This window comes from Rhinolophus ferrumequinum, chromosome 19, assembly GCF_004115265.2.
Source record: "Rhinolophus ferrumequinum isolate MPI-CBG mRhiFer1 chromosome 19, mRhiFer1_v1.p, whole genome shotgun sequence".
NCBI lineage: Eukaryota > Metazoa > Chordata > Mammalia > Chiroptera > Rhinolophidae > Rhinolophus > Rhinolophus ferrumequinum.
The window spans coordinates 12,758,217-12,902,395 of record NC_046302.1 but is presented as its reverse complement, the minus strand read 5'-3'; the positions used below and the strand labels follow the sequence as shown (position 1 = coordinate 12,902,395).

The 144,179-nt window shown below is 36.7% G+C and overlaps 1 pseudogene; it reads right to left on the bottom strand.

Annotated features, from left to right (window-relative positions):
* Positions 1-33,987: 33,987 nt before the first annotated feature.
* On the bottom strand, positions 33,988-137,406 carry LOC117038694 (heme-binding protein 1-like; annotated as a pseudogene).
* Between the last annotated feature and the right edge of the window lie 6,773 nt (positions 137,407-144,179).

The following is a 144,179-nucleotide window of genomic DNA, read 5'->3' as shown; positions in this document are numbered from 1 at the left end:
TGCCAAGACCATTCAACAGGAAAAGAACAGTCTTTTCCATAAATGTTGCTGGGAAAACTGGATATCCATATGCAAAAGAATCCAGTTGGATTCTTACCTAACACCACATATAAAAATTAACTCGAAAGGGATCAAATACCTAAATGTAAGACTATATTTATGTAACTATAATGTAAGACCTAATTATAAAACCCTTAGAAAAAAACACAGGGCAAGAATTTCACAACATTGGATTTGGCAACAATTTCTTGTATATGACACCAAAGGTAAGGCAACAGCAGAAAAAGTAAACAAATCACATTATATGCCAATTAAAAAATTGTATGCATCAAAAGACAATATCAACAGAGTAAAATAGCAACCCAAACAATGGGAAAACAATTATTTGCAAATCATTTGTCTGATAGGGATTAATATCCAGACTATATAGAGAATTCCTGACACTCAACAATAAAAACAACTTGATTCAATAACAAAAACCTTAATATATATTTTGCCAAAGAAGATATATAAGTATTTGATAAGTACATGAAAAGTAGCAGGAAAAGATGCTAATATAATTTATAGGTCGGCCAGTAAAGGAACGTGCATGGTCAGGCAAATTAAGAAAATTTTTGTTGTAAGAGAGAAAAGTATATTGCGCTGAGCAAAAGATGGCTACAGCCTGGACTGAATCTAGAGAAGATTGTAGCCCCTGAGGGAAGGGTTTTATAGGGGCTGTGCTGACAGGGTAGCATTGTTTGAACAGAAAATGTTGACTGCCTGTAAGCCAGTAGCTGTTTTGTGGTGTTTTCTGTTATCACAAGTTTGGCTCTGTCTGCAGGTGCAGACCAACAGACATTTTGTTGTTTTCTTGCAGATATGGCTCTGTCTGTATGTCAAGTTCTTTGAGACCTAACATTCAGAGACCTAACATTAAGTCAAGGTCTCTAACATTCAGAGACCTAACAATAATCATTAGGAAAATGCAAATCAAACCTACAGTGAGATACCACCTGACACCCATTAGAATGGTTACTATGAAAAACACAAACACAAAACAAAATAAAACAAAAAAAACCACATTTGGGAAAAGATGTAGAGAAATTGGAGCACTTGTGCACTGTTTGTATGGACATAAAACGACACACCTATTGTGGAAAACAGTGTGGTGGTTCCTTAAAAAACTTTAAAAAATAATTACCATATGATTCAGCAATTCAACTCCTAGGTATATACCTGAAAGAACAGAAACCCAGGTCTTGAAAAGGTATTTGTACACCAATGTTCACTCGTAGCAGTATTCACAGTAGCTAAAATGTGGAAGCAATCCAAGTATCCATGGATAGATGAATGAGTAAGCAAAATGTGTTAGACAGAACAATTTAGCCTTAAAAAGAAAGGGAGTTCTGACACATGCTATAACATGGATGAACCTTATGGATATTATGCAAAGTGAAATAGCCAGTCACACACACACAAAAATCACTGTATGTTTCCATCTACATGAAGTACCTAGAGTAGTCAAAATCACAGAGACAGAAAGTAGAACGGTGGCTGCCAGGGGCGTAGGGGATGGGAAATAAGGAGTTATTGTTTAATGGGTATAGATATTCAGTTTTATAAATTGAAAAGAATTAGGGAGCTGGATGTTGGAGACAGTTGCAGAACATTAGGAATGTATTTAATCTCACAGAACCATATACTTAAAATGATTAAAATGGTAATTTCATGTTATGTGTATTTTACCACAAGAAACTAGAAAAAAGCAAGTTAATTATATTTGTATAAAGTATATATACATATACTTTATATAGATTATATATATGGAAAAGGCATAATATACATATGTATATATGTATATATATATATACAGAGTTATTAAAATTATTTTCTTGGAATGATGCAATTATAAAGAATTTTCATTTCCTTTCCTGATAAAATATTTTCTAATTTTATTTTGTATAGTAAGAATATTGGATGTTTTTATTGCTACATGAGATGAGGACTGAAAATGTGTACACATGCACACACATCTTTCCATAGGAGGAGGAACATTCAAAAAGAAAGCAGGAAAACTTGTCAGGCAGGCAATAAATGCATGACTCCAATTCTGTCTATCTGTGTTGATAACAAGAATCTGGACATAGAGCAGGATCTTTGAGTTTAACTATGTCTGTTGTTTGACAACTGCACTGAGCAAAGCTGCACAGCCCTTCTCTCCTAGCGCAGTCTCATTGAGTACACTTGGAGGTTTTTCCTACTGGGTCCAGCCATAGTCTTATTTTTGGTTGGATATTGCCTGATAGCAGCAGGAGGTTCAGTAACAAAATGCCAAGATGCCAGTGGCTACTGGGTCAGCAAGTTACCAGAAGATCTGAGTAATGAAAACAGCTGCCTTCCAGAGTCTCACTCAAGCAGAGGTGGTACAAAACCAGCAGCAACTCAATAAGGAGTTCCAAGCATCCCAAAGCCTCCTCGTGGTGACAGAATACTGTCCATGGGACATCAACAGCACTAGCAGGTGTTTCTTTGAAGCCAACATTGAACTAAGATATGCTTCAAGAGCATGGCACCCCTCAAAACAACAGACTGCCCATTGCATGCTCAGGACAGTGAACTATAGCATCAGGGGTTAACATTGCATCTGGCAACAGCCTGGTACTCTCAGTGGAGGAATTGGTGCAGCTGGTTACCCATATGTTAGAGGAATCTTTTAACTATAGGTTTCTGATCTTCCATTCTTTATTTTATTCTATTTTTCATTGATAAGTCAAGGTTATCACGGCTTCATATAAGCACAGTTATAGATTTAACCCTCTCCTTTGAATGTCTTTAGCTCCAGGCTCTTATTTTCATAATCTGTCAGATGCTCTCAACAATTGAAGGGCATAACTTACTATTAAAATTTCTCTTCGCCTTTCTAAATCCTAGCCTAAAACTTTGACTTTAACTAGTTTGCTTCTGAATATGTAAATATAATGAAAAAGAAAAAGAGGTTCCAGTTTTTTCTCTTTAAAAAAAAATATGAGCTGTTACATATTAATAGCTCAGAGGTTGTTTCCTTAAATGACTGTGGCGCTGAAAGTGCAAAAATCATGTTCTTCAGGCTGTTGCAGTCCTTGAACTTCTGTGACTTTCTAAAGTCATTACAAAGAGAACCAGCAAGATTGCTAATGGATTTTTATCACTTCATTGAGTAGGTATAATATTTGGTGCATGTTTAGAAATAGTTATAATATGTGTTTTCACACAAATATATTTGCATAAAATCTGTGTAAATTTTAAATGTTTTATATAGAAGAACTGTACATGATAATCTTTTAAAAACCACAGTTACATTCTCACAAGTAAAACAAAACAAAAATCCAAACCAAAACAAAACCCTCAATTTCTGTAGGGCAGCAGGAGACTAATACACCACTTTTCTTTTCCCTACAGAGTACAACCAAATTATTTTAATCAAACACCGTTGACATAATGCATCTGCTTAGGTTTTGTTTGCAAGCTACAGAAATCACTCTATTCAAATTAGCATAAAGAAATTTATTAGCATATTGGCAAAATTAGCATAAAGAAATCATTCAGCCTGGTAGAATTGGTAGAGGAATGACAGAATCCAAAGGAAACTGGAATGACTTCTGCTTCCAACCAAGATGGAGTAACAGGGACAAGATTTACCACCCCACCAGAAATTCTCACAAAATGTTAAAAATATATGAAACCATAAATTTCAAGACCTTGGACAACAGACAGTGAAGGACAGTGACTCCTGAGAGACAGGAAATAAATGACATGAATCCTGTGAGTCTCACAGTTTATATTTTGGAAAGAGCTTCCAGGCCATGATATAAGGAAGGGGAAACCCAGGTAGAATCTAGGTTGAGGAGACAGAGCACAGAGTCCAGGGGAAATAAGGCAGCAAGAATTCACAGGACAAAGAGCAGGACAAGAGAGAGCTGCCCAAGATAAACCCAGACATCTGCAGGGTCCCAAATATGCAGCTGAGTGCGGATGATGGCACGCATGTGAGGAGACTATTCAAGGCTGGAGAAAAACCAACAACAGAAAGGATAAGAGATAATAATGAATACCTAAGCCAAGAGTAGTGCCTCTTCTGACTGGAACCTTACTAGTTGAATCCATCCATGGAAGTGTTTTGCCTCAGTAGTGAAAAACAATAATAAGTCCTGGAATGAATTGTGCTTATTTTACCTAACAACTCATGAAAGTAAGACTCAAACGCAGATGTAAGAAAATTAAGGCCTATGGGCCAAATCCAGCGTGTGGCCTATTTTTCAATGTCCTGCAAGCTGAGAATTTTTGTTTACATTATTCAAGAGTTGTGTGAAAAGAAAATATAAAGAATATTCCATAGAGATCGTATATGGCCCACAATGCCTAAGATATATACTATTTGACTCTTTACAGGAGGTATTAGCTAATACCTGCTCAAAAGGATCAATCCTCCCAAGCAACTTAACTATCTCACAGAGTGAAGCTTGAGAATATTTATATGAATAACTAAGTATATAAATAAATATTCAACACTCAGCATGCTAAACTTTACAAAGTCTACCATCCAACAAAAGATGGCAAGACAGGCAAAGAAATAGGAAAATAGAACCTATAATGTGGAGAGAGAAATTAATAAAAGTTGACCTAGAACTCACATTCTCAGACAAGGACATTAAAAAGGTTAGAATTATCAGACAATCGCATTAAATGTGTCATTATACTATATTCTATATACTCAACATGGAAGGCATTTTTTTTTCACCATCATCATCATCTCTGTGAGCACTCAATAAATTGTATGGATTTGAAACTGGTATTAAAGGTTGAGAATGCATACAACATATTTCCTTTCTTTACAGGGGTGACGATGGTTAGTAAAGTTACATAGGTTTCAAGTGTATATCTCTATAATACATGATCAATATATCACATTGTGTGCTTACCACCCAGAGTCAGTCTTCCATCACCATTTACCCTCTTCTGACACCACCCCTCCATACTCAGATGTAAGATATAAAACTGAAAGCAACACAGGAATGAGACAAAGAAACAAAAAGTCATAGACACAGACAGCAGTTTAGTGGTTACCAGAGCGTAAGGAAGGCATTTTTAAAAAACCTGAATTGAACTTCTAGATAGAAAACTGCACTGAACATCTGAGATAAAACATAAAAACTAAAAAGGATTAAAGGCAAATTAGACATGACAGAAGAAAATATTAGTAAATTTGAAGCCATGGCAAGAGAAAACTTCCAAAATGAAATACGGTGAGAAATGAGGTGGGGAAGGTGGCATTACCAAGTTGTGGGACAACTTCAATGCACCTAATAACATGTCCTTGGAGTCCCCAGAGGAGATGAGAAAGAATGGGACAGAGAAAATATTTGAAGAACTAATTGGTGAAAAAAATTCAAATTTGATGAAAATAATTAAACCACAGATTCCAGAAGCTCAAAGAAACCCAATTACAAGAAACACAACAAAAACTACAGCAAGGAATATCATAATCAAAATGCTCAAAGCCAGTAATAAAGAGAACATTAAGAGCAGCCAAAGAAAAAAAAATGTTGCAAACAAATGAATATTGGTCTCATTGGCAATAAAGGAAACCTGAAGAGCAATAATTTTAAAGTGCTGAAAGGAAAAGCAGTTAACTTAGAATTCTGTATCCAATGAAATTATTTGTCAAAAATGAAGGTGAAATAAAGACTTTCACCACCAGCAGATCCACACTATAAGAAATATGAAAAGAAGTTCTTCAACCTAAAAGAAAATGAGTCCAGAATGAAATACGAACCTACATAAACAAATACAGAGTAGCTATACAGGAAAAATAGCTATACAAGCAAATATATAAGATTTCTTAAAAAAAAAAAACTCACACACACAAAAAAATTAAATGTCACTGACTATTTATACAAATATAAAAACAACATAGTGTGGGGTTATGAAACATGTGAAAGTAAAGTTCATGACAATAGGATAGCCAGGAAAGAGGAAATACAAATGTAAGTTGCTTATACATTAAATGATGCACTATCACTTTAAGGTAGACTGTGATAAAGCAAATATGTTACTATTAAGTCCTAAAATAACTACTAAATTAACAAAGAGTTATAATTAATAAGCCAATAGAGAAAGCAAAGTGGAATAAAAAAGGGAAAAGATAATAAAGAATAGATGTTATAAACAGAAAATAAATAGCTAGACGATGGTTTTAATCCCTAATTATATCAATGATTATATTAAATGTCAATGGCCTAGAAGCTGAGATTTTAAGGCTGAACAACACAGATAAGACAATTTAAATATAAAGACACATAAAAATTTAAAGTAAAAAGATGAAAAAAGATATTCCAAAAGTACTCAAAAGAAAGTTAGAGTGGCTTTATTAATATCAGACCAAGTAGATTTCAGAGCAAAAAGTATTACAAAGTGTAAAACAATCATAATGATAGAAGGTTTAATTTATCAAAATTATATAACAATCCTCAATTGTCATATACTAATAATAGTTTTAAAATACATAAAACAAAAATTGAGAAAAATATAAAGAAAATTAGATAAAAATTGACTAAAAGAAAGTCAGACCCAAATGCAAAACCTAAAACTATATACCTTACAGAAAAAATTATAGGAAAAACTTTGAGTTAGGCAAAGATTTTTAGGTATGACACCAAAAACACAAGTCATTAAAAGAATATATCCTAAACTGGATTTCATCAAAAGTAAAAAATCACTTTATAAAGAGATTCATATATCTGATTTAAAAAACAACCAACCAAACAAACAAACAAAAAACCTTATGTCCAAAATATATACAGAACTCTCAAAACTCAATAAGAAAAAAAAAAATCCAATAAATAAATGGGCAAATGATTTGAACAGATACTACACCAAGGATGATATGTGGATTGGAAATAAGCACACGAAAAATATTATTAGTCGTCATTAGGGAAATTCTAATTGAAAGCACATGAGATGGCACTACATACTTAGCACACCGGTGAAAATTAATAAGATTGACCACACCCAGTGTTGGTGAAGCTGTGGAAGAACTGGAACTCTCATAAACTTCTGGTGAGAAAATAAAGGGACACAACCATTTTAGAATTTATTTTGAAAATGTACACCTACCATATGATGTAGTCATTCCATTCATAAGCATTCACTTAAGAGAAATGAAAGTGCATGTTCATACAAAATATAGTACATGAAAGTTCATAGCAATTTCATTGCTAAAATGAAAGTTTTCACCTTAAAACTTGAAGTCATCCAAATTTCCATCAAAAGATGAATAAACTGTTGTATGTCTATACAATGGCTTACTACTGAGCAATATAAAGGAATAAATTATTGATATGTGCTACAACGGAATGAATCTCAAAATACTTCTGCTGAATGAAAGAAGACAGATAAAAACCTATTCATTTTGTGTGATGCATTGATGTGAAATTTATATAAAATTTCAGAATATGCAAAGTAATCAAAAGTGGCGGAGAGATCAGTGCTTGCCTGAGGACCAGGTGATATGGAGGAGTAGGAGGTAGGGGTGACTAGGGGCACAAGAAAACCATTGGGGGAGATCACTATTGATTGCAGTGATGGTTTCATGGGTATCTACATATGTCAAAACTTGTGAAAATTGTATATTTCAATATGAGTACTGTACTGTATATTTATCATACCTCAGTAAAGATGTTATTAAAATGAAGGAAGCTGGCAGAGATTTGTCTTGGAAATGGATAAATGAACAAGAAACAGGAAGCAGAAACGGGTATTTCAAAGCCAGCAGACAGTGCAAGCCACCATTAACACAGGTGCTGCTGCAGATCCAGCAGCTCAGGAGAGGGAATCTGATTGGCTCAGTTTATGATGCTACATGCTAACCCCATGGTGTCCTCATTTCACCATGGGGAGTGGACATCTGGAATGATCCTGCCTTCAAAACTGCACACATGTTGAGAAAGATAATGCCCCAAAAGTAAACTGGGGAGGATGTCTGGAAATGTCTAGAATGAAAGCCAAAAAAAAAAAAAAAAAAACCCAAAACAAGTCACCCTAGCTATTTATGACTTGGAGTATTTTGTTGTTGTTGTTCTGAGTGTTTATGCTTTTGTCCCTTTTGAAGTTATGAGCAATGAAAATCTATTTAATACATCTACTTCTGTTATTTTTTCAATTATTAAAAATTTCACATCTCTACTCGTTAGTAAGATTTTATTTTATATGAAAGGTCTATGATGAAACACCTCTCTCTCTCTCTCTCTCTCTCTCTGTCTCTCTATTTCTCTCTACCTCTCTCTCTATCTCTCTCTCTCTCTCTCTCTCTCTCTCTCTCTCTCTCTCTCTCTCTCTCTCTCTCCGAGTGTGTATTCACAAATATCCACCCCTAAATGAGTTAATAAATCCTAAATCCCATTGGTCTCAGTACTGGGTGCTTTGCTGTTTACTACTTCTTAAAGTAAAAATGGTTGGGTGTTTGTTCATCTTTTACACCCAGTAGTACTCCTGAATTTTATGATTCATTGGCACCCAGTGTGTACCTGGCATAACATCAGCTCCATTAACACACTACAGGTTAAAAAGCTTGAGCTCCACTTGTTCACAGCACTATATTATACTTTTTGTCTCCAAAACAAAGAGACATAATCCTCCTGTCTTAAAGATGTTCTCCCACGAGTTCCCCATGTTTTGTGGGAATAACAGAATGTAGGGCAATTGGGAAGAGGCTACACAATCAGTACACTGGAGGAGAAGCCAGTCCTCATGGGTTTCTTTCTGCTTTTCTTGGTTTGTTTCACAGAAAATTCACTTTTCTGTGTCTTAATTTCCCTAACTGCAGAGAAAGAAGAAACTATTCCTTTTGTAAACACAGGAGTACATAAAGATTCAATGGCTAAGTTTAATGGGTTCATTTAATTTCCTAACTAGCTCTATTACTAAATAAGTTGTAATTTGCACACACGTACAAATATATATATATATATATACACATATATATATATATACACACACACATACATATATATACAAATATATACATACATATATATACATATATATACATATGTGTGTGTGTGTGTGTGTGTGTGTGTGTATATATATATATATATATATATATATATATATATATATATATGTAGTTTCAAGGTTGCCAGCTATAGAAATCCATGTGTTAGAACCAACCAGTTTGTCATGGCTACAGAAATTCTTATGCCTATGATTTGAGAAACATTTCATAATGTTATGGAAAAGTGGACAAAAATGACTTTAGCCTGAATGTAACCAGTTAGGTTTAAAAACCCCTGGTAAAGCAAAGCAAAAAAAAAAGAATGCAATTTATAAAGAACCAACTCAACAATTAATTCCTGAATTCAGCTCTAAAATGTGTAAAACCAGCAAGTCAGGTGAACTGTTCTCTACTTAGTTCCTCTGGCTATTTCTGACATAGATATTTGATAAAGATTTTCTCTTCTTCATTTGAGAAACTCCTTGTATAACATGGTCTGAAAATCATTTCTTTACACATAATAAATGATTTGTAGGGCTAAAAAAATTAGCATGAGGCATAGTTATAATTTTAACTTTGTTCCTAACTATATGCCATCTTAGTTATATGTCTAATCATTTTGTGTTTCAGCTTCGTTTTTTGCCAGGTAAGGGACAATGCAGATGCCACCATTCCATTCTTACACTTATCACAGGCATTACTAATCAAGCATAAAACTCTTTCCCGTTAAATTCACATCAGACTTTATTTGACTTTATTGAATGCTTATTATGTGCCAGGCACTATTTTAAATGCTAACTTGTATTAACTAATTTAATTATGAGACAAGTATATGAGGTATACACAATTAATATCCTTATTTTACAAATGAGGAAAATGAGGCCCTAAAATACACCCATAATAAACGACAGAGTTTGAAATCGAGCTACCTGTGCTTTTCTCCACTTTGGTACTTTGCCTTTGAATTTTCTAGAGTGCATTTCAACACAAATATAATAGTTGGTACTGAAAGCCAGCCACCAACAGGTATCCATTGCTCTTTGGAATTTTTTATTTAGTTTACTCACAACTTTATCACTAACATCTAACACACTGTCTGGTATATAATGGGCACTCAGTAAATATTAATTAAATGAATAAATGCAGACCTCGCATTATCCTTATTAGTATACTCTTTAAAAAATATGCTTTAAAATTAGTTTCCTTTTATATTGCCTCAGTCTGTTACTCTGCAAAGTCTCCATTGGTCATTTTCCAAGCAGAGTCTTATTTGGTTTGCTATCCAAAGTTCTATCTTAGTTCTTCACTGGTTAATGTTTATCTGCATTTAAACAATTTATTTGGACCCCCTAAGAAAGAGTTCAACCACAGGCAATTCTTAATTGTTGAAACAGTAATGATGCTTTGCATCACCTGATTTTTTTTTCCATGCAAGAGAAGCAGCCTGAGGAGAGGGGTCATTTGCCAAATCGGGAAAAGCCTTAACTGACTGAAGAACAGATGCTCTTGAGTATAATTACTAGAGACTTGCAGTAACCTAGGTAGTTATTTAACTAAAAAAGGAAACATAAGCCAAAATTGGATTATTTTGAGGGGATTTCATGGTGAGTCACTGAACAGAAATTAGTGACACAAAAAGAACAAATCGGTAAGCCAGTGTTTATACAGTAGTAAAGTATATAGAATTAGAGTCAAGACAACTTAAAACCAATGACAATTATTTTCTTAATTCTTATGTGCTAAGAGAATAAATCTGAATTATGAGTAATAACATAAAAGCCACAAATAGCCAGAGAAGCACAGAAGTTTAGAGTATACTTTTCATTAATACTTTCTACAAATAACTACAAGTGTATCTGCGGAGTAGTTGGTCTTAAAAAGTTCCTGACACATTTGGCTGATAAACACGAATTTTGACGCAATTACGTTTCCCCTAAACACCATCTCAAATTCACGGATGAATGCTTGGGGCAGCTTCAAATAATGGAAATAAGAGCATACTGACATCTACTGCAATGTATAAGAAAAGAAATAGGGCAGAAAGGGAACAAAGATATACTCAAAAAAGCTGCTGAGAGGAACTAGAGAAGGATTAAAGGGTGGAGTGGAGCCCGAGGGGACCTCCCATCTGATGCTAATTGCACTGTAGCTGCCAGTTGCCTCACTGAGCAACTTTCCGGCTGGTACAACTCCTCCCAAAGCACAGGGTACTGGTTGCTGTCCTCCAGTGATAATTCAGCACAGCTCTGAAAAGAAAGCATTTCATATACAGAGAATACCAAAAAAATGTATACACATTTTAAGAAAGGAAAAAACTGTATTAAAATTGTAATACTCAATATGTATGGATAACAAAAAATGAATACAAGTCATGTGTATACATTTTGTTGGCACCCCCGGTATATAGTGAGTTGGAAAAACGGTGGCAAAAATAAGATGGAGATATGTTATTATAGTGAGAAGGAAGTATTATTTTTTTAATTAAATTTATTGGGGTAACATTGGTTAATAAAGTTGTATAGGTTTCAAGTGTACAATTCTATAATGCATCATCTGTATATTGTATTGTGTGTTTACCACCCAAAATCAAGTCTCCTTCCATCATCATATATTTGATAGTATTTATTTTAATTAAATGTAACCTATACTGGGAAGCATAGCAGGATGAAGGAAGAAGAGCATCGCTATTTAAATGCCACTGAAAAGTTGTGACCACAGGCAGGTACCAGCATAAACCTACATCAGCAGCGCACGTGGCATGACATTCCCTTTTAGATGGAACAGTGGTTTCTAGTAGACCCAAAGTCACAATGTGAAATTTGCTTACACATTGTCAAGCTGCCTTGGCTGCTTTCTCCCTTGTTGGCAGCCGCTGACACCACTTTGTAATATTCATAGAGCCTCATTCTGAGGTCTGTCCATTTGCAAAAGGCCCATGATCCAAAACTGTTCCTCTTCCCCTGATATGGATTGATTTATGCTTCCCTCCAAATTCATATGCTGAAGCCCTAACGCACAATGTGACAGTATTGGGAGATGGGACTTTGGAGGGTAATTAGGTTTAGATGAAGTCAAGAGGATGGAACATGATGGGATTAGTGCCCTTACAAGAAGAGACACCAAAGAGATCTCTCTGTCTCTCCCTCTTCCCTCTTCTTCTCCTTCTCCCTCTTCTCCCCCTCCCCCCTTTTTGCTCTCGCTCTCACTCTCTCTCCATTCATGCACAGGGAAAAGGCCAAATGAAGACAGAGTGAGAAGACAGCATCTGCAATCTAAGCAGAGAACCTTACCCTACTGGCATCTTTATCTTGGACTTGCATCTCCAGAACTTTGAGAAATAAATTCCTGTTTTTTAATCTACCCAGTCTATGGTACTTTGTTACAGCAGCCCAAGCTAAGAAATCCCATCTGCCCATGTCATCCAAAAGCACCTTAAAGCATAAAAAATGTGTGGTATAAAATTTTTTCACTTATGGAGTCAAATGACCCAGAGTAAGTCACGTAGATTTGGCCAAGATACTCAAATGCTGTTGATATCACCCATAACATGAGAGATTCAGCTGGATGATCGGTAAGAGTAGTTCTGATCTTTCCATCCAACAATACCAGTATCTTTTTCAAAGCTGCTTATTTGTCAAATGAATACAATTGGCATAAGGTCTGGAGGAGACATCTTAAGAAGGGGAGCTCCCCAGTGCTCATTTCAGTACTCCATGACACTTACCTCCACCATCATGATAGAAAAACAAGGGTTAGCGAATTGACCCTCTGCTTCTGCAGCTGTTAACCCCTAGAAAAGAATGTTAGAATACACATAAGTCAGCCCTGGAGATGTACACTAATGCCAACAGCAATAAATACAGCTTGTTTTGGGGCTGTCGCCCTGTCCTGAGGACTGAATGGCCAAGGAAACTGCTATTATGTTTCACATTGCTCCGCTCTGAGTCTCCTGTTCTGCTGAGCTGATGCTGGCGGTGCTTCTACATAGGAAGTCAAGCCTTCAGGATACATACACTACTACTGTCGTGTCATTGGGCACTGCACCTGGTTGTGCTTATTGTACCTCTCAGTGATTTCCTTAGGCAAAGAAATCAGTTTGCTAAGTCTGAAAGGCTTGCATCTCTATCTGGTTCCTGCCATCGCAGACCTCAAATGTATCCGTAAAGCCATGTTCTAGGGTATCTGAAAAATTATGCCAAGGCATTTCAAAAACCTGGTTTGCAAGATTCTGGGATCTCTGCACTGTTATTTTAGTCCCTGACTGAAATGTAAATGGTACATAATAGCAACATTGTACTCAGTGAAAGGAGGCTTTTCCTCAAGCAGTAGATAAAGAAAGGCTATTTAAATGACATTCCTTTTAACTTTTCCTCACCTTTGCCCATGCTACTTTGTCCTTATTCATCGAAATTGTAACAGAAAGACGCTAATATAAAAGAAACTGAAATAAATGACAAATGGGAATGACTGTGACAGATGAAGGATGCCTTTAAAAGTTATTTGGACTAAAAATAACTTCAGTTATTCTTACAGCTTTCCTAGGAAGCAATGAAAAACACCTGGGTACACTATATTCACCACAAGGTTAGGACCTTTGCTTCTGAAAAAAGACATAGTCTTAAAGTATTAGGAATTGAGAAAATGTTCAAAGTGATATCATTTAACAAAGACCAGGAGAATGTTTGTTTCTCCTGTTTCAATGTTAAATGCATAAAAATCATTGTTAAAACTGCATAGTTCATTGTGGAAAAGGATGGAAAATTCTATTCAGGACAAAAAAAGCTCCTTCAAATATTAATTTTAGAATTAGGTTCTTTATAAATCAATCTTAAATATACATATGTGGGGACAGAGCCAGGAGTGCAGTTTCCAGGCTCTCAGCCTCACATGGAAAGGTGCTGGCTCAGGTAGTAAAAGGCCATCAACTGTGATTGGATGGCCATCAGTGTGGCTAGTTGGCCGTCATCTGTAACCAGTGAGCCACTGGCCACTAATATAACTTCTGTGGCTACGCTAACAGAAAATGGGGGCTAACAAGAAGATGGTGGCTGGCAAGCGCGGACTGCAGTTACCACGGTGGAGTGCGGGTTGCACATTGCAGAGAAGAGGACACAGCAGGTTGCAGATCGTGTGGCTCCTGCTTCCTGTGTCTCCAACACAGCCACCAGCGAGAATATATTGGTATGACTCCCCCATCTATGGTTCCGTGGGTGTTCCTGTCTGGCCTCACTGTGTCCTGTGTTCTTATGTGGGGAGCGGGACCACAGACCCCACCTGACACCTGGCACAACAACTGGCGCAGCGAGCAGGGTGTGTTGTCAGCCGAAATTTTTCGGAAGGTAATGCAGCTGTTTGTGTGTAAGAACACTCAGTCTCAGGAAGACCAAGAGGAGCAGCTGCCGGAGAGCTGGACCCCTATGGATTGGTGGGAAGATTGGACGGTTCCCCAACCAGCATAGGCTGGAGAAAGCGAAGGTCATTGTGGCCCTGTGGGCTAGGAAGTGCTTGCTGAGGCAGCCCAGATGCAGGACTTGTAGTCCTAGGAGGAAACGTTTGCTGAGTCCTCCATGGGAGATGATGAGGGTGAGGTCAATGTCGTCACTCACCCCCAGGACAGCCCTGGCAAATGACTATGGACTATGGGAAATTGCCTCCTATCCCTAATTTAATGGACTGCTGGACTGTTTGCTTGGGAACATACCACCATGTAGTGGAACTGGCGGATGTTTGCTTTTGTGTCTTGACCAGCAGCCATCGAGATTATGTAAGCACCTTGACTGTGAACCGCTGTTGTTCTAGCACAGTGCCATGAGAGGCCCAGAGAGAGTGGCAGTGCCTTGTGAACCCTGGCTGTGCCTGGGGAGACTGGTGGTACCCTAAGAATCCCAGGAAGTCTGGCTGTGCCCAGAAGGACTGGTGGTGCGCTGAGAAACCCTGGCTGTGCCCACAGAGCCTGGCTGTGTCCAGGATATTGTATTCACCTCCAAGCTCCTCGCACAGGGCCCCTCACGGAAGATGCTTGTCAGGTAGATTGTGAGGCGAGACCGTGTAGGGGTGGAGTCTGGGGACAGAGCCAGGAGTGCAGTTTCCAGGCTCCCAGCTTCACGTGGAAAGGTGCTGGCCCAGGTAGTAAATGGCCATCAACTGTGATTGTCTGGCCATCAGCTGTGGCTAGTTGGCCGTCAGCTGTAACCAGTGAGCCATTGGCCACTAATATAACTGCTGTGGTTACGCTAACAGAAAATGGGGGCTAGCAAGAAGGTGGTGGCTGGCAAGCGCAGACTGCAGTTAGCACAGCGGAGTGTGGGTTGCGGATTGCAGAGAAGTGGACAGCAGGTTGCAGATAGTGTGGCTCCTGCTTCCTGTGTCTCCAACACAGCCGCCAGCAAGACTATCGTGGTATGACTCCCCCATCTATGGTTCTGTGGGTGTTCCTGTTTGGCCTCACTGTGTCCTGCATTCCTATGTGGGGAGCGGGACCAGAGACCCCGCCTGACACCCTGACTGACACATGGCGCAGTGAGCAGGGTCCCCTGCATGACAATAGAATAACCATGTATCATATGGCTTTAAAGCAGTGTTTCTCAACTGGAGGCAATTTTTCTCCCCAGAGGGACAACACTTATTTATTCACTTATTAAATGAAAGTTTATTGACTGTCTGCTAGTATGTGGCAGGCCCTGGAAGTCCACTGAGCATGTAAGGGTGAAACTCGGAGAATCAGTAACATAGGCTTCACTCGTTTGCAGCTTGGTTCACCCCGATATTTAGTTGTTTCTCCCCTCCCTAATTGACTCTGTTTTGGTCCCTTTCCTAAATCCACACATACCTCATTAATCCATTTAATCAGCAGAATCCTAAACCGGAAAGGGCAATTACTTAATCCTCAGACACTGGGACACCAGAATCCACTTTGCAACTTCCTTGCAGTTTTTTTACTGGTGATGCATAAAGCCCCAGGCCTGGGTGGCTGAGTCTGCGACTGGAGTCTAAAGATAACATCTTAAAGCAGACCAGACCCCAGAAAGTGATGTCAGTCCCAGGACCGGCCTGACCAACTACCCCTTTCCTTTGTTCTTCTTCTTGTGTACCTATAACACCTTGTGACTGATCTAGAATGAGGAGAAGGCCTTTGGACAGGAATCCGCCATCCTCCCAGAATGCTGGCATTCTGAATAAACCTGCTTTTCTTTCCACCAACCTTGTCTCTCGATTTTTAACTTTCTCAAGCGGCTGGCAGCCGGACCTCAGCGTGGTACCAAGCACACAGCGATTGCTTATCGTGTTGCAATGGAATTTACTGTTGAGATGGAAAGACGGACATTCTACAAATTTATTACAATGAAAGTTATTACTGTAAATGAGGGGACATGTGTTACAGGTCCTTAACATAATTTGGAAGTCAGAGAAGTACCCCCAAGGAGGTGATGTAAAGCATGGGGAGAATTATCCAGGTAAAGAATCAGAGCAGGGAGAAGAGACCAGAGAAGTGGTTCAAGCAAAGTATCATTAGTGCCTTACTTCCCTCAAATAGTTAACTCAGGGGAAAAAATAAGCACATATGATGAGCAGAGAAAATTTTTCTTAGTACTTCCAAATTCCCAAAGTATTGTTGTTTTAGTTCCCTGTACTTCCTGCTGTTGGATTTCTGCTTCTGGAAACCATTGCTATAGCAGTTTTTATAAGCTTCTGGATATTCACTGAATTATTATTTTACTCATTTCCCTCGACTTGCTAGGGAATCTAGAAATGATTAATAATTGAAAGAATTTATTTATTCATCTTAATAAGAATAGTTGACAGTAATGCTGTGCTAGATCAGGGAACATACTGCTGAGAACTCTGATATGCATCATTTTTGTTTCAATGGCTGGATGGAGTGAAATTCCAGAGTAGTTGATATGTGGTTAGCAACAGCATAGTATGTGGAATAGCATTGGCTCTCGTGCTGTTGGTATTTTATTAGAAGGTAAACATGAAAAAATTGCTAATTCTTAATAACTATGGTAGAAAGAAAAATTTTGATGAGGAAGGCAATAATCACAATATTTCATAATTAGGTTTTGTTTTTTAACATAACCCAGGCTGGTGCCCATAGTTGGTTTAAAGCAGGATGATTTGACTAATGCAGTTAGCATTTTATTCTTAATACTGTTAGTGCTGCGTACCTTCTCTCGAGAATGTTTCCCTAGTGATAACTTTCATTTAGCCTCCATGAAAATGTTTTTAGTGTTTTGAATAAGCTATAGAGGATTTTTGTTAGGCATACACAAACTACAAGCAGGAAAATTTCTTCTATTCACCCAGATGGCCAGCACTTAGATGTAACTGCTTAATTCAGATCCTGAAGATCCAAGTGGAACTAAATTGTACCATGCTCTAGGATGCACAGGCTCCACACTGAGGACTCTCTGAGGAGGGGTAAATCTTAGGACATCAGAAATCATTATTATGCATAAGATAGCAAAATAGAAAGGGGTGTGTTATACCCCTATTTGGTAGAAATTCCAATGCAATGGATATTAATCCTCTAGGCAGCAAACCAATGTGAAAGAAAACCAAAGAGTCCCATAACCTTTGTGTCAAAGGCAGGTTTAAAGAAGTCATATATTATTTAATTATCAGCATCTTAAAATATATGTATTATATATATAATATATTATTATAAATTTTATAATATATGTACATATGTGTGTATCTATATATTATAGTTATATATATATACACACACATATATATATATATATATATATATATATAGTTCTTTTATGAAAGACCAGGATTAATGAATTCATCTCTATTCCATTTGATAATACATTAAATGAGTACAATTATTTTCATAGTAATACATGATACAAATTCTTTAGTTAAATAAGTTTCTTACAGTTTGAATATGGGAAAAAGAAGGTATATTTCTTTCATATTCAGTAAAAAAATAAGGAATATTGAAAGGGTAAAAATGTATAGTTTTTTTTTTCAATCTTAGAAAAGCAGAACATAAATACCCAAATGTAGACTCCCTACAGAATGTGACTGTATTAAATATTTTACTGAATAACTATAAAATGACACGATAAATATTATTGTATATAAAGTCCAAAACAACCCTATGAATCAATTTATGTTTTATATAATTTTATTCTTTTAGTGGATTAGGAAGCATCAGCTCAGAGGGGTTAAAGCACTTACACAGAGCCACAAAACTAATAATTTCTCTCTCTGTGAAGGGAGGGGAGGAGCAAAAGTTCATAGGTGAGATAAGTCATAATGATGAGGAGATATTTACTCTGTAGGCCTGAGCAGAGTGGCACAGGACATAGGCAGCAGACAAGCAGAAGCACAGCAGTAAGAAACAGTCTGGCAAAATTGGAAATGCATGTCGTTCAGTATGGCTGAGTGGATTATATGGAAGGCAGAAGAGGCAGAGCTGATGATGGCATGGGGAGGTGAAAAAAGATGCAGCTAGAAAAAATGGGAAAATGTCATAACAGACTTTATAGCCTTTGCTAACAATTTTAAGTTAAAATTTTCCACCACTGAGAAACATGAAAAACATTTAAGCATATTAAACATTTCATTCTAAAAGCTCATTCTTTTTGGAAGAGATAGACTGGGTAACAAGAAGCAAAATAGGAGAAGTAAAGAATAATTGGGAGGCTATTCAATTATCCAGATTAGACATGATGAAGGTCCTGGGCAGCAGGTTGTGTTGCTTTTTCATGTTTCACACACTGTTGCACATAAATTTGTGGAGTTATTATGTAAAGTAATACAGAAATATGTAGCTAGAGTAATAAAATTATTCCTTCTGAAAACAATTTGTATTATTTAAAAAAAATAATTAGCGCATTCAATAAATCAGAACCTCTTTACATTAGTAAGAATAGAATGGGAAAAGAAAAATTCACAAAATATCTTCAAGTGACTATTAAATATACGCAAAGAAGTGTCCATAACAACTGGTGATTTAAGATATGAATTTAAAACATTAGGTTTACAATTTTAAAAACTCCATAGTTGGCAAGGCAAAATGACATCTCCAAAAGCTTTTGGTGAGTTTGTAAGTTGAACCAAATACCCTGAATATAATTTGGATAATAGCTACAAAGAAAAGTTTAAAATTTTTACATTCTTCAATAATTCAACTTCTGGAAAGTTATTTGAATAAATAGCAAGGCAGGCTAGCATCATGGTTAACATCATGATTGCTGGTATTAGATAGCTAGCATTTAAATCAAACTTCTGTATGACCTTAGGTAAGTTACTTACTATCTCTCTTCCTCAGTCTCCTCAACTGTAAAATGTGGATCTTAATAGGACCTGTCTCAAAGTTTTATGAGTCTGAAATGAGGTAAGATTGTTAAGCACTTAATACACATATATAGTATCAAATGAATGTTTATTTGTTAAATAAATGTACATGTACATAAAAATTTATGTATATGCATGTTCCTCATAGTATTATTGAAAAAAACAACATAAATAATTAATAGTAAAGAAATAAATAACTATATTATGATTGGTAATTATAATTGTAAATGAGATGAAGAAAAAATCCCAAAGTTGAAAGTACCAGAATTAGATATATAATAGACAGATGACAGGTAGGAAAGTACGTGGAAAGATGAAAAGTAGGTAGATAAATAGGAAGGAAAGATGAAAAAACCATGTTTCCCTGAAAATAAGACCTAGCTGGACAATCAGCTCTAATGCATCTTTTGGAGCAAAAATTAATGTAAGATCTGGTCTTATTTTACTATAATATAAGACTGGGGATATATAATATAATATAATATAATATAATATAATATAATATAATACTGGGTCTTATATTAATTTTTGCTCCAAAAGATGCATTAGAGCTGATTGTCTGGCTAGGTCTTATTTTCGGGGAAACACGGAAAAGGAAGGAAGGAAGGAAGGAAGGAAAGTAGGAAAAAGGAAAAAAGGAAGGGACGGAGGAGGGACTACATTAAGTACATTCACATTATTGTGCAGCTGTCATCTCTATCCATCTCCAGAACTTTGTTATCATTCTAAACTGAAACTCTGTAACCACTAAACACGAGCTCCCCATTCCCCGTACACCCAGCCCCTGACAACCACAATTCTACTTTCTGTTTCTATAAATTTGACTATTCCAGGTACCTCATGTAAGTGGAAACATACAATATTTATCCTTTTATATCTAACTTATTTCATTTTGTATAATGTCTTTAAGGTTCACACATATAGTAACATATATCAGAATTTCCTTCCTTTTTAAAGCTGAAAAATATTCTGCTGTATTTATAGAACGTATTTTGTTTATCCATTTACCCATCAATGAACATGTGTGTTGCTTCCATCTTTTGGCTATTGTGAATAATGCTCCTATGCACATAGGTGTACAAATATCTACTCAGATCTCTGCTTTCAATTCTTGGGGATATATACCCAGAAGTAGAATTGCAAGATCATATGGTAATTCTGTTTAATCTTTTGAAGAAACATTATACCTTTTCCACAGTGGTTACTCCATTTTACATTGCTACTGGTAAAACACAAGGGTTCCAATTTCTCCACATCTTTGCCAACATATGTTATTTGGGGTTATTTTTGTTTGTTTGTTTTGTTTTCAATTTATTAAATGTATTGGGGTGACATTAATAAAATTATATAGGCTTCATGTGTATAATTCTATAATATATCATCTATATATCACATTGTGTGTTTACCACTCAAAGTCAAATCCCTATCTGTCAACATATATTTGACCCCTTTGTCCTTTTCTACCTCCTCCCATCCCCCCTTCCCTCTGGTAACCACCATACTGTTGTTTGTGTCTATGAGCCCATAGGAGCCAAACCTCATCTGAGGGGTGAACCCTCACACAACAGCTCACACACTGTGAGCATAGCCAATTCTCACAGCTAGTCAGCCTGGGAGTCAATCCCACCCACTGACAAGCCAAAAGCAAGAAAAGCTCAACTTCAACAGGAGAATACACACAACACAAGGGATACCTCTGAAACACCCACAGGAGAATAAGGAGACTATGAAATTCAAATAAAAGGACATATACTACATAAGTCTACCCAACAAAGACCGAGTGACTAGGGGATTTACTTAACACATCGAAGCAAACACAGAGAGGCAGCCAAAATGAGGAAACAAAGAAACATGTCCCAAATAAAAGAACAGAAGAAACCTCCAGAACTGGAACTAAATGAAATAGAGGTAACCAACCAATCAGAGACATAGTTTAGAACACTGATAAGAATGTTGAAGGAACTTAGTGAGGACATAAAGAAGGATAGAGAAATCATTAAAAAAAAAACCAGAACTAAAAAATACAATAACTGAAATAAAAACACACTCAAAAAAATTACTAGCAGATTAGATGAAGCAGTGGATCGAATCAGCGATTTAGAAGACAAGATAACAGAGATCACCCCATCAGAACAACAAAAAGAAAAAAAGAATAAAAAACAAAGAAAATAGTTTAAGAGACCTGGGGGATAACATCAAGTGAAACAACATGTGCATCACAGGAATACCAGAAGGACAAGAGAGGGAACAAGGGATTGAGGATATATTTGAAGAAATAATGACTGAAAACTTCCCTAACCTGGTGAAGGAAATTGACATAAAAGCCCAGAAAGTGCAGAGAGTTCCAACCAAGATGAACCCAAACAGGCCCACACCAAGATACATTATAGTTAAAATGGCAAAGGTTAAAGACAAAGAGAGAATCCTAAAAGCAGCAAGAAACAGACAGTCAGTAATTTACACAGATGCTCCCATAAGACTATCATCTGACTTTTCTACAGAAATGTTGCAGGCCAGAAGGGAGTGGCAGGAGGTATTCGAAGTGATGAAAAACAAAGGCCTACAACCTAGATTGCTTTATCCAGCAAGGCTGTCATTTAAAATTGAAGGAGCTTCCCAGAAAAGAATAGCTAAAGGAATTCGTTACCACCAAGCCAGTATTGTAGAAAAAGGGCTTCTGTAAGCAGAAGAAAGATGAAAACAATCTAACTAATGAAGACCAGAAATACAAATAACAAAATGGCAATAACTATGGTTACCTATCAATAACCACTTTAAATGTAATGTAAATGGATTAAATGCTCCAATCAAAAGATAGGGTGGCTGAGTGGATGAGAAAACAAGACACTTGCATATGTTGCATACAAAAGACTCACCTCAGATCAAAAGAAACACAGAGGCTGAAAGTAAAGGGATGGAGTAAGATATTTCATGCAAATGGAAATGAGAAAGAAGCTGGAGTTGCAATACTTATATCTGACAAAATAGACTTTAAAATGAAGACCTAAATATAATACTTTAAACAATAAAATACATAGAAGAAAACATAGGTACTAAACTTATGGACCTTGGGTTGAAAGAGGATTTTATGAATTTGATGTCAAAGGCAAGGGAAGTAAAAAATAAATGAATTGGACTATATCAAACTACAAAGCTTCTGCACAGCAAAAGAAATCATCAACAACAACAAAAAAAGGAGGCAACCAACCAAATGAGAGAAGATACTTGCAAACAATGCCTCCGATAAAGGGCTAATATCAAAACTATATAAAGAGCCGTACAACTCAACAACAAAAAGACAATCCAATTGAAAAATGGCAGAGGAGCTAGATGGGCGGTGGGGGGGTGGGGGTAGGGGGGAAGGTGAGGGGATTAGAAAACAATCAGTAACCACAAGATGGCCACAGGGTTTGAAAATTAATCTGGGGAACGTAATTTAGTGGTTACCAGAGGGTAAGGGGGGTGTGGGGTGGGAGATGAGGGTAAGGGGGATCAAATATGTGGTGATGGAAAGAGAACTGACTCTGGAGGGTGAACACATAATGTAATTTATAGATGATGTGATACAGAATTGCACACCTGAAATCTATGTAATTTTACTAACAATTGTCACCCCAATAAATTTAATAAAAAAAACAAAAAACCTTTATGTCATTATACCCTCAAAAAAAAAAAAAAATGGCAGAGGACATCAACAGACACTTCTCCCAAGAAGACATACAAATGGCCATATGTCTATATGAAAAAAATGCTCAACTTCACTAGCTATTAGGGAAATGCAAATCAAAACCACAATGAGATATGTCCTTACACCTGTTAGAATGGCTATCATCAGCAACACAAGTAAAAACAAATGTTGGACAAGTTGTGAAGAAAAGGAACCCTCACACATTGCTGGTGGGAATGTAAATTGGTGCAGCTGCTATGGAAAACAGTATGGAGGTTCCTCAAAAAATTAAGAATAGAATTACCATATGGCTCAGCAGTCCCTCTTTTGGGTATCTGCCTGAAAAATTTGATAACATTCGCAAAGTATATATACCCCTATGTTCATTGCAACATTATTCATGGTGGCCAAGACATGGAAACAACAAACAAGTGTCCTTTGATAGATGATTGGATAAAGAAGATGTGGTAAATACACAGAATGGTTTGTTGTTGTTGTTGTTGTTGTTGTTGTTTTTAATAATAGCCATCCTATCCTAAAGGGTGTAAAGTGGCATCTCATTGTGGTTTTTTTTTTTTTTAATTTATTGGGGTGACAATTGTTAGTAAAATTACATAGATTTCAGGTGTGCAATTCTGTATCACATCATCCATAAATCACACTGTGTGTTCACCACCGAGAGTCAGCTCCCCTTCCATCACCATACATTTGATCCCCCTCACTCTCATCCCCCACCCCCCAACCCCCTTACCCTCTGGTAACCACCAAATTACGTTCCCCAGATTAATTTTCAAACCCTTGGCCATCCTGTGGTCACCGACTGCCCTCCAATCCCCTCACCCTCCCCCCCCACCCCCCACCCCTCCCGCCCATCTAGCAACCCTCAGTTTTTCCTCTTTGTCTCCAAAACTGTTTCTGATTAGTTCATTCACTTATTCTTTTCTTTAGAATCCGCAAATTTTGGTTTGCACTTTCCTAAAAGGGATGCTGAACATCTTTTCATGTGCTTTTTGGCTACTTGTATGTCTTTAGAGTAATGTCAACAGGCATATCTCAGAGATACTGCAGGTTCAGTTCCAGATCACCATAATAAAGCAATCTTGCTCTAAAGCGAGTTGTAATCTTTTTTGCTGGTGGAGTGTCTTGCCTTCAATTTGTAAAAAATGTAACAACTATTAAGCACAATAAAGTGAAGTACAATAAAACGAGGTATGCCTGTATTCAGATTCCTTTGCACATTTTTAATAGGGTTGTTTGTTGTTTATTGGTTTCGTTGCATTATAGTTCTCTATATATGCTGAATATTAATATCCCATTAGAGGTATGATTTGCAAATATTTTATCCTTTTTCATGGGTTTCCTCTTCACTCTGTAATGTCTTTTGATGCACAAAAGTGTTTAATTTTGATGTTTGATTTATCTATTTTTTTCTTTTATTGTCTATGCTTTTGGTGTCATATCAAAGAAATCATTGTCAAACCCAATGTCATAAAGCTTTTGCACAATGTTTTCTTCTAGAAGTTGAATTATTTTTTTAATTGGCTGGCTGTTTAGAGATACTTTCTTTAAGTTTTGATCCAAAGAATACAAAATCCTCAGGGAATTTTAATTTGCACTCTAACACTTAGTCTCAGTGATGCCAAAAAGAATATGCATTCAGCCCAATACTAATTTTAAAAATATTTGTTTGTGGGAGGGTTACATATTTTTTCTGAGCCAAAAGGCTCAGAAAAAAATAAATTGATACACTGGACTTTAGTTCATTATATTCCTCATGGATAAATCTCTTTGCAAATAGATGTGCTTTACAACAATATGTAAACAGTATCAAGTCACTGTGAATTAAGTAGCTGTGATAAATGAGTCCCATATATTAAAGCAGAATATCTGAGAAGTCATTCCTCATGTTTATTCTGTATTCAGTTAATGTGGACATAATGAAACTAAATTATGGAGATGATATTATAGACTCAAACACTTGAGTGCTTATGTTTCAGACTACTGCTAAATGAGGGGCTGCCTGAATTTTGGATTCAAGAGCAATAAAAGTGTAAAAGACCAGTAATACTTTTTGGTACTTTATAGCTTCATTCCAAAAATATTTATTAAAAAAGCAATTCACATTCTGGATTTTAATGTCCTAGTTTTATAACAGTAATAATGAAAAACAGAGAAAGGGATTAGAAGCTTGATGTCATTGCTCAGGTCAAGAATACCTTTTTACTAGTTTTAATGAATATATTCTGTCTTTATTAAAATTATATTAGTGCTAGAGTGCTGAGACAATTCAACTGGATTGCAATTCAGATCTTTTCAACAAATGATACAGAAATAAGTAGATATCCACATGTGAAACAATAAAGTCTAACTTCTACCTAACACTATAAAAAAATTAACTCCAAATGGATTGCTGTTTAGAAGAAAATCTTACTCTTAGAAGTAAATCTTTAAGACATTGAGTTGGGCAAAACCTTCTTAGAAACAACAATGACAAAACAAAACAAATAAAAAAGCTAGGTAAATTGAACTTCATCAAAATTAGAAACTTTTGTGCTTCAAAGGACACCATCAGGAAAAGTAAAAATACAAAATGAAAGAAAACATTTGCAAATCATGTATTGGATAAATGACTTGTATCCAGAACATAAAAAAACTCTTATATTCCAATAATAAAAAGGCAAAGGATCCATTTTTTTTTTTTTTTTTTAAGTAGGGCATAGCTCACAGTGGCCCCTGCGGGTATTGAACTGGCAACCTTGGTGCTACCAGTACCATGCTGTAACCAACCGAGCTAACCAGCCACCCCCAAAGGAACCAATTTAAAACTGAGCAAAGGATATAAATAGGTATTTCTCAAAAGAAAATATACAGGAGTCCAACAAAGCACATAAAAAGATATACAGCATCATTAGCTGTCAGGGAAATGCAAATTAAAACCACATTGATATTCCACTTTACACCCACTACAATGGCTTGAATAAAGAAGTCATATGTAAACAAGTATGAGCAAAGTTGTGGGGAATTTCGAATTCTCACATGTTGCTGGTGGGAATGTAAAGTGGTACAGCTGCCACAGGAAACAGTTTAGTGGTTCCTTCAGTGAGTTCAAGAGTGTTACCATATGGCTAATCAATTCCACTTGTATGTTTATACTGAGAGAAATGAAAATATATGTCCACACAAAAATGCATACATTTATGTTCATAGCAGCATTATCCATAGTAGGCAAAAAGTAGAAACAATACAAATGTCCATCAACTGGTGAAATGATAAAAAATGTGGTATACCCATGCAATGGAATATTATTCAGTCAACAAAAGGAATGAATTACTGATGCATGAAAGAACCTTGAAAACATTACACTGAGTGAAAGAAGCAAGTCATGGAAAACTGCATATTGTATGATTATATTTATATGAGATGCTCAGAACTGGCAGATCCATAGAGACAGAAGGTATATTAATGATTTTCTAGGGCTAGAGTAGAAGGGAGGTGGGATAAAGGAGAGACTTTTTTTTTAAGGTGATGAAATTGTTCCAAAATTAGATTGTGTTGATGGTTGCACAACTGTAAATATATTTAAAAACAATAAATTGTTTTTTAGAAAATGAGTTTTATGTCATCAAAATGACGGCATGAGGTAAGTCTCTGTAAATCTCCCCTGCAATTTAAAACTAATTGAACAAATATAACTCCACAAAGGACTCCCTGTTCTGCAGACAGGCAAGATGAAGAGGCCCACTACTGAATTCACCTAAAGACAGGCGAATCACGCGATTGGGGAAGAAGGGAAGGGAGAAGTGCAGAGACAGAACTGCGCTGGCGCAGGACATAGAACTAGCTCAGTGCTTTGAGCTTGCTGCAGCCCAGAACTACCGGAGCTGCGGGAGAGGGAAGAACTCGGACTGCTAGGGCTCCGTTTATGGCCCACAGAGCTGAGGGGACAGCATATAACAAGGCTGGACCCAACGCTCACAGCAGAGACCTCAGAGAAAAGACGGAGGGAAGAAGGCTGAAAACAGTGGTTTAAGCCCTCACTGCCAAGCAGAGAATGGAAGCCTTAGGCACTGAGATTAGCCGCCCCCTCCCCACCCTCCCAGAGCTCACCCAGCATCCTCCTGCCTGGTGCTAGAAGCAGAAGAGCAGCAGTGTCAGATCAAAAGAACAGAATATTTGCTGTTCTGAGAACTGTGTTCCGCAGACACAGATTTGCAGACCAACTAGTTCTGGCAAAGGGGAGGGAGATATGGAAGCAGGATCAGCTGTGTTGGTTATCACCACCATTGCTCTGGGCCACCTCTCACAACTCACCCCACCCCTGGCCCCACCTATCTGGGTGGATCCCTGCAGGAAGAAACAGAACTGCTGAAACATACAGGTCTGAACCTGGTGCAGGAAGAGCTTTGGAACTTCAAAAGCTCTCTGCATGCCCATATGGACACTGCACCCTATGACCCATGCGAACTATTAAAGGAGGAGAAGCCGTCTCCCAGGGAATCCCCCCATTGTGTGAGAAGCTGGAATAGTGCAGAGAAAACATAGCACTACCGTGTGAGAGAGAAAAAAAGGCTGCAGTTGCAGAGAAAATAAAACATTCTACTAACAAGTACTGGAAAACAAAAGAAAGACCTCTTCCTATCAACCTGTTGCAGAAGCCACTCCTATAGATGTCTAGGAGAGAAATAATGAATCATTAATTGCCATGAATAACCAAGGCAACAAGACAGCTCAGAAAGAAAGTGAAAAGCCTTCAGAAAAGGAACTTAAAGATATGGAAATATGTGACATAAGTTACAGAGAATTCAAGATTGCAGTTCTGAAAAAACTCAGCGAGATGCAAGAAAACACAGAAAGGCAGTTTAATGAACTCAGAAACACAAAGAACAACATGAGCATTTTATGAAAGAGATTGAAATTTTAAAAAGAACCAAATAGAATTTCTGGAGATTAAGAACTCAATAAAAGAAATTAAGAATGAAATAGCCAACTTAGGTAGTAGAGTTGACCAGATGGTGGAAAGATCAGTGATATCCAGGACAGAAACCTGGAAATGACACAGATGGAAGAAGAAAGAGACTTGAGACTTAAAAGAAATGAAAGAACTCTACAAGAACTTTCTGACTCCATCAGAAAGAGCAATATAAGAATAATGGGCATACCAGAAGGAGAAGAAAGAGAGAAGGGAACAGACAGCATATTCAAACAAATTGTCAATGAGAACTTCCCAAACTTGTGAAAAGAACTGGATCCTCGAATCCAAGAATCAAATAGAAGACCTAATTACCTCAATCCCAACAGGCCTTCTCCAAGGCACATTGTATTGAAGCTGTCTAAAATCAATAACAAAGAAAGAATCCTCAAGGTGGCCAGGGGAAAGAAGACGGTAACCTAGAAAGGAAAGCCCATTAGATTATCATCAGATTTTTCAGCAGAAACTCTATAAGCAAGGAGGGAGTGGAACCAAGTATTCAAACTATTGAAAGAGAGAAATTATGAGCCAAGACTAATATATCCAGCAAGGACATCCTTTAGATATGAAGGAGGGTTAAAGACCTTTCCAGACATACAGAAGCTGAGGAAATTTTCTAATATATGACCTACACTACAAGAAATACTAAAGGAGGCTATTCAACCACCATCAACAGGGACAATTTGTGGCAACCAAAACATAAAAAGGGGGACAGTAAAGGCCTGAACTGAAATATGGGAATGGAGAAAGTAAGCATGCTGAAGAAAATGTAATACTCTAAATATCAAACTTTCTTTGACATAAACTTAAGGGTAACCACTCAAAAAAAAAAAAACCAGAACTGAAATATATACTGTAATAAAAGAAGAAACAGAGGGAAACATCATAGAATACCACCACACAGATAATAATAGACAACAACAAAAAGGTAAAGAAACAATGGAGACACAGTCTTACCAGAAAACTAAAGATAGAATAACAGGAAATCCTCACATATCAATAATCACCCTAAATATAAATGGACTGAACTCACCAATAAAAAGGCACAGAGTAGCAGATTGATCAAAAAACTAAACCCAACCATACGCTGTCTCCAAGAGACACATCTCAGCTACAAGGACAAGCATAGACTCAAAGTGAAAGGGTGGAAATTGACACTCCAAGCTAATGTTATCCAGAGAAAATCAGGTGTTGTCATACTGATATCAGATAAAACAGACTTCAGGGTGAAAAAGGTAACAAGAGACAAAGATGGTCATTTCATAATGGTAAAGGAGACTACACAACAAGAAGACATAACAGTCATCAATGTTGAGGCCCCAAATCAGGGAGCACAAAGATATACCAATCAACTACTAATAGAACTAAAGGGAGAAATTGACCAAAACACAATTATACTAGGGGACCTAAATACATCATTGACAGCTGTGGATAGATCATCCAAACAGAAAATAAATAACTAATAGCAGCCCCAAATGACAGATTAGATGAAATGGTCATAATTGACATATATAGAGCACTTCATCCTAAAACATCAGACTATACATTTTTTTCTAGTGTACATGGAACATTCTCAAGGATAGACCATACATTGGGACATAAAATCAGAATCAGCATATTTAAGAAGATTGAAATCATACCAAGCATATTCTCTGATCACAAGTTGGAATTGGATATGAACTCCAAAAAGAAAGCAGGAAAAAACACAAATACATGGAGATTAAACAACATACTTTTAAAAAACAACCAGGTCAAAGAAGAAATTAGAGGAGAGATCATAAGATACATAGAAACAAATAACAATGAAAATACATCCTACCAAAATTTGTGGGATTCAGCGAAAGCAGTTTTAAGAGGGAAATTTATATCATTACAGGCCTATCTCAAGAAACAAGAAAAATCCCAAATAAATAACCTCATGTTACACCTTAAAGAACTAGAAAAAGTAGAACAAATGAAACCCAAGGTCAGCAGAAGAAAGGAAATAACAAAAATCAGAGTAGAACTAAATGAAATAGAGAACAAAAAGACAATAGAAAAAATTAATGTGACAAAGAGCTGGTTCTTTGAAAAGATTAACAAAATTGACAAACCCTTGGCTAGACTCACTAAGATAAAAAGAGAGAAGACACTAATTAACAAAATTAGAAATGAAAAAGGGGAAGTTATCATGGACACCACAAAAATACAAAGGATCATGCAAGAATACAGTGAAGGGCTATATGCCACCAAATTCAATAACCTAGAAGAAATGGACAAGTTCTTAGAAACATATACCCATCCTAGGTTGAACCATGAAGAACTGGAAAATCTAAACAGACTGATCACTGGTAAAGAAATTGAATCAGTCATCCAAAACCTTCCCAAAAGCAAAAGTCCTGGACCAGATGGCTTCACTAGTGAATTCTACCAAACCTTCAAAGAGGATCTAATACCAATCCTGCTCAAACTCTTCCAAAAAATTGAAGAAGAGACAGTACTCCCTAACTCATTTCATGAGGCCAACATTACCCTGATACCAAAACCTGGTAAGGACAACACAAAAAAGAAAACTACAGACCAATATCTCTGATGAATACAGATGCAAAAATCCTAAACAAAATTCTACAAAATCGAATTCAACAATGCATTAAAAAGATTATTCATCACGACCAAGTGGGGTTCCATCCCCGGGACACAAGGATGGTTCAACATCCGCAAATCCATCAATGTGATACATCACATAAACAAAATAAAGGACAAAAATCATATGATTTTATCAATTGATGCAGAAAAAGCATTTGACAAGATACAATATCCATTTATGATTAAAACACTTAATAAAACAGGTATACAAGGAAAATACCTTAACATAATAAAGGCCATATATGACAAACCCTCAGCTAATCTCATAATTAATGGTGAAAAACTGAAGCCCTTTGCTCTACGTTCAGGAACACGACAGAGCTGTCCCCTATCACCTCTGCATTTCAACATAGTGTTGGAAGTCCTTGCCAGAGCAATCAGGCAAGAGAAAGAAATTAAAGGAATCCAAATTGGGAATGAAGAAGTTAAATTATCACTCTCTGCAGATGACATGAGGCTATATATAGAAAACCCTAAAGACGCCACCAAAAAGCTATTAGAAATAATCAACGAATACAGTCAACTTGCTGGCTACAAAATCAATGTACATAATTCTATTGCATTCCTATATACTAACAATGAAATCTCAGAAAAAGAAATTAAAAAAAAACACTTCCTTTTGTAATTGCAGCAAAAAGAATAAAATACCTAGGAATAAACGTAATCAAGGATGTGAAAGACCCATATGCTGAAAACTATGAGACATTTTTAAAAGAAATTGAAGAAGAGTCAAAGAAATGCAAAGACGTTCCTTGCTCATGGATTGGAAGAATCAACATAGTTAAAATGGCCATAATACCCAAAGCAATTACAGATTTAATGCAATCCCATCGAAATCTCATGGCATTTTTTAAAGAAATAGATAAAAAAATCATCAGGTTTGTTTGGAACCACAAAAGACCCCGAATAGCCAAAGCAATCTTAAGAAAAAAGAACAATGCTGGAGGTATCACACTTCCTGACTTTAGCTTGTACTACAGGGCTACAATAATCAAAACAGCATGGCACTGGCAGAAAAAATAGAATTGAGAACCCAGAAATAAAACCACATAAATATGGACAGATAATTTTTGACAAAGAAGCTAAAAACATACAATGGAGAAAAGACAGCCTCTTCAACAAATGGTGCTGGGAGAATTGGATAGCCACGTGCAAAAGAATGAAACTGGACTGCTATCTGTCACCATGTACCAAAATTAATTCAAAATGGATCAAAGACTTAAGCATAAGACCTGAAACAATAAACTGCATAGAAGAAAACATAGGTACTAAACTTATGGACCTTGGGTTCAAAGAGCATTTTATGAATTTGACTCCAAAGGCAAGGGAAGTAAAAGCTAAAATAAATGAATGGGACTATATCAAACTTAAAAGCTTCTGCACAACAAAAGAAACCATCGACAAAATAAAGAGGCAACCAACTGAATGGGAGAAGATTTTTGCAAACATTGCCTCCAATAAGGGGCTAATATCCAAAATATACAAGGAATTCATGCAACTCAACAACAACAAAACAACCCAGTTGAAAAATGGGCAGACAACCTGAAGACACATTTCTCCAAAGAGGACATACAAATGGCAAATAGACATATGAAAGATGCTCAACATCACTAATCATCAGAGAAATAAAAACCACAATGAGATATCACCTCACCCCAGTTAGAATGGCTATCATCAACAAGACAAATAGTAACAAGTGTTGGAGAGGCTGTGGAGAAAAAGGAACCCTCATCCACTGTTGGTGGGAATGCAGACTGGTGCAGCCGTTATGGAAGGCAGTGTGGAGGTTTCCTCAAAAAATTACGAATAGAATTACCATATGACCCAGCAATCCCTCTCCTGGGTATCTACCCAAAAAATCTGAGAACATTTATACATAAAAACACGTGTGCTCCAATGTTCATTTCAGGTTTGTTTATGGTGGCCAAGACATGGAAACAACCAAAATTTCCTTCAATAGATGAATGGATAAAGAAGTTGTGGTATATATACACAAGGAATACTATTCGGCGGTTAGAAAAGATGAAATAGGACCATTTATGATAACATCGATGGATCTTGAGAGTATAATGCTCAGCAAAATAAGTCAGACAGAAAAAGCAGAGAACCATAAGATTTCACTGACATGTGGTATATAAACGAAAAACAACAATAGAACAAAACAAACAAATGAGAAACAAAAACTCATAGACACAGACAATAGTTTAGTGGTTACCAGAGGGTAAGGGGGTTGGGGGGTGGGAGATGAGGGTAAAGGGAATCAAATATATGGTGATGGAAGGAGAACTGACTCTGGGTGGTGAACACACAATGGGATTTATAGATGATGTAATACAGAATTACACACCTGAAATCTATGTAATTTTACTAACAATTGTCACCCAATAAATTTAAAAACATGGGTTTTTGTTCACTTTAAATGGGTGAATTATATAATATGTGGATTATATCTCAATGAAACTGTTAAAATATATCGGTGCTGTAAATTTTATTTGGGAATTCCTCTGAAATTGGCAGTAGAACAGAGGAAATTAGGTTTTGAAGTTTGCAACTTGGGGAACTCATTCCATCTGAACGGTTTCTATTACTTAATTAATTGAAGGGTGGCTTCTCTTCAAGGCTTTCAGTTATTCATGTATGCCTGGTTATTGCTATATCCTAGGCACTGGGAATACACACACGAAAAAGAAAATGCTTGCTCTCAAGCTCACCAAATAATGAGGGGGAGAGAATTACATACAATAAGTATGTAATCAATACTTATTCCATAGAAATATGGAATCAATGCAATGAGAGCACAACGTAGAAGACCTCACCATCTGTGAGTATATTTGGAGATGGGCATAAAGATGAAGGAGATCGAGGTGCTTCTTTGAAGGGTGAACTGGAGTTTATCAAGTAGTCAAGAGAAAAGAGATACAACAGAAGTAGATGGTAGAGAAGAGGGAAGAGTCAACGATGATTTTTTTGTCAAAGAACTTTATTTTTGGTTTCTTTTTAGACAAAGCTCTTAAAAGAATCAGAGATGAAAGCTCATACACAAATCACATTTTTCCCTCAAAAAAAAAATTACAGATTCAGTAATTTTAAAAAATCAGTTTTTTGAGACTGAAGAATGAGTAATGTAGCTGGAAAAATGCTGCTGGGGTTTTTCTGGTCTACGCATATCACAGAATGTCCTAAATCAATTAGAGGCATGCTGCCTATCTCAGCAGCTTTATTTCCCACCGTTAGAAAAAGATTCTTGTTTAATGGAACATGCTTATTTCAGAAAATTGGCAGTAACTAGCTTTGAAGGAAGGTTGGTTAAGCTGGAGTCATAGTTGGAAGCACGGCTCCCTCCTGCCTGCCCCAGTAACTGGACATAGAAGCACACATCCCAAAAGTGCTGGCTCAGTGACTGACTCATGTCTTCACCAGCCAGACATCATTGTGATGTCCATGGCGCTTCACCAGAGGGTCATACCCAGTGCAGAAGTAGATGTCAGTCTGGTAGATTGCTGTGCCCTCCAGGGCAGTGAGCAGCTGGGCAGTTGGAGCTATACGAGAGTATAGCAGCTTCCTTGGCATAACCCCTGAACTGCATGGAATAGATAGTGATGCTGTCCCTCTCATCCATCTTAATGCTCTCATCCCTGGGAACTGGCAGGTTGCTCTGAAACTAGTTTGGAATCTGGAACCAGCCTCTCAGTTTCCTCTTTAGAGAGCCGTCTTCACTGGGGAACACGGCAAAGAAAACAGGAACTGTCATCCAGATCCCAATTCCTTTGTCATTGGTGCCTCCCACATACTTCGAGACTTTGGGCGTCTCTTCCTATACAGTCTCATGCACAGACTTATCTGTCATTGCTACTGTGGCAAACCTCCCACCTTCACAGCCCCTTCCCTTATTGGACACTTCTTGCCTCCACTGCTCAGGACCTGCCAAGTCCATGTCTCTATGCTTCCGAACAGCGAATTCCTGATCATGCCCAACGTGATGTGGTCGCATTGCTCTAGATGTACTAGTGGACGCGGGGTGCAGGGACAGCTGGGGCAACTGGGAGTTACCGGGGTGACCGGCACTGGCAGCAAGAAAGGGGCAAAGGTAATTTTTATTCCTTAAATTCTTATGGACTTCAAGGACTGTTGATCTCAGATTGATCCGTGGGAAGGACAAAGTGGTATAGTTAACTATAAAGAGTGATTTTACTAACCATGTTCATAAAGCCCCCGTTTGGTCGTAAAATTGAAGGTTTTTTTTTTTACCTTCTACCTTATTTTACTGACAAGGTTTGTACTCTATGAAATATCATGGTAGTTGTTTTCCAGATCCATAAGTTTTATGGAGAGTACCTTTGAGACAGAAAAGAAATCTGAGTTGGAATCCCTTCCTTATTACTTGATAGCTACATGCTCTGTGTGATCCTTGGCTTTCTGTAAATTGCATGAAAACGACAATAGTAACTGATGTGGTTCTGTAAAGATGAAAGGAGATAAAGCATATAAAGTACTTCCCATATAGAACTTCAATACATGGTAGCTAGTATTGTTATATATTTGATAATTACATTTTCTTCTACTGAATGGATAAAAATGTTTTAATTTCTACAGAATATTTTAATCTCAAAGCTTTTCACCTCAGTGAGTATGACCTGGCTTGTTCAATAAATCTATTGTTTGCTGACAAATGTAATCAAGACATAAAAAGACACAAAATCAGTTCTCTGTTACAATAAAAATGCCAGACACAGGGACAAAAGGTTAAGGAAATGAAAACCTAATGGGTAAGGGAACTGAGTCATGTATGAATGAGAGGACAAGGTAAAGGCTGCTTATGAAACAGGCAGACAATCTAGTAAAGGAGGAGGGGCAGGCTGGACTCACAGGTCAAGTTCAGCAGCAGATAGAGTTGTCAGGCAACATTTAGGAGCCAGGAAGTTAGCAGAGTCTGAAACATATTAGCTGGTATTTATTTCCTAAGACTAAACAAGCACACTCTTTTGGGTCTGATCTCCAATAAAGAAGGTGTATTCTAACTTTCCATACCCTCAAAGACTGACTGTTTGATTTGCATAGTTAGAAGGATTTCCATTGTACAAATGAGATAGAATATATATATGTGTGTATCTGTGTGTACCTTCATACACACACTTGCATGCATTTACAAACATTTACACATATGTGACAATTATACATTATATGTATATTAAATGTACATCACAAATCTCTCCCAGAATTAAATAACCTAAGTAATAACTTTCCATGTGCAGCTGCTTTTACTGAGACCACTCCTACATGTGTCTCTATAGCATAAGTGGATGGAAAATGGCCAATTTCTTTCACAGTTCTTGAATGTTGGGTTTTGATGAATGCTGAAAAACACTGAACACTGAAAAGTGGAGAAAAGAAAAGCATCAGTTCCTACACTTGACTTTTCATCAAGCTTTGAATGGCTTTTCAAAAAGCTACTCCATGGAGGCAGGTAAAATACTTTTTAAAAATATCTAGATATATGGAGTGGAAAGCACCATTATTACTACTGGTACAAGTGCCTGCCTTTCCAAAGAATGGTCTTCATGTACAGATCCTCCTTTGTCCAGAAGCTTTCTTTCTAAAATAAATTAAAGGGCCATTCAATGTCTCTCTACTGAATAAAGATTATTATGTTCTCACAGTATGATTTTTCTATACCTACTTTTAAATTTGATTCTGAAAAGAAAATTCACTAATCATTTAGATGATTATTTTTGTAATTATTAAGCATTTGGCATGCCATTTCAAAAAAGAACATACTGTAAGTCCATTGGGTATGGATTCCATTAAACTTAATGCTGGGGATTATAACTCTTTTTATTATTATTATAACTTATTTATTGTTGCTGCCCAGTGAATTTAGACTAATAATTATAAGACTGTTTATGAGACATCAGGGAGAAATCTGATGTTAAAAGTAATAAAGAAGTTTTGGGTGCACTCATTTAAGTTGACTTTCTTGCACAGAATAATCTTCTGCTGTAATTCTAATTTTTTGTAACGTATTTAATAATTATTATTTTTGAAAAAAGTATTTTACATCAGTCTGTTTTGTCATAATCATATGCACTTTGTTTCACATATATCACTGACACCACATTAATGAATTGCTTTAGCCTCATTGCCAAAACAGGTCAGAGCCAGGGCAATTTTTAAAAATTAAACTAAAGCTTATATTTTCCAGGTGAGACTTGCAATGTAACTTCCAGCAATACTGGGTCTCACTTTGCTATTCCTTAGGTGCACTCTAATTTAAATTGCCATTTTCCAAAACATGTTAACTGGATTGATTTCCAACAAATATAATTACTGAGTGCTTTCTAGATAACGATACTTTGGAGAATACAGAAGAAACATCCATCTTCAAGGAGTATACAGTCCTCATGGGGAGAGGCTGTAGATTTAAACCTTTTTTCTTGACCAGTGGCCATCATTAAAAATAACTCTCTATTTGATAATAGAAAAATATCTTCAGAAAAGAATGACAGGACAAAGCCTACTTATCCTTAAACTATGTTCATTCAGTTACAATGTATTTAATTCTAATTCCTCTTTCTGTCAGCTGATATTTCTTGTTACTTTTAACCCTCTTCTGACTGCTGATATAAAAAGCTCATAAGCTACAACTGTTTATTTCTTTTAAAGCATAGAAACTTCTTTGGAGGGCAAAGCTACTATGGCACCTGTTATTCAGAATGCATGTGTGATGAATTTGCCAGGTACTTTACTACTTTATCTAATTGATTAATGATTACTCTTTGAGGTATAATTCTGTGCATTTAATAGATGAGGTAACAAGTCTTAGAGCTGCAAAGTGACATGCTTAAGACCTCATTTCCAGTTAACAACATACACAAGATCACAGGGCACAACAGCGTCAGACCCTGGCCCTGACCAACTCCATGTTCTATGGTCTTTACTAACTCATTTTACTTGTTTAAATCCTTGAAGATAATATAATATGATAAAATTAAAACTAATCAAGGGTCTCATGTATTCTGTACACTATTTACATTTTTGGCAATTTAAATGTAAAGAAATCCCTTTTCATTCAAGTGAATTGAACTGGATTTACAGAGGAAGTTTCATACAGCTGGGAGGGTTTGAAATTGAAAGAGGAAGGAGTTACACAATCTCCTACTGATATTTATGCCAAAAATTTTCTGTTGATCATCATTAATTATCAAGTTTGAATTCTTAAGTGTAAGTCTTTACAAAAGTTCTTCCACAATGAAGAAAACATGCAGGCAACTATAGACTAAGAAAGACAATTTTCTTTATTCAAATAAAAAGTGCTAAAATAATGTTTATAATTTTCTAACCAAAATATACGGCTGATTTTGCTCCCCACAGGCAAATTTGTAAACATCAATTTTGCATATAAACTGACATATAAGTTTACATATATATATGTGTGTGTATATATATATATTAATTCAAGTTTATTGGGGTGAAAATTGTTAATAAAGTTGAATAGATTTCAGGTGTACAATTCTGTATTACATCATCTATAAATCCCATTGTGTGTTCACCACCCAGAGTCAGTTCTCCTTCCTTCACCATATATTTGATCCCCCTTACCCTCATCTACCACCCCTCTCCCCACTTACCCTCTGGTAACCACTAAACTATTGTCTGTCTATGAGTTTTTGTTTCTCATTTGTTTGTCTTGTTCTTTTGTTATTTTCGGTTTACATACCACATATCAGTGAAATCATATCGTTCTCTGCTTTTTCTATCAGACTTATTGCGCTTAGCATTATACTCTCAAGATCCATCCATGTTGTCACAAATGTTCCCATATCATCTTTTCTTACGGCCGAATAGTATTCCATTGTGTATATATACCACAACTTCTTTATCCATTCATCTATCGAAGGACATTTTGGTTGTTTCCATATATTAGCCACCGTAAACAAAGCTGCAATCAACATTGGAGCACACATGTCTTTATGTATAAATGTTTTCAGATTTTTTGGGTAAATACCCAGGAGAGGGATTGCTGGGTCATATGGTAATTCTATTCGTAATTTTTTGAGGAACATCCACACTGCCTTCCATAACGGCTGCACCACTCTGCATTCCCACCAACAGTGGATGAGGGTTCCTTTTTCTCCACAGCCTCTCCAACACTTGTTACTATTTGTCTTGTTGATGATAGCCATTCTGACTGGGGTGAGGTGATATCTCATTGTGGTTTTTATTTGCATTTCTCTGATGATTAGTGATGTTGAGCATTTTTTCATATGTCTATTTGCAATTTGTATGTCCTCTTTGGAGAAATGTCTTTTCAGGTCTTCTGCCCATTTTTCAATTGGGTAGTTTGTTTTTCTGTTGTTGAGTTTCATGAGTTCCTTGTATATTTTGTCTATTAGCCCCTTATCGGAGGAACTGTTTGCAAAAATCTTCTCCCATTCAGTTGGTTTTGTCAATGGTTTCTTTTGCTGTGCAGAAGCTTTTAAGTTTGATATAGTCTCATTCATTTATTTTAGCTTTTACTTCCCTTGCCTTGGAGTCAAATTCATAAAATGCTCTTTGAACCCAAGGTCCATAAGTTTAGTACCTATGTTTTCTTCTATGCAGTTTATTGTTTCAGGTCTTATGCTTAAGTCTTTGATCCATTTTGAATTAATTTTGGTACATGGTGACAAATAGCAGTCCAGTTTCATTCTTTTGCACGTGGCTTTCCAATTCTGCCCACACCATTTGTTGAAGAGGCTGTCTTTTCTCCATTATATGTTTTTTGCTTCTTTGTCAAAAATTATCTGTCCATATTTATGTGGTTTTATTTCTGATTTCTCAGTTCTATTCCATTGGTCTACATGTCTGTTTTTCTGCCAATCCCATGCTGTTTTGATTATTGTTGCCCTGGAGTACAAGCTGAAGTCAGGAAGTGTGATACCCTGACTATTGTTGTTTTTTTCTTAAGATTGTTTTGGCTATTCAGGGTCTTTTGTGGATCCAAAGAAATCTGATGATTTTTTGTTCTATTTCTTTAAAAAATGCCATTGGGATTTTGATGGGGATTGTATTAAAAATGTATATTGCTCTCAGTAATATGGTCATTTTAACTATGTTGAATCTTCCAATCCATGAACATGGAATGTCTTTCCATTTCCTTGTGTCGTCTTCAATTTCTTTTAAAAATGTGTTGCAGTTTTCAGTATATAGGTCTTTCAACTCCTTGGTTAGATTATTCGTAGGTATTTTGTTCTTTTTGCTGCAACTGCAAAAGGATTTTTTTTTAAATTTCTTTTTCTGAGATTTCATTGTTAATATATAGGAATGCAATAGACTTTCGTACGTTGATTTTGTAGCCAGCAACTTGACTGTATTCGTTGATTATTTCTAATAGCTTTTTGGTGGAGTCTTTAGGGTTTTCTATATGTAGCCTCATGTCATCTGCAAAGAGTGACAATTTAACTTCTTCATTCCCAATTTGGATTGCTTTAATTTCTTTCTCTTGCCTGATTGCTCTGGCAAGGACTTCCAACACTATGTTGAAATGCAGAGGTGATAGGGGGACAGCCCTGTCGTGTTCCTGAACGTAGAGCAAAAGGCTTCAGTTTTTCACCATTAATTATGAGATTAGCTGAGGGCTTGTCATATATGGCCTTTATTATGTTAAGGTATTTTCCTTGTATACCTGTTTTATTAAGTGTTTTAATCATAAATGGATGTTGTATCTTGTCAGAAGCTTTTTCTGCATCAGTTGATAAAATCATATGATTTTTGTCCTTTATTTTGTTTATGTGATGTATCACATTGATGGATTTGCGAATGTCGAACCATCCTATTCCCCGGGGATGAACCCCACTTGGTCGTGATGAATAATCTTTTTAATGCATTGTTGTATTCTATTTGCTAGAATTTTGTTAAGGATTTTTAAGTCTGTATTCATGAAAGATATTGGTCTGTAGTTCTCTTTTTTTGTGTTGTCCTTACCAGGTTTTGGTATCAGGGTAACGTTGGCCTCATAAAATGAGTTAGGGAGTACTGATTCTTCTTCAATTTTTTGGAAGAGTTTGAGCAGGATTGGTGTTAGATCCTCTTTGAAGGTTTGGTAGAATTCACTAGTGAAGCCATCTGGTCCCGGACTTGTGCTTTTGGGATGGTTTTGGATGACTGATTCAATTTTGTTACTGGTGATCGGTCTGTTTAGATTTTCCAGTTCTTCATGGTTCATCCTAGGAAGGCTATATGTTTCTCAGAACTTGTCCATTTCTTCTAGGTTATTGAATTTGGTCGCATATAGTCCTTGATAGTATTCTTGGATGATCCTTTGCATTTCTGTGGCATCCGTGATAACGTCCACTTTTTCATTTCTGATTTTGTTTATTAGTGTCTTCTCTCTTTTTATTTTAGTGAGCCTAGCCAAAGGTATGTCAATTTTCTTAAACCTCTCATAGAACCAGTTCTTTGTCACATTAATTTTTTCTATTGTCTTTTTGTTTCCTATTTCATTTAGTTTTGCTCTGATTTTTATTATTTTGTTTCTTCTGCTGACCTTGGGTTTCATTTGTTCTTCTTTTTGTAGTTCTTTAAGGTGTAACGTGAAGTTATTTATTTGGAAGTTTTCTTGTTTCTTGAGATAGGCCTGTTATAATATAAATTTCCCTCTTAAAACTGCTTTCGCTGAATCCCACAAATTTTGGTAGGATGTATTTTCATTCTTATTTGTTTCTATGTATCTTTTTATCTCTCCTCTAATTTCTTCTTTGACCCAGTCATTTTTTAAAAGTATGTTGTTTAATCTCCATGTATTTGTGTTTTTTCCTGCTTTCTTTTTGCAGTTCATATCCAATTCCAAAGCCTTGTGATCAGAGAATATGCTTGGTATGATTTCAATCTTCTTAAATTTGCTGAGGTTGATTTTATGTCCCAATGTATTGTCTATCCTTGAGAATGTTCCATGTACACTAGGAAAAATTGTATAGTCTGATGTTTTAGGATGAAGTGCTCTATATATGTCAATTATGACCATTTCATCTAATCTGTCATTTGGGGCTGCTATTAGTTATTTATTTTCTGTTTGGATGATCTATCCACAGCTGTCAGTGATGTATTTAGGTCCCCTAGTATAATTGTGTTTTGGTCAATTTCTCCCTTTAGTTCTATTAGTAGTTGATTGGTATATTTTTGTGCTCCCTGATTTGGGGCCTCAACATTGATGACTGTTATGTCTTCTTGTTGTGTAGTCTCCTTTACCATTATGAAATGTCCATCTTGTCTCTTTTTACCTTTATTACCCTGAAGTCTGTTTCATCTGATATCAGTATAGCTACACCTGATTTTCTCTGGATACCATTTGCTTGGAGTGTCAATTTCCACCCTTTCACTTTGAGTCTATGCTTGTCCTTGTAGCTGAGATGTGTCTCTTGGAGACAGCATATGGTTGGGTTTAGTTTTTTGATCCAATCTGCTACTCTGTGCCTTTTTATTGGTGAGTTCAGTCTATTTACATTTAGGGTGATTATTGATATGTGAGGATTTACTATCATTCTATCTTTAGTTTTCTGGTAAGACTGTGTCTCCATTGTTTCTTTACAATGTTGTCGTCTATTATTTCTGTGTGGTGGTATTCTATGTCTCCCTCTGTTTCTTTTTTCATTACAATATATATTTCAGTTCTGGATTTTTTTTTTTTTTTTGAGTGGTTACCCTGAAATTCATGTAAAGGAAAGTTTGATATTTAGAGTATTCCATTTTCTTCAGCAGGCCTACTTTCTCCATTCCCATATTCCAGTTCATGTCTTTATTCTCCCCCTTTTTATATTTTGGTTGCCAGAAATTGTTCCTGTTGATGGTCGTCGAATAGCCTCCTTTAGTATTTCTTGTAGTGTAGGTCGTGTATTCGAAAATTCCCTCAGCTTCTGTATGTCTGGAAAGGTCTTTATTCCTCCTGCTGGGTATATTATTCTTAGCTTATAATTTCTCTCTTTCAGTTGTTTGAATATTTGGGTCCACTCCCTCCTGGCTTGTAGAGTTTCTGCTGAGAAATCTGATGATACTGTAATGGGCTTTCCTTTGTAGGTTACCATCTTCTTTTCCCTGGCTGCTTTGAGTATTCTCTCTTTGTTGTTGATTTTTGACAACTTCAATATAATGTGCTTTGGAAAAGGCATGTTGGGGTTGAGGTAATTTGGTGTTCTATTTGCTTCTTGGATTCGAGGATCCAGTTCTTTCCACAGGTTTGGGAAGTTCTCATTGACTATTTCTTTGAATATATTCTCTGTTCCCTTCTCTCTTTCTTCTCCTTCTGGTATGCCCATTATTCGTATACTGCTCTTTCTGATGGAGTCAGAAAGTTCTTGTAGAATTCTTTCATTTCTTTTAAGTCTCAAGTCTCTTTCTTCTTCCATCTGTGTCATTTCCAGGTTTCTATCTTCAATGTCACTGATTTTTCCCTCCATCTGCTCAACTCTACTACCTAAGGTGACTATTTCATCTTAATTTCTTCTATTGTGTTCTTAATCTCCAGAAATTCTTTTTGGTTCTTTTTTAAAATTTCAGTCTGTTTCGTAAAATGCTCATGTTGTTCTTTGATTGTGTTTCTGAGTTTGTTAAACTGCCTCTCTGTGTTTTCTGGCTTCTCGTTGAGTTTTTTCAGAAATGCAATCTTGAATTCTCTGTCATTTACATCACACATTTTCATATCTTTAAGTTAATTTTCTGGAGGCTTTTCACTTTCTTTCTGAGCTGTCTTGTTGCCTTGGTTCATCATGGCAATTAATGATTTATTATTTCTCTTCCTAGACATCTACAGGAGTGGGTTCTGCAACAGGTTGATAGGAAGAGGTCTTTCTTTTGTTTTCCAGTACGTGTTTGCAGAATGTTTTATTTTCTCTCTGACTGCAGCCTTTCTTTCTCTCTCACACCATAGTTTTATATTTTCTCTGCACTATTGCAGCTTCTCATATAATGGGGGGATTCCCTGGAAGGTGGGCTTCTCCTCTGTTAACAGTTCTCCTGGGTCACAGGGCACCGTGTCCCTGTGGGGATGCGGAGAGATTTTGAAGTTCCAAGGCTCTTTCTGCACCAGATTCAGAGCCCGTGTGTTTCAGCAGTTCTGTTTACTCCTGCAGGTATCCACCCAGATGGGAGGGGACATGTGCAAGTGGGTTGTGATAGTTGGCCCAGAGCAATGGTGGCAACCACCACCACAGCCGGTCCTGCTTCCCGGCTCCCTCCCCTTTGCCAGAAGTAGTTGGGCTGTGAATCTGTGTCTGTGGACCATAGTTCTCAGAACTACAAATATTCTGTTCTTTTGATCTGACACTGCTACTCTTCTGTTTCTAGCACTGGGTAGGTTGGGGCGGGCCCTACTCTGGGAGGGTTGGGAGGGGTTGGCTAGTCTCAGTGCCTAAGTCTTCCATTCTCTGTGGCAGTGAGGGTGTAAACCACTGTTTACAGCCTTCTTCCCTCAGTCTTTGCTCGGAGGTCTCTGCCGTGAGCATTGTGTTCAGCCATGTTATATGCTGTCCCCTCAGACCTGTGGGCCATAAACCGAGCCCTAGCAGTCCGACAAATATATATTAAATGTGGAATATATTTTGTTGTCATGAATACTTATATTTGTCATAACATTTCCTTGAGAAAAGTGGTAATGTAAAGTACTACCTTTTCATAATTTGAGTTAACACTCTTAAGGTTAAGTCACTTACATTTTTTCAATATAATCCCAAGCTTTTTGAAAGATTACATCCCTGCTATCAATGTAACTCTTCCAAGAGTTTTCACAAATTATCAGAGATTTAATAACAGATATTATATTTAAGATACTGAAAAGTACCACCAGATTGTGTAAAGTTATAATTTTATTTAGAAAGATGCTTTACATAGCATTTCTTGATTTTTTTTCCACATGAGTGAAGAAATGGGTCTTTTATTTAACTGTCTCCTCAAAAAAGGAACCACAAATGGTCTTTAATCCTTAATGGTAAAAAGAACCGGCAGGTTAAACTTCTGCAATGATAAAGTAAGAATCTCAGTGAATCTGTTTCCCTAACAAAATCAACAAAAATAATGGTAAATTTATCAATACCAGTAACTTTAGAACTTTATGAATAGTGAAAGGCACAGAAAAAATTGGAAAATGTTTATTCAAGAAAGACTACTGAATCTGGCAAGAACAGTCATGTCTGTGGCTACCTCAGGGTTGTGGCTGATTTTATGTCCCCTCCCTAGATCCATGGAGCAGAAGCCATGGAAAACTGACATCGTTACATCCAATAAAGGAGACTGATCTGTTTAGAATGTTGTTAAAAGTCCCATCTCCAGAGCACAGTCAATTTTTTGACCAAGCTTGCAGCCCACTAGAAAATCCCTGATCCCAGAGTATTAGTCCTTATTCAATCTGACTCAGAGCCCAGCTCTGCAGAAAAAAACCCTATCCCCAAGGCACTACGAAAAACAATAGCAACCCACTGGAATTGTTAACCTCACAGCTACATAAGTCTGATATCAGTTGGGTCAAACAAGAGACTGGCCAAAGATTTAAAATAAAAACCTAGGAACAAGTTGACCATAATTTACTTTATAAATTTCTGACATCTTCATGAATATCTAGAAGGCTATGCATATGCACAGAATTCTCGTTATGCCCAGAAAGAACTGGGAAAGAGTGGGCCTCAGTTACTCTCTTCTGGGCGATTCTGAGGCCCTACAGAAGCAGGAAATGAAAGCTAAACCTGACTTCTGAAATGCCTAAAATGTGAGGGTATATTTTCACACAGAAATCTCCTTGGCAAAACGTTGAAGACAAACTAGGTGAATATATTTAAAGAAATGTTTTCAGTGATCATCACTGGACCATTAAACAATGATGATCTCGGGAGGAACTCTTGGAATCCAGGCTTAAAAGTGAAAAAAATAAAAATGAGCAGGCAAAGAATTCAGTGGCTACACAATAAAGGACATACATTATCCAAGAGCAGCTAAACATACTGGGAGAGAGGAATTTGATTCCAAAGTTACTTCATATATTTTTAAATATTTTCATTTTCAACAAAGTTATGAGACATGCAAAAATATGGGAAAGTATGGTTAATACAAGAGGGGTAAACAGTCAATAAAAAAATGCCCCTGAGGGTGTCCAGATATTGGACTTAGTAGACTTTAAATCAGGTTTTGAAATACGTTCAAAGAACTACAAGAAACTACTGGAAAGAATAAAAGTAAACCATGGCAACTATGTCTTACCAAATAACATTAATAAAGACATAGAAATATATTTTTTAAAAATATTCAAATATAAACTTTGGAATTAAAAGTAAAATAACTAAAAGGTTCACCAGATGGACTCAGCAATAGAGTTGAGATGGTAGAAGAAAGAATCAACAAGTTTGAGGATCGGTCCATAGCCAATCTGAGGAACAAAAAGGGAAAAGAAAACAGAGCATCATCAAAGAGTTATAGGACACAAATAGGTAAACAAAAATATGCATAATGAGAGTCCCAGAAAGAGAGGGTGAGAGAAAGAGACAGAAAAAATATTTGAATAATTGGAAAATTTTTTTCAAAACTTATGAAAATCATTAATCTACACATCTAAGTGGCTGAACAAATTCCAAATAAGATAAACTAAAAAACACCTACCTAGATACATCATAATCAAATGGTTAACAGTCAAAGACAAAAAGAAAGTTTTGAAAGCACCAAGAGAAAAAGACTCATCACATACCAAAAATATGGTATTTCAGACTGATAAAAAAGGACATAGATAGTAACTCAGATCCACATAAAGAAGGAAAACACACTGGCAAAAGTATTTACATAGGTAAATATAAAAGACAGTAAACATTTTAAAATTCTTTTCTTCTTCTGATTAAATAACAATTACATAAAACAATAATTGTAAAAATGAACTGGTAGACTTATTATGTAAAAGACATCATTTTTATGACAATAGTAGCACAAAGGAAGGGGGAGAACTATGTTGGAGCAAAGCTTCTATGTACTATTGAAATTAAATTAACAGTAATCCAGAGTAGATTTCCTTAAATTAAGATACGTTTTATAATTTCCAGAGCAGCCACTAAGAAAATAACTCAAAAGTATAACAAAAAGAGAATTAAATAATTTTAAGTGGTATACTAGAAAGTATACAGAGGAACAGAGGAACAAAAGACTCAGACACAAACAAAATCACAGATGTTGTAAATCCTACCATATCAAAAATTACATTAAATGTCAAGGGGATTAAACACTCCAATTGAAAGGCAGAGGCTATTAGGCTGGATAAAAAGACAACATTTATTAGTATATGTTTTATAGTTGAAAGAGACACACTTTAGACTGTCAGACACAAAATGTTTTAAGTAAAAAGATGGAAAAAGATCATGCAAACTAACATCAAGAGGGCTGGGGAACTACACTAATATCAAACAAAATAGACATTAAGATTTAAAAATATATATATTATCAAAGACAAAAAGATAAATTTTATGACAAAAAATTCAGCAGGAAGAGATAACATATGCACCAAGTAATATAGCCTGAAAAATAAATTAAGCAAAAACTGATACAAGTGAAAGGAGAAATAGACAATCCAACAATAACAGTTGGAAACGTCTATACTCCACTCTTAATAATGGACAGACCTACTAACTAGGATATCACCAAGGATATACAAGACTTCAACAACACTATAAATCAAAATGACCTAACAGATATCTATAGACCACTGAACTTTAAAACAGCAGAATCCACATTATTTTCAAGTACACATGGAAAGTTCTCCAGGATGGAGCATATACCAGACCATAAAAAAAAATTCTGAATAAATTTTAAAAGATTAAAATCATATAAATTATGTTCTCTGGTCACAATGAAGTTTAATTAGATTTCAACAACAGAAGGAAACTTGGAAACTCCACAAATATTTGGAAATTAAACAAAAAGTTCTAAATAATCCATAGGTCAAAGACAGAACAAAACAAAAGAAAAAAAACCTCAGAAGTATTTTTAACTGCAGAAAAAAAAAATGGGTGTCAGCAGGATGGCAGAATAGGAAACCCTACCCTCCATATCCTCCCAACAACAACAACAAAAACAATAATTACAGAGTTATCCACAAATAAAAATGGCACTAGGAGAGCTCAGGAGTCCAGGTAAGAAGCTGCAGCAACACAGTGGAGCAGAATCTCAAGAATAGCTGCGCAAAAAGGGTACAAAAACAGTTTCATTTTTGCCTGCATCATCCCATCCCCTAGGCTGGCTCACTACCAAGAGGGAACTCTCCAGCATGAGAGAGAATGTTGAACAACCAAATTGCCCAAATTTTGGGGACACTTCATAAAGGACCTGCTTCAGTTTCACCCCACCCAGGTCACTGGGGAGACCAGCATTGCTGAGATATCTAGAGATGGCTAGGAACAAAGAAGGCAGGGGCTACCAATTATCAACATATGTCAGGAGCAACAGTGGTCCCAGTAGCCTGCTGTACAGAAGACTCCAGCAACTTTTGCTTCTGAGGAATGCAACAGCCCTCATGGATGCCATGAACTCCCCAAAGTTTTTACTATTGAGGACCTGCGGTGTTTGCTCTTGTGGACCCCAACATCCTGCTCCGCAGAGAACCCTAGTAAATTTCACTGCAAAGGAAACCAACAAACAGCACAGCCACTACAGACCCTCTGTAGCTTTCACTCTGGGCCCCCTCAGGTTTTTGTCTTTGCATACTTCAACTGCCTGAATCCCTCATTCCCTTCACTAGATCTGCCTGAGCCAGTTCTGGACCCAGCTTGGCCACTATGCAGCTGGCCCTGATCCCTGTCACCACATGTATACCTATGGCTGGCCCCTGCAGCCATGCACCAGCACACCATCAGCTCTGACCCCAGCAGCCACTGCTGGCCCTGGCCCTTGCCACCATACATGTGCTTGTAGCTGGCCACTAATGCCACACACACACACACCTGCAGGTGGCACCTGCCTAAGCATATGCACACCATGTATCCTGGCCACCACTGCTGCCTGCCCCAGTCCCTTGCTACTGGACCTAGAAGTCCCACTAAGGCCCAAAATATTGCTTACAACCTCCATGAATCCCTGTAGCTCTAACTGCCAAAGATCATGCATTTCTTGGTGTTGCAGGCTGCAGACGCCTGAGCCAATGAGACACTGTGCCCCCTGGACTCAGAGCTGCCCTATGTCCCCATACTTTGTTTCCTGTGCCCATAGATCCAGCACCACAATGTGATCCACCTCCCCTTGAAGGTGCAGATCTTGCCATACCACAGATAGTCCATAAAATCTGGAAGATATGACTGCTTCTTCAAATGCTCAGACATCTATACAAGGCTACAAGGATCATAAAAAATCAGGAAAACATGACACCACCAAAGGAGCACAATAAACTTCCAGTAACCAACCCCAAAGAAATGAAGATCCATGATTTGCCTTACAAAAAACTCAGAATAATTGTTCAAGAAGAGAACTATAAGAGAACAAAGGAAAGTAATTTTAAAAAATCAGAAAAACAATTTTAAAAGAACAAATTGAGAAGTTCAACCAAGAGATAAAAACAGAAAGATTCAAACAAAAATTTTCAAGCTAAATAATACAATGACTAAACTAAAAAAATGCAATAGGAAGCTTCAACAGCAGACTCAATCAAGCAGAAGAAATAATAAGCAGACTGAAAAATAAGTCCCTTGAAATTATCCAAGCAGAAGAAGGAAAAAAAGTGGAAAGGAATAAAGAAAGTCTAGGATTTATGGAATACTATCAAGAGAGAAAACATCATAATTATGTAATTCCCAGAAGGGGTATAAAACTTATCAAAAAAAATAATGGCTAAAAACTTTTCAAATCTGGAAAAGGATATGAACTCAACTATCTCCCATCAGGTTTAACACAAAGAAAACTTCAGAGAGACACTTTGTACTCAAACTATCAAAAATTAAAGACAGCGGGAGTCTTGGAAGCAGCAAGAGTAATGAGTTTTGTCATATACAAGGGAACTTCCATAGGCTATCTGTGAATTTTTCAGCAAAAACTGTGCAGTTCAGGAGAGAATGTGATGATATATTTAATGTGCTGAAATTAAAAAATAAACAAACAAACAAAAAAACACACAAAACAAACAAACTGCCAACTAAGAATACTTTACCTGGCAAAGCTATCCTTCAGAACTGAAGGAGAGATAAAGACATTTCTGGAAAAAGAAAAGCTGAAGGAGTTATTGATCCCTAGATTGTTTTAAAATAAATGTTAAAGGGTGTTTTCCAACCTGAAAGAAAAGGATGCTAACTAGTAAAATGAAAATATATTAAACTATAAAACTCACCGGTAAAGGTAAATATGTAGTTAAACTCAGAAAACTAATATTATAATGGTGGTGTATAAACAATTATAACTCTAGCATAAACTTTAAAAGACAAAGGTATTAAAAATAACTATGACTACAATAATTTGTTAATGGTTACACAATATAACAAATGTAAACTGTGACATCAAAAACATGAAATATAGGAGGGAATAAAAGTGTAGAGCTTTTGTATGTGATTGAAGTTGTTATCAGCTTAAAATAGACTGTTATAAGTATAAGAAGTTTTATGTAAGCTTCACTGTAACTACAAAGCAGGAGCCTACAGTAGATTTTTAAAAAGTAAAGAGAAAGAAATCAAGGCATATCACTATAAAAAATCATTTAATCACAAAGGAAGATATTAAGAGAGGAAGAACAGAGCAAAGCATATGCAAAATACCCAGACAACAATTAACAAAATGGTAATAGTATGGCCATTATACCTATTGATAATTACTTTAAATGTAAATGGACTAAATTCTGTAACCAAAAGACATGGAATAGCTGAATGGATTAAAAAATAAGACCCAACTATATGTTGCTTATAGATTGAAAGTGAAGGGGTGAGAAAAGATATTCTATGCAAATGGAAACCAACAGAGAGCAAGAGTAGTTATATTTATATCAGACAAAATAGAATTTAAGTCAAAAATTGTAATAAGAAACAAATAAGGTTATTGTATGTTGACAAAGGGGTCAATTCATCAAGGGAAATAACAATTACAAATATATGGACACCCAACATAGGAGCATCTAAATTTATAAAGCAAATCTTAACCGATCTGAAGTTAGATCTATAGCCCCATATTCATTGCAACATTATTCACAGTAGCCAAAATATGAAAACAACCTATGTGTTCCTCAACAAATGGATAAAGAAAATGTGGTATGTATATATATGTGTGTGTGTGTATATATATATATATATACACACACATACATACAATGGAACATTATTCAGCCTTAGAAAAGGAAATCTTAACATTTGCAACAATATAGATAAAACTGGAGGACATTATGTTAAGTGAAATAAACCAGACACAGAAAGATAAATAGCACATGATCTCACTTGTATGTGGAATCTAAAAAAATAAAAGTTGAACTCATATTAACAGAGAGTAGAGTAGAATAGTGGTTACAAGAGGCTGGGTGTAGGGGAAGAAGAGAGATTGATTAATGGGTACATACTTTTTGTTATAAGATGATAAGTTCTGGCAAGACTTAATGTATAGCACGGTGACTATAGTTTATATGTTATATACTAAAAATTTGCTGACAATGGATCACACTGCACATGTGTGCATGTGCACATGCACGGGCACACAAGTTAACTATATTAGGTAATGACTGTTTTTATTGTGGTAATCATTTCAATGTATACATATATAAAAGATCACATTGTACACCTTAAATATATAAATGTAGATAATTTTTATTTTTCAATTATATTTCAATAAAGCTGGAAAAATTAAAATATGTCAAAATTTTTAGAATGCAGTTAAAGCACTTCATATAAGAAAATATATAGCTGTTTATACTTATAGTTACAAATGAGAAATATCTCAAATCAATAATCTAAATTTTCACCTTAAGTGTTTGAAAAACAATAAATGTAAACTCAACCCAAGGCAAGGAGAAAATGATAAAGGTTAGAGCAGAAACCAATGAAATAGAAAACAAAATAACAAAAAAGAGAAAAATCAATAAAATCAAACTTAGTTCTTTGAAAATAGCAACAAAATTGGCAAACCATTAGCTAGATTAACCAAGAAGAAAAAAGAATAGACACAGATTACCAAAATTAGGAATGAAAGATGATACATCACCACTGACTCTTCAGACATTAAAATGATTATAAGGAACAACTATAATACAGTTTGATGCCCATAATTTTCTACTTATAGAAAATTGACAAATTAATAGATAATCAAAACGGACTTGGTATATAGAGCATATAAAATGTATTATATATGTTGGATTGAGGTTTGCAAAACAAGTGGTTAACTAATAGGGACAGGACTATGGCCACTTATGCTTGAGACGGATAAGAGTGAAGTAAAAAACATGTTTTTGTGTGAAACTGAGCAAAACAGATTTGACTGATAAACACCTTCACCAAGCAATTTCTGGTTATCATCTAAGAGGTACAAAAAACTCCTGGCAAACAACATCTGGTTATCATCTAAGAGGTAAAAAACTCCTGAAAAACAACTTCTGGCTATCACCTAAGAAGTAAACAAGTCCAAGGAGAAGAGGATAAAAGCAAAACTCCAGAGCAATACTGTGAGCAGTCTCACTGGGCACTCGGCTAAGACCCTCCATGAGAATCTGGGTGAGACACTATCTAGCAGAGTCATCTGCAAGGGGCAAACCAGGATACTCTGGGACTCTACAAAGTTCTTCCTTGCAAGACCAGCTTGTCTCAGACCCCTCATGGGCCCATCCAGACCAGGAACCTTCACCACCTCAATTGACTCTGGGACTTGGTTCATTATTAAATTCTATTCTATTCTGTATAATCTTACCAGAGCATTGGCCTCTGGAGGGACATTGGCTCCCAAATAAAGCTGTGTTACTCACTCTATTTGAACTGTATGCCAGGACTTTGTTCCCCACTCGCCTCATGAGTACCATGCAGGGATGTAGGGCCCTGCGGAGGGGGTAATTGTCCCCTTGACTCTCAGGAATAGACTGAAAATGTAGCGACTGTCCTTCACAGGCGCTCACGACACTTGGGAAGAAAAAAATCTTAATAGAAATAAAACATATAAAGAAATTCAATTAGGTGTTTAAAATCTTTCTATATAGAAAAGCCCTGGCCTAAATGGCGTCACAGATGAATTCCATCAAACATTTTAAAAAGAAATAATACAAATACTTCACAAACTACCCCAGAAAATAGAGGAGAAATGCACCCCAGCTCCTTCTCTGAGGTATTACTCCAATATCAAAGTCAAAGAAAGCACAAGAAAATAACATTATAGACCAATACTAGGCATGCATCTAAAAGTGCACAATAAAATGTTAGCAAACTGAATTCAATAATATAAAAACAAATTACACAAAAGTGTAATTTATTCTAGCAATGTAAAGTAGGTTCAATATTTAAAAGCAATTAATATATAATATTAGTAAAATAAAGGACAAAAAAACAATTCTATGAATAGCTGCATAAAGGCAATTGAAAAAATCTAACACCTATTCATAATAAAATCTCTCAACAAACTTTGAATTGAGGGAACCTTCATCAGTTGATAAAGGGCATTAACAAATCTTGTTATCTTCACACTTGATGGTGAAAGAATGAAGAATTTTGTTCTAAGAATGAGAGCAAAGCAAGTATGCCTACACTTGCCTTTTTTTTTTTAATATCGTATGTGAGAATTTAGTCACTGTAATCAGGCAAGAAAGAGAAATGAAAGAGATCTAGATTGGAAAGGAAGAAATAATATTGTAGTTATTCTCAGACAGTATGATCTTGTACATAGAAAATCTTAAAGAATGCACTAAATCTTAAAGAATCCACTAAAAACGACTGCAACTAATAAACAAGTTCATCATGGTTGCAGGACACAAGACCAATATTCAAAAATCAAACTTTTTTATATATTATTAATGAAAAATCTGAATAATAAGTAAAGAAAAAGATTTTATTAACAATAGCATCAAACAGAATAAAATACTTATCAACCAATTTAACAAAAAAAATACAATACTTGAACAGGAAAAAGTTCAAGATATTGATGAGAGAAATTCTGACAGATCTAAATAAATGAAGAGATAGTTCATGTTCATGGATTGGAAGACTCACAATGTTAAGATGAAAATTCTTCTCAATTTTGTGTATGGACTGAATTCAATCTAGCAGACTTTCTGTAGGAATTTACAAGAGGATTCAAAAATTTATGTGGAACTGCAAAAGACCAAGAATAATCAGAACTACTTTGAAAGACAGCAAAGTCGAAGAACTTTCACCTCCTAAATCAATATTTACTCTAAACTACAATTACTAAGTCAGCATGTTCCACTCACATTAACACAGATATATATGTTAATAGAATAAAACTGAGACTCTATAAAGAAATCCTTTTATTTACAGTCATTTGATTTTTGTCAAAGGTGCCAATTAAAATCACTTGGGAATGGATAGCCTTTTCAACAAATGGTGGTTGGACAATTGAATATCCACATGCAGGATGATGAAAGTTAGGCCACTATCTCACACAAAACACAAAAAAATTAACTCAAAATGGATTATAGATTTAAATGTAAGAAGTAAAACAGTAAGAATTATAGAAGATAACAGAGCAGAAAATTTCTGAGACTTTGGATTAGGCAAATATTTATTTTATATGACACTAAAAGCATGATCTATATGGCATAAAATTGACAAATTGGACCTCACTAAATATAAAAATTTTTGCCTTTCAAAAGTACCACTAAGAAAATGAAAAGACAAGTAAGAAATTAGGAAAAAGTGTTCATAAAACACATATCTTATACAGGACTGTGTCCAAAATATACAAAGTCCTGTATCTTAATAAGATGATAAACAACAAAAAAATTGGAAAGTATTTTAATATACATTTCACCAAAGAATATATATGAATGGCTAATAAACACATGATAGATGCTCAATATAACTTATCATTAGGGAAATAAAACTAAAACCACTAGAATGGTTATTAAAAAAAAGGTACACAACAATATAAGCTGGGGAGATATGGAGAAATAAAAATATTTGGTACAATATTGTTGGGAAAATAAAATGGTCCAGCCAATTTTGAAGTTTCTTTAAAAGTTAAACATAAATTCAACATAAGAACCAGCAATTCCATTCTTGGGTATCTACCCAAGAATAATGAAAAAACATATCCACAAAAAAACTTATATGCAAATGTTTTTATCAGCATTAATTGTAAGAGCCAAAAACAAAAAAAAAACAACAACCTAAATTCCCATCAACCGATGAATAGACAAAATGTGGTAAATTAATGTAAAGGAATACTATTCAACAACAAAAAGGAACAAACTATTCATGTGTGCTACAATATGAATGAACCTCAAAAACATATTGCTAAGTGAAAAATAAATACAGTACTCTTGAAGTGGGTGAAATATATCATATGCAAAATATACTCAATAAAGTTTTTTTAAAAATGATCCAGCAGTAAATGTGCTCTATCCTCCAAACTCCTATGAAGCTGAAAGGAAATTTGTTTTGGCTCTGAACAGAATAATGACAGAAATTTCCTTGAGAATTGTAAACTTAAGCATATATATATATATATATATATATATATATATATATAGCAAACTTATATATGCTTAAGTTTACAATATATATATGCTTAAGTTTACTATATATATATTATATATTCACTATATATATATTACTATATATATTACTATATTATATTTACTATATATAATTATTATGTATATTATATATATATTATATATATATATTCAGCCCAAATGTGCTTGCAATAAATAAACGTTAAGCAATGAGTCCATTTCAAAATTGTTCCTCAATAATACCTTCCCAGGCACCTGACAAAAACAAATATAAATGAGTTATCCTATACTCAGAGAACTCTCTAAAACACTTTTGATGGAAAATGAACATCTCACAGTAAAAAAGTCACCAAGCACACAAGGAAGCAAGTCCACGAGTGATAACCAACAGACTGAAGAAAGCAAGCTATGAAACAGATTTTGAATAATCAGACTCAGATAATAAAATTACTATGCTTATTATATGTAATAAAACAACTTAAAAACACATGCAAAGAGAAGAAATTATCTTTTTTTTGCCATTGAGTAGTATGGTTTCACTGATATGTGGTATATGAAACTGAAAACAACAAAGGAACAAGACAAACAAATAAAGAAACAAAAACTCATAGACACAGACAATAGTTTAGTGGCCACCAGAGGGTAAGGGGTAAGAGGGCTAGTAGATGAATGTAAAAGGGATCAAACACATGGTGATGGAAGGAGAACTGGCTCTGGGTGAACACAGAGTGTGATATATAGATGATGTATTACAGAATTGTACACCTGAAACCTATGTAACTTTACTAATCATTGTCACCCAATAAACTTTCATTTAAAAAGAAAAGAAATGATCAATAATCATCAAGCTTATCTAAAAAATAATACAATTTTTAGGTATTAAAATTGTAATAAAATTAAAATGTCAATGGAGAATTTGAATATCACATTAGACACAGCTGAAGATGTAAATAGTAAACTTGAAATATGCCAAAAAGAAGTTACTTAGAATGCTTTTCTCAGAGAAAAAGAGATGGAAAAATAGGAATAGTTACAGGACATGGAAATGATATTCATTAGTTTCAGAAGGAAAGGGAGAAAGAATGGGGTAGATGCAATGTTTGAAGAGATAAGGCTCTGTAGTAGATGTATTATAAAAATTGCTGCAATTTTTCACCCCTCCCTGTATGCATGCATTTTGTAATGTGGCTTTGGAGAGATTCCCATCCAGAGAAAAAATTCCTTTACCCATTCTTTAAAAATAGGATGGCCTCTTGAATTGCTTTGGCCAACAGAATGCAGTAAAATTGACTGTGTCTTTTCTGAGCCTAGGCTTCAAGAAGTCTTAGGTGATTCCACTCTTTCTTTCAAAACCTGCCACTATCACGTACCAGGGGTGCCAAAAAAAATGTATATAAGTGGACACTTTGGTCAACGTTGCTCAAGCAGTAGTTCCCCATAATCAGAAGTGTCTGGAAACTGATAGTAACCATATTGAGCACCTCTTGTAATTTCAGAAGTCAAACGTGACTTGTATTCATCTTTTGTTATAAGTATATATTGAGTATTACAATTTTAATACAATTTTTCCTTTCTTAAAATATGTATACATTTTTTTGGCACCCTCTGTATATGGAAAATTTTGCCTGCTGGCAGATGAGAGTTCATGTAGAGGAATGCTAAGTTGCCTCAGTTAAGGGCACCTTAGGCAAATCAAGAGCAGCTGACCTCCAAACATGAGACGGTCCGGTCAAGACCATCAAAGCAGATTACGTATTCTATCACTGACTAAGGATCCATAAATGAGCCCATCTAAAGTGAACTAGAAGACTTACAAGCAAATCTTTGTAGACTTCAAGGCAAGAAAGCATGCATTGTAAGCTTTTAAAATCAGCTAAAATTATATCCAGGCAGAATAACAGAAGTGTCAGCTGATTGCTCTTAGCTGGGTATGAGTATGATACAGAACTGAAAAAAAAAAGAAAAGAGATGAGCTAAAAACTCATAGACACAGACAATAGTTTAGAGTTATCAGAGGGTGGGGGCTAGAGGGTGGTAGATGAGGGTAATAGGGATCAAATATACGGTGATGGAAGGAGAACTGATTCTGGGTGTTGAACACACAATGTGATATATAGATGATGTGTTACAGAATTGTATACCTGAAACCTATGTAACTTTACTAACAATTGTCATCCCGATAAACTTTAATTTTAAAAAAAGAGCTTAGATTTTATCCTTTAAAAAGAAAATAAAAGAAAACTAGCCATTGTACAGTATAATCTAGAAGAAATTTCATTTAAAAAGGGGGTTTCTATATATTACTGGGTTGGAAAATAGATATGCTTTTCATTTCCAGTCTTCTCAGTTAGTATAATTTCTCAATGTAAAATGGGGCCTGAAGAATCTAAGATCAAATCAAGAGTGTGGCTGTAAGACCCTTTATAAAGAACTCTGAAAAAATTAAGGTTTTCCTGGTAGGTCTTTTCAGCTGGACAAAAGGTATTCTAGGAAATACCTTCCAGGCATAGTGCCATAGAAGCCTACTACCAATATAGCAGTAATTCTATCTTGAAAGAAGCATATCTCAAAAACAATTTTGGGTATGGTATTTGGAGTAGTGTATAATCAGATGTTAGGATAGCATCTTTTTACGTAAATACAGAATTTTTACGTAAATACAATTGCCAAAGATCACCAAGTCTAGATTAAAAGGGACTGAGTGTTCAAACTGTAATAAGATCTCTGGGCTCCTACCATGCTATGAACAAGAAACAGGATAAGAAAGCTACTCAATTGCCAAAATTAGTCATCCTTTAGAGATAATCAAGGTTAAGGGAAAAGCATGAATGCCTTAGAGAGAAGTTACAAGTAATCAGAAATCAGAACTTACCCCCATTAGTAGGACATAAGATTGATTTTTAAAAAGCATACTTCAATGTTGTTGATATCATCATTTATAGGATCTAACAGAGGAGATAATTTAGATAGTAACCTCATAGCATTTTTAATGGATACACCTAAACACAGTAATAAACAAGCCACGGTTTGATTCAATCATATTATCACTTATGATTAGCTAAAAAGTTCACTGTGAAAGTCTTCACTGAAAATATAAAAAAAAAAAAAAAATTATCACTCTGATAGATAAATGTTGATAGAAATAGGATAGTATCCAGCATCACTTCTCTTGATCAGGAGTTTACGTCCACTACATCACAAACAACCTCTATCACACTGCAAAGTGAATGTAAGTACAGAAAAACCCTGAATAGACATTTCTCCAAAGAGGACATACAGATGACCAATAGATGTATGAAAAGATGTTCAACATCACTAATCATCAGAGAAATGCAAATCAAAATCACCATGAGATATCACCTCACACCAGTTAGAATGGCTATCATCAAGACAAATAATAATAAGTGTTGGAGAGGCTGTGGAGAAAAAAGAACCCTTGTACACTGTTCATAGGAATGCAGCCGCTATGGAAGTCAGTGTGGAGATTCCTCGAAAAATTAAGAATAGAATTACCATATGACCCAGCAATCCCTCTCCTGGGTATAAACCCAAAAAATCTGAAAACATTTCTCTATAAAGATATATGTGCTTCAATGTTCATTGCAGCATTATTTATGGTGGCCAAGACATGGAAACAACCAAAGTGTCCTTGGATAGATGATTGGATAAAGAAGATGTAGTATATAAACACAATGGAATTCTGCTATGCCATAAGAAAAGATGAAACAGTGCAATTTGACAAAATGGGTGGATCTTGAGATTATTATGCTAAGCAAAATAAGTCAGGCAGAAAAAAGTCGAGAAGTATATGATTTCACTGATATGTGGGATATAAAACTGAAAGCAACAAAGGAACAAAACAAATAAACAAAGAAACAAAAACTCACCGGCATAGACAATAGTTTTGTGGTTTCAGAGGGTAAGGAGTGAGGGGTTGATAGAAGAGGGTAAACAGGGTCAAAAATGTGGTGAGGAAAGGAGAACTGACTCTGGGTGGTGAACACACAACATGATATATAGATGATATATTACAGAATTGTACACTTGAAATCTATATAACTTTAATAACCATTGTTACCCCAATAAACTTTAATTAAAAAGAAAAAGCTTTAATTCTCTTCATTTGAATACAAGAGGAAGAAATGCTGTCCTATGGTTTGCAATACAAGGCTTTCCTATTTCCTATTATGTATATGTACATATATATATATGTATGTGTGTGTGTGTGTGTGTGTGTGTGTGTGTGTGTGTGTGTATATATATATATATATATATATATATATATATATATATATATATTTAAACACACACACACACACACACACACATATATATATTTCTCGACCAAATGCCACCCAGGAAACAGTATTTTCCCTCTTGCTTGATACATACAATACATTACAAAACTTAAAGTTCATTCATTAACTGTAAAGGAAAAAGTAATTAATGGCATAGAATTCACTCATCTTATAATTCATTCTGGTCCATGCTCCATAACATACTCCTTGTATTAAGAATATAAATTAATGATGGCTCATCTGACGTCATCAAAATAGCGGCATGAGGGGAGCCTCTGGAAATCTCCTCTGGAACTTACAACAAATTGAAAAACTATAACTTCAAAAAGGACTCCCTGCACAGCAGACAGGCAAGACAAAGAGTCTCACTACTGAATTCACCTAAAGGTGGGCAAATTGTGCGAGCAGGGGAGGAGGGAAGGGAAACAAGCCACATGGGCGAAGGACGCAGACCTAGCTGTGCTCCGAGCTCACTGCATCCCGACACTACTGCAGCTGTGGGAGAGGAAAGAACTCGGACTGCCAGGGCTCTGCTTATGGCCCACAGAGCTGAGGGGACAGCATATAACATGGCTGAACCCAACGCTCACAGCAGAGACCTCGGAGAAAAGACTGAGAGAAGAAGGCTGAAAATGGAGGTTTAAGGCCTCACTGCCGCAGAGAACGGAAGACTTAGGCACTGAGACTAGCCACCCACTCTGTACCCTCCCAGAGCTAGCCCTGCCCCAACCTTCCCAGTGCTAGAAGTGGAACAGTAGCAGTGTCAGATCAAAAGAACAGAATGTTTACAGTTCTGAGAACTGTGGTCTGCAGACAGAGATTCACAGCCCAACTAGTTCCAGTAAAGGGGAGAAAATTGTGGAAGCAGGATAGGCTGTGGGTGGTCACCGCCATTGCTCTGGGCCAATTCTCACCACTCATCCCGCCCCTGTCCCCACCTATCGGGGCAGATCCCTGCATGAGTAAACAGAACTGCTGAAACACACGGGCTCTGAATCTGGTGCAGGAAGAGCCTTGGAACTTCAAAATCTCTCCGCATCCCCACAGGGACACGGTGCCCTATGACCTAGGAGAACTGTTAACAGAGGAGAAGCCCGCCTTCCAGAGAATCCCCTCATTGTGTCAGAAGCTGGAATAGTGCAGAGAAAACATAACACTACGGTGTGAGAGAAAAAGAAAGGCTGCAGTCAGAAAGAAAATAAAACATTAAACCAACAAGTCCTGGAAAACAAAAGAAAGACCTCTTTTTATCAACCTGTTGCAGAACCCACTCCTGTAGATGTCTAGGAAGAGAAATAATAAATCATTAATTGCCATGATGAACCAAGGCAATAAGACAGCTCAGAAAGAAAGTTAAAAGCCTTCAGAAAAGGAACTTAAAGATATGGAAATATGTGACTTAAATGACAGAGAACTTAAGATTGCAGTTCTGAAAAAACTCAATGAGATGCAAGGAAACACAGAAAGGCAGTTTAATGAACTCAGAAACACACTCAAAGAACAACATGAGCATTTTAAGAAAGAGATTGAAATTTTTTAAAAGAACCAAAAGGAATTTCTGGAGATTAAGAACTCAATAGAAGAAATGAAGAATGAAATAGCCAGCTTAGATAGTAGAGTTGACCAGATGGAGGAAAGAATCAGTGACATCGAAGATAGAAACGTGGAAATGATACAGATGGAAGAAGAAAGAGACTTGAGACTTAAAAGAAATGAAAGAACTCTACAAGAACTTTCTAACTCCATCAGAAAGAGTAATATAAGAATAATGGGCACACCAGAAGGAGAAGAAAAAGAGGAGGGAACAGAGTGTATATTCAAATAAATGGTCGGTGAGAACTTCCTAAACTTGTGAAAAGAACTGGATCCTCAAATCCAAGAAGTAAATGGAACACCTAATTACCTCAACCCCAACAGGTCTTCTCCAAGGCACATTGTATTGAAGCTGTCAAAAAACAACGACAAAGATAGAATGCTCAAGGTGGCCAAGGAAAAAAGACAGTAATCTACAAAGGAAAGCCCACTAGATTACCATCAGATTTCTCAGCAAAAACTCTACAGGCCAGGAGGGAGTGGAACCAAATATTCAAACTATTGAAAGAGAGAAATTATGAGCCAAAATAATATATCCAGCAAAGATATCATTTAGATATGAAGGAGGAATAAAGACCTTTCCAGATACACAGAAGCTGAGGGAATTTTCTTATACATGACCTGCACTATAAGAAGTACTAAAGGAGGCTATTCGACCATCATCAACAGGGACAATTTGTGGAAACCAAAACATAAAAATGGGGACAGTAAAGGCCTGAACCGGAATATGGGAATGGAGAAAGTAGGCACGCTGAAAAAAATGGAATAGTCTAAATATCAAACTTTCCTTTACATAAACTTAAGGGTAACCATTCAAAAAAAAATCCAGAACTAAAATATATACTGTAATAAAAGAAGAAACAGAGGGAGACATCATAGAATACCACCACACAGAAATAATAGACAATAACCAAAAGGTAAAGAAAAAATGGAGACATAGTCTTACCAGAAAACTAGAGATAGAATGATAGTAAATTCTCACATATCAATAATCACCCTAAATGTAAATGGACTGAACTCACCAATAAAAAGGCACAGAGTAGCAGATTGGATCAAAAAACTAAATCCAACCATATGCTGTCTCCAAGAGACGCATCTCAGCTGAAAGTCCAAGCATAGACTCAAAGTGAAAGGGTGGAAATTGACACTCCAAGCAAATGGTATCCAGAGAAAATCAGGTGTAGCTATACTGATATCAGATGAAACAGACTTCAGGGTAAAAAAGGTAGCAAGAGACAAGATGGACATTTCATAATGGTAAAGGTGACTATACAACAAGAAGACATAACAGTCCTCAATATTGATGCCCCCACTCAGGGAACACCGAAATATACCAAGCAACTACTAAGAGAGTTAAAGGGAGAAATTGACCAAAACACAATTATACTAGGGGACTTAAATACATCATAACAGCTGTGGATAGAGCATCCAAAGAGAAATTAAATAAAGAAATAACAGCCCTATATGACACATTAGATGAAATGGACATAATTGACATTTATAGAGCACTTCATCCTAAAACATCAGACTATACATTTTTTTCTAGTGTACATGGAACATTCTCGAGGATAGATCATATATTGGGACATAAAACTAACCTAAGCAAATTTAAGAAGACTGAAATCATATCAAGCATATTGTCTCATCACAAGACTTTGAAATTGGTTATCAACTGCAAAAAGAAAGCAGGAAAAAACAATTACATGGAGATTAAACAACATAATGTTAAAGAATGACTGGGTCAAAAAAGAAATTAGATGAGAGATCAAAAGATACATAGAAACAAATGAGAATGAAAATACACATTACCAAAATTTTGTGGATAGAGCGAAAGCAGTTTTAAGAGGAAAATTTATATCATTTTACAGGCCTGTCTCAAGAAACAAGAAAAATCCCAAATAAATAACCACATGTTACACCTTAAAGAACTAAAAAAAGTACAAATGAAACCCAACGTTTCTAAATGAAATAGAGAACAAAATGACAACAGAAAAAATAATAATGTGACAAAGAGCTGTTTCTTTGAAAAGATTGACAAAATTGACAAAGCCTTGGCTAGGCTCACTAAGATAAAAAGAGAGAAGACAACAATAAACAAAATCAGAAATGAAAAAGGGGACGTTATCACAGATGCCAAAGGATCAGAAACACAAAGGATCATCCAAGGATACTATGAAGGGTCCTTCATATGCCACCAAATTCAATAACCTAGAAAAAAATGGACAAGTTCTGAGAAACATATAGCCTTCCTAGGCTGAACCATGAAGAATTGAAAAGCTAAACAATCTGACCACCAGTAACAGTCATCCAAAACCTTCCCAATGCAAAAGTCTGGGATGAGACGGCTTCACTAGTGAATGCTACCAAACCTTCAAAGAGCATCTAGTACCAGTCCTGCTCAAACTCTTTCAAAAAATTGAAGAAGAGACAGTACTCCCTAACTCATTTTATGAGGCCAACATTATCCTGATACCAAAACCTGGTAAGGACAACACAAAAAAAGAGAACTACAGACCATGAATCTCTCATGAATACAGATGCAAAAATCCTAAACAAAATTCAAGCAAATCGAATGCAACAATGCATTAAAAAGATTATTCATCACGACCAAGTGGGGTTCATCCCAGGGGCAAAAGTTGTTCAACATACACAAATCCATCAATGTGATACATCACATAAACAAAATAAAGGACAAAAAACCATATGACTATATCAATTGATGCAGAAAAAGCACTTGACAAGACACAACATTCATTTATGATTAAAACACTAAATAAAATAGATATAGAAGTAAAATACCTTAACATAATAAAGGGAATATATGACAAACCCTCAGCTAATCTCATGATTAACGGTGAAAAACTAAAGCCCTTTGCTCTATGTTCAGGAACAAGACAGGGCTGTCCCCTATCACCTCTGCTTTTCAACAAAGTGTTGGAAGTCCTCGCTAGAGCAATCAGGCAAGAGAAATAAATAAAAGGCATCCAAATTGGGAATGAAGAAGTTATATTGTCACTCTTTGCAGATGACGTGATGCTATATATAGAAAACCCTAAAGACACCACCAAAAAGCTATTAGAAACAATCAACGAATACAGTAAAGTTGCTGGCTAAAAAATCAACATATGAAAGTCCATTGCATGCCTATATATTAACAATGAAATCTCAGAAAAAGAAATTAAAAAAAAAAAAACAATTCCTTTTGCAGTTGCAGCAAAAAGAATAAAATACCTAGGAATAAACTTAAGCATGGATGTGAAAGACCTGTATACTGAAAAGTGCAAGACATTTTTAAAAGAAATTGAAGAAGACAAAAAGTAATGGAAAGACATTCCATGCTCATGGATTGAAAGAATCAACATAGTTAAAATGGCCATATTACCCAAAGCAATATACATTTTTAATGCAATCCCCATCAAAATCCCAATGGCATTTTTTAAAGAAATAGAAGAAAAAATCATTAGATTTGTTTGGAACCACAAAAGACCCCGAATAGCCAATATAATCTTAAGAAAAATAGCAATGCTGGAGGTATCACACTCCCTGACTTTAGCTTGTACTACAGGGCTACAATAATCAAAACAGCATGGTATTGGCAGAAAAACAGACACGTAGACCAATGGAATAGAACTGAGAACTCAGAAATAAACCACATAAATATGGACAGATAATTTTTGACAAAGAAACAAAAAACATAAAATGGAGAAAAGACAGCCTCTTCAATAAATGGTTCTGGAAGAATTGAAAGCCACGTGCAAAAGAATGAAACTGGACTGCTTTCTGTCACCATGTACCGAAATTAATTCAAAATGCATCAAAGTTTTAAGCATAAGATCTGAAACAATAAACTGCATAGAAGAAAACATAGGTACTAAACTTATGGACCTTGGGTTCAAAGAGAGTTTTATGAATATGACTCCAAAAGCAAGGGAAGTAAAAGCTAAAATAAATGAATGGGACTATATCAAACTTAAAAGCTTCTGCACAACAAAAGAAACCATTAACAAAATAAAGAGGCAACCAACTGAATGGGAGAAGATTTTTGCAAACAGTGCCTCCGATAAGGAGCTAATATCCAAAATATACAAGGAACTCATGCAACTCAACAACAAAAAAATAAACAACCCAATTCAAAAATGGGCAGAGGACCTGAATGGACATTTCTCCAAAGAGGACATACAATGGCAAATAGACATAAGAAAAAATGCTCAACATCACTAATCATCAGAGAAATGCAAATAAAAACCACAATGAGATATCACCTCACCCCAGTTAGAATGGTTATCATAAACAAGACAAATAATAACAAATGTTGGAGAGGCTATGGAAAAAAAGGAACCCTCATACACTGTTGGTGGGAATTCAGACTGGTTCAGCCTCTATGGAAGGCAGTGGGGAGGTTCCTCAAAAAATCTGAAAACATTTAAAAATTTTTTCTACCCAAAAAATCTGAAAACATTTATACATAAAGACACGTGTGCTCCAATGTTCATTGCAGCTTTATTTACGGTGGCCAAGACATGGAAACAACCAAAATGTCCTTCAATAGATGAATGGATAAAGAAGTTGTGTTACATATACAGAATGGAATACTATTCGGCGGTAAGAAAAGATGAAATAGGACCATTTGTGATAACATGGATGGATCTTGAGATTATAATGCTAAGCGAAATAAGACAGACAGAAAAAGCAGTGATTTTGAAATCAATAATTTCACTGATATGTGGTATATAAACCAAAAACAAGAAAAGAACAAGACAAACAAATGAGAAACAAAAACTCATAGACACAGACAATAGTTTAGTGGTTACCAGAGCGTAAGGGGGGAGGAGGGTGGGAGATGAGGGTAAGGGGGATCAAATATATGGTGATGGAAGGAGAACTGACTCTGGGTGGTGAACACATAATGGAATTTATAGGTGATGTAATACAGAATTGTACATCTGAAATCTATGTAATTTTACTAACAATTGTCACCCCAATAAACTTGAATTAAAAATAAAAATAATATAAATTAAATGTTTTTGTTTTTTTTACTCCCATTGGAAACCCTTAATTGTAATGCTATTATATGAAAGCACAATCAATAGATAAAAAGTGAAGGCTATTTACAGGATTTGTTTGAAAATGAAGATTATATTATAAAATCGATAGCCTAACAACTGCCGCAGTTTATTGCACTACTACTATTGAAAGTCTACAAAATAATCATATTTATCTAAAGAGATCAAAAGTGTGATGATACCCTGAATGATTGTGACTCTGGAGACTACATATCTGTAGCTTTTGCTAAATGCCTAAATGTTTGATTCTTGGTGATAACATGTAGTGAATTGAACAAATTTGTTCCTTTTTTCCGTGTTTCCCCAAAAATAAGACCTAGAGAGACCACTTCTAATGCGTCTTTTGGAGCAAAAATTAATATAAGACCCTGTATTATTTTACTATAAGACCAAGTATAATATAATATAATACCAGGTCTTATATTAATTTTTGCACCAAAAGACGCATTAGAGCTGATGGTCTGGCTAGGTCTTATTTTCTGGGAAACACGGTTCTAGAACGCTATGACAGACAATGCTAACAAATAGGTATTCATTTCTGAATTATTTCCCAAGTTAACTTTTACAATTTGAGTCACATAACTATGATACCTTTTCATAAAAGGCAATATGGCCTAGGGGGAAGAGCCCTCAGTTGGAGGCAAAAGGATGTTTTCAGTAAGGCTCTGTTACTTACTGGCTGCTTTTCAACTCTAAAAACTGTAACTTGAGATAGGAGAATATCCTACTTGTCCAACTGAGGGTTTGCCATGATGATTAAATGGATAAGTTATGTAAAAGATAATCATTTGTAAGTTCCTACAGAGGAGTAAAATAGCAAAAATCCAAAGTAATAAGTAAATGTTTTTTTGTGGTTGAGTTGTAACAGACAATGGCTTGAAATTCTGTGGGGAGAAGAGCAGCAGGGAGGCAGGGGGAGAGTTTAGGGGGAGAATAGGGGAGAAGAAAAATAGAAGCCTAGCTCATAGAGAGCCTTTGGACATAAACTTGTAAGAAAAGGTTTTTAAATTAATTGAAACACTAACAGTAAACATCTATTAGACTGAGACTCCTTGAGCTTAGTATCTAATTATAGTTCATCTTTTTTATTTCTTACACTGCCTAGTATATAGTATTTCCCATGTTGTGGTTGTTCATTCTTAAGTTTTCTAGAAAACAGAGCTTATGTTTTATTTAGGAGGTACAACTTAAGGTTTTAGCTGTATCATAAAGTTTTATTTTATTTTTTAAAAATCTGAAGTTAAAGGAAATGGGTTTCCTATCTATATGATACTGTCCCAGTTGCTTCTCATCACTCGTGTTCTGATCTGACTTGAATTCCACCCACCCACAAGCCCAAAAAACTATAATCTCTCCCACACCATATTGAAAATAGTCTGCCATTGTGTAAATTGTCCTTATAGCTCCCTAATTTCTGTATGGTTTTTCCTCTTCTCTTGACCTATTTACTTCCTGTACAATTGACCTCAGTGCATCAATTTCTGAAAACTACACCCATTACCTAGCTCAATTCACCCAATGATTTAGTTAAAGTTTTTACAGTCTTAAAGGAGGAGTTTTGATCAGCACTGAGAAATTCATTTGCAGGAAAAAGAAGAGATAATGTTTTTTCCAATACTGTTGCTATGCAACTGTAATATGACAACTAGCACTAAAATGAAACATAATTTTATAAGTAGAGGGTAGTTTAAAAAGACTGTGTTTAGAGACTTTTAATCAAAGCCAGCACCTGCTAGAACCTTCTAAATGGAATGAACTGGAGAAGAAAGTCAAGGGCTTTATAAGAGTTTATAGATTTTTTTATTTTTAAAGGAAGTCCAAGTGCACACCCATGTTGTTCCTTAAATTCTATAATTATCTCAGGCAGTGCATCTAGAATGCACAACTAATTATGATTAAAGCAATAATGGGCCACCTACACCAGTTATGATGCAAAAGAGACACATCATCATTTAGATTTCTTAAACATTTAAAGTATAACTGAAATAAAATGCACATTTTTGGTAATGGAGGGAACATGATCACAAAGATAATATGAACTCTACAGCCACTCTATGAAACAAATATTCAAATCCAGCAATTTGAATATTTGCTGAACATTTTTTAAAAAGAATATAGTATATTAATAAATGGCTTAATTCAATCATGATGATATTGTTGTGGTCTTGACAAAATTATTTGGAGAAACAAATGTAACATATTTTTTAAAGTCTCGAACAGAATTGATATTATAGTAAGTTGTCCACAAAAAATAAAACATAAAAGTAACACAAATAAAATGGTGCGGAATTGGCATAAAACATGGCAGAAGAGCAAAACAGGGTAGATATTCTGAAACGTAGCTAACTCAGACAGTAATAGGACACAAGTTAAAAGGGACCTTCACAAAACAATGGGGCTAGATTATTCAAGAAGAGTTTTGGGGGAAATAATAATGAAATTCAAGCCTCACTTTATACTCTAACATAAAGAGTTAAATGTAAAAAAAAGAAAAAGTAAAAAAAAAAAAAGCATATATTTAACTGATTTTTGGATAGGCAAAGAGTTCCTAAGCATATGAGTAGTGAAAGAAAACACAAAGAAAAATATAGTAAATGTGTCTAGGTAAAAATTTAAATGTTTTGCTTGTCCATTAAAGGCTTTCTTCACCCACTGATGTCCAGGCTATCATGTGTCTGACATCAGAATGCCAGGCTGAGACAACTTATCTCATTTCCAGATCTTCACAGTCCTTTTGGCGTTTTGACTCTGAGCTATACGTGTCAGATTTGTTCCCTGAGCTTCAGTATGTCCCAAATTTGTGTCACTCTTCTTCACTTTTGTGGTTATCTTCACCAAAGCAAGAACTTACGTATGCCCTTGAGTTAGTGGTGGTGCCCAGGTTTGTTCAATAATGCTTGGCTATAAAATTGCTCAACACTAACTTGATTCAGGTGTAACTGATTTGACAAGCCAAACTGCATTGCATCTTGTTGGATGATGTACTACAACAGTCCTCAGGGAACCATAAGGGAACCGTTCCCCTTTTTTCTCTTGACATTTGGTTTTGAACTAGAATCATGAATTCCACAATTATAAATGTTTTATATTCCTCCCAGACACTTCCAATAGCCTATAGAGCGTTTAACTCTCAATCACCAATAGCTCTTCCTTGAAGCGGGCCATTTCTACAGCAATTTAGAGGCCTGTTCTAAGCACACTCTACATCTTTATCCCTCACTTTGAAGACAGTGCTGGCCATTCAACCTCCTCTATGTGCAAGTTTGAAAGACTTAGTAATCACCTGACCCACATTGGCAAACAAGGTTCCAGGAATTTTAGTCGCAGGTAGGGGACTATGGGAATAACTGTAAAATTAAAGCAGGTTTGCCAATTACTTGTTAATAATTTAAATTGAGGTGCAAATAAATACTGCCTCTAAGGTCTAAACATACAAATGGCAGTTCTACGAATATAAACCAAGAAATTGGCTCATGATATTTTACCCATAAGACATTTCTAAGCCAGTGGAAAGTGTGTGAGCCCCTTCCTTTCATCCACTCTCTCCTTTCCCCCACTATGTGCTTCTGCACCTATTTATACTGCAATTTATGCATGAAAGCAGAAACTGTCATATTCACTTGTGTATCTGCTGAATAGTCCCTGGCATTTAGTAGACATTCAGGAAACATTAGTTGAATGAATGAATTATATAGACTCAATTGCATAAAGCTTCTCTGCCATAAATTATAGACATCTGAACTGAAGATTCTCTAGTTAGCCTACATAACAAAGGAAGGGTTATCATTGGTTTGGGAAAGAAATGGCATTAAAAGGACAGAGAGATGACTACACAGAGAAACTATTTTGAGACAAAATTAGACTATCTCTTAGAGGAAAAATGTTGAAAGTAGGAATGGATTGGTTTGATTCAAATAATTCTCAGAATGGAGAGGTCATCTATTTTTACCTCCATTGTCCTAAGAGTAAAAACCATTTTACACCTCAGAACATGTGAGTCTTTTGGCCTCCACCAGGCTTTGCCCTGATTTGCTCTATTAATGTCTTCACATAACTTTATTCAATTCTATTAATTCACAGAGCCTTTGAATCCTAAAAGTATAGTAATTTTAAAATATGCTTTTCTTTTGCTTAAAAACATAACAGCATCCTGAACATTGTTTTTTTTTTTTTTTTTTTTTTTTTTGAGTCCTTAGGTGTTATATTTTAAATAACATTTTCATGATATATATCTCCCGTCCTTTGCCCCTTTTTTCCTGTGGGCATGCCTGTAGATTTGGACCATAATATTTTAAAATAAACACTTTCTCCTGTTATTTATTAAGCTAAAATTTTACTTAGCTCTTGGATACTTAATTTTCTTTGAAACGGATTCCTAAAATTTGAATTTTAAAAAACAATCACAATTTAAAATTATTGTTTCCTTGTTAGACAAAGAGACTGTCCAGGAAATGTTTTCTTAAAGTAATGAAAACAATATTAACTTAGGATTCACAGAATGACTTTCATGAAAATTATTCTTTGCAATAACTGTAATATTTTGGTCATATCTGCTATAATGTAATTTAACTATTTGCTATTATAAATTAATTTTGCCTAATGTCATTCCATAATTTATTTTTTGATATCTCAGTGTCCACCTACATTCATTGAAAAAAATCGCTAGAGTGAAGGAAGATAACCTAGGTCCTGTTCTCAAAGGACTTACCAATTTCTTCTCAAACTCTAAAGAAATACTTCTTCAAAAATATGTTTTCAATGTAATAAAGGAAGGTTTTTATTTTGCTTCAAGTAATATTAAAACATCAATACAAAAATGCAAAATTTGATACTGATGACTTGGGGGTTGGAGAAAGTAAGATAAGATACATACATAAATAACTACATTTCCTTTTCAATAAAATCTGGTAACTTTATATATTTTCCAATAAGACTATCTGTGTAATTTTCAAACACCATTCGTTTTTCATTATTCATTTTTCTTTCTAGAGGAAGGTGAATAGCTGATAAGAAGCTTTAAAAAATACTATATTAGTTGGTTATATTGTATACTGTGGTTAATTGTGGCAATATCCTGATGATTTTTTCCACTAAAAGAATGCATATTTTAAAATTTGAAATAACTTGCAAAATTAGTAATAGAAGATGCAAAACAGATGTTTAGGAGTTTCAAACATTCATTAGATATAGATGGCAGCTTTGAGACTGACATTCTTAATGCAAAGCTCAAATAACAAAAACATGACATATTGGCTAAGTGAAATAAGTCAAAGACAAATACCATATGATCTCACTTATATGTGGAATCTAAAGAACTGAATAAATGAGCAAAGTAAACAGAAATAGTCTCAGAGATATAGAGGAAAGACTGATGGTTGCTAGATGGGAGGGGGCTGGGGATGAGGGGGAAGGGGAGGGAATTAGAAAGCACAAATTGGTAACTACAATATTGCCATGGGGACATGAAAGACAGTTTGGGGAATATAATCAATAACGTTGTAAAGATTTGGTAGGGTGTCAGATGGGCACTTGTCTTATTAGGGAGACCACTTCATGGACGGTGTAGATGCCTGACCACTGCATTGTACACCTGAAGCTGAAGCTGAATAATATTTTATGTCAATTATAATTTTATATATATATATATATATATATATATATATATATATATATATATATATAGTCACTGTCACGGGATATGGGTAGAGCATAGGAAATAGAGTGAATGGAATTGTAATATAGAGTTATACGACATCAGAGGTGCAATAGATTGGGGGAGGGAGGTTACCACTTTGTGATGGGTGAAATGTCTATTACATTGTTTTGTACATCTGAAAATAATTTAAAAAACAAACAAACAAAAAAAAACATGGCATATTGGGAGAGATCAAAGATGGCAGAGTAGATAAATACTATGCCTGTGTACTTCCATGAACTCATTAAAATTACAACTAAATTATAGAACAATTAACCTGGAGAACCATCTGAAGTCTAGCTGAACAGAAGTCCTATGACTAAAAATATAAAGAAGCCACGTAGAAACTGGTAGGAGGGGCAGAGATGCAGAACAGTCCCCAAACTTCAGTGTGGTGGTTAAGAATCAGGAAGGATATCTTCGCCATGGAGGTGCCTCCTGGAGAAGCAAGGCTCCTCAGCCCAGAGTACAGGTGCCAGGAAGAGGAGGCTCCCCACATCTGGCTGTGAAAATCAGTGGAGAGTCCAACCATCGAGGTGGACTGGAAGGTGGGAAACCCAGACGTCCTCTTAAACGGCCTGCAAATAGACTCACCTTGGGCTCCAGCAGAGGGACAATGACTAAAGAAGTGTTGGAGACATACAGGGCACAGAATGAGGTATGTGGCTTCAAGGGAGAAGACTGGATGACCTTCGGCATTTTCCCTGTGTGAGGTCCTGCTTTCTTGCATCCAGCAGGCAAGTGTCTTTGTTCCTGTGTTGAACCTGCCCCCATCATGGCCAAATCCAAATCTGATTGGACTAGTGAGCTCCACTGCTCCACCTTGCTGTCCCACTGGGACCCCACCCTACCTAAGTCCCCTAATGCTGGAGGTACTTTCTCCTTGTGCAGCCAGCCCCACCCACATTGCTCTCTTTTTTGGAAAATTATCGGAGTCTGGTAGGCCACCAGTGGGCAGTGATAGGCCCCTGTGTGCTCTGAGACTTTTGCTGAGTAACTCCAGGCTCAGCACTGGCACCAAACCATAATTTATATTAACCTGATGACCACAACTTGTCCCACTCTAGTGACCCCCTGAAACCCTGTCTCACTCAACTTGCATGAGGCTTTATCAGCAGATGAACCTTAGGCTCCGGTAGGTAGCAGCAGGCTTCGGGGTGTACTGACTTTTTGCAGAGCTACCCCAGACCTTGGTTGGTAGCATGGCCTTTCCCATTCATCTCCAGGGTTAGCACAGGCAGTGAACAACCTGCGGGTCACTTTGTAACTCCTACCAGGTAGTCCTTGAATGGTGACAGGCAGTGGATGACCTGGGCCTGCAACAGAGCCCCTCCCAAGAGGCCCCAGAACAAACATACTTGAAGGTTGGCCTCAGACCGCAACAGAGTACCACCCAAATAACCCCACAAGCAGCATACACAAAGGGTGGTCTCAACAGTCACCAGCGTCTGCTGGGACAAATCCCACTCAGTGGGGTATGCCTCCCCCCAGAGCAGCCCATAAGCTGTCGACATAGCCAAACCCCACAACTAGTCAGCCTGAGGGTAAATCCCACCCACTGATGTGCCAAGCTCAATCAAGGCTCAGCTATAACAGGAGGGCACACACAACCCAAACAAGGGATACTTCTGGAGCACCTGGAGCAGGTGACCAGGGAGAGTAGGACACTGGGCCCCACAGGAAACCTACTACTTAAGGCCACTTGGCCAAGACTGAGAGACATAACAGATCTACCTATTACATCAGAGAGGCAGCCAAAATGAGGAAACAAAGAAATGTGTCCCAAATGAAGGAACAGGAGAAAAATCCAAAAAAAAAAAAAAGAACTAAATGAAATGGAGGTAAGCCACCTACCAGATACAGACTTCAAAACAATGGTTATAAGGATGCTCAAGGAACTTAGTTAGAACTTCAGCAAAGAAATAGCAAGCATAAAAAGGACATAGAAACCATTAAAAAAAAAAAAGTCAGAAGTGAGGAATACAGTAACTGAAATGAAGAATGCACTAGAAGGAAACACCACCAAACTAGATGAAGCAAAGTATCAAATCAATGATTTGGAAAACAAGGTAGCGGAAAACACCCAATTGGAACAGCAAAAAGAAAAAAAAAAGAATCAAAAAAAAGAGGAGAGTTTAAGAGACCTCTGGGGCAAAACTAGTGTAACAACATTTACATCATAGGGGTACCAGAAGAGGAAGAGAGAAAGCAAGAGATTGAGAACCTATTTGAAGAAATAATTACTGAAAACTTTCCTAACCTGGTGAAGGAAATAGACATACAAGCCCAGGAAGCAGAGTCCCAAAGAGGATAAACCCAAACATACCCACACCTAGACACATTATAATTAAAATGACAAAGCTTAAAGACAAAGAGAGAATCCTAATAGTAGCAAGAGAAAGGCAACTACATAGTAACTTAAAAGGGAGCTCCGTAAGACTGCCAGCTGATTTCTCAACAGAAATTTTGCAGGCCTGAAGGGATTATCATGAAATATTCAATGTGAAGAAAAACAAAGACCTACAACCAAGACTATTCTACCCAGCAAGGCTATCATTTAAAATCAAAGGACAGATAAAGGGATTCCCATACAAGAAAAAGCTAAAGAAATTTATCACCACCAAACCAGTATTGCAAGGAATCTTAGAGGGATTTCTTTAAGATGGAAAAAAAATCAAAATTATGAATGATAAAAAAGCAATAACCTCATATCTATTAACAATTTCTTTCAATGTAAATGGATTAAATGCTTCAATCAAAAGATATAGGGTGGCTGAATTGATAAGAATACAAAACCCTTACATATGCTGCCTACAAGAGACTCACTTCAGATTGAAAGACACACAGACAGAAAGTAAGAAGATGGGAAAAGATAGTTCATCAAAATGGAAAGAAAAGCAAAAAAACAAACAAAAATCTGGTGTAGCAATACTTATACCAGATAAAATAGACTTTAAAACAATGGCTATAACAAGAGACAATGAAGGACCCAGTAACCCCACTTCAGGATATTTATGTTAAAAAACCCAAAACACTACTTTGAGGGGCCATGTGCATCCATATATTCATTGTAGCATTGTTCACAATGGCCAAGAAGTGGAGGCAGCCTGGGTGTCCACCAATGGATGAATGGATAAACAAGAGGTGATACATATGTACAATGGAGTATTGCTTGACCATGGGCTCTTGGGCCATGGGAATGGGCTCTTGCCATCTGCAATAGCATGGATGAACCTAGAGGCTTCAGCATGGATGAACCTAGAGGCTTTTGTGCTGAGTGAAGTATATCAGACAGAGAAACACACATGCAATGTGATTTCACTTATATGTGGAATCTAAGAACCAAATTAACAGACAAAATAGAAACAGACTCATAGATACAGAGAACATTTTGATAGTTGGCAGATGGGAGGGGGTTTGGGGGTGTGAGTAAAAAAAGTGGAAGGGATTAAGAGGTACAAATTGATTGTTACAAAGTAGTTATGGGGATGTAGGGTATAGCATAAGGAATATTGTCAGTAATATTGTAATAGCTATATATAGTGTCAGATGCATACTAGATTTGTTGGGGTGATGGATGGGAGGGGGTGGGGGGCAGAGTGAAAAGGTGAGGAGATTAAGAAGTACAAATTGGTAGTTACAAAATAGTCATGGGATGTAAAATAAAGCATAGGGAATATAATAAGTGATGTGGTAATAACTATATGTAGTGCTAGGCGGGCAGTAGACTTAGTCGAGACACCCCTTCTTAAATTATTTAAATGTCTAACCACTATACTGTACACCTGAAATTAATATAAAACAATATTGAATGTAAACTGTAATTGAAATTTTTTAAAAGGGGAAAGTTGAAGGGGAATAAGAGGTCCAAATTTTCAGGTATAAAACAAATAAGTCATGAGGATATAATGTACAGCATATGGAATATAGCCAACAGTATTGTGATAGCATAGTATGGTGTCAGATGGTTGCTGGACTTATCATGGTGGTCATTTCTTTAGGTATATAAATGTTGAATAATTGTGGTGTACCCTTGAAACTTATATAATATTGTATGTCATCTATATTTTTAATATTTAATATATTTAATGTATTTTAATAAACGTCTTAAAATAATAAATAAACAAATAAACAAACAAATAAATATTGCTATTGACTAGGATCTTTAAAGCTGAACTATAATTGACCACTTGAAAGGTCCATTCCAGCCTGAGAATACTTATTGAACTTGTCCACTGCATGGACGTGTTGAATTCAACTTCTGCAGTTAATTTCAGGGAATTTTTGTGTGCTGTTTTGGAAAACTCTAATGTGTTTCACATTCCTGGTGCGATTTAAATAGCTTGGAAGTACGTTGAAAAGGAGACAGACGATGTAATTCAATATTATTACCCTGAGTATAGTTTCTTTTGAGAAGCCTCCATTGTATCTCTTCTGTGAAATTCTGTAATTTCTGGAAACAACATTTTAAAATATACTACCAACCAAAAATTTTGAATACTTTATAAAATTTAAATTGAGATAATAAAAACAAAAAGAGTATACTTGACAAATCTACTGATTGTTGATTTTCTAGGTGGGAAAGAGTATGTCAAACATGTACCTTCTGGTCTATTATCTTACCTATATTATTCTGTAAGAAATGACTTTATGCCTTTTAAAAGTATAAAAACTCTAATTTCAGAAGGCTGGTCTTAGATAAATGTTAATATCTCTGAACCTCAGTAATCTAATCATAAATGAGAGCATATACTATCCCTACTTTGTTTTTCAGTGTCATTAAAAAGCTAAAATGAGTTTCCATGTAAACAGTGTATATTGGGAGGATGTCAGAAATATTGGAAGTGAGGGAAGTGTGGGGAGAGAACCCAGAATATAATAGTGTTGAGTTCAAGCCTGAAAACCAAGAGAAGGTCTCTCAAATCTACAGACTTTTAGCACTAATCTTAGACTGGCCACCTGTTGGAGAGAAATACGTGTAGAATGTATGGAGACCTAGCATAGAGATCCATCTGTCCCATGTAGGTAAATGTGGACCTTAGACAATCTTCACAATGAAAATATGGATGATTTCAATTATGTGTGTTTTCATTTGTTTATTTGCTTTTTCAAAATATTTTACACTGGACAGAATTTGTTTTTACACTGAAGGGAAAAACTTACTTTATGCAAAAAATACAACAGAAGGGGTAACTCTTACAGGATTGTTACAAGAACTAAATATGCTGCTGTAATAAAGCACCATGGAAACGTGACCTTTTATTCTTTGCTAGAACGGTGAAGAAGCCTAGCAATAACGTTAGCCAGACTTTTTTATTGGAGAGGTAAGCAATCTGAGGTCTATCTAAAGGTTGAAGTTATTTAAGTAAGTGATTCTCTTCTTCATATTGCTTTCAATGTACCACATTATTAGCAATGTTGTAGACATAGAATTTGGAAAATTAGACTGAGAAAAGTAACTTTTGTGAGCAAAAAGCAAGGGAAAATATCCGGTTGACTCAAATGAGCTAAGCCTGGAGTTTGCTCCTCTTGAGTTAACTAGGTAGTGTGTACCTAGCAGCTAATGGCAATAGGGAGTCAGAAGAGAAAACAAAACAAAACAAAAAAACTGGTAATTTGGGAGAGAAGCAAGGTTGGAAGTTGAATAAGAAAATAAGAAAAAATGAACAGAAGGAAAAGGAAGTAGGAAAAGAAAAAGGAAGTGGGAAAGACAAAAATTCGGTGCCACTGGCTGGTGTGTCTATTTTGTTATCTATTACATAGATGTTTATAGAGTATCATACAGAGAAGAGAGATCTGGAAGTGGGAGCTTAATTTGAATCCTGACTCCACCCAACATGAGGTATCACTTGAGAAACTTAAACTATTGTATAACAGTGTCATTTTCTTTATTAATTATGTTTGTTTTCACCAGATATGGGTTGAATACCTATTATGTGCCAGGTATTGTACTCCTTATTTGATTTATTCCTGCATCCTCCCCCAATTCTCCAAAGCCACTCTACATAGTATCATTAATTTAGAGGAAAGGACCCTTAGGCTTAGCAAGTTTTAGAAATTTACCCAAAGTCACAAAGTCAGTAAACAGTAGAGTTGAAATTGAAATCTTGGTCAGCCATATTCCAAAGCTCATGATTTGTATCATATCATGTTGCTTGTCTTGTTTCAGAGCAACAATAACAAAAGTAATTAAGTGTTGTTCAGCTATCAGTCCGAAACATGAAAGATCAATAAAGTACTATATTTTAAGTGACTAACACTTAAATACTCAATAAATATTTATTGACTGATGGATTTTTACTGCTCCTTCCTTCCCTTTTTTCTTTTCTTTCTTTCATTCTTTCTTCTGATTTTTCTTTCTCTTTATACATTGCTTAATAATTTTCCCATGTAATATTTCTTTCTTTCTTTTACTGTATGTGTATCCTCTTAAGTGTGACATATGAATATGTTTGATATAAGTTCAATTTGACTGTATTAGGCAATTGTAATAATATAATTTGGCCTATTTCTATTTTGCCATTTTTATTTCTATTTTATGCTTATTTATAATTTTTCTTCTATAGACTTTTAATTTTAGAAATTAGAATGCAGACACTCAAGAGGTGAAATATTTTAGCTAAAGATACATAACGAAAAATGGAAGTCATGTCTACTCACCCAATCCTGTTCAAATTTCCCTTTGTTAAAAAATGATGGCTATGTTCTAGGCACTGTGTTAAGTTTCCCTGGATTGTTTTATTTATTAAAAAAAGATTTTTATTAAAACATAGCTACTATAAAATATTATATTACTTTCAGGCGTATACCATAGTTATTCAACATTTATATACCTAAAGAGGTAATCACCATGAAAAGACTAGTAACCATCTGACACTATACCATGCTATCACAATATTACTTACTATATTCCCCATGATGTACATTACATCCCCATGACTTATTTGTTTTATACCTGGAAATTTGAACCTGTTATTCCTCTTCACCTTTTATCCCCCGTTTTAAAATTTATGAATTACAGTTGATATTCAATATTATTTTATATTAATTTCAGGTGTACAGCACAGTGCTTAGACATTTATATAATTTATGAAATGATTCCCCTGACTAGTCTAGTACCCACCTAGCACTACACATAGTTATTGTCATATTATTGGCTATATTCCCTATGCTTTACTTTATTTACATCCTATGACGATTTTGTAACTACCAATTTGTACTTCTTAATCCCTTCTTTTTTTTCATCCTGCTTCCATCCCTCCTCCCATCTATCACCCTGATAAATCTAGTATCCATTCAACATCATATATAGTTGTCATAATATTATTGACTATATTCATTATGCTAGTCCCTATATCCCCATGACTTGTGTAACAACAAATTTGTATGTCTTAATCCCTTCAGTGGTTGGTCTGATGGGTGCTCCTTTATAGGTAACTAAGTGCTTTTCTCTTATTGCTTTTAAGATTCTCTCTTTGTCTTTAACCATTGGCATTTTAATTATTATGTATCTTGGTGTGGGCCTCCTTGGATTCATCTTTGTTTGAGACTCTGTGCTTCCTGGTCTTGTATATCTGTTTCCTTTGCCAGATCAGCAAAATTTTACATCATTTTTTCAAATAGGTTTTCAATTCCATGTTCTCTCTCTTCTCCTTCTTGTACCCCTATGAAGCAAATGTTGGTATGCTTAATGTTGTCCCAGAGGCACCTTAAAATATCCTCATTTTTCTTCTTTTTGCTGCTCTGATTGGGTGTTTTCTGCTACCTTATCTTCTAAGTCAGTGATTTGATCCCCTGCTTCATCTAATCTACTGTTGATTTCTTCTAATATATTCTTTATTTCAGTTATTGTATTCTCCGTTTCTGACTGGTTCTTTTTTATGTTTTTTATCTCCATCTTTATGTTTCCTATCTCTTTGTTGAACTTCTCCCTGATTTCACTGAGCAACCTTATAACCAGTGTTTTGAACTCTGCGTCTGGTAGACTGCTTGTCTCCATTTTGTTTAGTTCTTTTTCTGGAGCATTATTCTGTTCTTTTATTTGGGACATGTTTCTTTGTCTCCCCATTGTGGCTGCTTCCCTGTGTTTGTTTGTATGTATTAGGTAGAGCTGTTATGCCTCCTGATCTTAGTAGAGTGGCTGTATGTAGTAGGTGTGATGTGGGGCCCAGTGGTGCAGTCTCTCTGGTCACCACAGCCAGTGATCCAGGTGTGCCACTTGTGTGGGTTGTGTGGGCCCTTCTTTTATAGTTGAACCTTGGTTGCTGTTTGCACATCAATGGGAAGGACTGACCCACAGGTTGATTTGTTTTTAGTACTGGCCATGACTACAGTGTATGAGCTGCTATGCAGGAGTTGTCCCTATATAACAGGATTTGCTTTAGCAGGGTTCGGGTGCCTGCCCAGTCTGCCCTTTGGGTGTTTCATCCTTGAAGATGGTGGGGTGATGCTCCAGCTTGGTCCAAAGCTGGCCACTGAGGGTGCCAGCCTTAGGGCCTTCTGTGAAGGTACCCACTCCAGTCCAAGTTCAGCTGCAGCCTATGTCCTGCCTGGGATCACCTGGCATGACCCACAAAGCAATTTTCAGATGATCACCACCAACACTGGGCATGGAGGTGCCTCAAGAGGCCAAACCACAATCCGAAGCTGACTGGTGCTAGTGCTGGTCTTAAGGCTGCTCAGCCAGAGGTACAGGACATATGGAAGCCAGGTGATACTTTTTGGGTTTTTGTTAACCTTTTAGAGATTTTAGGAAAGTCTACAGCATGAGCTAACACTGGCTATTTGTATGGAAAAGCCACTGGAAGTGGTTTAGGGGTGTCTGCAAGTTAGGTGGGGAGGATGCTCAGGGAATCACTAGGCTGGGCCAAATGAATGGTATTAGCCAGGTTGATGGAGACACAAATATTGCAGCCACCTGCATCTGTATGTCGGGAGGTGGGAGGGCTCAACAAAGAAACAGTGTCTTCCACCAGCTCCTCCAGCCCGACAACTCAGTTCCTTTCTGTATGTATGTCCCTGGCACCTTTCAAGCTGCTGCCCCCACACTGGATCTCAGAGCAACTGAGACTGTCAGCAAGTCAATCCATGCTCAGACCCTTTAAGAGGAATGCCTGGGATTGTAGCCACTTTCATTTCTTGCAGCCACAATCTCCACTGTTTTTCACAGCCAGAAGTTGTGGGGACTTCTCTCCCCAGCACTGGAAACTTGGGCTGGAGAGCCTGATGTGGAGCTGGAAACCCTTCGCTCCTCTGAGGGTGGGGCAGGACCTATGCAACTGAGATATCCCTCCCAATTTTTAATGGTCACTCATGTGGGTGGCACCACTCATTCCACATCTCTGACTCTCCTTCTTGAGGTGGCTTCTTCTGTAAGTCCTTAGTTGTAGGGTTTTGGTTCAGCTAGACTTCAGTCAGCTCTCAATGATTTTTTTTTTCTGTAGTTTAATTGTAATTTTGATGTGGTCATGAGAGGACGTATGCAGAGCATTTACCTAGTCCACCATCTTGACCAGAAAATTATTTATACATTTTTTTCTATTGTTTCTTCTATATTGATTTGGCTCTTGCTATTTTCTTCTTGATTTAAAAAGAATATATCCTTTAAATATTTTTTACTGAATTGCTTTGTTTTTCCAAAACCACTTTCAGCATTATATTCTTTAATTATTAAGAACAAGAACGAGGAGAATTTTACTACCCTGTTTCCCACCACCACCTCTTAAGTCTTCTGTTTGACTTTTCAACAGGATGTAAAATAGTAGAGAAATTGATTACTAAAATTGATACAGATACAAGGATAACATTTGAGGTTTTTTTGTTTGTTTGTTTTCCTTTTTTCTTTTTTTAAAAAAGCATATATTGTGAGAAGAGTAAAATTAGATGTTCTATTCCAAATAGAGCAGCCAGTATAATATGTTCCAAGCTGTGTCAGAATATGTCATTTTTCTTCTCAGGATTAATTCACTCAGAGTAAAGCCCTAAGTCCTCTCAGGGGCCCTATACAATATGTTTCACATTACATACCTGACCTCATCTTCTATTCCATCTATTTCCTATCACTCAATCCACTCTAGCCACACGGGGCCTCCTTCGTCATCCTTCAACACACATGAGCCATGCTCTCACCTTTGGGCTTTCCCATGAGCTCTTTCCTCCATCTGAACCAGTTTTCCACCAGATATGCATATGTCTAATTTCATCACTTCCTTCAAATCTTGGTCAAATGTCATTTTATGATTATCTTATTTAAAATTCTAGGCACCAGATCCCCCAATCTCTCTTAACTTGCTCATTTTATCGATAGCAATAACATGCATATTTCTAGTATACTGTATAATTTGTCATGTTTGTTGTTTATTCTTTTCCTCCATCTCTCACTAGAATGTAAGCTCAATGAAAGCAGAGGTTTTGTTTGGTTTTCTGCTATATCCTAAGATACTCATTTACTTAATGAACTTTAGACTGCCTGACAGAAATTTTAAAAAGAACTATAAGAAGACATTAATGTTGATTTCAAGAGAATTGAAGTGGTAGCTATAGATTAATCTTCACCCTTGCATATACTCTGCCATGACAAATGATCAGTTCCAGTAAAGTTAGCACATAGGTTTGTGTTTGAACAGATTGCCATAAATTTAAAATAGAACTAGAGCCCTGGAAGTATTGTCTTTACCACATATGAAATCACCTTCAATTAGGATGGAAAAATTGAAGTTCATAAAAGAGACAAAAAACCTGCTGCAGATATGGCTCAAAAAAATCACTCCTGATTAAGATCTAGACATGAAAGTATTCTAGTGTGGAGCAAAAGAGCACTATATTGCATTAAAAAAAATGGAAGGTGTCATTTCTAAAATCACAAATATATTACAGTACTAATCACAGTGTTACTGGATACAGCAAGGACATCTTGAAAGTTCAAAATAAAAGGAAAGATGATATAGATGAAATTAAAGTATCATTAGTATGCATTTTTTAATTAAAATTTATTGGGGTGACAATAGTTAGTAAAATTACATAGGTTTTAAGTGTACAATTCTGTAATATATCATCTATATATCACATTGTGAGTTCACCACATAGAGTCAGTTCTCCTTCCATAACCATGTATTTGATCCCGTTTACCCTCATCACCACTCCCTTCCCCGCTTACCTTCCAGTAACCACTAAACTATTGTCTGTGTCTATGTGTTTTGTTGTTTTATTTGTTTTTCTTGTTCCTTTGTTGTTTTCAGCTTTATATCCCACATATCAGTGAAATTGTATGGCTCTTGACTTTTTCTGTCTGACTTAGTTTGCTTATCTAATAATCTCAAGATCCATCCATTTTGTAGCAAATGGCAATATTTCGTCTATTTTTATGGCAAAGCAGTATTCCATTGTGTACATATACCACATCTTCTTTATCCAATCATCTATTAAAAGACACTTTGGTTGTTTCTATGTCTTGGCCATGATAAATAAAGCTTCAATGAACTCGGAGCACATATATCTTTATGGATAAATGTTTTCAGATTTTGGGTGTATATACCCAGGAGAGGGATTGCTGGGTCAGATGGTAATTATATTCTTAATTTTTTTTAGGAACCTCCATACTGCCTTCCATAGCAGCTGCACCAATCTGCACTCCCACCAACAGTGTATGAGGTCTGAAATTGCTTTCACAAACTTGCCACCATATGCTTATATTGGCAGCAGTGTAGAAACAGCTTGGTAAGGTTTCATAGCCTTGGTATATCAGTGTCTCACAGTTGTGTTCTTGTCGACATGTGGCAGTGTCTTGCTGAGTGGCATTTATTATTGTTATTGTGTGTTTTTGAGGGCCGTCACGAGAATGTCTAAGCTTGAATTAGAGCAATGAACAAACATTAAATTTCTTGTTAAACCTGGCAAGTGTGGAAGTGAAATCAGGGACATCTTAGTCCAAATTTGTGGGGATAATGCCATGAATAAAACGGCAGTGTACAAATGGATTAAATGTTTTTCTGAGGCAAGAGAATGCGTCACTGATAAAGAGAGGTCAGGGTGGCCAGTAACAAGCAGAACTGACAAAAACATTGCAAAAATTCATTGAATTATGTGTCAGAATCATCAGCTGACTGTGAGAAGCATAGCAGACCAAGTAAACATCGATAGAGAAATAGAAAAATCTTAACTGAAAATCTTGGCATGAGAAAGTTATGTGCAAAAAATGACCCCAAAGGAGCTCACCAATGAACAAAAGCAAAGGAGAGTTGAAATTTTCTGAGACCTTTTGGAGAAGCAAGGCAATGTTTTGGGTCATGTTATCACTGGGGATGAAACATAGGTGTACCAATATGACCCTGAAACAAAGCGTTAAAGTGCACAATGGAAGTCAACCAATTCTCCACGACCAAAAATATCCATCAGTCCAAATCAAGAGTCAAAAAGGTGTTGCTAACCCTTTCTGATATCAGAGGGATTATTCATTATGAATTTGTACCAACTGGACAAAGAGTTAACCAAGTTTACTATTTGGAAGTGCTGAAAAAGCTGTGTGAAAAAGTTAGATTAAAACGACCTGAACTTTTCTCCAACAATTATGTTTCTTGCATTACGACAACACACTAGCTCACATGGCACTGTCTATGAGGGAGTTTTTAGCCAGGAAACAAATAACTGTATTGGAACACCCTTCCTACTCACCTGATCTGGCCCCCCAGTGACTTCTTTCTTTACCTGAAGATAAAGGAAATATTCAAAGGAAGACATTTTGATGACATTCAGGACAACAAGGGTAAGATAACGACAGCTCTGATGGCCATTCCAGAAAAAGAGTTCCAAAATTGCTTTGAAGGGTGTACTAGACACTGTCATCAGTGCATGGTTTCCAAAGTGTAGTACGTCAAAGGTTAGCATAGTGATATTCAGCAATGAGGTATGTAGCACTTTTTCTAGGATGAGTTCCCAAACTTAAGTATCAGACTTTAAAGAGTGTTCCCTTTTCTCTACAGCCTTTCCAATGCTTGTTATTATTTATCTTGTTGAATGGATCAAAGACCTAAACATAAGACCTGAAACAATAAACTGCATAGAAGAAAACATAGGTACTAGACTTATGGACCTTGGGTTTAAAGAGGATTTTATGAATTTGATCTCAAAGGCAAGGGAAATAAAAGCTAAAATAAATGAATGGGACTATATCAAACTAAAAAATTTCTGCACAGCAAAGGAAATCATCGACAAAATAAAGAGGCAACCAACAGAATGGGAGAAGATATTTGCAAACAACGCCCCCAATAAGGGACTAATATGCAAAATATGTACAGAACTCATACAACACAACAACAACAACAAAAAAAGAATCCAATTAAAAAATGGGCAGAGAACCTGAATAGACATTTCTTCAAAAATGACATACAGATGGCCAAAAGTCATGTGAAAAGATGCTCTACGTCACTAATCATCAGAGAAATGCAAATAAAAACCACAATGAGATATCACTTCACACCAGTTAGAATGGATATAATTAGTAGGTATTTAATGCTTACTGTTTGCAAAGTTATATTAAACATTTTACTTTATATCAACTCAAAAATCCTTAAAATAACCCTGTGTGGTTGGTGTGATTATAATATTATCATTATCCAGATGAGGATACTCAGACATAGAGATGTTATATAATTTTTCCAAGATTATGCAGCTACTCAGTGTATCTGTGGATAGGGTCTTAAGTTTAGTTTTTCCTCTTGCCAAACTCTAGGTTTCTACTTCTACTATGATCACATAGATGAAGGAAAGCCTACTGGAGTTCTATGAGAAAATGACAGCAGGCAAAATCTGCAGGAAAGAGAAACAAGATATTTCTTATTCAACCACTGAAGAGATGAGAGAACAGAATTAAAAATGGAGCACTTAAGACTAAATCCAAGTCAGCCAGAATTCATCAGGGAGAATATAGTTCTTACAGAAGAAAAGTGTATGAAAAAATAATTAGAAGAGTCAGTTTTACTTAAAGTTTGTAGAGGAAAATAAAAGGAAATACAATGATGAAGGAATTTAGAGAATTTATAAGAGAACAGAATCTCTAATCCCAGAGGAAGTTGTGCCCTTCTACCATAAGGACCAGAGGGAATTTGAATGAGAAAACCCATGGAAAAAACCAGCAAAGGAAGTCACAGCGTGCCATGAAAATACATCAATATGCTATGAAAGATACATAAAATAGGAATCTATTTTGTTGTAGGAATCTATATGTTGTAAACAATGTACGAATTTCTGACAATTAAGTTTGTGAACATGTTGCAATGATGTGGCTAACCTTTTTTTGATATCAGAGGGATTATTCATTATGAATTTGTACCAACTGGACAAATAGTTGATCAAATTTACTCTTTGGAAGTGCTGAAATGGCTGCATGAGAAAGTTAGACAACCTGAAATTTTTGCCAACAATTCATGGTTTTTGCATCACAACAATGTACCATCTCACACAGCACTGTCTGTGAGGGAGTTTTTAGCCAGTTGACAAATAACTGTATTAGAACACCTTCCCTATTCACCTGATCTGGCCCCCAGTGACTTCTTTCTTTACCCAAAGATAAAGGAAATATTGAAAGGAAGGCATTTAGATGTCATTCAGGACATCAAGGGTAATACAACGACAACTCTGATGGCCATTTCAGAAAAAGAGTTCCAAAATTGCTTTGAAGGGTGGACTAGGCGCTGGCATCAGTGCATAGCTTCCCAAGGGGAGTACTTCAAAGGTGACCATAGTGATATTCAACAATGAGGTAGGTAGCACTTTTTCTAGGATGAGTTTGGGAACCTAATTGTCCAAACTTGTAAGTATGCAAGCATATTTTTGAAGATAAATAATGAAGTCACTTTCAAACAATATAAAAAATATTAACAAATGAACTGATTCAAACTTTCACACAAGTCAACAGAGGAAAATTTCCCTTCATAAGTGTGTATTTTTATGCTTACCACACCAAAAATTGCGCACTTGAGGGATAAAAGTGCTCAGAATGTGTGTCAATGTGTTGTGAATTAGACTAAACATGAACAATGTTGATTTTAATAAACACTTAAATAGATGCTCCAAAATATTCTTATTTAAACTGTAGCATAAAAATCTGAAGGAAAAAAAAAGTAAAAAGAAAACAAAATTAGCCAGTAAACCAGGTAAGAAATAATGAAGCTGTGAAATGAATGAAACTGTTCAAAAGTGGAATTACTTTCTCAAAAGAATGAAAATTTGGCATCAGCATAGGAGAGGTGAGGAAATTCCTATAAGATTAAACACTACATAAGAAATAATGAAAGCTCTACTTCCTTTAAAGATGACAGAAAATGTTAAGATGATTATATAAAGGAAAAAGTAATACCAATGACGGTGAAAAAGGAAAGTATTATTTCTAGTCAGATGTTTATAAGGAAAAAAAATTATAGAAAGAAGAAAAAGATTTTCAGCTGGAGTTGGATGAAAATCAATGAGTAAGAGATTTAATTCTGACTAGATAAAGTGCAAATGATGAAAGAAAAGATAAACAAGAAGAAGGAGAGAATCATGTTTGGTGGTAGTAATAATAATGTAATAAAGAGATGGTACCAAAATAGGAAATATGTTTAATAAAAAATTTATTTATGTAACTATTTAAAAGGAAAAAAAAAGGTAAATGTCAAAGGTGAAATTCCAAAGAAAAGACCAAGAAGATGCACAACTTAACAGAAAGTGTCAATATTGAAATGTGAGCAGTGTGCTTTTTCTTAGATGTGAGGATCCATATCTGAATTTAATAATGGAATTTTAAGTAAGACAGCACAATCTTTTGGTGCTTTTTCCAATGGTGTATGTGAGAATAAGAAAATGACCAATAACATGGGAAGAGGTTTTAAATTAATACAGTTTTAAAAGAGAGGTAAAAAAGCTTATGATTGGAAGTGCCCATCTGATTTACCAGAAAAGTTGCTGAAACATCCATTATCTTCATTCATCATACCAAACTATAATTTATGTTCTTATTATATTCTTCCACATATAGACTCAAGCTCCTAGAGGCCAGGAATCATGTCTTATTCATCTTTGAATGCTGAGTGCTAGAACAGAGGAAATGTTTCATAGACGGGTGCTGAACTGAATAAGATATGTGAACATAGCATATATTGGTGCAATGACTATCCTCATGCTAGTTCATGAATGAGAAAAGAAATTTACGGTAATCTGTGGTCTGAGTTGAGGTTGCTCTTAACTGCACATATGATCAATAGAATAACTGAAAAGAAAACACATATCAAATTTAAAAGTAATAAAGAATACAGTTGAAAAGGAATTTGGTGCACAGTATTCAAAATGTATACAAATGACAACTTTTTATAGCCTTTCTTGATCCACCAAGACCATAATTTTTACATGAGTGATACTGTTAGAGATCAGATGGGAATAGAAGGTAGTGAATACTTAAAATATACAAATTGTTCCTCGTCTGTTTTGTAAGTTAGTTAGAGAACACTGTGGACACTGGTGGACTTCAGATAGGCTAGATTGCCAGTAAGGAGGTCAGTTGAAAAGCTCATGTGAGATGCTAAATAGAATGAGAATTGTGTACCCCCAAAACTCATATGTCAAAATCTTAATCCCTAGTACCTCACAATGTGACAGTAGAGATAGGTCCTTTAAAGAGGTAATTAAGTTTAAATGAGTTCACCATGAGGGCTGTAATTCAATATGGTTGGTCACCTTATAAAAAAAGGTGGTTGGTCCACAGGAGCTCATAACTTTAATTTAGGCCAGATGATAGAGAGATAGATGATGACGATGATGATGATGATGATGATGATGATGATGATAATGGAGATGATAGATCGATAGATAGATGATTGATAGATAGATAGATAGATAGATAGATAGATAGATAGATAGATAGATAGATGATAGAAATGAGAGAGACAGAGAGAGAGAAATTAAGGAAAGAAAGAAGGAAGGAAGCAAGGAAGGAAGGAAGGAAAGAAGGAAGGAAGGAAGGAAAGGATAAAGGAAGGAAGGAAAGAAAGAAGGAAAGAAGGAAGGAAAGAAGACAGAGATATATAGATAGATAAAAAGAAGCCAGGCATGAAACAATGCACAGTGTCTCATCAACCAAAGATAAAATTAATCAAATTCTGTACATCAGATTTCCAATAGAAGAACAGAGAAAATGGGAGGTGAAAAAATAACCATAGATAAAGCATTTGGCTTTAATCCTGAGGAAAGCTATTTTATTTTCTGTGACTTGACTAAAGCGGACAAGAATAGATGTAGATGTAAATACATTTTTATGTGCAAGGTGAGAGAAGAAAGGTTGAGTCATTCATAGCTGATGTTCCCAGTTTCATTGACTAAGTGGAAGTCAGATAACCTTGAAGTGAGAGGAGTGATGGTTTGTTAAAATTGATACTAAAGATTTGGAACAGTTAGTTATAGGAAAAATAAAATCAATAATATTGACATTTTTAAGTTCTTTTTCTTTGATAGCATATACAGTAATGAATTCTAAATTTTGTGAGTTTATATCAATATTAGATAAGGAGGATCTTTTTTCTTTTTTATTGCTAAATTTATTGGAGTAGCATTGTTTACATGTAGAATGCTATAATATTATATAAATTGTTTACAGTAGAATGCTAAGAGAATGGATTATTGTGGAGGAAGTGCTGGAGTAGGAAAACCATCACTTTACAGCTATCATAGTAAAGATTGGATCTGATTAGGACCTTCAATAGAAGGTAAATCTAGGGAGAACTTGTAACAGGGAGCAGGATATTTGCATGATCAAAAAGTGTCTTTTCACTAATCACTTATGAACTATAAGGGAGAAAAAAGTGTAATTATACAGTGAAGAAATCAGACCATTCTTTGACCACTTTATGGCACTATTGAGAAACAGATAAACATTGTGTACCTCTAGATGTGATATCCTGAGAAGGACACAACATTATCTATTTATTAATATGAATAGGCGGTGAATGAAACATCTAAATTAAGTTGTTCATTGTTTTTAAAAACTGGATTACATTTCAATGACTGAAAAAGAATTCTCTAACACGTTTCACATCATTTGAGATAAATTATGAGCATTAATCAGATGGGAATGTTTTCTCTTCTTGTATAAATTATAAGGTTGACTTATCTTTCATGTTTAGCAAGGCTTAACATAGCCTCTAGAGATAGAAAAGTAGAAACAACTTTATTAATTAGTTACTGGAGGTATATCCGCATATACACTTCTTACTGTCATGTTATGTCTTTCCTTAAGCTTGTTTTGCTGGCATCTTTCATCTTGTATTCTTGTAATATTAAGGACAATAAGTGAAAGGAGAGCTCAAGGCTAACAACTCACCTTAGAGAACCAATGATAATAATTTTAAAAATTAATTTCCCTCCCAAAAAAAGATGGATGAAAAAAATTGAACAATTTATGGTGTTCTTTTAGTGATTATTTAAAATTGTTGAAGTACCTGACTTTTCCTTAAAATCCTCTTGTTTTCTGACCTGAGCAATTACCATAATGTATACACATTAAGTAATTAATGGATTTTGTTTGTAGTGTTTGGGCAGGAATCCATTTTGCGTAGATCTTTGTCTCACCAGTCATGCATACAGATCAACTTTTTACTATTTTAAGGTGTCTGTTCTATTTGGTTCCTGCTTCTCAGGAGCATTTTGCTGCCTACTCATACTGGCACTGCCCACCCTACATCTGATTCTTCTAGGTCATCTCTGAAGTATTAGGATTTGTGAAACCATCCAAGCCCCATATTGTAGCCTTTCTAGTATCATTCTTCATTCATTAAATATTCTGAGGTGTAAACTATGGTACCCATAGTTGTAAACTATGATATAAGTAGATGATTAGAAACTTCAATTGCAGAACTTCAACCTGTATAAAGCACAGACAGCTGTATTAACTTATGTTGTAAATAGTTTCCTCCCTACTGGATATGAAGTTCATTCTAGCCAAGATTTCTTTATTAAAGGATAAATATAGTCCCCAGATGGAATTTGGAAAAATATATTACCTCTCCAAATCATTTTGTCCCATTGTAATAATCACAAAAGATCACAGGGAAGAGTTGTAGTAGTGCAACCAGTTTAGGTATATACCAGGTGCGACTTGGAATTATATCTCTAGCTATGTATGTACTTGTTGAGCAACAACCAGAAGAGATGAGGAGAGAGAGACAGGGGATCCCATTTTGAACTTTGGCTTCTGTAAGACTTCACATGGGTTATACATAGTGAAAAGCGATAACACACACATCGCTCTGTTCGATTTATTTTGTCAAGTTTGCAGAATTTTAAAAAGAGGAAGCTACCTAGTACAGGAGCTAATGCAGCATGGCTTTGCCCTAATAGGACAAATTCAAGAATATTTTCAGTATATGTAAGGTCCTGCCAGAATTAGGAAATCACCAAACTCTTGTTATACAATGGAACTTTTATGCCTGGGGTTTCTATTTTCATCTTGAAAGACTAAATAAACCCCAATATATGTGTTTCCTTTTGAGGGAACGTTGATGCATGTAAGGCCCTAATGGTTCTTGGTGCAATTTAACCATCAGCAAAGTAATATCAGCTCTCAGTGTCTCTGGTTCTTTTTCAGAGACCCAGGAATCCATTTCCTCACAATGCACTCCCTGATTCTTGAGGGATTTGACCCTGAGCTTGGTCTAAAGATTGTGATCGCCAAACTATTCCTTTCTAGCTAAGTTTCTTCTGGAGTTTATACAAAAAGACCAGGGTCAAACATTATAAGGCAATTACTTAATTGTTTAGTATTACTGCTTAAAATGTTTATGCATTTAAACCGCTGAGCAGACATAGCTCTCTTTGAACTCTCTCTATATAAAATGTCAGTTCTAACAAATACCAATCTTCCTTATTTATTAAGTAGGGAAAGTAGATTTTTTTAAAACCCTCAACAAGTATCCTCTTGAAGTTCTTTATGTGGTTTAAATAGCTAGTTAATGTCAGTTAATTTGAAACACTACTGACAATTTTCTAAGGGAAATCTACCCTCTCTGAAATCAGCATATAAGATTAAATTTTTAAGCAAAATAAATGATTGTAGTACTACTCTTCTCAAAAAGTCAAAACCATCATTATGATATTTCTTATTAAGATTTCATTTCTCCTATGTGCCAAACACAGTACTGACAAGCCTTGTCTACACAGGTTGAAAAACAAATGACACTCTAAGATGATGCTCCATGAAAATGATTCTTAAAATTATTTGTGAATCAGAATATTCACAAAGAAGTGAATAACATTTATGAATCCTCAATTTTCTACAAATCCATCTATCTAAAATAATTTGTAAAGAAATGTAAGGATTTCAAAGATCCTGAGGATCACTGTGTCCTGAGTGTACATGAAACTCCAACTAAGGGTCTGGTTCTAGGACAGTTTTTGATAGCTTGTGGGCCAGAGTCATGGACATGGCTTTCAACCTGTCCACTCTAACTTACTGGTAATGCAACTTACTGGTAATGCAACTGCTCTCTCTATGCCTCAGTTTCCTCATCCATATAAGAAAGATAATATAAGTACCTTCTCCATAGCAACTGTGTGAAAAATATTCTTTCAAAAAATATTTGTTACATGATTAACATATTATGGTCATTTGTTCAATTGTCTGGTAATGCAAGAGTGAACAAGGCAAATAGTCTTCATTAAACTGATAGTCTAGTAGGGAAGATAAGCAGTAAATAAATAATAATAAACATTTAATTCCATTTTGGTAGGTACTATTGCAGTGACACACAAAGAAAGTATAGTAAAGATCTGAAGGATAAGCCAGTGCTGTTTTTATTCCCTGGGTAAAGGAATCTGAGTAAAGTGTACTGTGGGCAGAGAAAGGCCAAGGGCAAAACCTTCCTTCAAGGAACTAAAAAAGATCTATGTAATTGTAATCTAGAAAGAAAATGTGAGACCGAGGCTGTAGAGGAATGAAGGGCAAGATCATATAAGTTACTGTCCGTCTTAAGGGCTTGGGATTTTATCCTAAGAGCAATCAGGAGTCATTAAAAGATGTTAGGTACATCAGTGACAAGACAAAATTGTTTTTTAAAAGTAAGTCTAAATAGACAATCTAAAACAGAAAGCACTAGACCCATATTGGTCCACTGATGAACTCAACCAAATATTTAAGGAAGAAATTTTACCAGTTCTCTACAATTTCTGTCAGAATATAGAAGCAGAAAAAAATACTTCCTAATTCAATCTACCAGACCAGAATTCTCCTAATACCAAAACCAGACAAAGACATCACAAAAAAAGGAAACTACAGACCAATATTGCTCATAAACAAAAATGCAAAATCCTCAATAAAATTTTAGCAAATCAAAATCAACAATGTTAAAAAGAATTGTACACCACAACCAAATAAGATATATTGCAAATATGCAAGGCTGGTTCAATGAATGTAATCTCTCACATCAATGGGCTAAAGAATACAAATCACATGATCATATCCATAGATACAGAAAAAGAATTTGACAAAATCCAAAAGATCATTCATCATAGAAACTATCAGCAAAGTAGAAATAAAAGACAAGTTTCTCAACTCAGTCAAGAATATCTACAAAAAACCAACAGCTAACGTCATACGTACTTGGGTAGAATCAGGAATATCAAGACAAGGGAAAAATGTTCTCTCTCACCAATTCTTTTCTAACATTGTACTGTAAGTCCTAGTTAATACAAAAAGATAAAAAAGAAAATAAATGGTATACAAATTAGGAAGTAAAAAATAAAACTGTCTTTGTTCACAGATGACATAATCATCTATGTAGGAAACCTGAAAGAATCAAGCAAAAACCTCTTGGAATTAATAAGTAACTATAGCAAGGTAGCAGGACATGAGATTAGTATATAAAAGACAATCATTTTCCTCTTTACCAGCAATAAACAAGTGAAATTTGAAGTTAAAAACACAATACAATATATATTAGCACCCCCCAAATTGAAATAGGTATAAAAAATATATGTACAAGATTTATTGAGGAAAACTACAAAGCTCTGATAAAAGAACTCAAAGAACTAAATAAATTGAGAGATATTTTATATTAAGGGATAAGAAGAATCTGTATTATCAAGATGCCAGTTTTTCCCAATTTGATCTATAGATTCAATGCAATTCCAATCAAAATAGCCGTAAGTTATTTTGTCGATATTGATAAACTGATTATAAATTTATATGGAGAGGCAAAAGACCCAAAATACCCGACACAATATTGAAGGAGAATAACAAAATTGAAGGACTGACACTACTTGACTTCAAGGCTTACTATAAAGCTACAAGAATAAAAACAGTGTGAAATTGGCAAAATAATAAATAAATAGATCAATGGAATGGAATAGGGAACCCAGAAACACACCCCCATAAAGTCAACTGATCTTTGACAAAAGAACAAAGGTAATACAATGGAGAAAAGATAGTCTTTTCAAAAAATGGTGCTAGAATAACTGAACTTCTATGTGCAAAAAATAAATGAATCTAGACAGACTGTACACTTGTCACAAAAATTAACTAAAACTGTATCATAGACTTAAATGTAAAGCATAGAACTAAAAATCTTTTAGAAGATAGGAGAAAATGAGAATTGAACTTTCATTGCCTGGCTTCAAATGTAGAACAAGGATCAAAAAATTAAAATTTCATGGAGAAATTTCCGTTCAAAAATCATAAAGAATACTCCATTCGACAGTTATCCAAGGAAGGAATATGCTGCCTGGCAAGGTAGTGAGTTCTCGGCCAGTGGGGAATCTGTTTTTTAGCGAGGATGATATAGTAGTGATTCTCAGCTTGCCAACCTAGCAAAATAAGTTGAGGGAACTTTATTAAATTAGAGATCTCTGGGTTCCAAACCTAAACCAGCATCTGAAGCCACTGCTAAATGAAATTTAAGTATGGGGATTTTTTTCATTAGGTTATATTACTTTTAAGATCCTAGAGTTAATAAAAATTAGTAAAGTACTCTTCCTCTTTGCTAAAAATACATTAGGTCTTTATGTGTCTGAACACACTTATCTTATTCCCCACCTGCCCCGAATTTGTGCTACTCACTGCTTCACTCCTACATTCACTTCCTTTCTACATTCCTTTCCTTTCAGCATTTCCCTCTGAACTGTAAGTTCCTTGAAAAGGATAAGACCCTTGTATAATTCATCTGCCATTTCTCAAGGAGTCTAGTGCAGTGTCTTTCACATATCATGCACACAATAAAGAGTTGTTAAATTCCAATCCTAGGGATGCTGCATTACAGAGTTTCAGTTATCTTTTTCCATCAGTGCACTAAATGACTTCTTGGTAAAGTAATTGAACCAATGGATCTTCCTTAGCTTCCTAAGTCACAACCAGGGAATAATTTAGGAGACAGAATTGCTGAAAAATATCTCTAGGGTTTCTATTGCTATAGAAACAGAGGAAATTTCTTACCCTTTACCATAATTGATAACTAATTTTATAGATTATACAAACAAGACTATCAAATAACTAACTCATACAACCAGCTACAGAGAATTTCACCGTGTGGGAAAATAGCGATTACCTGAAATCTAGAAGGTTGAAAAAAATTCCAGAAAACAAACTGGGCATTATTATAATATAGTAAATTTTTTAAAAATAGGATCACCAAATTAGAATTCAGAAAACTGAAAATACCTGCTAAACAGATTGTAATAGATAGAAAAATGGGTTGCTTTTATCAACACTGCCATGAATTTTAGTAAAGCATTAATGTCTGAAGCAAATGAAATCAGAATATTTTGGGGGCAGTTATACAGTAAGTTTTCACTTCTAATTGTGTTGATGACACTATACATATACTATAATACATTCATTGTTATGAGGGTTATAATGGTCATTGAAAGTAGAGGATCCCTTCACTCAAGAATTTCCAATTCTAGCCAACAAATATCTTTTCAGCAACCTCCAGATATTAGGCAACTCTGAAGTGTAATATAAGGCATGGTCTTCTCCCTGAAGAAATTCTACTTCTGTTCCAATGCTGCTTCACTTTCCATCACGCTGCCTTCATCATACCTATAAGACTTTTCTTCATCATTCCCTTCTTACCTCTCCTTTCCCCTTTCATTTTACCTCTGGGAAAGCTGTGTTGGATTAGAATTAGATTTGCTTATGCGGCCACACCATATTTATATCATCTTCTTACTAATATCTTACTTCACCATCTTCATCATATAGAGGGCACTTGCACATTTGCTGGACTGAATTATAAGCTCCATAAGTACAGGGGTCAAATCTAAGACCTAATTGCAGCAACTTGAGTTAATAAATGAACAAATGAGTGAACTTCATGGAAAAGTATATTATCTGAAAATTATATTTATTCACATTATAACATTTCTATTTTCAAATTAAGGAGAAAATAGAAATTTTTATTTGAAAATTGGCTTTTCAAATAAAAAGCCAATTCACTGGAATTTTGATTGTCAGTTTAACTCCCTGCTACTTTTTGTCGAGTTGCCCTCTCTCCTGTATTATGCTCTGGTTTCCTTTTGGATACTGTGGTGTCCAGACTACAGAATGCAATGTCAATACAAGCAAATCAAAACAGGAGCACTTAGGCTTCTAGGTAAGATGTTGTTAATGGATTTGTTTTCATAGTGCTCCAGAGTAGTCCAGCTTCATTTTGGGACCAGGTTGGGCTCAGTGGTAAGCACACCTGCATGTCCTCCCACGGGAGTACGATTTCTCTTGGTGGTCAGGCACATTCATCTCCACGCCTAGTACATGCTCACTTCTAAACAGGCAAGTGAAGGACGGCAAGCCTTTGGCTTTGGGGTGCTATGCTTTGGGCAATAGCACGTTGTCTAATACCCCAGGCTTTCTTTTCCTCTTTTTCTTGTTTCTGTGTTGACTTTCTGTTGGTAGCATTTTATTCCAGAGGAATAGAAATGACAAAGGAGTTGTTTTAAATTGTTATCAGAAAAGTACATATTTCCAAGGCCCAAGTAATTCAGAAGCTGAGGAGAGGCAAAGGTTTGGAAAGGAGCAAAAGCCACAGTTCTTCCTAATGGAACTGACCTTGAGGTGGAGAAGCACTAAAACCACAGCATGATGGGGTTGATGTAGCTTTGTACGGAGGAAGTACAGGAGAGGGATGTTTGTGCTGTGGAGAATGCAAGAATGAAGGGTGGAGGTGTACAAGGATGTACTTTATTTTGAAAGGTATCTGTTATTAATGTGGAGTACTGCTGAGCTTCAGGATAATGCCCATATTATACTCAACCCAGAAGTACCAGATACACAGGCCCTAATGTGGGATGTTAAGTAAAATAATGAGAGCTTATAGGAAAAATTCTGAAAGGCAGGTGGGCTGTAAGCAAGGCATGGGAGCTAGAGGTGCCTCCTAAACACATTTCTAAAAATTCCTATAAGATAGAAATGTTTTGGATGCTATTTTCCAGAAGGAAAGGCAATCTGGAAGCTTGAAAAGCAAACCCAACTTTCTCCTCACCAGGATATAAAACTTTTAATATCACTATGAACCTCTTCATGGAACATTTCTCCTGGCTGAGTGTTTGGTTCAAAAGTTGACTTTGAACTAAAGGCACCGTTTAACTGGCATTGTGACAAAGCCGTTATCATCAAGTCTTTCTATTATCCTCCAGATAATACTTACATTCCGCTGTGCTCTATAGTTATCAATAACAATATGGGGCTAGAATATAAGATATTTTGGCCTCGGGGGGGAAAATTCCTCATGTGAGATATATTATGTTAAAAGGAAATTGGTGCTAAACTTTCAAGTGCTACAATTCTGTGGTTCGATGGTTTCATGAATTTTTACATGCTAGAAAAATGTTATAACATTATTTTGTGTCCCGTTGCTTTTCTGAAACTTTGGGAAAATGGGGGTAGGGGGGAAGGGGAGTCCTGGTTGTAGTGAAAGATTTCTCCCTCAGGAGCTGCTCAAAGAAACACATTCCAGTCATGCCACAGCATGAGAAAGCAGTGACTAACGCAGAAAACATAAAAATGATTCTGAAGATGTTTTATACACATTTGAGGGTTTTCATTTTTATGTGGTATATTAATCAGGGTTCTCCAAAAAAGTAGCTTATACAATTACAGAGACTCAGTGAGATCAAAATATGCTGGGGGAGGCCAGCAGGATGGAGACTCAGGAAAAAGTTGCAGTTGGAGTCCGAAGGCAGTCAGTTTGGAGAACAGGAAGAGTTGAGGTGGCAGATGAAGCCCACAGACCATCTGCTGGCAGAATTCCTTTTTAACTCGTAGGTCAGTCTTCTGTTCTAATTAGGCATTCAGCTGATTGGATGTGGCCCCCCCATATTATGGAGCACAATCTACTTTACTCACAGTCCACCAATTTAAATGTTAATCTCATCAAAAAACACCCTCACATAAAAATCCAGAGTAATGTTTGACCGACTATCTGGGCACTGTGGCCCAGCCAAGTTGACACATAAAATTTACCATCACATGTGCAAAAAAGAGAAATGAACCTCATTCATTTGGATCTTAGATGAGGGAAGAGAAACTGATTTAAAATGAGGATGGATTTTTAATGTCTTAGAAGGTAGAAAAGAAATTGAGATCATTTTTATCTAGTGTAAAATGTACAATTCTGGTGCACACTTGACTGGACAGCATGGTCAACTGTAACATAAGATGAGGTATAAAATGTGGGCGGGGGGGCTGTTGTGTGTATAGTGTGACCTCCAGGTGAAGGTACCCTGCTAGTAAGAGTGACTACCTAAATGTCAATAACCCATGGAAGTGGCTTCTTAGGCCAATGTCAAGGAGACATGATACACAAGTGAGGATAGGAGAAGCAGCTTCACTGAGATGGCTGTAGATCTTTTCTGACACTTATTGGTGATGTTCCCTTGAGAAAGACAGCAAGAATAATACCCCTGAGCAATGCCACAGGCCTAGATGAAGAAAAAAAAGGAACAAAGGTGTTGGGGAACCTTGATGGCACTCTTTAGTCCTCACTGCTCACCTGCAACCGCTCCCAGGAGGATGTCTGACCAGATGAAGACACAGTGTTGAGTCGTGATGCTGCATGGTCCAGCAGGGGAAGTGAAGAGCACTTCATTCCACATGGAGGACTCCTTTTGTACTTTTGGCTTAAATTGGACTATCAGTTCCATCTTCCTCTCTCAAAACTCTGTGATGATTGTGCACTGAACCAGCCCTGAGCTTTTCCTTCTCACTTAATGTGGGGACAGAGCCAGGAGTGCAGTTTCCAGGCTCTCGCCCTCACGTGGAATGGTCCTAACTCAGGTAGTAAACGGCCATCAACTGTGATTGGATGGCCATCAGCTGTGGCTAGTTGGCTGTCAGCTGTAATCAGTGAGCCATTGGCCACTAATATAACTGCCGTGGCTACACTAGCAGGAAATGGAGGCTAGCAAGAAGATGGTGGATGAGCTAGCAAGAGTGGATTGCAGTTAGCACGGCAGATTATAGCTAGCAAGTGAGGTTGATTGGCAGAGAAAAGTGGACGGCAGGTTGCGGATAGAGTGGCTCCTGCTTCCTGTGTCTCCAATCCAGCCGCCAGCGAGAATATAGTGGTATGGCTCTCCTACCTATGGCTCTGTGGGTATTCCTTTTTGGCCTTACCATATCCTGCATTCTTATGTGCGGAGCGGGACCAGAGACCCCACATGACACCCTGCATGACACTTAGCTAAAGTGAGAAACAGGGTGAAGGCCATAGATAGGGTGGAAGGAGCAAGGATTTCAGTTACTGTTCCAGTCGGAGCAAAAGCCACACTTGCTCTTTATTTTTGCAACAGCTGCTGTCCTTTGTTTAGGTTGATTCAAATCCTGCTGAAATATCTCCATGCATAAACTAGAACGTTCGTTTTCCTGGATGTGTGTTTATTTGATTTACAAGCCTCTTCAAGGAGATCCTGGGGGTTAGTGACTGTGGTGGCAACATCGGTTTGGGATCTTCACAAACCGCCCTCCTCACTCACTACTCACCACTCCCTACTGACCCACAAATACCCTTCTCCCTGCAAAAGGTAATGAGGTAGCAAAACCAAAATCCAAAGACACATTTACAATAACAAAAGTAATAGATAGGGTGTCCCTACCAATCCCGAAACACAAACAGGTGGGACAAATCAACAATAGACATGCCTGTGTGTTATATGCACAGCTGTGTGTATCAGCGTCTGTGCCAGAGAAATTAGAAGGAGCCAAAGGGATGTCTGAAGGACCTGATATCAGCAGAACCCAAAAATAGCTGCAGAGTCTCACTGGAGAGTGTGGCGGGCTAATTTGAGAACAACACCTGAAGCTGGGAGGAGTGCTGCTCCTTTTAATAGCAGGTGCATGCAAGCCTCCCCACCCCCACCTGTGCCTCAAACTAACACACAAGGGCTCCCTTGCAGGCTCCACACTAAAGAGAAGCTATTGGGAATGAAATACAAACTTATCAGGACAGACAAAATAGAGAGAAAAGGAAAAGGATTATCCATATAAAAAGAGGGAGATGGACCAGGCCAGCATATTTCAGAAAGCAAGCTGCCTTAAGCTAATGCTACACAAAAATAATATAAGAGAGGGAGAGATTTGTGTGTAGTTGTAAGAGCTCTCTGAACCCAATCTTCTTCTAAACATTAAGAGAAACTAAATTTACATAAAAATAAGAAACAAAAAAGTATTGAGGTCAAATCTCATCCAAAGTTACTCTAAGAACAAAGAAAAAAAGGCGATGAAAAATATGGCTCTTAGAAATCATGAAATATATGGTTAAAGAGAAAATTTGAAACTATAAATACTATTTCAAAACAAACTATAAGAAATTAAGAAAAATAAAATCCTATGAATGCGAATTTTTTTAAATTAAATTTATTGGGGCGATAATGGTCAGTAAAATTACATGGATTTCAAGCATACGATTCTATAATACATTATCTATACATTCGATTGTGTGTTCACCACCCAGAGTCAGTTCTCCTTCCATCACCATATATTTAACCCCCTTTACCCACTTCTACCATCCCCCCTTTACCCTCTGGAAACCACTAAACTGTTGTCTGAGTCTATGAGTTTTTGTTTTTTCATTTGTTTATCTTGTTACTTTGTTGCTTTCAGTCTTATATCCCACATAGGAGTGAAGTCATATGTTGTAAGAGCTCTCTGAACCCAATTGTAAGTTGGTTCTAACCCAATTGTAATATGGTTCTCAACTTTTTCTGACTTATTTCACTTAGCATAATAACCTCAAGGTCCATCCATGTTGTCACCAATGGAAGTATTTCATCTTTTCTTATGGCTGAGTAGTATTCCATTGTGTATATATACCACATCTTTTTTTTATCTAATCATCTATCAAATTGAAGACCCAGAAATAAACCCACATAAATATAGACAGATAATCTTCGATAAAGAAGCCAAAAACATACAATGGAGAAAAGAAAGCCTTTTCAATGGTGCTGGGAAAAATGGTGCTGGGAAAAATTAGAAAACCACATGCAAAAGAATGAAACTAGACTGCTATCTGTCACCGTATACCAAAATTAACTCAAAACGGATCAAAGACCTAAACAATAAACTGCATAGAAGAAAGCATAGGTACTAAACTTATGGACCTTGGGTTCGAAGAGGATGTTATGAATGTGACCTCAAAGGCAAGGGAAGCAGAAACTAAAATAAATGAATGGGACTATATCAAACTAAAAAGCTTCCACAGAGCAAAAAAAAATCAGCAAAACAGGCAACCAACCGAATGGGAGAAGACATTTGCAAACAATGCCTCTGATAAGGGGCTAATATCCAAAATATAAGAATATAAGGAACTCATACAACTCACTTACAAAAAGACAAGCAATCCAATTAAACAATGGGCTGAAGAAATCAACAGACACTTCTCCCAAGAAGATATACAAATGGTCAACAGATATATGAAAAGATGCTCAACTTCACTAGCTATTATGGAAATTCAAATCAAAACCACAATGAGATATTCTCACACCAGTTAGAATAGCTATCATCAACAAGACAAATAATAACAAGTGTTGGAGAGGCTGTGGAGAAAAAGGAACCTTCATACACTATTCGTGGGAATGCAGATTGATGCAGCCGCTATGAAAGGCAGTGTGAAAATTCTTCAAAAAATTAAGAATAGAATTACCATATGACCCAGCAATCCCTCTCCTGGGTATCTACCCAAAAAATCTGAAAATGTTTATCCTAAAGATATATGTACTCCAATGTTCATTGCAGGATTATTCAATGTGACCAAGACATAGAAACAAACAAAGTATACTTCGATATATGAATGTTAATTTCAATTCAGGGAATATCTATTGGTCAATTATGTTCAGCTACTTTATTATGTGAGAGGAAATATAAACACGATAAAAAATCCTGTCTTCAAAGATCTTATAGACCAGTGAAGAAGGAAACTCAAATTCACTAAATTGTAGGAATTTTTTTAAGTAAATGAAATCTCACATAAGCAATCTTTCAGTTAAAAGTTGCCCCCCAAAATTCACCATTGACCAAATTCCCAATCATTCTATAGATTTTACTTTGGAGAATTCCAAAATACCATTTAGTTTACTGTTTTATGGCAAGTCTTGAATCAGAGATAGCGTGCTAGTCCAGCTGCATAAATTATTCTGGAGAGAGAGAGAGAGAGAGAGAGAGAGAGAGAGAGAGAGAGAGAGAGAGAGCATTGTACATTTTGAATAAAATTCTTCAGTGCAGTGTGACTAAGTCACAGTAGGAAAGGCACATTTTCAAGCGTTTTAGGCCACTGCATGCATTCACAGGTGAAAGAGGCCAGAGGCCCTTGTGAATAAGGAAATAACAGAAGTGAGGTGTCAAGTTCCAAGGAGAGGAGGGAGCATAATCTCCATTTTCCAGCAACAGACGACTGACCTCTCCGTCTGCTTTGGCTCTGCTCCTTTCCTCTCGTTTTTTCTAACAGTGAGTCACTGGGGTAAAATAGCTGCCTTGAGTTCTTATCCTTCCTATCTATGGCTGTGACTCCCACAGTAGGCAACTGCAAGGGCTTGACCTGCAGGTGGCGCTACTGCAAACATTGGGGCCTGCCGGGTTCTGTTGACTGAGCATTTAAAGAGCGCTAGTTCAATACTGAGTTAATCCAAGCCAAAGCACTTTTTATTAATCATTTTAGTCTGATCAGATGTCTCAGATCCAATAATTAGACATTTTCCTTCCCTAGGACAAATCTCCCATTTTCTGTCCCTAATTGGGCAAGTCGTTTCTGGCTGCTCCCTTTGAGTGCTTGCTTGCCTATATCAAGACCCTCTAACGCAGGCCCTCTCTTCCTCCTGTCAACTGTCCCAAAAAACTCTGGCCCTGACCTTATTTCTAGCTGCTGCCATACTTTTCTGAATGTTGTCTGTGTCATGATTCTCAGGACATGTCACCAGTTGCAATGCTCTGTTATCTGTTGTTTAATCTCCCTGATATAACTGACAGCTTGCCTGGGCTGCAGCCTGTGGACATATTTTGGGTACCATGCTAACTGGTCTGATTGAGCATTTTTGCCTTATGTATACTGTGGACCATCTACTAGTGCTTTCCCTATCTTAGGGAGCTTAATGGATTGTGTGGTTTTACCTTTTGTAATCTGCCTTAAAATGATGGAGTGAACATTTCCAAGCCACAGCATGTCAAGAATTATCCTTGACTTTTTTCTCTCACATCCATCTTCAACTCAACAGTAAGTTCTGATTTTAGAGCCAAATCACTTACATTCATATCCCAACAGTGCTACCGACATGCTCTATGACTTTGGGAAGTTCCTTATGCCCTTTGGACCTCAGTTTCCTCATCTTTAAAATGTAAAGATATCTACTTCAGAAGGCTGTCATCTGTCTTGAGTGTATGTAAAATACTGAGAACAGTGTCAGGCGCATGGTAAGCACTGAATACCTACTCGCTATTATTGAATAACCTCATAGCTGAGCCTGGGGGTGAGTCTGCTTCAGCATTCCACAGCAGCACAAGGAGTCTTTGAGAAGCTACCACTACCAGCATGGCCTGCTGCTCTTGGGAAAAGGTTGGGCCGTGGGTTTGTAAAGAGAATACTTTCAGGAGAAGTAAATTGAAGCAGAGAGAACATAAATAAAGTCTTACAGATCAGATGTACAGAAACAATTGGTGAAGTATTGGGGGAGAGGTCACAAGACCTATAATAAATTCCCCTGAACTGTGGAAAAGAGGAAAGTGGGGATTTTGAGGAAGCAGTTTAGTCAAGGCAAAGTTGATTTTCTCAATCCAAAAAGCTTTCCACATCTCTAGGTGCTGAAGGTGTTCTCAACTAATGTGGAAATAGTCCCATTCGCTGTTACATCCAAATAGTAAACTTTTTCTGAGAAAACAAATAGAAGTGGCAATTTAAAAAGAAAATTATCACAGAGTTGAAAGTGTAATGACGAATGAGTCAAGGACAAATGAGTGTTAATGAATTATCTGAATGCAAAAGTTAGAAAAACAAAAGTTGCGCATAAAAATTGGTGAGGTCAATTAGAGGTCAAGGAAACAAAGCCAGCCTTGAAATCTTAAGGCATGATTAGAGACATTAATTATTTAAGAAATGGAATAAAAATGGAGTACTACAGTTCCAGGCTCCACAAAAATAGGTAAATTTAATTTTGCACCTCAATTCATAACTCTTCTCCACCTTTTCTTCCAAGCTTCCTATCTTCCTTCTCTCTTAAACCCTCAAATCTTTATATCGTTTTACTCCTCTGTAGAGCACTCTGCTAACACCCAGAAAAACTCCATGAAGTTTGTTTTTCCCTCCATCCCTCCCCATACAAGGCCTTGGTCTCAGTAAGATAGCAGGAAGGCAGCAGGATATGAGCAAATATACTGTGAGCTAAATGCTTTTAACTCTTTAGGTTAAAAGGTCGCTGTATGTGCTAGTGTTTAGGAATGACCTTGAATGATGACAATTTATACAACATGAGAATCAATAGGGAAAAATAAAATTAGATCGTTTGAAGTAATAACATATAAGCCACTATGTGACAACACCACACAGTGAGGCAATCCTGAGCATTTTGGTACCTACATATACTTCTTTAGGGAGCACATGTTAGAAATTCATTTTCTTTGAACCTCTGAATTGATCTTTCTCACGTTGTAAAGAAAAATCATTGTCCAAATGATTGTAGCTGTAGTCACAGAGGTGGGCATGCAATATTTTCCCAGGAGAATTCTAAGAATCTGGGATTTCTCTCCATTTTTAATGTTACTGAATATTTCCTGCATTAGAAATTTTCATTTAATGTATATAGATTGAATTAGGTTTAATAACAATGTATAAGGCATTACTCTGCTATGCCCATGTTTAGTGTAAAGAGATGAGGTTTAGACAAGATAACCCAGAATCATACAGTTCTTAAGTTATGGAACCAGATTCCCAGAAGTCTGGATTCCTGTCCGTGACACTGTCACCTGTGGTAACACCACCTTGTAGGTCTTCCAAGGACTCAGTATGTGCTTGAGCTACCCTTCCTCACCATGTCTGACAGCTTTGATTCATCTCGGGGTGCCCTCTCATTACAAATGCCAGCTAACTGCCAGGAGGTGAAACCAGATTAGGAAATCTCTGATCTTCTTTATGCCTCTTCAAAAATAAAGATTAAGAACAAAAGTTCATTACTGTTTCCACATATGCAAGTTCTGTCCTATCTCAGCACAAGTTTCACTCTCCAATTTTGTTCTTTCTTTCAAGCTCAGATCACATCCTCTGTATTCTATAAACAGAAGCTTTGTAATAACAAAACTTAGTCTTACATAGGTATGCATAGAAACTTCCACCATTCCATAACATCCAGTGTGCACATCTGCCTTAAATTTCTCTTCTAGAAATCAGAACACTTCATAGCTCCTCTCTCCTTCAAATTCTGACTAAATAACAGATCTGCAAATTTTTAAGGAAACAAATTATACAACACTTCAAGAGGCTAGTGTGACAGAGTTTGAAACATTCTTAGCTTGCATGTGTGTGTTTTACTTCGTTTTCTCTTTGGAGAATAGTTTCTCTTATGACTCAAAGTTTTGACAATTAATTGGCTAGGAGACAAAATTTTGGAGTATCTTCAACAATTTTCAAGCTCAGTTTCAATAATAGGGTCAGAAATATTGTGTCTTATCTGGTGAAGATGACGTACGCCCTACTTGCTCTTTGTGGCACTCCGACACATGCCCTATGACCTAGTGAACTTACCCCTCAACTGTATGCTCAGCCACAGCATTTGAACAGATGAAAGGCAAGCTCTGATTTCCTCACCTTTGTACATGATGTCAAGGTTCACACAAAGCTCTGCTAAAACAGTAGAGAAAGCTCTCTCATGATCAAAATTATTCTGCCACCTAAAATAACATTGTACCACCACCAACACCACCATAACGGTTCTTTAAAACTTGCTCTCTTGGAAAGACTGAAGGAGAACATCAAATGCAGCGGTGATAAGAGATAGGTTAAAGGGATGGGATGGAATTTGGGGGCAGCTGAATTAAAAGCTGTAGTATCCTTAGAGTTGTTTATTTGGTGATAACCTTACCTGTCACTAGCTTCAAATTAAACATGCCATTTGGGTAACATAATAATTATTTTAGCCACTCCAAACACTGGTTTTTAGAAAGAGGTTCTCTCCTTCTCTCTGCCCTTCAGCATGTGTGCAAGCTGACTTAATAAGACTTCCAGCCTCGTGGCACACCTTTAGCAGTCCACATGCCAATCATCCTCTCTGGTTCCTACCAGATGCCCCTGACATAAACCACTGCCTGAAACCCTGCAGTCTGGCAACTCTGATTCCTGTGACAATTATGAGAGGCCAATTAGTACACCAGAGCGGTGACAGCCTTGCCTTTCCTATGCAGTCACAGTGCAGTGTTTGCTCCCAAAATTTCTCCTCAGCAATGTTCAGGCTGTTCTTTTTTACCGAGAGGTGAAAACAAAATAGGAACTAAAATTGGAGTGTGCAAAGCCATCTGGATCAGATGTGGCAGAGACAAGATAGCCTGGAAACTTTTCCAGTCCTTGTTATAAAGAGAGAGCTGCCAAGAGCCAGAAAGCAAACTCTGTCCAAGTGGATAGAGGTGATAAAAGTGATTCTACACTATAATTTCTCTGTCAAAAGCCTTCACTTAAAAACATTTCAAAGCACTCAACACTTCCCTTTCCCTAGTTCTGTGTCCCTTTTATGGAAAAATCACAGTGAAAGTTCTCTAGTATCTTTCCAAGAAGAGCTCTAGGAGAATCCCAACACAAATTTCTGTGTGTTTTTCTTCTTTAATAACTAAAAAGTAGAAATTCTATAACACAATATTTCACTTCTGGTCTCCTGAATCCAATTTCATATTATGGAAAAATACAGATTTTCAAAGGATATGATCTAGGGTCAATTTCCAAACTGACTACTTCTGGCTAGTGTGCTATTGAGCAAGTCACTTGGTCCACCTGCAGTTCAGTTTCCTCGTCTGTACAGTGAGCATAATGCTATCCATGCCTGCCTTTCTACCCCATAACAGCAATAAAATAAAGCATGTGAAAGTACCTATACTATCAGCTAAACCCTATATAAGTTGGTCCCTATTATTTTAAATAGAGTTGTTTTATTTTTCTGATTATAAAATTATATCTGCTTATTCTAAAACTTTTCAGAAAATACAAAAACAAACAAACAAACAAACAAAAAACAACAGAGAAAATTGTTTCTATTTCCAAAAGGATAACCACTACTAACATTTTGATATATTTCCATCCAGGTTTTGTGCACACATTCCCATTTCACAAAAAATGGCTTCATACTATGCCAATTGTTGATAAAGTGTAATTTTATTTAATGGATGTGAAGCAATCTAAGTTGTTTTTTACTATAAAAAATAAGTAACCCAGATGAAAATTGAAGATAGCACAAATATAGCCAGCATATGGCATTTCTCCACTGTGTCAAAGTGAATTATTCATAAGCATTTGTCAGAAATATCCAAGGTTACTGAGATATTCCAGAACAACAGGGTACAAATTCTGAGGCAGAAATTGCTACATGTTCAAAAAAAGCTTTTTCCTTTTCCTCCTGAATATGTAGCAAAACTATACCTGCCAGACCCTTTTGCATTTAAATATGGTCATATGACTGAGTTCTAGCCAATAGAACATGAGTGGAATGGATTCGCGTCGATTCCAGTTGGAAGTGGTTAAGAAGAGGGTGCCTTCCTTGTGTAATCTCTAGTCTTCTGCCAGATGAATGGAAAGAGCTATAAACCTCGGTCCTGGAATGACCATGAGGTAGACCACCTAGCAAGTACGTATTCAACTTGACATACATAAGAAATTAATTTCTACTAAGCTATTGAATTTCAGAAGTTAGTATTACAGCATTAGGGTAGTTTTACCTACCCAAATGAATCAAACTTTTAACATACTTCTAAGTAACAAGTATAGATTGAACTTTGGCATAAATCCAGAATTTTTCTTAATCGCATTGAATGTTTTATTTTCAGAAGGGCAGAGAAATAATCTCCCTTTCTCCCTTAGTTGGTACAAATAAATCTCTACCCACTCTCTTATTAAAAATTCCTAACTTCTGTTCCCAGGTCTTTCTTCCCATAAATAAAATTAAGACTTAAATGCAAATATCCTTGAAAGAGACAGCACATTAATTTCATTAAATTGCCTAACTGCATTAAGAATGGTGTTAGAGATTATGAAAAGAGCTTTAAGAGACTCCCTATCCTCAAAGAATGAATTATAACAAAGGCAACAAAACTAACATAGATTTAATTACATGGGTACAGAACCATATATAATTGCTCAAATATAGGTTTCATGGAATAAGAACTTTGTCTTTCTCCAGTACGTTAATAATATCCAGCACATAGTCCACTTTCAACAAAATTTGCTGAAAGACCATTTAATTCAATGATTGGAGAACAACTAATTATTAAACTGCACATTACTAAGAACTAGAACTAGAATAGTCAGAGAAGGCTTAGTGAAGAAAATGAAATGTGGACCACATTTCCTAGTTTTCACAAGAGGGGAAAATGTAAAAAAAAGAAAAAAAAGGATAATATCTCCTCAGCCCACTGGGTGAACAGAGGGTTTCTTGCAGTCAAAGTGGCAGTTACTAGGTTATTAGCTCTTACCTGTGCTCAGCTCCGCTTGCACTGCAGCCTCTGGCTGGACAGCCCTGCTTAGAAAGTGTGTGGCTGCAACTACTAGAGGGGAGAAGCAGACATAACAGTGAGGAGTCAGGTTGGACAAAGGCTCTGTTACACAGCGACTATGGACAATATAGGAAATAAGTTTGCATGGGTGCAATTGGGCAAGATTTGGGAGAATATTTTTAACACCTTCAGTGAGGTATAATTTCATTCTATTAAATGCACCTATTTTGAGTGTAGATTTGGTCAGTTTTAGTATATTTATATAGTTGTACAAGTATTCCCACCACCCAGTTTTGTAACACTTTCATTACCCCTAAAATGTTCCCTCATGCCTGTTTGCTGTCAGTTCTTGATCTCCACCCCATGCAACCAAGTGACCTATTTTCTGTCTCTGTGGCTTTGCCTTTTCTAATGTCACGTAAATAGAATCATATATGTTCTTTTGTGACTGGCACATTTCATTTTGCATAATATTTTTCAAGTGTTTCCAAGTTGCAGAACGCATCTGTAGTTTATTCCTTTATATCACTGTGTAGTGTTCCACTATATGCATATACTATATTGTATCAATTCAACAATTGGTGATTGGTTTATTTCCCACATAAGTAAAAAATTGTATCTTTATTCTGCAAATCCACAGGTTTTTGCCTCTAACCCCAATGGATTGTATCCCTCACGGCAGCAAAGCTGCTGATTTTGTGGCCAGACGCATCTTTTAAAACTACCCTTCCTATCCTAAAAAGATTAGAGGGTCAGAAGTGCCCTAGGCAACAAGGTCACTTGTTCTCTCCTGAAAGTCTAGCAGTTATTCAAGAATAGATGCTTCAATTTGTTCTTCCTTGGGCCAATTTCCAATACCCAGAAATGACTTTTTTTCTTTTTTTTCTTTTTTATAATTTTAAACAGTTTTATATAAAGGAATCACCAATCCTTTCCTGCTACTCTAACCCAAAGTCTCTCATCTTCTGAAGTACCTTGAAAGTCAGGAAACAAAGCTTAATTTTCTTAGAATCAGTAGGAAACTGAGTTTAGGAGTGAAACAACCTATGTGACACTTGAGAGATGGTAGCATTGGAAAAGCTGGAGGGCAGAGATTTCAACCAGGACACTCATATATTCATCAAATTGGAAGGTTATTCAGAAATCTTAAATCAATTAAATGCTATACAATTCAAGCCCATAGTTGGTTTTTTAAAGAATGTTTTATTTATCCTCTATAATGCAACTTTCATTCAACTTAATACATCCTTTTTAAAATTATGAGACCCTATCTTTTCTATTTGTCACCCTGCTTCTGTGCATATGTGTATAGAACATAGTTTAAAATTACTAAGTTTGGAGCCTTCCCATATGCTATGATGTCCATTATCACTGAGTATCTCTAAGGTCCCATGCTTTCTTCGGCCCATAGTTATTTGCATATAGTGTTTCCTCTACTTGGTACTTTATTTCACTGACCTTTAGTCACCTGGCTAAATGCTACCCATCCTTCAGTCATAGTTTAATATTACGTCCTCCAGGAAGTCTTACATGACATTAAGTGCTGACAAGCCATATGATAATTGCATATTTGCACATCACTTTCCCCTATTAGATTTAAATCCTTTGAGGGTAGGGCCCATACTGCCTGGTTTACCGTTATATTTTAAAAACTTAGTGAATCCTCAGAAACAGAATATGTGCTTTGTCAATAAATGCAAAATTGCTTTAATGGGAAGTTGTATAGAATTGTTGTTAAAGGGACTAACTCTTTGTGATCTATGACAAATTACATAATCTCTCTAAGCCTCGGTTTGATTTTGAAAAATGAGGAAAAATCTTTACACTTGTTGTGAAGATTAAATGGAAAGATGTGTTTAAAAGCTTTTACAAAGTGCCTGGCATATAACAAATGTTTAATAAATATTAACTATTAATCAGGAAGCAATTACAGTCCTTGTTGGTGGCAACAGGAAGGTGCCACTAGCCTGCTGTGGGGTACATGGTTAACCTCCACTCTTGGCCACTGCCCCTCTGTACCCTAGTGTGTGAATGTCAAGGCTCAGTTTCCTTTGGATTGCTCCCAGCCAATGACTGGGCAGTGGGGGACGTTTCTAGACAGGGGACTTCTCTAACATCCTCCTTTGCCATGAGGACTCTGCTTTAGTGAAGCAGAATATTTCCTAGCACTACCTGGTGGTTTGGTTCTCTTACTACCCATCCTCTATTGCCCCTGAACCTATTTCCTTTCACAGGCGTCAGGACAAGCCTCTCCCTGCCCATTCCTGATTATTCCCTGCCATTCCTTTAATAACTGCCCTCCATGTCTGATCATGCTCTGGTGTCTGCTTTTCAGAGGATTCAAACTAACGCAGGGGTGCCAGGGTTGGTCCAAGGAAACAGGGATTGAAGAAAAGCCTGGGGGCTGTCTTGCTCATTGCCTGGAGGACAGGAGGATGCCACCCTAAGTGGTGTGTGGTACACACAGACTCTGATGTAAGCTGTGGTCCATTGCTGCAGAGTTCTTTGTTGACCGGGAAAAACATCCTGGGAGAAGGGTTGACCCTCCTAGGGCAATAGTCGAGGTGCTTGAAAGATATAAGGGAGTAATCGCTACAAGGACAGCAGAAATGACTGGTTATTGCTAGGTTGCATTGAGACCTTGCAGGAGCATAATAAGAAAGTGAAGGACATGAACAAACAATTAAAGACAAGAGTGAGAACCAGAGAGCCTTCCTGGTTACTTTCAAAGAGGCCCCTACCATCCCATAAAGAGAGCTGTAACTCAGCTGAGGAACAGACTCAGTTGATAGAAACAGATCTCCAGAGAAGTTTACATGGTCAGCCAACGCAGTCTGTTTACTAACTTTGGTGCCCTGGTTGGGAAACCCTGGGACCCTGAAGCACAGGATATGACATGTGGATGGATGTTCCAGTGGAGTTTGGCTCTGTGGCCTTAACCCTCAGAGCTTGTAGATATGGCCCACTCCTTTCTACTAGGAGCAGTCCAGAGGAAACTGAGCCTTGACAGGGCTTCCTCCATGCTGCAAGATGTTGCAGAGCCCTCTCCCCCACAAGACACATACCTCCCTCGAGAGCTGTTCCCACCTACTCTCCTGGGTGCCAGGCTGATAACTAGAGTTATAACCCAGTTGGAAATATTTTGGAACAGATAAAGCAGTAAAGAGATTATATATTAAAAGACATGCAAGAATTAACTTGCATGTGGCAGCAATAGCCAAGGCAGTGCCCCTAGGAATGGTTTTGGAGGGTGCATGGAAGGAAGTTGGTGAGAGGCCACCAGCATCACCAAGAATAGCAGTGGTGGTTCTCCTCTGAGGCAAATGCTGATAGCAAGGGACGCTGTCCCAGAGCTGGGTTCATTAATATCCATGGGCTTATGAAGACTGAGGTAATTAGGACCACCAGAACCATCACCAGCACTGGTGATGTTTCCCCATCAGAAGCCGGGTGGAAAAGTCAGAGGGGAAGTCAGTGTGAATTGGCTTACACAGAGTTGTGGAAATGGTTAATAGAACATGGAATCCCTAGGGCAAAACACACCAACAAGGATGCTGCTTAATGTGTGGAGCAGAGTAGAATCAAGGAGCAAGAGGCTGAGGGCAGTTGTCCCAATAAAATGTCACAATCACTTGTTCAGATCCATAATCCACTGACTGGAAAGAAGAAATTTGCAAAACTTCAGCAATGATTCCCCCATTTTTCCTTTTGGAAAGGAAAGAAACTGACCATTACTTGGGTGGTTATACTGGGAAAAGGGAAATACTCAGATCTAACGAGGACTGCTAGACAAGGGTCTAAATACTCAGAAATCCAGAGCACCATCGGAAGCCATTCAAAATAAAAGAGGTGCTGAACAACCAACCACGTAGAAACAAAATTAATCAGCCAGTTGACATTAACTAAACTTTGTCACCATCATGATAGGCACGTGAATGGAATGTCCACAGTGGCAGAGATGGAGACTGCATATAGGACCCAAGAATGAAGTTCTACTTATCAAGACAGATCTAGTGACTACTGCCTCTGAAGATTGAGGTTGCCAACAACAGAGACCATTGCTCAGCCTTTGATATGGCTCTCTTCCACGAGAAGACCAACCAGCACACGGTGGCAATTTGACTACATGAGTCCCCTTCCAGCCTGGAAGGGCCAGCAGTTAGTTCATCCTCATAGGAATAAGTATTTGTTTTTGTATTGACTTCTGGGATGTGGAACCCCTCTGATGGAGGACTTTGCCTTCAGGACTCTCCATTAGCTTGGTTGAAACTTTCTTAGAACTGCACTGCAGTCTGAGATTCTTTCTATACCAACCACCTTCCTTTCTCCTCTCCTTTTATATGCATCGGGTAAAAGACTCTCCCTATACATACCTGCTTTCCCCCGTATCTTTCACAAGTGTTCCTCCAGTAACCTCTTGCATGTCTGATTCTATGTTGAATCTGCTTTTCTGAAACCAAAGTCATGAAGCCAGGGATAGTCAGAATTGTTTTTGGCTCAAGAGAGTAGCAACACACTACAGAGAGTCTTCCAGTTCAAACACCTTTTTTGTTTCTGAGCAGGAAAATTATCCCAATCTTTCAAGAGATATTGCATGCCAATGTTCTTTGTGCATTTCATGCTCATACCAGCACATGGACTTTATACCAGCAAAAAAAAAGGGGTCCATTTGTTCTCCAGTGAAATGTATAGGCTCCTAAATATGCAAAAAGAAAGAAATGCTTTAGAGACCCAAGTATAAGAAGATAAAACTAGTCTTGCAGATAAAGTTGTAGAAAAAAATAAGACTAGGAAATGATACGTGTCTGAATAGGTAGAAGAAGGCAAGAGGAGAAAAATGAGGGAGAAATATGCTTCCTCCTCTCTGACTCTCTCTCTTATTGTCTCCAATCTACTGGATTTTCTTGCTACCACATTTGTGATTGCATCAAATATTTTAAAACAAATGAAAGTACTATGTGGAATTATTACACCTTAGCCCCTTTCTCCTCAGCTACAGAATAATTTATTCATTAATTCTCTCATTCATTCAATTAATCATCATTCAATGGAGGCTTTCTTGTGTACTATTCTGAGTTCTTGTTGTGCTCCAAGTTCATGTTTGATACAAGGTTCCTTGCTAGGGCACTGGTCTTGCATAAATCTCCTTTCCTTACCCAGATTCTAAATTGGTTTGATCCTTGCTCTCCATGCAAGACTGTCATGTGTCTGGTTTCCAAGGCAGGGTAAACCCAACAGACATTTCCTACATCTCAACAAGTCAATTGTAGAAAATGTGATTCATCTAACCTTTGAAAAATCCTCAGATCTCTGAGATTCCCAGGTTAGTCTTTAATGAGGAGGAGGAGGAAACAAAGGAGTAAATCTCTCTTAGAGCTGGAGAGAAACATAGTATGGGAACTTGTAGTGTGGAAACTAAATACGTGAAAATTCCCTGGTGTGAAAGGACTTCAAGGTCACCACTGGAGAGAGAGCATCCCCCTAGTACCCCAAAATGGACATTTCTCACCCGAGCACTGATAAAAATATTCTACAACTAGGATACTTTGAGTTTTGATAAAATTCAAATACTCCGAGAAAAATATTAAGTTAGTATCAGGCATTCATTCATTTGTGTAAAATAATTCCTGACTTTTCCTAAGAGTAGCTCTTAACAGGGAAAAAGCAAGACCAAAACTGGCTCCCTTGGGAATATGCTGGGCCACAAGCGAATGAAACAAAAAAGTGAAGTGTAAGGCACTTGAAGCTTGTCCCACCTCACAACTCTCCAAATTGGAGCGTTGCATTTTCTTGAGAGCTGCAGGTAAGCATTCTAAAGAAGAAAATCATTTTCTAGACAATAAGTTGTTTTGGATTTTGTTGTTGTTGTTGTTATGTCCACATTAAGGATGTCAAATATAGCCACTTGCTGCTAAGAGTGAGAGCCTCACACCAGCAGCCTCGTTATTACTGCAGGGTTGTCAGAAATGAGAATCCCTGGCCCTACCTCACACCCATGGAGTCAGAATGTGCATTTTAACAAGGTCGTCAGGTATACCGACACATTTCAGGTTGACAAGCATGGCATAGCTCAGGGGACAGGCTAAGGAACTGGAAAATTGACTTAGATTTCTGACTCTGCCACTTACTAGGTGACAAGTTACTTAGCATCCTTGTACTTCAGCCTCCTTATCTGTTGGATGGACGTAATCTCTGCCTATTTTTTCTCTTATTTCTATTCTTTATTTTTACTCTTCCTTGTATTTCTCTATTGATAATTTTTCCATGTTTCTGATATGTTAGCCTTCTCTACTTATTTGTGTTTCTGCTGGCTGCCTTTGCATAAGGAGGAGAGAATAGACAGGAAAATACAAGCATACTTCATTTTATTGCACTTCAATTTATTGTGCTTCACAGATGTTGCATTTTCACAAACTGAAGGAAAGACCCTCCACCAGCAGAAAGATGACTACTCACTTCATTGTGACACTTGTTTTATTGTGGTTGTCTAGAATTAAATCCCCAACATCTCTGAGGTATGCCTTTATATCCATCCATAGGCAAGCATTCCACTCCAGCTCCATTTATTCAAATAAGATTGACAAAAGAATAAGGTTGCTTAATGAGTATAAAAATATTTGACTATTTAAATGTTTTCTACCGCATGCCAAACAGTCTGCCAGATTCTGGGCCAATATCTGAATGAGTAGCTAATTTGTATGTAACTGGTTAATATAAATTTTTTCTTTCTAGCAGATTTTAACTAACCACTGTATTTTGCTTTTCTTTGAAAAATTAAAATATGTTGTTTTTGATGATTGATATATAAATTATTCTCCTTGCATTAACCAAATCAATATGCTTCAGTTTCCTTTATACAAAATGAACGGTTGCTCTAAATTATCTCTCTGGGCTCCTCCAGTTCTAAAATCCTATCATTCCAATCTGAGGATCCCTCAGACAAAAACATTTTTTATTAAATATTAAAAAGAAGAGAAATATGATTTAATGTGTTCTCCTCAGGACTTTCCTTAGATGCACCCATCTAAATAGGAGACTTGGTCCTAAAAGCCTCCCAAATTCTCTTCATTTTGTTCTAACAAATCTCAGTCTCTCAGAAATTAAACGACTATGTGGACAAATACTTTTAAGTAAGCTTTTAAAATTTTTAATCTCAAGCCTCCTTTAAACTCAATTAGTTATCTCATTACTAATGTCTAAACATCTCTATCCGTTTCCTAAAGATAAATATGCATAAGGTTTGGATCCCAAAATTAAATGCTGGTATTTTGTGATTGATTCGAAAGTGAAGCTAGAAAGCAAATTCAGCTTCTGAATAAAAATTTACAGGAGTGTATAATTGAATCACTTAGCGCTCCTTACAAAGGAGAAAATCCTCTGTACAAATATTTCTTTTCCTATAAATTCCACATAATCTTCTGACTGTAAATCTTGATGGAGCTGGTAATCTAAATACTGACTCATTGTTTCATCCTGAATTAATCACACAAAATTACAAATTTAAAGAATAGCTAATATGTTAGAGAATTCATTAACAGTTCCAGAATAGAAATAAATGTCCTTCCCTCAGGAAATAGAAAAATATGTCAATGTCCTTATGTTCAGAACAATAGACATTTAACCCTCAAGGTGTCCAGCCATTTCTAATAGAGGTTTAAGATTTGTGGTTGCAATAATAATACATCATATTTAAATGTTAGCTACTAACTTCTCATTAGTTCCTGCTTTCTTAGTTATGGATTCATAAAAACTCAATAGATGTATTAGGTCTGTCAATGGTAAGGAATGAACCACATTGGATAAAATAACACCAACAATTAACATTTACTGTTCACTCATTGTACATCAGAGATGTCCTAAGAGCTTTCCTTGTGACAGCGCATTTAATCTTCATAAATGCCTTATACAGGTGAGGAAACCAAACTACAGAAAAAATAACTTACACAAGGTCATAAAGGTGATAGCCAACAGGATGACAATTTGAACCCAGGTTGTCTGATTTCAGAGTCCATGCCCTTAACCTTGACATTGTTGTCCAATCCAACTCCAATCTAATATACACCTTCTTATATTAGATCAGGTTATGTTATAGTCTAATATACTCATATTATGTTTTACCCATATGATAACAATATATGATCACACCATATTACATTACTTGATGTCACATTTTATATGATGGTGGTACTAAGAGTCAGAAACAGTAATTATAATTCAGTTTCATTGGGCTGAAGGACCCCTATTGTCTTTCCTAACTCTAATGACATAACTTCAAATTACCTATTAGGCTCATACCTTAAAAGAAAAACAAGGAGATAATCAAAACAACTACAATAAACCTATTTGCTGGCTCTACTTCATAATAAATACTAGCATCCTGAGGTCCTATTGTCAGGGTTCTTTCTCAGTGGTTGAAGATTCAAATACGTGGAGGAACCGAACTAACTGCAAACAGCTGGCACAGCCTGGTCGGGTGGGAAGTGCTCACCTGCAGAGTTGTGCCATCTGCACGGGTGCCACTCAACAATAACCCTAGCCTGTTGTGTCAGTGAGGGAATGGTAACCCGGTATTATCAGACCCTCTCATTTGTCCAGGGAAGTCGGAAATAACATATTTTAAAAGTTGACGATAAATTTGAAATACTAAAAAGGCTGAAGAATCCATATAGACAAACAGATGATACTCATGGTCTAGACATCATCTGTTCTTCAGTTTGTTACCTCAGTTCTTCAGGTCACTGCTTTCTTGCTGGATAACATCATCCACCTCCTTGACCTCAAAGCTCATCTAATGTTTAGGACTCCCAAACTTATATATCTGACCTTACTCCTGAGCTCCAGATCCCAATCTCTAATCATCTCTTTGGCAAATCCTTGCCCAGAAGAACTTCATACACAGTGGAGGAAAATCTTCTTTGTAAATCTCCTCCACCTGGAGTAATCTCTCCTTTGGTTAATGAGATCACTTCTATGTAGTTACCCAGTGATCTTTAACTTCTCATTTTTTTAAGTCTCAGGTGTTATTGATAAGCAAGTATGACTGACTCTACCTCAAGATACAATATTTCTGAAATCTCTCCAACAATTCCCATGTAGTCTGCTTAAGGATGCTGAGCTCTCCACTTTTTTAAGATACAAAATATTTTCTTTTAACAAAATTATGCTTAGAAGCCTAGTTGCAATAGATATAAGCAAATATTGTCAGGTTGACATTGGACTGGAGACCCAGGTTCCCACCCACTCACCCTCATTGTCCACTGAGGTGGCCCATGAGGCATCTGTAAGGGATTTGCAGTGTTCCTTACAACAGTCTGAAAACCAGGCATAAACAAACCAGCTTCCCACCTCCACTCATTTCATCTATCATACTGCTACAAGAATTATCTTTTCTAAAACACAAGTGTGATCAGATTTCTATTTAAAAATCTTTGGTGGCACACCATTAACTATAGGATGAAATCTAAAACTCCTTAACATGAACTTCTACCCTTTACAGTCAGAGTATATATCCTTCACTCATCACACCACAGTTCGCACTCTAGCCACACTGACCTTGTAACTGTCTACCATGCATTTTGCTTATGCATTCCTGTGCTTTAGCCAATAGAAGTTTGATCTGGGTCTGACATGTCATTGGACAGAAAAGATTATGAGGCAAATTGCTTCCCTAATTCCACTACTGCCTATCCAAATGTAATTGTTACATAGCAGGGACAGGATCACTCAGACTGGAAGGAAGAGTACAGCTGTTTCTGTAACAGCAATGAGTTATACACACTTAGTCTTCAATCAGTGGATCACCTTTAGAGTGGCATTCACAAGTATATGTGATGGACATCTGATATCATCTTGTTCATTAAATCAAAATGTTCCTATTGCTGATCATTATTTTGAGGCAGTGTTACCGAGCCTTGAAATAACCAAGACATTTCTAGTTATAGTACACAGACTATTCATTTTCAAAGACACAGTCACTAAAGAAATGTTTTAGGCACCTATTTTGTGCCCTGTATAATTAAGACCAAATAAAAAGAATAACACATTTTCTATGGTCGAAAAATGCGATCTAGTTTAGAAAACAGAACTAAAATATTAAATGATTTATGATCAGCATAAAGCAATATGCAATGAAGCAATTAGACTTTACAGTGATTCATGCTAAAGGAATTTAAAGGTAGTGTGTTCTAGAGTCTTTTCTTTGTTTGCTTTTTATTCTTAAAATTTTTAAATTACAGTTGACAGTCAATACTATACTTGTTTCAGGTGTACAGCATAGTGATTGGACATTTATATACCTTAAAGAGTGATCCCCTGAAAAGTCTTGCACCCACTTGACACCATGTATAGTTAATAGAATATTACTGACTATATTCCCTAAGGTGTACTTCATATCCACATGACTGTTTTGTACCTATCAATTTGTACTTCTTAATCTCTTCATCTTTTTCACCCTGCCACCCTTACACCCCTCCCATATGGCAACCATCAGTTTGTTCTCTGCATCTATAAATTTGTATCTCTCTTGCTAGTTTGTTTATTTTGGTTTTTTAGATTCTGCGTATAAGTGAAATCATATGGTCTTTCTCCAACCTATTTCACTTAGCACAATACCCTCTAGGTCCATCTATGTTGTTGCAAATGGTAAGACTTCATTCTTTTTTATGGACAAGAAATATTCCATTGCATATATATACCACTTCTTTATACATTTGTACTTTGATTAGAGCATTAAATCCATTTATATTTAAAATAATTATTGACAGGTATGTATTTATTACCATTTTATTAATTGTTTTCTGCTTGTTTTTGTAATACTTTGTTCCTTTCTTATTCTCTTGCTCTCTTTGCTTGTATGTTGGTAACTTTCTATAGTGTTGTATTTGGATTCCTTTTTCTTTATTTCTTGTATATCTCTTGCAGGTTTTTGGTTTGTGGTGATCATGTGCTTCATATATACCAAATTACGTTTATAGCAGTCTATTTTAAGTTTATAGTTGCTTAAGTTTGAACACATTCTAAAATCACTACAATTTTTCTCACCCCCCAGGTTTAAGTTTTTGTCCTTATTTTTTACGTCCTTTATGTGTTTGATTATGTGTATCCCTTAATTTACTGTTGTAATTACATATGATCTTCTTACTTTTGTCTTTTAACCTTTGTACTAGCTTTAGTGTTGGTTGATCCACTACTTTTGCTAAGTGTTTGCTTTTGTCAGTGAGAACTTTTTTCTTTGTGATATTTTCTTCTTCATATTTTTTTATTTTCTTCTTGTTCTTCTTCAAGAAGTCTCTTTAACATTTGTTGAAATACTGGTTTGGTGTTAATAAACTCCTTCAGCTTTTTCTTGTCTGGGAAGCTCTTTATATGTCCTTCAATTCTAAATGATAGCTTTGCTGGGTAAAGTAACATTGGTTCTCGGGCCTGCTTTTCATCACTTTGAATATTTCGTGCCAATCCCCGCTGGCCTGCAAAGTTTCTATTGAGAAATCAGCTGACAGTCTTATGGGAGCTCACATGTAGGTAACTAACTGCTTTTCTCTTGCTGCTTTTAAGATTCTCTCTTTGTCATTAACCTTTGGCATTTTAATTATGATGTGTCTAGGTCGGAGCCTCTTTAGGTTCATCTTGTTTGGGACTCTCTATGCTTCCGTGACTTTTATGTCTATTTCCTTCATAGGGTTAGGGAAGTTTACAGTCATTATTTCTTCAGATAGGTTTTCAATTCCTTGCTCTCTCTTCTTCTTCTTCTGGTACCTTTATGATGCAAATGTTGGTATGCTTGATGTTGTCCCAGAGGTCCCTTAAACTATCCTCAGTTTTGTTTTGTTTTTTGTTATTCTGTTTGGGTGTTTTCTGCTAACTTGTCTTCCAAATTGCTGATTCGATCCTCTGCTTCATCTAATCTGCTATTGATTCTATATATTGAATTCTTCATTTCAGTTATTTAATTCTTCATTTCTGACCAGTTCTTTTTTAATTTTTTAATCTCCTTTTTTATGTTTCCTAGCTTTTTGTTGAAGTTCTCACTAAGATAACCTATTTTTCCCCCAATGCATTAAGCATCCTTATAAACAGTGTTTTGAACTCTGCATATGGTAGATTGGTTGCCTCCATTTTATTTAGTTCTTTTTCTGAAGTTTTGTTTTGTTCTTTCATTTGGGACATGTTTCTTTGACCCCTCATTTTTGCTGCCTCGCTGTGTGAGTTTCTATGTATTGGTTAGATCTGCTACATCTCCCAAACTTGACATATTGTCCTTATGTAGTAGGTTTTCTGTGGAGCTAAGTGGCATAGTCTTCCTATTCATCTGAGTTGGATGTTCCAGTGGATTGTGTGTGCTCTTCTATTGTAGTTGATCCTTGATTGCTATAGACACATCAATGGGTGAGACTGACCCTCAGGCTGACTGGCTGTGAGGACTGCCCATGACTATAGCAGACAAGATACAGTGTGAATACTGACCCCACTGAATGGGATTTGCTTTTGCAGGGCTGTGGTGCCTGCCAAGTCCACCCTTTTTGGTGCTAATTGACTGATGCTGTAGTGTGGTTTGAAACCAGCCACCAGGTGGTTGGTTCTGGGGTCTATTGGGAGGGTCTCTGATTCAGGCCAAGTTCAGCCACTGCTTATGCCAGCCTGGGGCCACCTAGTAGGAGCTACAAGGTTATCTGCAGTTGGTAGCTGCCTGTGCTGAGTTGTTATACTGTGAACTAAGGCTGACTGCTGCTAGTTCTGGGCTTGGAGATGCTTAGCAAGAGGTACAGAGCATGCCAAAGCCAGCTGCTATTTGTTTGGTGTTTTTGGACCTTTGAGAGGTTTTAAGAAAGTCCCAGGTAGGCAACTAGTAAGCATTAGCCTCTGAAAGAGTTTTCAGCTGAACTCATGAATTGAGTGGGGCAGGGTCTAGGAGAATCACCAGTGGAACAAGAGAAGTGTTAGCCTGGTTAATAAAGACTGAGACTTGGAGCCCACATCCACCTACAGGCTGGATGTGTGTTTGGTGGGGGGGGGGGGGTGGCTCAACAAAGGTACAATGATGCCTGTCTGCAGTTTAGTACCAAGAGAGCTGCCCCTCCTGCCCTCATGCTGAAGCAAGACAATTCAGTTCCTCCACATATGTTCCTGACAGTTTTGAGCTGCTCTCTTTTTACTGGAGCTTGTGGAGAGCATTTGGGAGTGAGTGTTCAGGTCCTTTAAGACAATGCCTGATGAGTCCCTGATGATTTTTCTTAGCCAGCTGTCATGGGGACTCTTCTTACTGGCACTGGTGCTCTGAGTGGGGGAGCCCAGTGTGGGGCTGGGACCTGTCACTCCTCAGTGGGGACCTCCCTAGCCAAGATATCCCTCCCAATTTTAACTGCCACACATGGGTGTGGGACCAACCTGTTTCATGTTTCCCTTCCTTCGACCAGTCTTGATGTGGCTTCTTCTTTATATCCTTAGTTATAGGAGCTATATTCAGCTATTCTTCAGGTAGTTCTTAAGGGTGATTGTTCTATCATTTAGTTGTAATGTTGATGTTGTCATGGGAGGAGGCAAGCATGGCATTTACCTACTCTACCATCTTGACCCTGTTCTAGAGATTTTATGTTAAAACTCATGAAAGAGATTGTGCTAAGCTGGAGATTGGAAAGCAGAGAAGAATCCTATAAGAGGAGGGAAAGATGCCTCAGGCCAAAGAAGTGATGAGCAAAGGTGCAGAGGTTAAAAATGAATTGATTTGTGTCTACACGAGAAAGCAAGGAATAGACTAGAATGTTGGGTAATTGAAAATATTTCAAATCCAGAAAGAGTTCCATGTATTTATAGTAGGTGATGAAGCATCACTGAGGGTGTTTTTGTACATGTTTGTGTGCATGTGTTTCTGGAGAATGAAACGAAGGTGATGTTTAAGGAAGATCAGTCTTGTAGCCAGGTAGAATATGCAAGATGGATGTGCTGGAAGGAGAGACTTGAGTTCAGAGAATCCAGTTAAGAAAGCAGACACCTGCGCAGTAATAGAGGTATGATTGGTGGTGGGAACATGGACAAGGTTAGTATTGGTGGTATGCAATAGAGAGGAGATGCCTCTCTAATGTGAAAGAAGAACCAACAGTGCTTTTGAGAGTCTGAATTTTATCAATAAAAGATAAAAAAAACTCTTTTTTTATCAATAAAAGAGTTTACATCTTGAGTGATACAATAATAGTGTTATTTCTGACAGACATAGGAGCTAAATTGAGTGATTAAAAAAACTGTTCCTTTTCTTTTTAAAAACATTGAATTTGAAGAGCTCTCTTAACCTGGATTCTTCAGAAAACAACCTGATGCGATGATTAACATGCTGATGCATTATTTGCAGATACACACCCTGAGCAGTGAGGGTCAAGATACAGGGAAGTAAAATGAGGAAAGATGTGAAACATAGAGTGATGCTTCCCTGGACTGGCCACCGTTTCACAAGGATCCACAGATGGACTTCACAAAGAGAGACCCAGACAGTGGCCTTCCAAGAGAAACAGATCGTGGCTTACTGAGAGTTTCTCTCAGCTCACAGTACTTTCCATATAGTCTGGGAGGAAAAACTGTGCTTGAGTTTAATCTGTGATTGAGAGGAAGAGGGAAATCAATTTCCTTGGCTCCCTCAGACTCTTGTTTCTCATTAGTAAATATTCACTCCAAAGAGCATTTACTCCCTCATCATTTGGCCCTTAAGTAGGCACTTAGGATGCCAGAGCCATAACTGGAAGTATGGGATTTCATTCAAGATCTGACATGGTGTGGGGAGACAAAAATTGCAGGCATAAAGATGGTCAACGAGGAGTGACATCCAAAGGGAGGGACTGGCACTGCCCGGGAAAGTGACATGTGGCTGTGGTGTTGTTCTGGAAGTGGTTTGTACCTTTGCAAGGGAGAATACATCAGATGTCATATGAAACTCATACCTAGTATAAGAAATAACTCCTCTAAGTGGAATTAACTTGCAGAAAGTAGGATATATGGGATCAAAGCCTGGAATGAACCTTGTAACAAAAGGTACAAGGTCTGAGTTAATAATTTTCTCCTGCAAATTTGTAACTAAAAATTGAGAGAATAGGTAAACCCTTGAGAGAAAGAGCACACAAAGACAGGAGGGAAAAGACAAGAACCTAACACTGGAAATAGAGAAGCACAGGGAAAGTTAGGAAGAAGAGAAATATGACATGGTCACATTTAAAAAACAAAAAAGAAAAAAATGAAATCCAGGAGAGATTTATGCCCTTAAGCCAGGAGTTGGGAAAGTTTGGGAAGAATACGTATGGAACAATGTCCAATGCAGCAGAGTGGTCCAGAAGAATGAAAAGAGAATAAATGAAGTTGAACCTGGCAAGAGTTCCCTTGTGTTGTTAAATGAAACAAATAACATAATTTTTACTCCAAACCTAGATGTGGGACAAAATATTTCTCTGTGAGTCAAAGTCCCCAATGGGGACATTCCATGAGCTCATGGAAGCTTCAGCTTTGGATCCTTCCATCACAGATCTACAAGTTTAGATGGGCCAGTCTGCTGGTCTTCTGTGACTCAAGGTCCTGGTCAACCATAAGCCCAGATGTCCCTAGATGGAGTCAGTGTTCTTTGGGAAGCCAGGAAAGTTGGCAGTGAGGGTACCCAGTCAGAGAGCACACTAGTAGTTGCTGGGGAGCTCAGTGCAAGACAACCTGAGAATGTACTTAAAGTAGGAGTCCCTGGGTAGACCTAGGGAATACATAAAAATCAGAGTAAAGAAAGAAAATCTGGGCATTTTGAGGGGACTCTCAGGAGTGTCATCTATGGAGAGCCCTGAGAGATCAGTCCGGGGGGTGGGGGGGAGAGAGAGAGAGAGAGAGAGAGAGAGAGAGAGAGAGAGAGAGAGAGAGAGAGAGATCGTGGTGTGTATAGAAGGTAGAGCTGACATTAAGGTGAAGACCACGCTGGCATTAGTCATAGAGAAATGAACAGTATAGAATATTTGACTTTCAAAATAGACTACCTGGGCTAAAATCAAGCTCTACCACTTTCTGGCTATGACCATGGCAATTTACTTGGTCACTACAGGTCTCAATTCCCTCACTTTAAAAAGATTTAATAACAGAATATATCCTATAGGATATGGTGATTAAAAATGGGGGTTAAACCATAATGTGCTTAACAGAGTCCTAGCATATAATAAGACTGATTTCATGATGCCCTCACCCCACCTGATGCTCTTCTACCCTGAATAATGTTAATGCCATCCATTCAGCAATCCAGACTCCTAGAAATCATATTTGACACTTTCTCCCCGTCCCCCATATTCAAACCACTAATTTTATCAATTTTACCTTCAAAATATTTATCAAATCCATATACTCTGTGCATCTATATACTTACCATGCTAATCCAATTTGTTATTCTTCTTTGGCTATACAGTGAAAATGGCTCATTAATTACTCCCCCTGTACAACCCCTTTGTTTTTTCTCTAATCCATTATTAGATCCAGACATCCCCAGCAAAGGCATTTACGAGTGCCCAAGAAGCAATGTGTGCAACCCAAAGTCTGACTTCTGGGGCCTACAAAATAAGCCAGATTAAATCTTCTGTATGTTCAGCTCAAGACATGCCCTAAATCTCTGTGGCAAATAAACTGGTGTTTACTTCTGATGTGTAATTTTATCAATATCCAAGTAAACTCCAACATGACTATTCTAAACATCATGTATGCAAGTGCATTTCACAAATTAGAGCTTCAGCATTATATTGCACATTTTTTACAAATTCAATTTCTAATATACATCCTAGTGCTTTGTATTTCATTTGACTTAGTAAAATTATATAAAGAACATGTAATTAATTATTTTTCATCAAATCTCATTTAAATACCCCTAAATCCCCTCTTACTTTCCCCAGGGCATGGAAAAAATATCATTCTGTATGTGTGTCATGACTTGGATAATTTGGGAGAGCAGGGCTCTAATTGATAGTTAAATTAGCTTTAAACAAAGCAAATCTGACCATAAACTCATCTGCATAAAAGCATAATGGCTTCACAGCACATCTAGAATGAAGGTTAAGATACAGAACGGACTCCAGGCCTTGCCCATGCTTCTTTCTCTAGTTATCTTATCCTTGTACTCTTCTCACTCTTTGCACTCTACTTACGCTGACTTCTTTCATTTCCTTAAAAGCGTCATGCTCCCTTCAATCATAGACTTTGTGTATGCAGATCTCTCTCTGAAATGAGAATGTCTCACCCTCACCCTGCAACATCACCCAGTTAATTTCATTTCATCCTTTAGCTTACAGCTCAAGCACAACTTCCTCAAGGAAGCTGTGCACCCCTCACCCTTCCCAGTCCAACTGAAGATTTTTCAATGTACCTATATAATGTTATGGATATTTATGTTTCCCAGTATATCTCCAAAACCTAACATGGTATGTGTCATTTAACAGGAACTCAATCAGTAACTCTTCAAAAATAGATTGAGGGTGAAGTTTCAGCCAGTCCTGGGTCAAGCCTGAGGTTGTGAGCTGTGGCTATTTCGCCTGAACTCAGGTGTCCTGACTCCCACTGCACATAGTCCCACCAAGTGTTTGATGGTTCATTCTTAAAAACTGGCCAGGATGGAAGCCCTGTTTCCTTTGGCTTAACTTTGAGTATGTAAAGAGCAATGAAGGACTTTCCATAGAAAAGAGTTAATCATCACTAACTCTTCTAATATGAAAAAACTGACTCATTTTTGTGTTAACATCTTCTGTTCTTTGTCAAAATATGTTCACATTTTATATAAATGGTGCACATATATTTGTTTGCTGATTTTTTTTTTACTCAGAATATCACATCCTTTTTTCTTAAATCATTACATAGTATTTTCAGCTATCATTTTGTACAACTACAAAATTAGGTCTTTTAAAATACTTATTGAGTGGGCATGTGCCAAGCACCACAGAACCACCAGAAAATCAAAGCTTCATTAAATTTATATGAATAATGTTGAACAAATAAATGATATAGAAATGGATGAGAAAGGAAATGGGTCAAGAGGAGGTTTCATTTTTATCTATTTATTTTTTTATTTCAAGGAAAAGATACATACTTGTATGCTCATGCTCATAAGAGTGATGTGGTAGAAAGAGGAAAATTGATGTAGGAGAGAGAGTTTTGCTGGATACCCTGGGGTAAATGAGGGAAAGAATTTAGTGTACAGGGCAGGCAGAGGCAGAATATTTGGGACACACTGGAAGGTGTGTAGATGTGTTGGTTGGAGAGTGTGAGAGACATCCTCTAATTGTTTCAGTTTTCTTAATAACTGTAGAAAAGTAGAAAGCAAGGTGATCAGTGAAAAGTCAAATGTTGGAGCAGGTGATGAAAGTTTGAGGAAAAGAGAAGGTACAGAACAATGGTCTAGGCCAGTGAATTGGTCAGGGAAGTATTGTTTGAGTGTTGTGGGGATGAAAGGCCCCTTAGAAGTCTGTGATCATTAAGAATGACACCAGTCAAGATGGTTGTGATTTTTTTTCCTCCGACCATTTTTACTTACATAAATGAAGGTGTGAAGTTAGTTCAAAATTAGCTTTAACCAGCATTGTGGTTTTGACAAGTTAGGATTACATAGTGATAGAGGAACAAAGGAATTGGAATGGGTGGTTATTCAAGGGAGTAATTTAATGATGTTTATTTGTGACATACTGTTGTTCCCAGAGTGCTCACAGTCTGGTGAGAGAAAAGATAAGAAACAATTATGAGGCTAAAAAAAAAAAAATTCTAGAATGGAAAAATACATGAGAACACAAAGGAAGGATTCTATGTACCATATTTTATTAAATCATTGTAGAATATTGTTATTAATATCTATCAAAATAGATAATGTCACAACAGATACTTTGGTATATATAACACATTTTAAATAATATGTCTAGAAATAAGTCTGCATTGTTTAATCCTCTCACCTTATTGGCTTAACTAATGTTTGGGTTTATTTTTTTCCATACCTAAACATTTCAGAGGATCGAAAGAATGCTTAAAGATTTAGGATTTTTGTTTAGGCTTTTAATATAATTATCTTATTTATATAATAACTTTCTCTTATAGATCACAGAATTTTTCTAGGGATATTGGAGTCATACACAGATCTGAATCTGGAATTATCACTGAATTTGGCATTATCACTGCATGTGCTAATCAGTTTTGAAGATGAATTTCTTAATAAAAGATAGTTATCTCAGGAAGCATGGTATTCAATTTTGTGTTTTGTATTTTCTAAGTTCTCACTAATATATAATACAAATTGTGCCCTCATAATTTGTTAGAAATATATGTTCATAGCTGAACTCCACTTGGGAAAAGTACCAAATTCTCTAGCATACAGAAGACAAGGGGAGGTGATACATGTCTTATCCATATGGCCATATCCATGCAGGGTAATGATATAGGAATCTGGTGTCTGGTGTGTTCCTGGGATTCGTGGTCTCACATACTCGAAGAATGAGAACGCAGACCAGAGAGGCAAGGGTTAAGCAGTACAGTGTTATTGTAAAGCACAAGAGACTAAGCCCTCTGAAGAGAGGGGGGATCTGAAAATGGAATGCCCCCTTCCCCTCGCCCCCAACAGGGCTATGCTAGGAACTACAATGTCTGAGTCAGAGCTGATTGGTCTCCTTTACTTGGGCTGTTAACTTTGGCGGGCTCTGTAAGCTGATTGGCTTTGTTACAAGCTAAATGGTTCTTCCCCCCCTACACGTGAGGTGATAGTTTTGGTGGGCTGTACAGCTTGAATGGTTTTGATAGCTATTAAATTTATTTCCTCTGGCTTCGTATGGTCACCGCCTTAATCCCCTTCATTATGGCTATGTCCCTGACTGCCTATGGTTTTTCTATCTCAATAACATGTTATGCATATTTTGAATTACTATCTAGAGTTTAGTTACCAGTGGGAATTAATCAAAGTCTCTTACCAATTGATACCAGTTCAGCATTGTTTGTGTCTACTGCAATTTTACTGCAATCTTTTCACTATTGTGTGCTATAACCATATTTTAACTTAATGTTTCCAGTGTTAATTGCTGAAAAATATTTGGGGTGGTGCCAAAATGTCAGTTTTTTTTTTTAAACAACAAATGATTAAGTTGTCATTAAATTACTTACAATGTATCTTTGAATTACTTAAACTTTCTGTTTTATCTCTTCTGACATGTAAATACCTGAGGAGATGGCTCCAGGTTTCCTGGCACCTTGGGGGCTTTAGACTTTCATTGGAGCTATAAGCTTTTGGCTCTCTCAGGGAAATAAGAAAAGTGCAGTGTCTTTTTAGATAGAGTAGTTAACTAGAAAAATGGCTGCATAACTCTTCTCAGGATATGGGAAGAGTAAAACGTTTCTAGGGGACAGGAAAACAGATGTTGTGTCTGCTCACTCACAGGCCATAAAAGAGTTCACGAGTCAGGTAGAAATATAGAAGGAAGATTTATTAAAGTAAGAGAAGGGTCACCTGGGCAGTGTATACTGGAACTACTGCCGACTACTGGGTCTGAGTCTTTGTTTGGTCTCAAGTTTTGTATTTTGGGGGTGGGGGAAGGTGTTGTTAAGCTGGTTATCACAACCTTTGCAAATGTTATATAGATTTAAGTTGCAGCAAGAAGTGGATCCCATACAGATGCAAAACCTCTCCCAAGTCATGGGACCAGCACTGGGCTGAAGTAAATAGAAACATTGAAACTGGTATAATGTATTGGAAGCAGAACCATTAAAGGAAGAAAGAAAAGAAAGCTTTCAAAAAACCCCAAGCAAAATTACACTTATTAATTTGGATTATACCAGAGATCCAAATCTCAAAATAGAAGATTTAGAGCCACCATTACAATCCCCTGTCTCATCAACAAACATTACTTATCTTTCTATTATATGCATGTCTACGTCTCAGGAGTTTTTTTACAGGAGCACTGAGAAATTCGGGGAAACTTTATTTCCCCACATTATATAGCCTGTAGTAAAGTTGTTTGATAAGAATTAAAAAAAATGAACTATTGATTCATGTAACTGTTATGCAGGGAGTAAAAACAGGGCCACAGGGAGAGAAGGGGGAAGAAAAGGAGGAGGATGTGAGGGGAGACAAAGAAAAGAAAGGAGATGAGCTCATTCTTAAGAAATAGTGCAGCTGCAGCTAATTGTGATGGATTATGACACTATTAGCATTGCAGGCAGGGAAAAATCTCTACCCCCTGTGTCACTGATGTAGGTGATATTGGATCTGCTAGCAGTTTCTGAGTGTGGGCCGGGATCGTGTCTCGTGAAGCCCAAGAATGGAAACACCGACCAGGAGAGGCAAAGAGCTTTAAAAAGAGGATAGTTTATTAGAGGCAGGAGAAGAGGTTGCAGCTCCCGAGCGGGAGGGGTTCCCGAATGGGGGGTTGGTTGCCCCATGACAGAGGCAAAAGTTTTTACTTTTATACCTTCCCTTGCCTGCTTGGAGAAGGGGAGCTGTTTTGAAGAAGGGAACTGTTTGAAGACGGGAACTGGCGCCTCCTAATGAAATTCGTCTACCAGGTTGGTTCTGCTTGTCCATCCTAAAGGAATTAGCAAAGTAACCCACTCTTATCTATGAGATCTGCTCCATTTCTCAGGCCAAAAGGAATTTTATGATTAACCTCAAGGCCTTGTTACATTTTGTCCTGGAGCAAAGAAGTGATTTCAAAACCTGAAGTTTTAGGATATGGCTGCCTTATTCCACCAGGGACCTCCCTGTCTACCTAGGGATATGCTAACTCTCCTGTATCATCACCATGATAGTTCCAACAAGGGCCAAATAAAAACAAGAGAATCCCACCTCTTGATGGGAAGGCATCGTCAGCTAGGACAGCAGGGATTTGTCCTGGGAATGGCTGTGATGCCACCCTTAAAACTTGAATATTTTGTGCCCTCATTCAAATAAAATCCTAAGCCTCTTTGTTCTTCAGCACAGTTGCCCTCCTCCTAGTTTTCTCTCTCCCATATTTTGGGAATATACTTCTTCACTTTAACAAATCCCTTGCTTACTTCGCTTTGTTCGCGTGACTAATTTGTTACATCCTGGAATTCCTTTCTGCTATGCTTTTTTCTTTTCCTGGCATCACAACAACATTATGAATGTTGATGAATCTCCAAAATATTTTGTTGTATAAAAGAAGCCATACACACTAGAGTACATACTGTATAATTCCATATACAGATAAAGTTCAAAAACGGGCAAAATTAAACTACTGTGATGAAAGTCAGAACGATGTTTGTCCTATAGAGAGGTGGGGATAAATTGTAAGGGGCACAAGGGGACTTTCTTTGGGCATGACACTGTTCTAAATCTTGATTCAAGTGGTAGTTACAGAGGTATACACAGTTAATAGAACTCAATAAAACTGTATACTTAAATCTGACATTTCTCTGTTTGTAAATTTGTCTCAATTTAAAAAGTATTCTGAACATATATTCTTACTTTGCGTGCTGACTACATTAAAATCTTTGGTGTCTAAGTAAAATACTCTCCTCTATTAATTCTTCATTCTTAAAATGAACAACAACAAAAAGTCCAACAACAAAAGGATGTTGAATCCTTTCTCTATCTCTACCTGCTGTACAGCTCCTCAGCAAGCATGAATGCTGCTGCCTGTAAGACAGACCAACATGAACTCTATTTTATAGAGTGAAACTGCCCAAAGTGATACAATAATAAAACCAGGACTGTGCTCCTGAAATGCTGATTTCTAAATCAGTCTCGCTATTTTTGACACAAACTTTCCTGCTAAGTAAAAACTATTGTCATGGTGATAAAGTGGAAGGGACAGAATAATATCTCATACACTGAAGATGTCACCAAGGAAATAGGATGACTAGTGACTAGGAAATATATGACAAATGGCTGAAAAACTAATGAAACTAGAACACCATCTACAAAATGTCAACCATAGAACTAGAGTTTTAGAAGCCTCAGTGGAAAAAAACTTCAGAGAATATTTCAACAAATAGGTACTAAAATAGTAGCAATATATCCTATGGATTACTCACAGAGAAAAATATAGCTTGTTTATTATCTATTTTTGAAGTTTATCCATTTTAAAATTTAACATTTCCTGCAAATATATTTGTTTCCTGTTGTTGTTGTAACAAATATCATAAACTTAGAGCCTTACAGTAATAGAAACTTATCATCTTATAGTTCTATAGTTCAGAAGTCTGATATGAGTCTCATTGGCTTAGTCAAATGGTCACATGGCTGTGTTCCTTTCTGAAGTCTCCAGAGAATTGCCTGTTCTATATTCTAGAGGGCACCTCCATTTTTGGGCATGCGGCACCCTTCTTCCATCTTCAAAGCCAGAGCCAGCAACAGAAGGTCAAGCCCTCTCACTCAGCCATCTCTTTGGTCTTTGCAGCTAGAAAAGTCCTTAACTTTTAAAAATAAAATTTATTTATTTATTTTTTTCCAGACAGTTAGCATTCAATATGTCAATGAAAAATTATCTAGCCTAAGAGAAAGCCTGTAAGAGTTTATTTGAGCCAAACTGATGACAATTGCCAGGAAGCAAAATCTCAATGGGTTGAGAAAATGCACCAGAATATGGTGATATATTACAATCAAAAGAGGAGGGTTACATGAAATCCACTGGTGTTCAATGAAGGGGATGGGACAAAGCAAAGAAGGGAATCTCTGGGATTGGATGAAAACTACACTGGAGAGACAGATGCTTCTTTTACATTGGTGAGTACAGGATAATGAAAAGTTAGCATTTTACAGCACATAGAGATGTTAATAAGAGGACAAGAACACCAATGAGAGATTCTGTCATTTCCTGCTCTGGTGTGGTGGGTTGTGCTCTGGGGGGTTCAGGAAAAGGGATTACTCTGACATTCCAAGAGTATGTTATATTAGATTCAAAATACACAGTAGGCAGGCTCACTTAAGGTAAAATTGACCTTTGTCAAGGAAGTTGTAGGCCAAGGATGTGACTACCAGCCATGACCCACTTTTCATTAGGAATTTTTATGTTCAGACCATCCTATGTAGTTAATTTAGGTATCTGAGTTTGTACGGCCTGCCATGCAGGCTTCCCCTTGAGCTTGTTAGGTTTTGTATGTGGCTCCTTTTTCGTCCAAAAATATTATTTTATATTAGTTTCAGGTGTACAGCATAGTGGTTAGGCATTTATATAATTTAAGCAGTGATCCCCTTGGTTAGTCTAGTAACCACCTGGCACTATACATAGTTGTTGCAACATTACTGACTATATTCTCTATGCTGTACTTTACATTCCCAGGACTATTTTATAACTATCAATTTGTATTTCTTAATTCCTTCACCTTTTTCTCCCAGCTTCCCATCCTCCCTACCCCCTGATAACTATCAGTTTGTTCTCTGTATCTATGAGTCTTTTTCTATTTTGTTTTTTTGGTTTTGTTGTTGTTGCTGTTCTTTAGATTCCACACATAAATGAGATCATATGGTATTTGTCTTTCTCATACAGATGGCCAATAGACACATGAAAAATGCTCAACATCACTAATCATTAGAGAAATGCAAATTAAAGCCACAATGAAATATTACCTCACACCTGTCAGGGTGGCTATCATCAATAAATCAACAAATAACAAGTGTTGGCGAGGATGTGGAGAAAAGGGAATATTTACATATGCTGTTGGGATTACAAATTGGTGCAGCCACTATGGAAAATGGTCTGGAGACTCCTCAAAAAATTAAAAATAGAACTACCTTGTGATTTAGCAATTCTACTTCTGGGTATTTGTCTGAAGAAATCCAAAACAGTAATTTGAAAAGATATATGCACCTCTGTGTTCATTGCAGCACTATTTACAATAGCCAAGATATGGAAGCAACCCAATTGCCCATCAACAAGTAACTAGATAAAGAAGAAGTGGTCATATGTGCTATGGAATATTACTTGGTCATAAAAAGGAATGAAATTTTACCATTTGTTACAACATGGATGGACCTAGAAGGTATTATGCTAAGCGAAAAAATCCTTCACTTTTAAACATTTGTGATTTGATTGAGCTCCCCTGGATTATACAAGATAATCACCCCTTTCAAAGTTCTTCACCTGAATCACATCTGCAAAATCCCTTTTCTTATGCAAAGTAACATATTTACAGGTTCTGAGGATCAGAGCATGGACAGCACTGGGGATATTATTTTTGCCTACCACAGTAGTTACCAAATTGTTCTTCACAGAAAGGGTGATGACACTCAAATGGCTTATTAAAGAATGAGTAAACTGCCAAGATGGAGGCACTACTTTTACACTTTCAGCTAAAACAACAACAAAAGACAAAATATATGGTTTTTAGGCAAATATATGGATACTAGGCATCACAGGGCAGAGATTCCTGAGAGTGAGAAAATAATGTGAGCGTTGAGATTTCCCCAGCTTACGTCTTGGAGACAGTTTCCAGCTTGCAGCTGCTGGAAGGAAAACTCAGGGAAGTCCAGAGATATCCCTCAGTTGAGAAGAAGGAGTTGTGAGTGGAGAATCCAGGGCTACTATACATCACAGAAATTACCAGAAAGGAGAGAGTCACATAAAGACAGAGTTCCAAAGATGTACAGAGAATTCTAAGGAATCATTAGCTGAGCACTAATTAGCACATGTGTGTGTCTACCTGAGGCCATGGAAGAAGCCACCCAAAAGAAATAGAGAAAATAATTTCTAAAACACATACAGAGCTAAGAATAGTTTAAAACACTACCATCTATAGTAGCACCCCAAATATTAAATACTTAGGGACAAGTCTAATACTGTGATAAAAGATGTGCAATATCTGTACAATGAAAACTGTAAAACACCACTGAAAGAAATTAAAGAATACCTAAATAAATAGAGAGATATACCATATCCATGAATCTGAAGATTCAATATTTTTAAGAAGTTGCTTCGTCCCCAAATGACCTATACATGTAATACAATCCCAAGGAAAATCCCAGCAGTACCTTTTTGGTAGACATTGACAATATGATTCCAAAATTTATACAGAAATGCAAAAGACCTAAGATAACCAAAATAAACATTGAAAAAAAAAGACTGAAGTTGGAGGACTTATATGACATTATTATAAGACTTAATATAAAGCTATTGTAATCAAGACATTGTGGTACTCACATAAAGATAGATAAATAAAAAAATGGAACAGAACAGATAGTCCAGAAATATGCTGACACAGAGACAGTCTGATTTTTCACAAAGGTGGAATTAAATAGGAAATGATTATCATCTTTTCAACAAATGGTGCTACAACAATTGAACTGTCATATGCAATAAAATGAAGCTTGTATCTCACCTAAAAACACCTACAAAAATTAATTCAAAATCAATCATAGACTGTAATGTAAGAGATAAAACTATGAAACTTCTAGAAGAAAACATATGATAACATCCTAATGACCTTAGGTTTGGCAAAGATTTCTTAGTACAAAAGAAATGAAGTTTAAAAGAAAATAAATAAATAAATTATATTTCACCATGAGTAAAAAAGGTTTTTTTAAAAGTACTGTTAAGAAAATGAAAAAGTAGAAATATACACCCCCATGTTTGTTGCATTATTACTTACAGTAGTCAAGACATGGAAGGAAGCAACTTGAGTTGTCCATCGATGGATGAATGAATAAAGAAAATGTGATGTGTGTGTGTGTGTGTGTGTGTGTGTGTGTGTGTGTATTTATTAAAGAAGAAAATTTACCAAATGCAAAGTAGAAAGAAGAGATTAATCTTTAATGATGGACACAAATTTAACTAACTCAAGGCTAACTTAAACTTTCTGACTTTGGTCTCCATATCTTTAAATTTAGGATCATAATACTAACAAAGAAGGTCTATTTAGAGACTAACTATGCTAATGACATTGCAAGTTAACTGAAAACTTAGTTCAGGATACACACAAACACATTTTTCTATAAATAAATATGTATAATTGAGGGCTTTATAAAGGATATTATTTAGCCATAACAATTAGTTAACCATGTTGCCTTTGTGGCAACATGGATGGACCTTGAGGGCATTATGCAAAGTGAAATAAGTCAGACAGAGAAAGATGAATACTATATTATCTCATTTACATGTGGAGTCTAAAACAAACAAACAAAAAAAAACAAAAAAATAAGCTCACCAAGCTGCATACCCACCAACAGTGTATGAGAGTTCCTTTTTCTCCACAGACTCTCCAATACTTGTTATTATTTGTCTTGTTGATGACAGCCATTATAACTTGTATGAGGTGATATCTCATTGTGGTTTTTATTTGTATTTCTCTGATGATTAGTGATGTTGAGCATTTTTTCATATGACTATTGGCAATTTGTATGTCCTCTTTGGAGAAATGTCTATTCAGTTCCTCTGCCCATTTTCTAATTGGATTGTTTATTTTTTGTTGCTGTTGAGTTTCATGAGTTCCTTATATATTTTGAATATTAGCCCCTTATCAGCAGCATTGTTTGCAAAAATCTACTCCCATTTGGTTGGTTGCCTCTTTGTTTTGTTGATGGTTTCTTTTGCTGTGCAGAAGCTTTTTAGTTTGATATAGTCACATTCATTTATTTTAACTTTTACTTCCCTTGCTTTTGAGATCAAATTCATAAAACATTATTTGAACCCAAGGTCCATAAGTTGAGTATATATGTTTTCTTCTATGCAGTTTATTGTTTCAGATCTTATGTTTAGGTCTTTGATCCATTTTGAGTTCATTTTGGCACACAATGACAGATAGCAGTCTAGTTTCATTCTTTTGCACATGGCTTTCAATTCTCCCAGCACCATTTATTGAAGAGGCTGTCTTTTCTCTATTGTATGTTTTTGGCTTCTTTGTCAAAAATTATCTGTCCATATTTATGTGGGTTTATTTCTAGATTTGCAGTTCTATTTCATTGGTCTATGTGTCTGTTTTTCTACAATACCATACTGTTTTGATTATTGTTGCACTAAGAATGGAATTACCATATAACCAAGCAATCCCGCTCCTGAGTATCTATCAAAAAAACCTGAAAACATTTATCCATAAAGATATATGTGCTCCAATGTGTATTGCAGCTTCATTTATAGTGGCTAAGACATAGAAATAACTAGTGTCCTTTGACAGATGATTGGATAAAGAAGATGTGGTATATATACACAATGGAATACCACTTTGCCATAAGAAAAGATGAAATACTGCCATTTCATAAAAAACCAGCAAGGACTCTGTCTGTTCGTCCTGGTGAGATGGAAGGTGGCTGCAAACCCAGATATCCTCTTACAGGGACCACACAAAGACTCATCACTTACAAACCCTCACCTGGTCTCCGGTGGAAAAGCAGCATCTTGAAAGGCACCAGAGACATACAGGGAATGACTTAGTTGGGTGGCCTCAAGGCGCAGCCTGGAGGGACCAGCCATTGTCCCTGTGTGGAGCCTGCCTCACATGTAGCCTACAGGAGGGTGCTATCTTTCTTATGTTGAACCCTTACACAAAGGGCCAAATCTAAGACTGCATTGGTTTGATTAAATCAGTGCATGTACACCACCTTGGTGATGCCATGGGTCCCCACCCCGCAAGCCAGTATTGCATCGCCACAGGCACTCTTGGCTACTGAGTGATTGGCCCTACCCCATAAGCTGCAGAAGCCTTTTACAGCAGTGGACAGCCTGTGGTAGCATGGCAACTTTTGGTGGTGAGCTATGGTCTACACCTTGCAATGCAGCCTCCTCGTGGGCAGTTCTAGGGGACCTGCAGGCCTGAGGCGAGTGGTGGCTGGCTGTGGTGATCTTAGGGCATTTTTGCAAAGTGGTCACAGTCGGCACAAGTGCAAGAACTGAAACTGCATTAACTTTGTAAAAGCTACCACCAACACCCTGGAACATCCTGGAACCTCACCCCACCTATCTAGGGCTACATTGCTGGGCACACTCTTGGCTACTGAGCTGCAGGCCCTACCCCATGAGCTGAAGAAGGCTTTAAAGGAGCAAATGGCCTGTGGAGGCCCGGCCAGGCTTTGGTGGTGAGTAGCGAACCACCTCCTTCACCAGAGCCAACCATGGCAATTCTCGGGAACCTGCAGGCCTGAGGTTAGCGGTCACTGGCCAAAGTGTTCTCAGGATGATTTTCTTCTCAGGGTCACAAGACTGGTACTGATGCAAGAACCCAAATTGCATTAAAATTATAAAAACCACTGCCCATATTCTGTAACTTCCTGGAACCCTGCCCTGCCCACACAGAGCTGAATTGCCTAAGGCACTCTCAATACCAAGTTGAACAGTCTGGCCTGTGCACCTAAAAAGCCTCTTTCAATGATTTAGTCTTATGGGCAGCTATCAAGTCTCAATAGGCATAGGGGCCACTGGGCCTTTTGCTAAGTTTCCTCAGTCAAAATACTGGTGGCAGCCAGACTCAGTTCATAATGAGGCCACCACCACACGACTCCAGGTCCTGCATAGGCAGCAACCAACCACATATAACTGTGTAGCTCCTACAGGGTAGCCTCAGGCAGGTCACAGGGAAGGCTGAAACGGGCCTGCATGGGAGCCTCTCCCAAGAGACACCAGAGACACCAAACCCAGAGGCCAGCTTCAGAATACACCAGAACATTACCTGGTTAGCACAAGTGGCACCCAAAGGATGGACTCAACAGACACAAGAGACTTGGAAGGGTCAGCCCACAAACAGTAGCTCATACACTGTTAGAATTGCCAGTCTTCACAGTCAGTCAGCCTAGAAGTCAAACCCACCCACTGACACACCACAAGCAATCTAGGCTCAATTATAACAGGAAAATACACACAAAACACACAAGGGACACTCCTGGAACACATGCATAAAAAATCAGGGAGACTGCACCATTGGACTACACAGAACACATAACACATAATGCCACTCAGCAAAGACTGAGAGACATAGGAGATATGCCTAACACATAGAAGCAAACACAGAGTCAGCCAGGATGAGGAAAGAAAGAAACATGTCCAAAATAAGAGAACAGGAGAAACCTCCAGAAATAGAACTAAATGAAAGGCAACCAACATACCAAAGATAGTGTTTAAAACATTTGTTATTAGAATGCTTAAGAAACTTAGTAAGAATTTCAACAAAGAGATAGTAAGCATAAAGAAGGACATAGAAACCATAAAAAAGAACCAGTAAGAAATAAAAAATACAATAATGAAAGTGAAGAATACACTAAAAGGAATCAACAGCAGATTACATGAAGCAGAGGATCAAAACAGTGATTTACAAGACAAAATAGGAGAAAACACCCAATCAGAACAACAAAAAGAGAGGTTCACATCACAGAAATGGTAGCGTGAGGAGTGCTTCTGGAAGTTACAACAAATTAATCTCCCCTGGAAGTTACAACAAATTAAACAGCTATAATTCAAAAAAGGATGACCTAAACAACACACAAGCACATCTGAGAGATCGGCACATCAGATCACCTGAAGATGGGCAAGTCGGGCGAGCAGGGGCACAGGGAAGGGTAAAGTGTAGAGACATAGGCGTGGGCTCAGGACACAGCCCAGAGCTCACTGTGGCCTCAGGAGAGGGAAGGATTCAGGCTGCAGGCACATTCCCTGTGGCCCACAGTCCTGCCTGTGAGATCAGCATATAATAAGGCTGAACCCAGTACTTAGGGAAGAGACCTCGGAACAAACACCAAATACAGAAAGGTGAAACCTGTGGTTTAAGCCCCCACTGCCAGGCAGAAAACAGAAAACAAAGACACGGAGCCTGGCTGACTCCCCCTCACCTCGCAGAGTTAGAAGCACGCTCCAGAAAAAAGTGTAGCAGTGTCAAATTAAAGAACAGTATATCTACAACCCAGAGAACTAGACAGATGATCCTGCAGCTGCAGACACATAGCATGACTAATTCCAGCAACACGGAAAGAACTGTAGGGATGAGATACCTGTGGGCTGGAAGTCACCATTGGTTGGAGCCACAAATGCACCAGCTGCCTCTAACAGCCCACCTCGCCCCCACCTTTCTGGGGGGTCCCTGCGGGGGCAACCAGAGCCACTGAGACACATATACTCTGCATTGGACTGCAGGGGCAGCAATGGGCTTCAGAAACTCAGAACTCTATCACCCCCTGACACCCAGGCAACCTGCTCAGAGGAGAAGCCTACCTTCCAGAAAACCCCCATTGCGTGACAAGCTGGAACAGCACAAGAGAAAATAAAATGTTAAACATGAGAGAAAACAAAAGGCTGCAGCAGTAAAGAAAATAAAATATTCCAGCAACACCTAGTGGAAAACAAAAGAAAGACCTCTTCATATCAACCTGCTAAAGAACCCACTCCTGTATATGCCCAGGAAGAGAAATAATAATTCATTAATTGCCATGAATAATCAAGGTAACAAGGCAGCTCAGAAAAAAAAGAAAAATCTCCATAAAATAAACTTAAAGACATGGAAATACATGACTTAAATGGCAGAGAATTCAAGATTGTATATCTGAGAAATCTCAGTGAGATACAAGAAAACAAAAATTGGCTGTTTAATGAACTCAGAAACACAATCAAAGAACAAAAAGGATATTTTACCAAAGAGATTAAAATTTTTAAAAAGATACAAATAGAAATTCTGGAGATAAAGAACTCAATAAAAGAAATGAAGAATGAACTAGCCAACTTAGGAAATAGAGCTGACCAAATGATAGTGATATCAAAGATAGAAATTTGAAAATGACATAGTTGGAAGAAGAGAAAGACTTGATCATTAACAGAAATGAAAGAACTCTATAAGAACTTTCTGACTCCATCAAAAAGACCAACATAAGAATAATGGCTATACCAGAAGGAAAAGAGGGAGAAGAGAATAGAGAGTATATTCAAACAAATAGTCAAATGAGAACTTCCCAAACCTGTGGAAAGAAGTGGATCATTGAATCCAAAAAGCAAACAGAACACCTAATTACCTCAATCCCAACAGGCCTTCTCCAAAGCACATTACACTGAACCTGTCAAAAATTGATGACAAAAAAAGTATTCTCAAGGCAGCAAGGTGGGGGGAAAGCAGTAACCTGTAAGGGAAAGCCCAGTAGACAATCATCAGACTTTTCAGCGGAAATTCTACAAGCCAGGGGGGAGTGGAATCAATTATTTAAACTATTAAAAGAGAGAAATTATCAGTCAAGAATAATATATCGAGCAAAGATATCCTTTAGATATGAAAGAGGAATAAAGACATTTCCAGACATACAGAAGCTGAAGGAATTTTCTAACATAACCTGCATTACAGGAAATACTGAAGGAGGCTATTTGACCTGAAACAAAAAAAACAAAGAATACAAAACCATGAGCAATATTACAAACCGACATACAGAAGCAGGAAATTGCAACCCCTACATAAAATTCAGCACTATACACTTAAACATAACATAAAGGATAAAAGAAAAAAAATTAAGGGATAAGAAGCATGCTGAAGAAAAAGGACTACTGTATATATGAAACTTTATTTTACATAAACTTAATCGTAACCACTCAAAAAATAAAAAAATCCAGAACAGAGATATGTAACATAATAAAGAAAAAACAGAGGGGAAAATCATAAGACTACCACCATACCAAAAAAAACAGACGACAACAAAAAGGCAAAGAGAGACTAGAGACACTGAGATACCAGAAAATAACAGATAAAATGGATATAGGAAATCCTCATGTATCAAGAATCACCCTAAATGTAAATGGACTGAGCTAACTAATAAAAAGGCACAAAGGAGAAGATTGGATCGAAAAACAAATCCCAACCATATGTTACCTCCAAGAGACACATCTCAGCTACAAGGACAAATATAGACTCAAAGTGAAAGGGTGGAAATCAGTACTCCAAGCAAATAGTATCCAGAGAAAAGAAGGTGTAATCATACTTATATCAGATGAAACAGACTTCAGGATAAAAGAAGTAACAAGAGACAAAGATGGATATTTCACAATGATAAAGATAATAAAACAAAAAAAGCATAATACCTATCAATATATATGCCCCTAATCAGGGAGCATCAAAAATATATAAAGCAAATACTGACAGAACTAAAGGGAGAAACTGACAAAAACACAATTACAATAGGGGATCTAAATACTCCATTGACAGCTATGGATAGATCATCTAAACAGAAAAATCAATAAGGAAATACCAGCCTTAAAAGACACATTAGACCAAATAAACATAATTGACATTTATAGAGCTCTTTATCCAAGAACACCAGACAATAAATTCTTTTCTAATATACATGAAATATTCTCAATAATAGACCATATGTTGGGACATAAAACTAGCATCAGCAAACTTAAGAAAATTGAAATAACACCAAGCATATAATCATAAGGCTTTGAAATTGGATGTCAACTGCAAAAAGAAAGCAGGGAAAACCATAAACATATTTTTAAAGAATGACTGAGCCAAAGAAGAAATAAGAGGAGATCAAAGATACATAGAAACAAATGAGAATGAAAATACATTATATCAAAATTATTGGGATGCAGTGAAAGCAGTAATAAGAGGGAAATTTATACCATTACAGGCCTTTCTCAAGAAAGAAGAAAAATCTCAGATAAACAACCTAACATTACACCTTAAAACACTAAAAAAAAAAAAAAAAAAAAAAGAAGAAATGAAACCCAAAGTCAGCAGACGGAAGGAAATAATAAAAATCAGAGCAGAACTAAATGAAATAGAGAATTAAAGACAATAGAAATAAATTAATGCAACAAAGAGCTGGTTCTTTGAAAAAATTAATAAAATTAACAAACCCTTGGCTAGAGTCACTAAGATAAAATGAGAAAAGACACAAATAAACAAAATCAGAAATGCAAGAGGAAAAGTTACCATGGGTACAACAGAAATACAAAGGATCATACAATACTATGAAGGACTATATGCTACCAAATTCAATAACCTAGAAAATATGGAAAAGTTTTTAGAAACATATAGCCTTCCTAGACTGACTCATGAGAATTGAAAATCTAAATACCCTACTCCAATCAACAGTAAGGAAATGGAATCAGCCATTGAAAACCTTCCCCAAAGCAGAAGTCCAGGACCAGATGGCTTCACTAGTGAATTCTACCAAACATTCAAAGAGGATCTAACACATGTCCTCCTCAAACTCTTCAAAAAAACTGAAGAAGAGGCAGTACTTCATAACTCATTTTATCTGGCCAACCTTAGCCTGATATCAAAACCTGGTAAGCATAATACAAAAAAAGAAAATTACAGACCAATATCTCTGATGAATACAGATGCAAAAATCCTATAAAAAATTATAGCAAATCAAATATAATAGTGCATTAAGAAGGTTATTCATCAAAATCAGGTGGGTTCATCCCAGGGGAACAAGGATGGCTCAACATATGCAAATGAATCAATATGATACACCAAATAAACAAAATAAAAGATAAAAAGCATAGTATTATATCAATAGATGCAGAAAAAGCATTTGACAAGATGCAACATCCATTAATGATTAAAACACTTAATAAAGGTATAGAAGGAAAATACCTTAACATAATAAAGCCCATATGTGACAAACCCTCAGCTAATGTCATAATTAATGGTGAAAAACTGAAGCCTTTTGTTCTATGTTCAGGAAGAAGACGGGGTTGCCCCCTATCACCACTGTTATTCGACATAGTATCAGAAGTCCTAACCAGAGCAAACAGGCAAGAGAAACAAAAGGCATTCGAATTGGGAATGAAGAAATTAAATTGTCACTTTTTGCAGATGACATGATTCTTTATATAGAAATCCTACAGACTCCACCAAAAAGCTGTTAGAAACAATAAAAAAATACAGTAAAGTTCCCAGTTACAAAATCAACATACAAAAATCCTTTGCATTCCTATATACTAACAATGAAATCTCAGAAAAAAGAAATTTAAAAAAAGATTTCTTTTGCAATTGCAACTAAAAGAATAAAATACTTAGGAATAAACCTAACAAAGGATGTGAGGAACCTATCCACTGAAAACTATCAGACATTTTTAAAAGAAATTGAAGAAGCCACAAAGAAATAGAAAGACATTCCATGTTCATGGATTGGAAGAATCAACATAGTTAAAATGGCCGTATTACCCAAAGCAATATACAGATTTAATGCAATCCCCATCAAAAATCCCAATGGCATTTTTTAAAGAAATAGAACAGAAACTCATAAGACTTGTATGGAATCACAAAA